Source organism: Rosa chinensis, chromosome 2, assembly GCF_002994745.2.
Source record: "Rosa chinensis cultivar Old Blush chromosome 2, RchiOBHm-V2, whole genome shotgun sequence".
Lineage (NCBI taxonomy): Eukaryota > Viridiplantae > Streptophyta > Magnoliopsida > Rosales > Rosaceae > Rosa > Rosa chinensis.
In genome coordinates, this window is record NC_037089.1 from 31147595 (window position 1) to 31291773 (window position 144179).

Here is a 144179-nt window from a genome sequence, read left to right on the forward strand (position 1 = left end):
GGGCACGGCTAGCACAGCCCATCTAATTACACAACAGAGGGCTGATATGGCATCAGAAGAACAACCTGCGTCCCACATCGAAGATAGGGGAAACTCATTTCCCATGGTCAAGTATTAAGGCATCGGCACAATCACCTTTTACGGGTAATAACTCCTTTATCTACTATTACTCGATTCAATTACATATTAGTATCTTACTTAGGCATCGGAGAGGCGTAAACCATCCAGTACGGTTTACCCCTCTAACGTTGTGTTCTTGGTACATGATTTAAGAGTTGGATTGGTACCCCAAGTGGTACAGCATTTTGTGTGAGGTACCCGGAGAAAGCCACCAGAAACACCATACATGAGTACCATGGTTCGATTCAAAAGTTATTGCAGCAAGCTTGTGTGCTAAGTACTATAAGTTCTCAATGCATGTTGGATTTGCAAACCCGGTATGCTCTCCATAGCCATCAAAATATCGTCCACTAAAGCTCCCAGCTTATCCAATTTATGGTCTTGCTAAGTATCAACTGCATTGCTTCAAGGCAGTCACTTTCAATAGGGACATGTTGCAGTTCCAAGTCATTAACCAAGTCCAATCCTCTTCTGATAGCTAGCAACTCTGCATGCTTTGCTTGTATGTTGCTCCATATGCGCAAAAGCCTCCATGGAATGCCCCTGTGAGTTTCAGAGAACACCTCCAACTCCAATCTTTTTCAATTACAGTACGAAGGCACCATCCACATTCAGATTTGGTATGTTGTTCAACTCCGGCTGCCAGTGTTGTCTTGGCTCCTTAACTGTACCATTGTTGTTAGTACAAGCCAGTTTGAAATCAGCCAGCCATGCTAGCACATGTAAGCCAAGGCACTGAGCAGTTTGAGAGACATTATTCCACAATATATTTTTTCTATTTTTCCAAATTGCCCAAAGCATATATCATCATCAACTTTTCAAAAACCTCCCTTCTAAGATGTATAACACAATAAAGTAACCACTCTTTAAAACTTATGGAAGGCAGAAGAGTGTGTTATCCCTATAGAGAAGGGTCTGATAGTAGCTCAATTGCGACAAGGCATTTACAAAAAAGATGAGAAGAGAATAGGCAGTTTTCTTCACTAGAGTGCCCTTTAGTACATAAATGATCTCTCATAGGTAATAAATCATTGCAACCCTCTAAACACATATTTCGACCTTTCCAGGCACTTTGGTGTTCCATATTTTCTTCCATAAAGGATGAAAGGGATCACCATTTGAATATAAAGCGAAAGCATTACCTAGGAAAGATTGACGGGCTATCCAATAAGTTGACCTCATAGAGAACTTACCTCTTCGCTCTAGATTCCAAAAAAGCTTGTCAGATGTTAGACGCCTGCTCAAGGGGATAGCAAAAATCTTTTCACCAATGTCAGAGCTAAAAAGATACCACACAGCCTCTACATTCCCTGACAAGGTTCAATAAGGTCAGACATCAACTCCAATTCAGTGTTAATGGGGTGATGTATGACGTATGCACAAAAGTTTGGTATCCATTGGTGCTGCCAAATATTGATTTGAGAACCATCTCCTACCCTCCATCTCATACCAGCTTTTAGGGTTAGTCTGCCACTGAGAATACTATGCTAAGAGAATGAACTGGAGTCTCCAAGATTAGCTTCCTAAAAGGTACTATTTTGAAAAGGAAAATTTTAATAACAGTCCCCAACAAATGGCCTACTCTGAAGTTCGGTACATTTTCTTTCAAAACAATCAAAATGGCACATGATTTTCAAAACGCAACACAGTTTTAGTACATGGCCTCAATAACACCGTTAACTATATACCATTATTCATTTCTCTTAAGGTAATTTAGTATCCCCCCTCCCCCCTAATCTCTCTTTCTCTCTCTCGATATCAAGTTCTGATTTGTACACCTAAATCTGGTTACCCAACTCCCGGCCTCTCTGAGATCTTGTTTTGACACCATTGACAAGCTATCCAAGGATGGAAATTCAAGGAACTCAAAACCTCCAACAGAGCCCAAATGGGTCGCCAATGAAGACACAAAGTCCACCATTTTGGTAATTCTCTGAATGTTGTTATTCGAAGAACATAGAAATTGAATCAAACACTTAAGTGGGTCTTGCCTGAGAACTCTAGTACCACCCAAATGGGTGGCGAGCTTGGCCAACCTCAAATCGAAAGCCAAAAAAAACTCCCAAATTTCGGCCAGGGATATATCCATATTGAGAAAGTCGAGTAGAGCGGACTCTGCATCGGATCCAGAATTGGCGTATTGGTGAAGGTTGTAGGAAGTGTCACCATTTTGGAGGTGCTGGAGGGAGACTAGGTGGGACACAACAACGTCAGTGTACTGAAGAGGGCTGGTTTGTCTCCACCGGAAGGTTTGGCCGATGAGGAAAGTGAGGGACAAGGAGAGCTCAGACTAAGTAAGGTTGAGTGGGACCCATTTGAGTTGGGTTTTAGATCTTTTGGAGCTTAGGGTTTGTGGAGTTGGACGGGTTGATAGGGGCGACTGGATTGGGATGTGTCTCTTCTTATTCATGATTGAGAGAGGTCTCAATTCTAGTGAGAGCATCGAAATTTGAATTGAAATTTCAGGTCTGGATTGCAATTCTTTCCAATCCCATAAAGAGGGAGAGTCATGGAGATTGCGACGGAGACGAGGATCACGGCCATGGTGAAGTAAAGTATGGCATGCCAACAGGTGTAGTAGGAAAGAAGAAGAAGACACCATTGTTGATTAGGACCACGTCGGCGGTAGGATTCTAAAACAGGAATTCAGAGTCGTGTTGGTGGAGCTCAGTGCCCATTGGGTTGTTAGAGTCGGTGGAGAACATTGAATATTTGATTTTTTTTTTTTTCATCAATCATTGAAGAGATGGATTTGCCCTTACAAATTTGACCAAAATCGCACTGACTAACGGAAAATGTAACGACATGTACCAATTTTGGGTTGGGATTACAACTTCATGTACCGGTTTGATTGTTTTGAAAGAAAATGAACCGAACTTTGGGAGTGGGCCATTTGTCGGGGACTGTTGTTAAAATTTTCCCATTCGGAAAATATCTTGCCTCGTATAACTTAGCAATGAGAGAGTGAGCATTGGAAACAAGCCTCCAACCTTGCTTAGCTAACATTTCAAGGTTGTATGAATCAATGACTAAAATATCGAAGATTGAAGAAATTCGAAATGTCGATATCGATAGAAATTCGATATCGATAGAAATTCGACATAAACTATGAAACCTAAGAGAAAAACATAAAAATTATAAATACAACTTTAGAAGATGTTTATTTGATCAATTATCTACTCTATTTAATATATATTAGACCCCAAACACACCCTATGGGTGTGGATAATTACTTGAGAAGTTATTCCACAGAATATGGAGAAAATTGCTGCACATATTCATATTTTGTTTTTTATTTTTTATTTTTGATTTTTTTTTTGTTAAATTTCTTTTGTTTTTCTTTTATTTGTGAATTGACCATTTTGTCTTTCTCAAATATTTCAATTCAAATGTTTTTTAATATTTAAGAGATATTTTGGTAAAAATTTTCTGTTTTGGTTGACAAACTCTCTTCTCTTAATAATAGCATAGATATCTATTCAAAAAAAAAATAGTATAGATATATATATATATATATTAAAAAAATATTATTATATAATACATTAGTATAATTTAAATTGAATTAGTATACATTGAATGACAGACATTTATTGAAATTTAATTAAATAAATATTTATAATCTTAATACTTTACTAATTCTCGAACATAACATTAATAGTTTATTCAGATAGAAAGTATTTAAAATAATAAATGTTTTAAATAAAACAAACTATTGAAAAATAGAATGATAATAAAACTGAGATTTATGAACAACCTTATATAAATAAAAAGGTATGCAACAATTACCAAATCTTCTTCCAGCAGGGATGGGTAGGTTGTTTGTGGTTTCATTGCACAACCAAGGTTCGAGCCTCCATCAAGTTGGTTTGACCCTCTTGTTATGTAATTTTGAATCCAAATTAGTAAATTGGGCCCAATTTGGGCTATTGGGCCACGAGATAATGACGAAATTTCAGGAATATCGCCCAAATTTCCGAAATATCCCAAAATATCGCGAGATTTCGATAATTATGAAATTATCATGGTATGTAAGCATTATATCGCCCACATGAAAAAACGAAAATTTCACCGAAATATCGGCGAAAAAATCGATTTTTCAATCCTTGGTATGAATAGATGTTTTTAAATTCCACACCTCCTTCTTGCTTGGTAAGGCAAAGCCTTTCCCAACTCCACTAATGAACTTTTTTTCTTATTGTCAGTGTCACCCCAAAAGAAGGAAGCACAGAGTTGATGTATATCATTATAGAGACTCTTTGTCAATAGCAGTTCATAGCACATAGAGGCATCGATTGAGCCATAGCCTTTATTAAAACTTCCTTACCCACAACTAAAAACCTTTGATTTCGCCCCCACTAGCTTCTTCGGTTTCTTCTCTTTTATATACGCAAACTTGGATGTTTTTGATTTACCAACAAGAAGTGGTAAACCCAAATACTTGTCATGTTCATCCTGACATTGAACTCCTGACAGAGCTGATAATCTGGCTTGAACATCACTTGGCACATTATGACTAAACACCACACTGCTTTTCTGAAAGTTTATCTTCTTACTAGAGGCTCTTTCATAGCTACTCAAAACATGTCTTACACTGAGACATTCTGTTTCAGTGGCAGCACCAAAAAAGAAACTTTTGTTCACAAAAAATAGGTGATATTGTAACACCCTGTACCCGGAAATACTATCCCTTAATTTATTTGCATTGCATTTAGATTATTTCAATTCATCGTAACGTTAAATTAGCCTTCTTAATAGGAAATTATTTTTTTGGAGTTTCCAAATTTTTTTTCTTAGCATGGAAAAATAGAGCACGACAATATGAGAGCGTAGGCGCAAACGGTTCGTTAAACGGAGTTATAACGAGAAAGTTATGAGTATTTTCTTGTGAGGAGTATTTTGGTCATTTCGCCTCACCCTAGCTTAATTAGATCAAATCCCCCCCCACAATCCATTTTTTCAATTGAGAAACAGATCAAGGAGAGAGAGAGAACGACCTCTAGCCCTTGCCGCCCATATTTTCCGTCGCCACCATTCTCTTCCTCTCTTCATGGGCTTTCTATTGATATATGTTTCAAGACCTATCATCAAGTGTGCGCGACGAATCGAATTAGAGAAGATTGAGTGATTTTCCGACTATTTTTCAAATTCCGGCCAAACCATTGAGAATTTGGAGAAACCCCAAGGTATAAAGTTGTTCCTTAGCTCATGGGCTGTCTTTTGAGTATAGTATTGCATATATATTTGAGAAGTTTGGAAATTGAAATTCAGGCCACCGTGGCTTCGCCGCCTCTGGCGGCCTTTCATGACCATTTTGAGTGTTTTTGAGCATTATTATGTTTCCTAGGATGTGTTAGTATTAGCTCAAGTAAAGTTGTTGCATTTTGGTTGAGAAATTGAGATTTTTGTGTTGAGAATAAATTGGGGAAATTGTAAATTGGAAGTGTTGGAGTTAGAGGGAAGCTAGTGGAAGAAAGTTAAGATGAATACTTGAGAATAGAAAGACTTAGGTGACATTACGTCAAGGAGAGAATATGATTTGCTAGGATGAATTCACGTTTCTTTACTTAGTTTTTTAGTATTGAGCTTGATTTATTCATAAATTATTATTGACTGGGGAATCCGGTTGAGCAAGCTTCTGAGGACATTCCCGAGATGGGACTCACCTAGTCACCTTTCATTGTTAGTTGGACTTTGTTTTAAAGAAATGCATGCAATTACTTCGATTCTTTGATATTTGATTTCTTTAATTATCTATTTAATATTCAAGAAGTTTATTGTGATTTTTTGTAAATTAATTGTTGTAGTCATTATGCAATTTTATAATTTATGTTTGAAGTAAATTGCTTATTTATGGGAAAGAAAGAACCTTTTTAAATGGCCTATTAGATATGAAGTTTTAAATGTTGTTACGTGTACGAAAGAAAGGATCTTCTATTTTGGCAAAGTAAATTAGATTTCAACTTACCTTACGAGTACCCAACCTCAGCAAGATACAGCGATACTTCATCAGTTTTCTGGTTACGTGCACGTATACCCTCATGCTCTGCTTGTGTACCAGCAGACGCACAATTGTACGACCAGCTCCCCCACTCTGCCTGATGTGCATAGGTGTACGACTAGTTCTTCCCCCACCCCCGCTCTGCTCACGTTGAGTTCGCTCAACATGGGTGCATGACCAGTTGTCTGCCACGCTCTGCCTATTTTGATTTAGATCATTGTAGGTGTATCACCAGTTTTTTAGTACAAGTTTGGTATTGTTTTTTAGTTTTGAAAGTTATGCAAAGTGCCTTTGGATTGAGACACCTTTGCAAGCAAGTATCGAGTTTATTCTCCAGTTATACATTTAGTTTTCTTATGGGACCTTTTTAAAGCAAAGTGTTTATTTTGTTACAAGTTTACTTTATAACTTGGTATGTGAAAGTATTCGTGATTTATAATCTTTGAACTTGTCTTTTTACTATAAGTGGTTAATTGCATGCCAAAAGTTTACGAAAGAGAAATGGCTTTAAGAAAATAAGATTTATCAAAGTGGTTTTAAAAATTAAATTATTTTTGTCCTCTCACTGAGCTTGTCTCACATTTTCTATGTTTTCTCGGGGCTCTTTGGATTTCCGTTTTGCCCAGGTAGTAGATTTCGCTAAGGTCGGACCGTACCACGTTGAGGCATTCTCCTTATCCACTGTCATCCATCTCGACTTGTAGGATTTGTTTCATTTCGTACTTTTATATTTCTTACTTAATTAGACTATGTAACTTATGCTCTGATGTAACCATAAATTGACTATTGGATTCCTAAGATGTAATTGTTGGGTTAGAACCCCTTGCTTTGGTTGGTGGTGGATGTTTTGTGAATGACAGGAGGTCCTATTTGAAAGTTATTGGGGATTTATGATATTAGGAGTATATTATTGGATTTACAGGTTCTTGGGTAGTCCATTTTTAGGGGAGGTTATGTCAAATTTTCGAAAAAAATATTTCTCTAACTTGTCTATACAGATCCACCTTAGATTCCACCGTGGAATCCGGGAGTGGGTCTGACAGATATAGAATAGGAGCTTGAGGAAAAATTTGTAAACCTGTGTAATGTCGGTGCCTATAGCTTTTGTGATTAAAGCAGCACAAAGAATGAATAGATAGGGTGACAATGGATCACTCTGTCTAATACCCCTTGTTGGACTGAAATCTGAATTAGCTTCACCATCAATACCTAACTAACATAAGACAACTCATGATCATCTCAATCCACCTTGACGCGAAGCAAAGCTTCATTAACATAGCTCTCAAAAAATTCCATTCTAGACGGTCATACACTTTGTTGATATCAAGCTTCAAAGATAAGAAACCTTCTTCTTGGTGTAATTTATGCATGAAGTGAGCGACTTCGTTGGTAACCAGTGAGTTATCAGAAATAAGTCAACCTGGTACATAGGCGCTTTGCAATGGGGAGAAAATACTTGGCAGCCATTTTTTAAGTCTATTGGCAATCATCTTTGAGTAGATCTTGTACATATATCACATTACAAAGTGCAATAGGTCAAAAATGAGTGGCATCAGTTGGATTTTGTACCTTTGGTATTAAACAAAAAAGTGATGTGTGAAGTTCGACTCATCCCATACTTCACCCTTCTCCAAGAAATTACAAATAGGTAGAAATACATTCATACTAACAATATGTCAGTACTTCTGAAAGAAGGAAGGGGATATACCGTGCAGCCCTGGACTTTTGGATGGATGCATTTGAAAGAGGCCCTGCTTAATTTCCTCATTTGCGTAGGGCCGTAAAACAGCCAAATTCATCTCATTTGTTACTTTTAGAACAATAGCATTCACTAGCTCTAAAATGGCATTATCTGCCATACCCTCTATAGTAAAGATGTGCTTATAGTAGTCCATAATTAGAAGGTCTTAAACACACCATGGTTTAATCTGCCATACACCCTAGGAATCTGCTAGACCCTTGATCATGTTACAACTTCTTATGTTTGTAGCTCTTAGATGAAAGAAAGCAGAATTCTGATCCCCTTCCTACAGCCATAAGGTACAAGACCGATGTCTATAGTGCTTCTCTTATTATGCCAAATGCTGACTGTATTTGACATGCAACAAACGTTGTTCCTCATATTGTTCAGAGGAGTAGGGTGCCTTTATCATATCGTTGAATTTCTCTTACACAACTCACATTTCCACCTTATGTTTTTAAAATTCAACATTGTGCCATTGCAGTAGCTTTTTACATGTGTTGTGAATCTTTGTTCCTAGTTGCTCCAATGCATTCCTAGTAACAGGTTTCGACCATTTCTGTTGTATGATGTTATGACAATTTTATTGCGGTGCAACATTTCTTCAAAATGGAAATGTTTTGGAGCCCTAACTTGCCTACAGTTATCCTTCCTTATCTTAACTAGAAGAGGGCAATAATCAGACTTAGATGGGTTCAACGTGATTACCCTACTAAACGGGAAACATGTCCTCTATTGCATGGTTTGGAAATCTCAATCAAGCCTATCTTTTGTATGCTTATTTGACCATGTATATCTACTACCAACAAAACTCTATCAAACAAGCCACAATTTGTCATCGTTTGCCAGAAGTGTAGCATAGGTGTAGAAGCTCGAGGAACACCACCAGACTTGTCAGCATTGCTCAAGATTTCATTAAAGTCGCCCACCATGATCAAGGGCAACACACAAGTTTTTGCTACCAAAGATTCAATTAGGTCCCAAGTTCGGCGCCTCTCAGTTCAAGAAGCAACCCTGTAGATTCCAGTGAATCTCCACAGGGCTTGCCCTCTTGATTCTGTGCTGATGTCCACATTGATGTGGTTGGGAGAGTATGAGCGCAGACTAGCATGTAAATCCGAATTCCACAACAACACCACACCTTGAGATTGAGATTCCTGATATTGAGGAAATCATAATTTTTGCTAAAACCTAGACATCCAGTAAGGAAGTCTATGATATTTGGTTGCGCTAGGGTCTGGCCTCTTAGTCCTTACCAAATCCACTAGAGCATGCTGAGTTTCTCTGTTGATAATACCTCTACAATTCCAAACCAAGCCATTGACCAGCAGCATTGAAACAAGATAACAATCACAGTTTAACAAGGACTAAACTACCTTGATAATGACTCTTAAGGTTTCTCTTCCCTAATGAATATATGGTTGAAATGTTGAATTAGGTAATACATTAATAAAAAAATAATAAAAATCCTCAAATTTTGTAAGTGGATATATATATATATATATATATATATATATGTATGTATGTATGTATGTATGTATGTATGTATGTATGTACTGAAAAAAATTGGTAAGATATGTGTGTCACTTGTGTAAGAACGAGGTTAATCAAGCACAAATTGTTATCTTTCTCCGTTAAATTTAATTAAATTCTATGATATTCTACACATATCCACTCAAAACCTACAGTTTAAAGTCCATTATAATTGCAATTAGCTAGTAACTATACTACTATACATAACCCTTAGCTAAAGCTATGTTCTTTCCCTGTGAATTCTCCATAGGGTTTCTCTGTGGCAGTTGGGTTTTCTTGTTCCGAGATGAATCTTCTGCGTCCTACTCGGGTTCTTATGTTGGTGAGGGTCCTAGCGTTGCACATGGGCTCTTTTTAGCACTAGGGGTCTTCGGCCTCCCTCTCTTGGTCTATGCTACTTTTGGTGGGGCCTTCGGTATGGTTCTAGGGTCGAATACATGACCTCTTAATGGGAAACCATTGTTTTACCACTCCACTGAACACATGCACCTTGAAAAAAAAATCTAAACTAACCTAAGTTATCTTTGTTTTACATAGGATTGATATCATATTTTTCCTTTCTATTTTTTGTGTGCTAGCTCAAAATATCTAGGCTTAAGGTTGTAAGCGAAAATCACTACTGATCTCATGGCAAAAATCTCTAATTTCTCTACAACCGCTATTGGTGATTTTATCACTGTCAAGTTGGTAGCAATTTCTACAATTATTGAAACGGTCGTGGTCATCAGAACTTTTGAGATCCAATCTGAGAGACTAGCCCTTGCTGTGAAGCGAAACAAGAGGGAGATTCCTGCCAAAAAGAAATGGAAAAAGAGGAAGCCAGAGTGGAGGAAGCCAAACGGAGAGTACAGTGAGTTGAGCTGCTTCTCCAAGCCTCGGTGGGATTCCAAGGATTGAGCTCCCATAAATAATAAATATCAAAGGACATTTCATTATTAATTTCAATTTCTTGTTCTTATGTTATTGGTGAAATATAAATATTTTGAACAAATAATTACTCAAAACATTTTTTTTTTTGAGAGCTCAAAGATTGACTTTTTATTCGTTATGTTATTAATAAAAACTTTCTTCATGGAAGTCGTAGAGCACGTCGATACGAATTCGGATACATGCGGCAGTACTAACTTTCAAGATCATATGAAAGAGTTAGAATCAGCGGAAGATCTACTAATATGGGAAATTTTTGTATAAAAATTTAAATAAAATTCAGAAAAATCCTAAATTTTCCAAAACTGAAAAGAATTCTCTACCTATAACCCTAACCCGAATGGTTTTGCTGCTAACCTATCACAAACCCATAGTATATGTTTGGTGTTGCACGGTAGAGCCACTATCGCCATTTTCATTCTCTCTCTCTCTCTCTACCTACCCCGACCCCTCGCTTTCCTCAAATTGCACCGTGTATGGCACAATAAGGCCTGAAACAAGCCGACAGTTCGTCGTGGTTGCTCCGGTAGTTTTCGGCAATGTTTGAGCTCAAACCCAATTGAGTTTTGTAGCTCTCCTCTTCTCTTTCCATCCATACTAATTTTGAAGATCAGATCGACTTGTGGAGCTTGGATTTTAGATTGGAAATTTCAGCCACCGTGAGTTTCCAATGGAGATCTAGCTCAAGTTAGGCTAGATTGACCTAATAACATATATAAAAATTGCTCCCCTTTATGTCCTCTTCAACTTAACCGGTTCATATCTTGTTGATTTTGAAGTTCATTAGGAGGCGTGTGGCGCCACCTGGCCTTTTTTGGAGCAATTGGTTGCTTTGTTATTCTCTGTTCATCGATATGAGCATGTGGATCTATTTATTTGTCATAACTCTATCGTTTGGACAAGTTAGGTTAAACATAGTTTTAGTTTGTTTGGTTTTTGATTCGTGAGCTTCTGACCGTTAGATATTCATTTTGCTATGTCAGATTGACTTTAGAAGTGTTTTCGTGACCTTAGGTTGTCTCAGATGAATTTGTCTCAATTGGCGTAATCTTTGGTTTTTAGTTCAAGTGCACAATTTGAACTTCAAACGATTTCATACTTCGTTATGTACTAAGTTGAGATCTTAATTTTCTTAAGTGCTTGATGATGTTGAGTTCTGTGCCTTATCTTGTTCTGTGTGTGAAGACGCAGCAGGATATTAAGGTGAGTAAATCTCACGTGTTGTTTTTTGTGAATGAAGTTACTTTATTGTTATGAGAAAATGGCTCGTAAAGTACCCTACCTTTTGGCCATACTAAACTTTCGTACCTCAGCTTTCAGAAATATTATAAAGATATCTAAGGTTCTGAACCCGACCCAATTTTGGTATCTGGAGCCGTTTGCTCAGTTGCGGAGGCTTCCTAAATTCAAATGTGCAAGGGTAATCTCGTTTATTCAACCATATGTCTGTAATCATATCTAAACCATATCCCATTATTCCCCCTTCCCAATTTGAAATCAGAAACGGTGTTTCTCTCTCTCTCTCTCTCTCTCTCTCTCTCTCTCTCTCTCTATAAACTAATTTGCATCTTGACTCAGAGATTTTCAGAGATTCTTTTATTATTGATCCATACGATTCCAAGCTATTGCCTTAAAGTGGAGATACTTTAGCATGGCATGGGAGGCACAAACTTATTCAGGTAAAATAGTGCCCTTTCCCTTTTTATTTTGATACATTTACCATGTTCCTTTACTCGGGGGGAATAGAATAGGGTGAAATTTGGGCAAGAAAGTTTCAACTTTTTGTTGGCTTTCAAGGGTCTTGTCAAGAGTTAGGGTTTTCTCATCTGCAATTTTCTATTTGTGTGCCTGCTTGATGACGGGATTTAGTGAGTGGGATGAATAAATGAATTGGGGTTGGGTTGATGAGGAATTAAAAATCCTAGCAGATTTGGGGTGTTTGCGTTTAGGGTTTTTATTGCTGGGTTGGTGACAATCATAACTAGGGTACAATATTTTAGGGCTTCAAAATGGAGTTTAACAGGACTGCAAAATTGGGGTTTATAATGTGGATTAATGGTTCTGCAAAACATGAGTTTAAAATGGAAAATGTTAATTAATATGGTTGCTGATTTTGTTGCTACAAATCAAAATGTGTTCAGTATGAAAATCTATCATAGAGGTAGGTTTCACAGTTAGAAGGGGTGTAATAGCAGTATATAGGGGGGGAGTTCTTGTTTGTTGATGGAGTAGACCCAGATAAGGTCTCTATGACAGGTTTAGTATATACTGGGTTTATGATATTGGATATCAAGCCCCCCTAGTGCAATTCTGGTTTAGGATTCAAGGTAGTGAACCTAGGAGTGGCTTTCTTCCTATAACAAATGATATGGAAGTAGTCGATATGTGTAGCTTTGTTCCTCAGAGTATAAAGATGCTGGAGATGTACATAGTATATGAAGCAGAAAGAAGGGTGTTTAGAGTGGATGAGCTAGATGTTCATCCAGAGAACTTAGATCACACTAGCTTCTTGGGCTAGTGGATTGATGATATTGAAGAGGGGGAATTCATTTCTAATCGGGATGATGAGTTAAGTAAGGAAGATTGGGATCCAAAATTTTTGCCGGAGGTTATCATTGCTATGGATAGGCCTGATAAAACTGTTAATAAGGATGGGCCAGAGAAGGGAGAGATGGGAAATGGGCCAAAGAATGGATCAATGGGGCATGTGCCTGAGGAGCCAGCTAGTGAAGATATTGGGCCATATACTGACAGGAAGCTGAATATGAAAAGGGAAAAAAGGGACAAGTTTACAAGGGTAAGAGGCCAATTGAAGAAGAAGAAGATCCAGCACCTCAGGAAAAAAAAAAAACCAAGACCAAAGAAAGTTGTGGAAAAGAGGTACTCAACTAGATCTAGAGGAGAGAGCTCAAGATATAATGAAGACTTGGAAGTGCATTATGAGAGCTCCACAGATTTAGATCCTTAACTTTGAGGGCATTGTGGATTTAGACTATAATCTAAATTAAGATGTTGATGTTGACTGTAATCCCATATATGGATGGTGATCGCGGGGTGAGTGAGTGGAATGAGATGGGGTTTGATATTTAAATATATCAGCGTAGGATGAAAAATGAATCAGATGAATTAAGAAACCTTCATGGTTCTTCAGATGAAAGTGGTAAGGATAAAGAGAGATTTCCTGTCAAGTGTAGGAGAAGATTTAATGAGTGGAGAGAGTTCAAACAAAAGGAAGATGTGAAAAACACAACTTTTGAATTGGGTATGGAATTTGCAAGCTCTAATTTTTCAACTCAGCCATTAGGAAGCATTCAATGTGGACAAAAAAGGAGATCATGTTTCCCACCAATGCAAGACACAAGGGCCACGTTTGGTACACATGACGAGATTGGATTGGTTAACCTATCTTAATAGGATTGGATTGCAACAGGTTAAGATAACTAATCCTAATCTTATTGGTTGTTTGATACAAGATTGGGTAACAAACTGGATATGTCGTAAAATTTAAAAATAAATAACAATAAAAAAAATTAGATTGATCTGAAATTCAATAGTAAATGAAATTCAGTGGATTGATCTCCATGAAGCTTCAAGACCTAGCACTGCCGATCATCGCCTCAGACCTCAATGCTGTAACTCGGCCTTGGACATCATCGCCAGCCGTTCTACTCATCTTCGGTGCTTATCCATCGTCGACCATCTCCATTCCTCTTCAAGTCCAAGAACTTGAAGATCTACCCATCAGGCACAACCTATCAGATAGAAGCTTCGATAGAATTAGAGCAACAATCCACGTACAGTGGTAAATCCCAACTCATTAGCAATTGAGCAGCACAAATTTGATGATTCTGATGATCGGAATAATTTGCATAACAATGGTGGAATACCTAGGAGACTGGGTAAATTGGTGGAGAACTACAAAAATAGAAGAAGAAGAAGACGATGGAGGAAGATTGTGAGAGGTTGCAATGAGAATTGGAGGGGGAGGCAGAGGTTGATTTTTATCGTGGTGGAAGCTAGAGATGTAGATTTTGAGGCTTTCTGGTTGGATAAATTATATCTCACCTTTCTAACAAGATTAGTTATATATACCTGATAAGATTTGAAAATTCTGTCTGCAAGTTATCTGGATTGCCAAACATATTTACTTACCAGATTAGATTTAAATTAGATTTAATTTTTCCTATCCAACCTCCTTATCCAATGAAACAATGCGGCCAAGGTGTGTTCTTTTTACTTGGTAACATTTTTAATTTTACTGAACTTGTGATTGTTATTGTTACTGCTTTGTTACATTACTGATTTGGTATGATTGATCTAATTGAATATGTAGCTTTAACAAGGTCTGTGCTAAATGTGTAACATCTCCAAAGTGTCATTGGAGGATATATGTATCTACAACAGACAGGGAAAATCCAACAATCTACATTAGGAGCATTCAAATTGAGCACAAGTTTAGCACTATTGGGAAGAAGTTGTATCATATGCATGCACTCTTTATAGCAAAAGAGTACCAAGATTTCTTCGTGAGTGATCCAAACTAGACCAAAGAAGGCATACCGAATGCAATGAACATGGATTTTGGTATGGAGGTGGACTATCAAATGTGCTATAGAGCAAAGATCAAAACAATGAAGTTGGCACAAGGGAGCCATGAAGACCAATACAACTTGCTGAAGAGCTATGCTAATGAGCTGAAGAAAAGGAATCTTAGAACTTCAATGTTACTTCAAACAGAATTAGACAGAGAGTTGACAAGGTTCAAGAGGATATACATATGTTCAGCTCCTTTGAAGAAGGGGTGGAGGGAAGGTTGTAGGCCATTTATAGGTTTGGATGGCTGTCACTTGAAGGGGGTGCACAAGGGTCAATTGCTATCTGCAGTGGGGGTAGATGAGAATAATGGAATTTACCCCATTGCATGGGCAATAGTGGAGGCAGAGTGCATGGAGACTTGATTCTTGGAGTTTTTGAAGAATGACCTGGACATCCACCACTCAAGCCATTACAACTTTATGAGTGATAAACAGAAGGGACTTGAGCAAGCAATAAAAGATCTGTTTTCATATGCTACACTCAGGCATTATGTGAGACACATGCATAACAACTTTAAAAATGATGGACATAGAGGTCAGTAACCTTGCTTTTTTATACATAAATTGGTTTAACACAAATTAGAGAAATTTACATATTTCAGTACTTGCTTGTATGTTTGGAGTTAAAGTAAAGGACTAAATACTGTTTAGTCCTTGAGCTTTTGACCATAAAACACTTCAGTCCCTGACCTTCTAATTTCACACGTTTAGTCCCTATACTTCAAAATTTCAGACTAATAGGTCATTGCCATCTAAAAGTCGCGGCGAAATGTCTATTATGCCCTCAGTTCTTTTTTTTTTAAATAAATTTATTCCTTTCTCTTTTTTATTTATTCTTTTTTCTTTATTTTATTTATTCTTTTTTTTTTTCAAACAAAAAGAAAGAAAGGGAAAAAAAAAGAAAAAAAAAAAAGAAAGAAAGAAAGGGAAGAAAAAAAATTCCTTTTCAAAAATAAAATAAAATAATTAATTAAAAAAAAGAACTGAGGGCATAATAGACATTTCCCCGCGACTTTTAGACAGCAAGGACCTATTGGTCTGAAATTTTGAAGTACAGGGACTAAACGTGTGAAATTAGAAGGTCATGGACTGAAGGGTTTTATGGTCAAAAGCTCAAGGACTAAACAGTATTTAGTCCTAAAGTAAAAGATATAGGCAGTTGCTAGGAGCTATACCCTAAACATATTCACAGCAACAATAGAGGACCTGAAGAAGAGCTCAGTGAGAGGATGGCAATGGTGCATGGACAGGCCTGTAGTCTACTAGTCAAAGTCACACTTTGATCCAAAATTCAAATGTGACTTGCTGCTGAAGAACTACAGTGAGAGCTTCAACAAGAGCATTCTCCAAGTAAGGAAGAAGCCAATCTTGAGCTGTTGGAGGAAGTTAGAACACAAACCATGGTGAGGATGATAAATAAGAGGCAATCTGGGGGTAGATGGAGGTGTAAAGTTGCGCCAAGTGTGGAAAAAACCCTCAAGAAGGCAGCAGAGTTGAGTAGTAACTATAGAGCTGTACAATCAAGTCCTTGGAGGTTTGAAATTCAAGGAAGGGATGTAGCATGCCAAAGTGGTGTAGTTGCAGCTTATTCAGTGGCATTGGATTTGAAGACCTGCACTTGCATGAGGTAGGATATCTTTGGGATACCTTGTGGCCATGCAGTAGCTGCATTTTCTCCTTGGGAAAGTCCCCTGATGATTTTGTTCATGAATATTTTACAAAGGATACATATCTAAAAGCATATGAGCCAGTGATGTTTCCAATTGCTGAAGTGATTGAGTGGGAGAAGATATGTAGGCCAATTGCATCTCTTCTATATAGGAGGCAGCCTGGAAGGCCTAAAAGGTCTAGGAACAAAGAACCAGGTTAGCCAATAACTTGTCAAGTTTCATTTAAACCCAATTTTTGCGATTATGTCCATGTAACTAACTGTGTCACATTGCCTTGAAATAATTGTAGGTGAGGTAGCCTCACCTCCTGGTACAACCAAGTTACCTAAGGTGTATTACTCGTATGTAACTTGCTCAACCAAGGACCTACCAGGCAAGGAATCAGGTATGGTTTAAGGATATGGATCAGTGTTGACTTGAATTGATGTAGATCTGGATTGTTGTTATGGATTTGCATTGATAGTCATATGTATTGTTGTTGTGGATCCAAAGTCATATTGATTTGTATTTTGCGATCTCCGGAAGTTAATAATGTATTTTGCGATCCAAAGAATGCCCCTCCATCACCAGCTACTTCAGATGAATAGAGAAGAGTTGTGGAATTAAATTAGATTTGTTTTGTTTCTTGTGTTGTTGACACAGAGCACACTCTGTTTTTGTATGCTAATGATGCTAATTTGTTGTCATTTGTGCCTTCCGTAACAACAATTGTGTTTGAAACTTTGTGGCAATACAGGCTTTATTTCAAGTCATATGATGTTTGATTTTTGTCAGTCTAGTTGCATAGTTTGTGCCATATTAGTGCCACAATATGAAAGAGAGCTTCAAAAATTACAGGCACTTATTTTGGGTCAAGGTCAAAACATGAGGTACCAAAGTGATATATAATTCGGTCATCTGATGGAGGGAATTACCATTCTCTTCAAATTTGGCTGCAAATGGGTCTTCAAATCCACTTATCCACAAAGGAAAAATGGAAGGAATGTATAGGTCATTAAATTGGCGGGAATACCAGGAGGAGACGAAAATACCACTTATTATATGCCACGTGGCATGCACCGTAATGGAGCTAGCAGCTCCAGATACCACAATTGGTTGCGGTCAGAACCTCAGATACCTTTCTGGTATTTCTGAAAGCTGAGGTACGAAAGTTTAAAACGGCCAAAAAGTGAGATATACTGTACAAGCCATTTAATTCTTAAATTGTAAAATTAGTTATTTGTTGTAAAACTATCATAAAAGAATTTGAGAGAGAGAGAGAGAGTTTAGACGCAGAGAATAGGATGTGTGTTATTTATCTCACCATGAGGAGCCTTATATAGGACTACATGATGTACACAGAAAGGTAATACTCAATTACAATTCAATCACTCCTACAATTACAACCTATCAATCACCAAAATATAGGGATAGACACATATTACTCAACATCTATTACATGATTATCCACAAATATTTACAACACTCCCCCTTGGATATTCCATGTCAATAGTGTTGCATAGGTTGTGTGCGCTTCTAAGTTGCCTTGTCAAAAATTTTGCCAAGTAATAAAAACCCTGTGGGAAAAAAACAACCTTGGTCGAAGGAGAAAAAGAGCACAACGGCTTAAGTGTGGAGTAGCAGTATCACAACTTTAGAGATAGGTGAAGTCCTCTTATCAACACCATAAGTAGGTAGTATGTCTACGAGAGGGATGCATTAGGGTTGCTACACCAAAACCTTGCCCGGTAAACCCAGTGGGAAAAACCAATGGTCGAAGGGAAAAGATGAGAAAATGCAAATATATATGAAATCAAAGCATCTTCAGGATGTAGTATAAGTGGGGTGACCATGCTAAAGTTGTGCCTCGTTAAAACCTTGCCAGGTAACAAAACCCAGTGGGACAAAATAACCCTGGACGAATGACAAAAAGAGTACACGATGGTCAAGTGTGTATGCTTCTGGATACTCCCCCTGATTTCGACTTCCCCTGAAAATTACATGTTAGGTAATTCAGATAATTTACGTAGACTAATTCCTTGTACATTCTTTTGGAATGTAGACTTTGGTAGTGACTTGGTAAAGAGGTCTGCACGATTGTCTTCAGATCGAGTCTGCTTGACTTCAATCTTTTGATGCTCCTGTTTTTATGTTTGGTGTCGTCTCCTTTGATGAAACCTATCTTTATTTGCTTGATGCAAGCAGCATTATCCTCGTGGATAGTGGTTGGTTCATCAGTGGTGGAATACAGTCCACATGTGCTTCGAACATGTGTTGTGATGACACAATTGGCACGAGGACTGAATATCTAAATGCGGGTAAGTGCGAAACATCAGGTTCGAAACATGAGGTTCGTACCCAATCACCAGCTGTAATGCGGAGTAAGGTTGGTAGCAGTGGGCCTCAACGGGATCAACATAGCTGTATGCAAGATTGCATAGCCCCACGCAAAAACTAGAAGCTTGGTGCGCATTACCAAGATTTTATTTGCTAGACCATCTTGGGTGTGAACATAGGGAACTATATGTTCAGCATCAATCCCAAGGGATATGCAATAATCATCAAAAGACTTTGATGTAAACTCTCCGGCATTATCAAGTCTTATGTACTTTATGGGATAATCCGAGTGGTAAGCCCTTAATTTCATGATCTGAGGGAGAGTTTAGCAAAAGCATCATTTTCTTATGGACAATAGTGTAGCATGTGATCACTTTGTCGATACATCAACCAAAACCATTAATATTTAACTGGTCCACATGGTGGTTGAATATATATGTCCACAAATTTCCCTTGCATTCTGTGCAGAAAAATGGTGGTGTATGTACTAGTCTTTGTATATAATGGTCTAGTATTAAATATTCTTAACGAATATGGCATAGTGTGTCATTATATACAGGACCCTTATTCAGAAGAGGATACACCTGCGATGAGTTGAGGCTACGGTGGATCATACTTTGACCTGGGTGTCCCAAACGGTCATGCCATAACAAGTAGTTGCTTTAATTAGTTAGCTTCTAGCTAATAGATTTCAATTTCTCCAATGTACGCTTTTGACCACACACTTGGAGGTTATGCAAAGATATTATACTCATTTTTCTCAGTGGTTTCAACGTGATAACCGTTGGTTTGAATATCCTTAATACTCAATAACATTCTTCTGGAACATGGAGATTATAAGACCTCATTAATGGTAAGTTCAGTACCATTGGACAACATACAGTGGGTTTTGCCATAACCCTCTATCAGGTTGGATTGGCCTGATACGGTTGTCAAAGAAGTATGAATAGACATAAGTTTGAAAAATATCTCTGATCTAGGAGTATGGTGTGTGTAATAGCACTTTTAACCAGACAACAAACTTCCCCACAAGACATGCCTATTCATAAATTTAATTCAATGGATCACATGTATGAATAAGTTTATTGAATTAAATATATTCGAACATAACCACATTTCCATAATCCAAAATAATTGAAAACATAAATCAAAAAAATCCAAAAATGTTTCAGTCATTAAGATGAAATAGATATGGCACAAGGGGCCAATTATACCCATGTCTTCGAGTTCTAATCCTTGGTATGTTCAGTAATTGCCCGAAAATCCATGATCTCTATAGTGGAATTGATAGAAAATGACCCTTCAATAAAGTTGGTATTTTGAGTTCCGCGACCAGCGTAATACTCGTCTATTGCTTCGGTTATCACACAGCAAGTGCGGGACCAACAATCAATTCCTCCACATCTATAACAAAGATCATGCTAATTTTGGTGGTGGCGGGCCGAACCAATGTTCCTTTCTACTTTGGCTTGTTGGATAGGGGCACTATAACATGGGGCCATGTTTTGGGCTGGTTATATGGGCCCACCTCTCTTTCCTTGTCTTGAAAGGTCGGACTTTTTGTCCCTTCCACAGCCACAATGTCTCCTTTCGCGATTAGGTTTGCAATGAACAACATCATTTGCTTCAAGCAAAAGTGCTGCTCTTGTACCGATGGGCTTGACTTAATCATTCCTCAACTGAAGGTTGTTGTTCATTTCAGTGAGCAACAAGATAGCGATCAATTCTAAGAATTGGTAAAGTGTCTCTCTTTAACAAGATAGCGATCAATTCTAAGAATTGGTAAAGTGTCTCTCTTTCAGGCACTAGTCAATAGGTCCAATTTGTTAATATTATGTTATGGGTTCAAGTTATAGTTGGATTATTTGTTGAAAAACAATTTATTTTTAATAGTAGGACTCACTCCTAAATTGACTATGCAGACCACCTCGACACCACATCATAAAACATAGGCCATATATGAGCCACATTAACAAGTTAAATAACTCAATTGTCGGAAAACTAACAAATTGGATTTATTAGATCAAAATTGAAAGTGCAGGGGTGTTTTTGATGAAATTAGAAGTTCAGGGACTGAATTGATTTTGGACCTAAACCACAGGGTAGTAATTTGTATTTAGCCCTATTTACAACATTATTTGAATTATTTGTTAAATTGTAAAATTAGTTACCTTCAAAAATTACAGGCACTTATTTTGGGTCGGGGTCAAAATATAAGGTACCAAAGTGATATATAATTTGGTCATCTGATGGAGGGAATTACCATTCTCTTCAAATTTGGCTGCAAATGGGTCTTCAAATCCTCAAAGGAAAAATGGAAGGAATGTATAGGTCATTAAATTGGCGGGAATACCAGGAGGAGATGAAAATACCACTCATTATATGCCATGTGGCACGCACCGTAACGTAGCTAGCAACTTCAGATACCACAATTGGTCGCTGTCAGAACCTCTGATACCTTTCTGGTATTTCTGAAAGCTAAGGTACGAAAGTTTAGAATGGCCAAAAAGTGAGATACTGTACGAGCCATTTAATTGTTAAATTGTAAAATTAGTTATTGGAATTATTTTTTAAGTTGTAAAATTAGTTACCAAAAATAAATATTTGTTTTGAAATATATAAACTTGATTGTTACAATTCATATGTAAGTGAAAATTGAGTTTTTACTTAAAATGCTCTCAGTTTATATAAACTGTGAATTATAGTTGGTATTAATAACATTCTTGAAAGGATGATTACGTATATATACATTTCTGTGAAATATATATCTTGGTGGAATTGATTGTGGTGAAAATACTTATTGTTTTTTTTTTTTTGAAAGAATAGATAATTTCATTGCTTATTCATGGCCAAAAGCATGTGCTTCAATTGTTGTCTTGTACCAAAATCATAAATGGCCCAAGTTGCTAAACATATTGAAAGGTACCCTCATTGTAAACAGAATGAGCTCACTTATTCGAGCTAAACAATGGACCAAACCCTCACAACTTAACTTTCTCAAATAGTAAAACTAGTTGTCTAGATACCTCAATTGGTGTACAACTAGAGAAACTAAAATTAAGCAGACAAAAACCAAAGTCTATTTGATAGGCACAGATGATTAGAAGGACCTCCAACCCCAATTGATAAGCTGCTAAGTAATGGATGAGGGTGTCAAGGTACTCTCCATATAGGCTTAGCTATCAAACTGGTCAAAGATCCCATAATCTTCTTATAACCCATTTCTAAAGCAAAGCCTAAAAGCCCAGAGACAGGAAAAGGAGAAGCAGCCCAGAAGCACCATCACCTCATCGGGAGGTCTTCCTCCCCAACAGAAAATCGCTGGCTGGTAGGATCTGCAAGCTGATGTCCAATGAGGCTGGACCACTACTATTGTGTTTGACAATGAGATTGGACTTCAACCACTAACTTCGTTGCTAGGAATGACCAAGAACCACTGAGAAATCAATGATTCTCACTGATTGAAGTCTAAAATATTGCTAGGCATTAATGACAACTATGCCGGTGAAATTGAAACAAAGATGCTGCTGACTCTCGTTGCTAGAACATCAAAGTGCTCTATGAGAACTAAGATAACTCGCGTTGTTGGGTTCGGCTTGTGCCGCTGGGATAGCGCCAAACGCAGACGGCTAGGGTTTTATAATACTTTCGTGACTCTTAAGCGGACTTTCATAGATGGATCATATATATTGTTTTAAGACTTAATATTGTGAGGAAAACAATAAATTGTGGGAAAGATTATTTATATTGTTTTGAAAGTGTTTTGAGTTGTGGAAACGTTAGTTATAAAGTATACAATTATGATATTGTTTTAATGAGTTTTATGAAATATTTTTGGGTCTAGTGTGGCCTCCTTAAATGTCTTGGTCTGGTGTGACCGTGGGTTTAGTTGAATTGGAGAATAAATTGGGAAGCAAGTCCTTGGGTGAAAGGCCAGATCCAGTTAGAGCTCTAGTCTGTTTGGCAATGTATTCATGGGGGTAACTGCGCGGTTATTGTAACTCATGAATATTGTTTTAAAAAAAATCTCAAAAGTATTCTTTCTTTTATTATCTAAGGGCTTTCAGATTTAAATTGTTGAGTTAACAAATGATCCGAAATGTTGCTGTGGTGACTTGTGCTTTCATTAAACAAAAGGATGTTGAGTTTTGAAAATAATCCTTGTGTTGATTTGTTTTTTTTTTAGTTGAACGGGTGATTTTGATATGGCATGTGATGTTGCTTAATAATTTAATCTTAAGTTGAGATTTTATAAGTATGTGTTTGATTTGGTGATTGTGAATGAGTTTACTCATACAAACTTAAAAATCTTATCGGGTTGACGGCTAACCTTAGGCAATTTTGTTAATCTAGGAGGTGGGGCTACTTCACCTACAAGAAATTCAAGTAATTTGGGCAAGTTAGAAACCAAAAGTGCACTAACTGCATAAACATAAGTTCATAACCCTAAGACCTTACATGCTTCCTTTGTCCTAGCAGTTTTAGGCCTCCCTGGCTGCCTCCTATACCGAGGTGGTGCAATTGGCCTGTTAATCTTCTCCCACTCCTTCACTCTAGTTATTGGATGCATAATAGGCTCATATGCCTTCATATACATGTCTTTGCTATAGTATGCATCCACAAAATCATCAGGTGTCATGCCTTTTGAAAAGATTGCAGCTATTGCATGCCCACATGGCAGGCCAGATACATCACATCTTTGACAAGTGTAACTTTTGAGATCCAATGCAATTGAATGTTGTGCAACCACCCCACTCTGGCAGCCCACCCCTCTTCCTTGAACCTCATACCTCTAAAGACTTGAAGGAACATGTCGACAGTCATGGCTGAAATTTGCATTCTCTTTCAGCTGCTTCTCCACTCTTGGTCCAACTTTGCACTTCCAATTAGGGCCAGAGTTCCTTCTGTTTGCTAATCTAACCATGGTTGCTATTCTAATTTCTTCCAAACATGCAAGTATAGGCTACTTCCTTGCTGACAGCACACTCTTGTTAAAGCTCTCACTGTGGTTATTCAAAAGAAAAAAACACTTAGATTTATGGTCAAAGTGTACTTTGACCAATGTTTGGCAGGTCTGTCCAAGCACCACTACCATCAACTAAGTGAGCTCTTCTTCAAATCTTCCATTGGCTCCATAAAAGTATCCATGGTACAGCTTATGGCCACAACCCACAATTTTTGTTTCAACTCTAAACCTACAACCAATAGCAGTCACATAAAAAACTTATGTTACAAACACATATTCAAAGTTCAAAACATAAAAAGAATAGAATGCAAATTATATAAGTACCTGTGTGTCCATCAGTCTTGAAGTTGTTGTGCAGATGCCTTACACAATGCATATGTGTAGGATCAGGAAACAATTCTTTAATGGTCTACTCAAGGCCTTTTTGCTTGTCACTCATAAAAGTATAATGCTCTAAGTGATGGATGTCAAGATCTGCCTTCAAGAATTCTAAAAACCATGTCCAGCTCTCCCTGCTTTCTGCTTCCACAATAGCCCATACTATTGGATAGATTCTAATATTTCCATCTATTCCAACTGTAGAGAGGAGTTGACCTTTGTGTACAATCTTCAAGTGGTAGCCATCCAAACCAATGTATGTCCTACATCCCTCTCTCCCACCCCTTTTCAAGCAGCTATACAAATGTAAATCCGCTTGAATCTGGATATCTCCCCATTAAGTTCAGTTTGTATCCATACTGATATTCCAAGATTCCTCTTCTTGAGCTCATGGGCATATGATTCCAACAAATTGTACTGGTCCTCATAGCTGCCTTGTGCTAGCTTCTTGGCTTTCATCCTGACTCTATAACATATTTGATATCGAACCTCTATTCTAAAGTCTTTGTTAATTACATTCTGCATGCCTTCCCTTGTCCAATTTGGATCACTCATTAAAAACTCTTGATATTCTTATGGAATGAAGGAAGCATGCATATGGTAGACCTTCTTAGCAAGTGAACTACAAGTGTGTTCAAGCTGCATACTTCTGATGAATATGATGGGGTTGTTTAGATCAATGGTTTATGCATAAATCCTCCATGGACATTTAGGGCTAGTCCTGCAGACAGCACACACCTGCTCAAGGCATATGAAATCGTTAGAAAGACATATTCCATTCCAAGTGTTCAAAAAAGTATAAACATAACATGTTCTAGCAGAATGCTCACCTTGTGCCTTGTGTTGGGTTTAAATCTGAGCTCCTTCTTTGTTATAATAGAATGGTTTCTAATAGCACTCTTGAACACCCTAGAGTTGGCAAACTCCATCCCCAACTCAAATGTAGGGTTTTTCATATCTTCATTTCCCTTAAACTCTCTCCATTGGCTGAACCTTTTCCTACACTTGACAGGAAACTTGTGATTGTTTTCACCATCATTCTCTGAAGAATACTGCTCTCCATCTTGTCCCTCTGAACCATATCCATCATTTTCTGATATGTTCCCCTCATACCCCGTCTCATCCTATTCATTGACCCCATTGCCATCCACATTCTGTTCAAATTGAATGTCATTATCCTCATCATGGAGATCATTACCAGAGTCAACAATTCAATCAAAGTTTGAGTCCTCTGAATCTGTTGAACTGTCAGAGGACACATCATGTCCATCATCTTGTTATTCAGAACCCTCAGCTTATGCCTCTGCTTGTCTTGAAGATTTCCCTCCAAATCTAGTGGCATATCTCTTCTGGACTTGTCTCCTTGGTTTTCCCTTCTTTTTCTTTAGTGCAAGAATGTCCTCTACTTCCACCCTCTATTTACCTTTGTCAACAGCTCTTTTTTTCCCTCTTTGAGTTTCAGTTTGGGTCACTCCAAAAGCACTTAGAAGCCCATCATCCTCATTACCATGTACTAGCCCTTCATCATTATGTGCAGGTAATGGCCCATCACCATTATTACCTGAAACAGGCCCACTTCCATTACCAGCTTCTGGCCCATCATCATCATCATCATCATCATCATCATCATCATTTACCTCCACAACTTCCATAACTTCTGGAATAAACTCATCAATCAAATCCTCATCCTCATCCTCCTCATCAGAATTGGGCCCTCCTTCAATGTCATCAATCCACCAGTTCATGAATCTTGTGTGGTCAATATCTTCATCAAACTTATTCAGCTCATCCTCTCTAAACACTCTCCTCTCACTTAAGCAAACAATGTACATGTCAATGCTCTTTGTTCTTGGGGAGATGAAGGTGCACATGTCCATTGCATCCTTGTCAGCAGTAATTGGCAAAAATCCACTCCCTTCCTCACTAGCAAGAATCCTAAACCACATCTGCAATGAAGGGTTTTGATACCCTAGATCATAAGCCCAATAGTGCAGCCATGTCCAAGACACCTTGTCAGTGTCTATTCCATCAACATACACTACATCTCCCCTTCTATAAACCCTATTTAAACCTCTCTCACTGTGAAACCTTCCTCTATGGTGTATCTTCACAGTGAACACATAAGTACATGCATATGAAATTTCAAAATATCATGACCTAAACCATTGAGTGCAGATCAAATTCCACAATTTTAAACCCTAAGAACATAAGTTCATTACATCACATTTTCTTCCTAAAGTTTGTTACTTATATTTATTCCATAAATAGCACACATCAATTAAGGACAAACAATGAATTGAGATTTATCATTTTCACTAACCCAGCATCAACAACCCTGCCCTCTTCATTTAAGTGCGTAACCTCTAAAACTACTGTTAAGCTGCTCTGAACTTAAATTCACAACCAACCAAACCACAAACCCTAAGCCTAAAGCATTTAACCTCTACCACTTCAAGCCCGACATCAAACAGACAAGGAAATAAATAATTGCAGATGGAGACAAAAATGCCCTAAACCCTAAACCAAACCCTAGATAAAACCATCGATAACGTTAAACAAAGCCATTCTACCCGAATAGAGTAAAAGGGGAAAACTTTACACTGGGGACCATTTGATTTTACCTAAATAAACTGGTGGCTCCCCATTGACTCGAAAATACCTCCAGCTCTCTATAGTACCTAATCAGGAGAATCAAATCTCCTTTTCTCTGTTGTTTCAGTGGATAGGGAATCAAATCTCTGTAGTTTATAGGCGCATTTTATGCAACGTTTATAATGTTAATCCTTATATTAATCTTTGTTAGTTTATTCTATTTTCTCTTTATTTATTTACTTTTATGTTTATTAGGGTTTTTGGAGCAAATATACAAAAAGGAGATAATATGGAGGAAAGATGTGCAAATAAAGAAAAGCTTGAAGCCCTGGCCCTAGCAAGTGACCTTGATGAATCGAAGAGCCTAATCCGTCGAGATGACGCAGCAATAAAAGAGAAAATATTCAGAAAATATTGATGATGATATGGCAAATTCTCATTGGACAAAAGTGTGGAGAATCCTAAATCAAATAGAGAATAAAGAAATTGCCTTTCTCTACAATTCAAGGAGTCTCAAACCAAAAAGGAATGAAAGAGGACTCAAGGAGCAATATAAAAGGGCTTTGCAAATTTGAAAAAGCTCTTCTCTTCCCTTCTCTCCTCTCTTTCCTCTCTCCTGCAACTTCTTATTTTTTCTCTTTAGCTTGTTTTTGTTTTTACTAACTCTTTAGTTAGGGGTTGTTGAAGCCCCAAATCATGATTGTAAACTAGTTATTACTTTAAATTAGTTTTGTTTATCTATTGGATGAGAACCTAATTTCTATCTTCACATTGATGATTCCTTTGCATGTTTTCTTTGGTGCACAACTTAGATTGCATGTTTAGGGTTTTATTGCTATGAATGATAATTTCCTGTGCCTTGCTTCGAGGGTTCCGTTGAGAGTTCTAGAGTAGTAAATTGTCTATAAGGCAAGTGATTAGGTTCCTAGGTTAATTGAGACGCGTCGTACTCAAGATGCCTTGTGATGTCTCGTTTTTCTATTGCGTAATGATTTCTTTGTGTTAAATCTAGAGTTGCGTCAACCTAGGTTGCATTTTAGAAAATAGGTTAGGTGTAGAGCGTCTCTCACCTAACATACAAGTAAGGAAAAACAATAGGTTAATTCAGGTGTTAGGTTAATTTGAGCATCTTCATCCATAGATAAATGAAATTAGGTTGAACATGATTAGTTTACTTGATTGATTGGTGGTGGATGCAATTCCTCTAACTTGTTTTATTTTTGATTTTCAAAACTCTGAATCAAGTCTTTTTATTTTTAGAGTCATTTAGTGTTTCGTTTTTATTTAATTAGTTTGTCAACCAAAACACCTTCAAAAATATCAAACTTTGTCAGTAGTCAGTTTGTCATGTCTAAAGTCTATTTGTAAATTTTTGTGACATTTAGAGTAGTTTAGAGTTGTCTGTCAGTCAGATCTTTCTAACTGAACAGTTTATGATTTATTTTGTTTTGAGTATTTAGATTAGTGATTAGGCCACAATCTCTTGCGGGAACGATCCTTACTTGCATATACTATTTTCGACATTCTTGTAGGGTTAAATTATAGGTATTTTTGTGCGTCTATTTAGGTGTACAGAAATAGTCTATCAGTTATGTTCAGTAAAAGAGTGGAAGACTGAAAGAGAGAAGACTACAGATTCGGTATGAGAGAGAGAGTCTAAAAGTGAAAGTGAAAGTGAATCCAAATTGGGGACAAAAGGTAAGGTTAGAGAGAAAACATGAATGGATGAAATGACCCTTGCAAATTTGAATTTTGACTAATTCGGTAACGACCAACAGTGTTTCAATTACTAATATTGGATCGGGGTCCGAACTTCAGGTACCAAAGTAACATTTTTTAAAGTTCAGATACGAAAGTTACTAATATGCCAAAAATCAGTTACTGTTTGCATTTCTTTCCATTAAAATTTGGGTGTGACAGCTTCAGTCTTTCAATTGGTGATATACTTCAACCAAGGCAAGTTAGATTTTTTAGGTAGAAAATGATGTCATAATCAGTTTGTTGTTTGATACGATTTTTAGACTCCATGGTTAGAGCACCCACTACCTATGTACAAAGTCATGGGTTCAAGTCACCATGGGAACATGAGTGAAATCCTTTGATCATCTTTTAGGAAAAAAAAAATTTTGATATGATTTTTAGACTCCTAAACATTTTTGCTCTAATGTGGTTGTGCAGTGGTGTTCACCTGGTCAGTTGCTGACCAAAGAATTTATGCTCAACAACCTTCAGATTTACATCCAAGGGTGGAAAACAAAACACCTTAACTTAATAATAATTCTCTCAGCCCTTGGATTTAGATCCAAGGGTGGTTGAGCATTATTTTCTTGGTCAATAACTGACCAGGTGAACATTTTCGTGTGGTTGTGATGTCAAAACATTGTTAAAGTAAATTTTTCTTTTTATAGGTGAACTAGCATAACAAATTATCGGTTGATACGTGAAATTTTTTTTTTTTACATTGGAGGTTTTTTTTTTCTTTTTTTTTCGGTAATCAATTATTGTAAGAATTTTTTTTTCAAAGAAGGGAGTAAATGAAAAATAAAATTGGTTGGTTTACAGTAGAGTGATTTGAAATTTGAAGAGTATTGGTGGCATAAGTCGCGTGTGTTTTAGTGCAAGCCAAACACCACTGTTGTACATGAATAATTGTCACGGACAAACAGACCAATACAACACTCGAGATTCTGTAATGTGACGCGAACCGTGGGGCCTTAAACGCCGACGTGGCACTGATCTTCCAGGCCCACAGATCGGACGGCTGAGCTTTACTCAAGCACAAACATCCATAACATGGAAAAGGCTGTCAGCCAGGTCACTCTATCTTTTCTGGTGGCCGAAATGATTCCCCCTCACACAGAAATTAAATTCCTTTTTATTTTTATTTTAAAAGGAAAATAATTATATCCTAAAATTTAAAAAATATATAATCTAAAATAATGAAAATTCTTAATTTGGTCCGAATTTCATGTGCATTTCAAAACCCCCGGCTATATAATAGCCCACTCTTATTTCGAGCTCACCCTAATTCTGCTTCATTTTCGAGTCCACTGAGTCAGAGACAGCCAAGCCTTCGTCAGCAGAGGTCGGCTCGGTGTTCTTCATCGCCGCCGTCTTCGATCGTCTTCAACTTTTTCAAGGTAATCGGAGCGGATCTGTGAGCTTCTTTCTGTTTTTGTATCATTTCGTTGTGAAATTCTGCTAGAGTTTGAAGTTTCTGGTTTGAATTTGAGAGCGTTTTTTTCTTTTTTTAAATGAGAAGTAGATTGGAGGTTGTTTGTGTTTGATCTGGAAGGTTTTGTGCTGATTCTGCTGTGTGAGTGATGGTTGGAGTTAGATCTGGAATCAGCTTTGAATTTTATTGACCGATCGCTGTGTTTGAATGCGATTTTAGACTCTTCGTTGTGTTAGAGGCCGTTTGATTGTCTGATCTGGTTTTAGTTTCGTTGGATCTCATGCTTCTGATCTGCTATATCAGTAAATCGTTTAGATCTGTCTGCTTTTTTTCTTCTTTTTTTTTTTTTTAAATTTTTGTTGAAGAATTGTGGAAGTTTTTTTATGCTTAAAACTGTGCTTGGTAACTGTTTGGCGAAGCATTTGAACTCTGATAGTTTAGATTTAAACTCATGAAAAGTGTTTTTTGGAAATTATTCAAAACAAAGTAGGATAAGAGATAGATGGTTGGGGGAAATATAGTAAGCTGTTTGAAAGATAATGATGAATTTTGATGATTCATCACATTATTTAAATCTTTCGTAATGAATGTATGTCCTCTTTTTATTCAATCACTGATTTTTTGAATGATCAAATGATTTGAATAATAAGGCCTTAGAAAGTTTCTACCTGCATGTGTTTTTTTATTGAATTGAATAGCATAGTTTTGGATGAGATCTTTACGTCTTTCTTTGTTGATTAAAATGTAAGCTATATGGAAAGGAATGGATATATGAGAGTGATTTACTGTTAAAATCTATGAACTAGAACACTGAATGTTCATTTGATTACTGAACAATGTGCCCGGTTCTGACCAATGTATGACATTAAAAAGGTAATTTGTTTTCATTGCACTAATTTCTTCATGTCCGTGCTTCAGGTTTGTAAAATATGGCCGATACTGAGGACATTCAGCCTCTCGTTTGTGACAATGGGACTGGAATGGTGAAGGTAAGTGTCATTTCTTGTTCCTGTTTATGTTTTTATATCACCCGTACCACTGCTTGTCAACATCTTAAGTGGACATTGGTTGTGTAGGCTGGTTTTGCTGGTGATGATGCTCCCAGGGCTGTGTTTCCTAGTATTGTTGGTCGGCCACGACATACTGGTGTCATGGTTGGTATGGGGCAGAAGGATGCCTATGTAGGTGATGAAGCACAGTCTAAAAGAGGTATTCTTACCTTGAAATATCCCATTGAGCATGGTATAGTAAGCAACTGGGATGACATGGAGAAGATCTGGCATCACACTTTCTACAATGAGCTCCGTGTTGCTCCTGAAGAGCACCCAGTTCTTCTTACTGAGGCTCCTCTTAACCCCAAGGCCAACAGAGAAAAGATGACGCAGATTATGTTTGAGACCTTCAATGTGCCCGCTATGTATGTTGCCATTCAGGCTGTTCTCTCTCTGTATGCTAGTGGTCGTACAACTGGTTAGTATAAAATATTTCTCTGGTCTGAGTCTTAATGTCCTTATTATCAATGTTATTCTGGCATTAAATGGGCTCTTCCTTTCACAGGTATTGTGCTTGACTCTGGTGATGGTGTGAGTCACACTGTGCCAATCTACGAAGGTTATGCCCTCCCCCACGCCATCCTTCGTCTGGACCTTGCTGGACGTGACCTTACAGATGCTTTGATGAAGATTCTCACTGAAAGAGGGTACATGTTCACCACCACTGCTGAACGAGAAATTGTCCGTGACATGAAGGAGAAGCTTGCATATGTTGCCCTTGACTATGAACAAGAACTTGAGACTGCCAAGAGCAGCTCCTCAGTTGAGAAGAACTATGAGCTTCCTGACGGCCAAGTCATCACAATTGGAGCTGAGAGATTCAGGTGCCCAGAAGTCCTCTTCCAACCATCCCTCATCGGAATGGAAGCTGCCGGCATTCATGAGACTACCTATAACTCCATTATGAAGTGTGATGTGGATATCAGAAAAGACTTGTATGGCAACATTGTGCTCAGTGGAGGTTCAACTATGTTCCCTGGTATTGCAGACAGGATGAGCAAGGAAATCACTGCTCTTGCTCCAAGCAGCATGAAGATCAAGGTTGTGGCTCCACCAGAGAGGAAGTACAGTGTCTGGATCGGAGGGTCCATTCTTGCTTCCCTCAGTACCTTCCAACAGGTGTGTATCAGTTCCCACAGTACAATGTGTAAATGTTTTTTTGCAGTTTTAAATCTTAATGTATAGGTTTTGTTTGAGACTGACAAGTTTTCTTTTGTTGCTCAGATGTGGATTTCTAAGGGAGAGTATGATGAGTCTGGTCCATCCATTGTCCACAGGAAGTGCTTCTGAGTTCTATAAATGTTTTGGTGGTGAGTTATTTTTTTTTCAATTTAGTTGGATTTTCGTGTCAAGTGTCATGTGGTTGGGATGTTTGTAGTGGAGAGTGATTGGGATCTTTTTTTTTCCGTCCTTAATTCCCTTTTTGTTCTATATTTGACGGTTCTTTTTCTTTCTTTTTTTCTTGGGAACATTAATATTACTAGCTTTATTGTATCTGAATGATAGTGTCAGTTTGTGGTCATAAACTGCTATGGAAATTATATTTAAATACTGGCTTGAAAGCTTGAGAGGAATTTTGCTCCTGTGCTTGCTTGCATTTGTATTTATTTGTTGCCCCTTTCCTTGAGGGTTACACATTTTATTTTGAGATGCCACTATGCTGGAGATGTTTTATCTATCCTGCTGGTAGTTTGGAATTTACATTCTCACAAGTTGAGAACTGAAGATAAGTAGGAGTATATCCTTTCGTGCTCACAAACTTGAATCTATTGACACAGCTTCAATCAATTGAGGCTGGGAAGGACATTTTATTTAAGTTTTCTTTTATGAGTGCTTGGAAGACCATTGATGCCCACATTTTTATAACTGCACGCACCCAGCATCTGGTTCTGTGTGATGTGGTGATGGTCTGTTGCCATAGAAAAGAAATGCCTAGATAAAAATTTCGCTTCCCAGACCATTCCAGTTCCACCCAAAAGAGTGACTACCATACCAAAAGCTCCATTGGCAACCCTTATACCATCCACCCATATTTGATCGACGTTTCATATTAATTTGCTGAGGGTATAGAGGAAGTTGCAAGTAAAAACATGAGCAAATGACAAATCCAGACTTACGTGCCATATTCATTTGCTGAGGGCATAGAGGAAGTTGGAAGTAAAAACATGAGCAAACGACAAATCAACTACCTGATGGGCATAGAAATTCTTAGCTTCGAAAGGGGGACAGCAATCTGAAATTGGACTCCCAGTTCTTAGCTTTGAAAGGTAAGACATCAATATCAATCTGAAAATGAACTCCCAGTTCTTAGCTTCGAAAGGGAGACGTCAATCTGAAATTGAACTCCCATTTCCTTTCAGCACCAAACCGATTGGCGTCCGGACCTAACGGAGAAATTTGAACAGGAAGACATATTTGCCCATGTGGAATATGAAAGTACAGCAAATTTAAGAAGAGGGCCACACTCAAGCCAATTGTCAAGTCCAAAGAGCACAGATTCACCATTCCCAAATCTTAATCTCAAACCCTGTGTTAATAACGGAGCACCATAGAAGAGCAGCAAGCCAGCAAGTATTCGTTATGTCCTTAGCTTGCAAGATCCTTATGTTTGGAGTACTTTGCATGTAGTTACCGCTTAACCCCAAAGTACTTTGCATTTAGTTACGGCTTAACCCCAAAATCGCTCATCTTTATACACAACAATCACACAGTGGCTAATTTCCAAAACATCACTATTAAACATCAGGTGATAGATTTCCCAAAAGCAAGATAGCAATGTCCCTAATAACATTATAACATCGATACAATACTCATAAAAAAGGCATAAGAAAATGTTACAAAGGCCATAAAACATCACAATTCACAACTGATAAAACAAACCAAAAATGAAATAAAAGAATCACCGAACGGGTTCAGGCACATTCCCTCCAAAAACCTTAGCAATTTTTTCTGTTGGAACCAAAGGCAAATAGGAGGCCACCCTGTACCCCTTCTCCGCAGTGCAACGGACACTGTGATTGTACTTTTCGGAACAATATGCAGCAGTCGGTACAACAATCTCAGCCACCTTCGGTACCACAGGTAGCTCATTCAGCTTTCTCCATGCACAAACAGCACATTGCTCAGCTTTCGGTTCGTACTTGGAGTATACCAACTTAGCCATGCTTGTGCTCCTTTGCTGAAACTCCAATGCAACAGCTCGAGCCGCCTCTGGCGCTTTCTGAGCAAAAGACATTGCTTGGGATGAAGCCAGCTTGGTCACAGATTCGTCGACCTTGCCATCAACGAAAGCAAGGAGGTTGGCGGGGAGAGCCTGGTACTTGTCATACACAGGTCCAACAACAGTCTTCACAGCTCCCTCCGCTGACTCAACGCCGGGCCTCAGTGGACCGGATTTCTCCTTGGCATAACCATAAGCATTTGAGAAGCAAACCGCGGCGTGAAGTGCAGCCACTTGAACAAATTGCAGGTACTTGAGCCGCTGCTGCTCTTCCACCTCCTCCGCCATCTGTTTTTGCTGCGTGGTCAAGTCCTCTTGAGCCATATATCTAGCTTCTAACAAAGGAGTTTCTTTCTGTTGGAACTAAAATCGCAGATAAAGAACAATGAATAATATATATTTCTCGATGTGAATTGTGTTGGAGGGTTTAGGGAGACGATGAGGCTTTATAGGAGAAGAGCCATCGAATTGAAACTTAGTTCTTAAGAATTCAGAAGCTTCGGCAGAAAACAGTGTCGTGTTGCAGTTCTTTTGGCAAAGCCAGCTGCCAAGTCCGTGTTATGAGTTTCGCTTAATGAGGAAGTCGGTCAACGATGCAACATTATTGACTTATTCAGGATGAAGTACTAACTTAGCCGGATAACAAGGAAGCGCCATAATAAAAAATTAAAAATGTCGGTAATACCTTGTTAGATAATAAAAAGAAATTGCAATCTGGGGTACCAAATTTCACTCCGTTATAATTTTCCAACTCTATCTGGTGAAAAATAATTAAAAAGAAATTTCTAACTCTTTGTTAGAGCTCACAATCTGTCGTGGATAAATTTATCACATTAGTTTTGTATCCATCAGGAGATGCAATATAATAAAACACTTGGTTTCTCTCTACTGGGATTTAACATCTGCACTATTCCCTGTTGTTAAGATTAATGATAGTATTCCACTAATAGGCGGTTTGTTTTTTCGCGTCCCTGAAACTACACTTCTAATTATCATGTCAAATAAATATTCGTATGGCTTGGCGTCTTCAGAAAACACTGCAGATTGGAGTTGCTTAAATTCAGACAAAGGCAAAAGAATGAACTCGCACAAGAAGAAGCCATTATGCCGGAATGCAAAGACATAGGTACACAACAGAATGAATCACTAGCGCCACATACAAAAATTACGAAATGTGACCCTGTGATGACATATTCACCACGCACAGCCAAGAATCCAAAACATGCATTTCAACACGAAGTGAAACACGTTCAACCCAGATCTCTTGGGGAAATTAGAAATGCATCAGTCGCCTTCTGAAAAACAGGAAAATTTTGATTGACCAAGTAAACCAGTCATCCTTCCCGTTATACAATTTAAAGCTCTAAATTCTTACTATAACATCAATAATTCTATGATAGTGGCCAATCAATAAATTAAATACAACTTTATTTGCTACTGTACAGGAATGCTACCCAATCCCTCGTGAGCTCTCCATTCTATCTAAAATTATGCCTCCTTTGAAGAAAATTATAAATCTCTACTCCACATGCCCCGTTAATGCTGCATCTTCATCTTCTTCATCATGTTCTTGCTCCACACCTTTGACCTGTAAATGCAGATATCCATGTCAGATACAGACAATCTTGAGCTAACGAACTTATTCAATATGTTCCAACTTCTTGGACAAATAAGGGAGAGGAAGGCAACAATGTCATTTTGAATAGAATAAAGAAAAGTGATAATCTATAAGAGGTAGGAAGCAAGAAGTAAAGCTTGAGAATAAATTTCTGGTCCTGAAACCTGAAAACTTTGGAGACCAGAAGATAAAATGGAAATTTGGACAAGCAGTTGGTAGCAATGTGAAACTATTTCCTAGTGGTATTCTTTTATGAAGTGTTGAGATTCCCACTTGGGAGAAATTCATAGTCATATTCTTTTACTAGATAATTCAAGTACAGGCTAATGGGTGGGATTTCAGGATTGAGCACGTTTTGTTCTCTCCTTTAAAATTCATAACTCAAGGACCGAGGAATATACTCATTCTTCTAGGAGCTTACATTTTTTCGTGCAAACAAAATTAGACATGGGAAGATAATTAGCAAGGACATTCATCTGTCACCTCTTTGTTACTTTATTTATATTTGGGTATCCACTAGTCATACTGTTCTAATCTCTTACTTTCACTATTCTCAAATTTCTCTAGGGATACAAGTGAAAAGGTGGATATTCCTTAGGAGAGAAGCACATTTTGAAATCTCAGTGGGCTTCTTTGATTAATCATTCTATGGCCAATTTAACATAGATAGATCATGATTGGATGGGAATTATGCTTCACTGTAATGTTCCTCTATAAGTATTCAGACACTTTCTTAGATGGATAATTTGTCTGTCCTTTGCCTTTACAAGTAATTGTATCTTAACCAATATAAGAAAATGGTTGTTGTGTGTGTGTGCACGCGCATGGCGCATCTACAGTTAGTCCACAGACCAGGCTTCTAGTCCAAAAGATATATACATTCTTGAGAATCAAAGCATGATTGTCATTTGTTACCTCAGGTACATAATGCATGAGCATATTTTCAATGCCAGATTTCAGGGTGACTGATGAGCTTGGGCAGCCACTACACGCTCCTTGCATGCTCAGTTTAACTATTCCGGTTTCTCTATAGACAATATTCAAGAAGTGATAAAAAATAATCAGGAACTCTCCGATAGATAAATATTAAAAAATTACATTATATAAAAAATGAAGCCACCTAAAACAAAAAGAAAGTCATAAATTATCCAACATCAAAATAAAAAAGACAAAATTAAATGAAGGAAGACTTACGGATCAAATCCCTTATACTCAATGTCCCCGCCATCATCTTGAACTGCTGGTCTGATGCGAGTCTCCAACAATTCTTTGATCATGGCAACTATTTCTGAATCATCCTGCAACAGTAACCACAACATGTTGATATCTATTGGATTTATGATGAAAAAAAAGGATCTTATGAGATTTTTGCACAAAACACAAAAAGTTTTTTATTTTGGCCAGTAAGAAAAGAGTAACTATATGCTCAAAATTTCAAGTTCTAATTTCTGCTTCGTAGTCTTGGCAGGCTCTGTGCATGAGAAACATCCCGGTGAATAACAGCATGCCCTCATCACTGAGGTTTTGCACAGAGTATTCGCAAAGTGGATGACTTTCTTGCAAGTCCTTATTAGTATCGTTGTATCAATAATATTCCACTACAAGATGTAATAAATAGTATTTTAAAACAAGAAGAAAAAAAATGCCCATCCAAAGGGGACCCACTATTTTCAAGAGCTACAAAGGCATCATTGACTATTAAAGCGCGCGCACCTATGAAGCACAGATACGCCATTTTGGCCTCGTATCCCGTATCGATCCGGGATACGGGTACGATACGCGCGGATACACTCGGATACGCTTGGATACGCGGATCCGGATTTGGATACGGTTTGGATACGTCCGTATCTGAATGGGATACGAATTTTTGTAATTAAATTGGATACGCGGGGGTAATAGTGACTTTTTACGCTGAAAAAAAAAAACAAAAAAAAAACAAAAAACCAAACCCAGATCGAGCTCTCTCTCTTTAGCCAGTTCCTTGCCCTGAAAAACTCCACAGCCCTCTGCTTTCCTCTCTCCTTTCTTCTCCTCGTAGCCCTCTGCTCCTCTCTCTCGCTCTCTTATATATCATTCCTTTCTTCTTCTCTTAATCAATCAACTTGAGCTCATATTGGAAACCAAATGTTGATGGAAACTGGTATAAACAGATCCTCTCCCGAATATATAAAATAGATCGATAGCAAAGTTCAAGCATAACAAGGGAGAGACGAGATCTGGAAACTCAAACTAGCAAAGAAGAAGAAACAGATGAAAGAGGAGAGAGAGAGGAGGGGGGGGACCGTGAGTCCGTGACTTTTTTTTCCTTTTTGCCTCGAGCAGGGATTAAAAAGACAGATAGGCTTATGTTGCTTTCTCATAGAGGATCCACACCCATTGTGATAATGTATAAAATTAAATTGTAAATTGTGTATTTTCATATTTTCTTTTCTGATTTTTTTATTATATATATATATATATATATATATAATCGACGTATCCTTCACGTACCCGTATCCTATTATATTTAAGATTTACCGTATTCACGTATCCGATCGTATCGTATCCGGATACTCGTACCCGTATCGGTGCTTCTTAGGCGCGCACACAGATATATTCACAACTTTGAGCACATGATCGAAGGAACTACTTTTGCATTAACAAAATGGCACTTTCTTTTTGTACATTTTTCAAGAAGACTAAAAGAGCAACTAAATTGGTCTCTGAGTAACAAAAGAGTAACAATAAAGAGTAACCAGTGGTCCTTCCAGAAGACACTCAGATGTTATTGTAGCTACGACTCCCAGATAGGCACAATAATAGGTATGATAAGGTTGTAGTGAGACTAGCATTTTCAAAAGTCAAGAAGGTAAAAAAGAAACATACTATTTCATGAAACTTGGGATAAATCAATAAAACTAATTTCAGAGCAAAGGTATAACTCGGTTCTGCTGACTGTCAATTAGCATAAAAACTCAAAATGCATTGACAGACATGAATTTGTGGACATACCTCATTAATAGCAGTGTCCTTTGCTGCCGCAGCTTTTGAGTCGAGAAAGAGTGGCTCCCCAGAAGAGTAAAAGTCCATGATTGCTGCAAAGATTTCTGGCTTCAAAAGATCCCATGAAGTATCTTCTGACTTAGTTACAGTAACAAAATCTGATCCAAAAAACACTCGAGTGACACCTGTATTACAGGAAAACATGTTAAGTTTATTATTTTAACTAACAAAATGCCGAAATAAAAGTTCAAGACCAAAAGAAAGGAAAGAAAGAGAGAGAAAAAAAAAAAACCATTTAAACTCACTAAACTGCATCATCAACAATAACTGGAAAATACTAGGGATCAAGTTTTCGGCAATTGGTCAAAATATTCACAACACTAGCTGTTCTGGGATCAACAGACTTGATAAAAAAAAAAACCCTTTTTCTTTTGTAACCAAAATATCATTCAAGTAGTCATACTGTTGCCTGGGTATCTTTGAGATTATTTCTATAATATTTCAAACTTGTGGAGAAAGACCTTCAAGGAAACTGCTTTTTCAAGTTTAAAAGAAAACTATTCTATCTTTACAAACTGATCTTCTTCTACCCAAATACACATATTATAAACCCTATTAGCACTCCTTTAACTCAAAATCTCATATATGGTGGAAAAAAGTTGCATTTGAAAATGAATCTCAATTTTCTTCTTCCTTTTTACTTGAGAATAAAATTCTCTAGTCTTGTTTGGAAAATCAATGTATACTTAAAAACTGAAGAAAAGAACCACAAGAAAAAAAAAATAAGCTAAGAATAGAAAGTAAAGAAAGGGGGGCGACAGTGGGTATAGAGTAAAGTGACCCTGACTAATGACTTCCTGATTAATAAGGGCTGGGTTAAATTGTCTAGAAGTTTTCTTCCTAAGAGGAAAAAGAAATTGAGTACACAATCATTTCTTGAAGTTCTTTTGGTTCATAGAAGGCATCTTTTTGTCTATCTATACAGTTCAGATGCAGTATACAGCTAGTGTCTACAATCATCAACAGCGTAAATCTAAAGCACTCTCTTCCCCAACTGAACCCTAGGCAGGGTGCAGACAGTATAGTGCTTTACAACTCCAATTAGGACCTCCGCATTCTCAAAAGACATGTCTTTTCCATCTCTCAATATAAACCACAGTATACAGACGGAACCATTAAGAATTCCTCTAATCCCATTAAGAATTCCCCTCTGAAATCATTTATGATCTATATCCTCTTAAGGGCCAAGGAAAACATCTAGGCGCAGACGTGTGCAGTTAATAACGATGAGGAGTTACATATAGGTGCATGCTGTAAGCCATAGTTATCAAACACAGAGAAATATGTCCTAGCAGTCCTAATAAAGTCGGTTTTCAACCATCAGTCCAAATCAAATGAAACATAAACAGAGCCAGTAGAAAGCTAGATGCTCCTAGTACTAATATCTTCTGATACTTAATCTCGAAAACAAATACCATAAAATAATGTCAAGAATGATCTTACCATCAATTCCATAAAGGGCCTTGGCCAGTGGGGAATTCATGGCGGACCGGGCATTCGGGAAGTCTGCACTGCCAACTTCCATAACAGGCTTCCCGGGGTAAAACATAAGAGATGCAGGATTGGGTGTGGACTGTGTTTGTATGAACATGCTTCTCCTCTGCCCTGCACAAATGCAACACCAATTACAAACAACCCATCATTCCTTTTACTTTTTTCACTTCAATCTCACCAACAATTCCAATAATGATCGATAAACTCCAAAATTGAATCAAAAGGTACAATCTTTTCAGCTTTCCTTCATTAAATTTCCAAGCTTTGATTTTACAAACTAACCTGAAAGAAGGCCCCATTTTGTAGAAGCGAAAGGAGAAGAAGAAGAAGAAGAAGAAGAGGGGGAGATACGGCGACCCAAATAAGCAGAGAGGAAATAGGTCCGGCGAGAGAAGCAGCGGAAGGTAGTAGGTTGGAATCTTTTGTGAGATGAAAGACTGCGTCCGATCAATCTTGCCAAACCCCTCATTTCTTTTTCTTTTGTGTTTCGGAACAAGGAAATCGCGAGAAGTACGAACTTCTGAGGGAACAAAAGAAGGTTGGAGCGTATTATGCCCAGTACGTTTTGTGCGGTTGTGCCCAAATCCCATTTCTCCTCTCTCTCTCTCTCAGCTCCATTTTACCTACGTGTTTTCACACCTGTCCATCTACTTTAATATTCTTTTTTCTCTCTTTTTTATGAGAACGTCTTCCATGCTCCGAGTTTGGAGTGCTCGGGTTGTTTGGGCCCAGTCACGTGAGCAGTACCATGTAGGTCCCCGGTAGTCATTTGTCAATAACATCTCTCATCATCTCGTCTTCTCTCTGCTCTCTCTCTTTTTGTTTCAAACTGAGAGATGACGAACTGGGACGAATTGCTTGGGTAACTCATCAATGGCCCACCGTCTCCATGGCACACCGGCATTCCCCCGAACCAGCACCAAACAAGGTTCATGGATCTGAGGCTGACTTTCACGAAAAACCCAGAAATCCAAGTCTTCAAAATTAAACCGAATTCGAAAAAAAAATTATACCAAAGTGTATAGCATGGTGAGTAGAAGAAGTTTCTTGCCTCATGCATCCCCAACAGTCACCGGATTCGCCGGAAAAAGCTGAAGAAGCTTTCGGCCTTCGATTCTCCCTCTTCGGGACAAACTAGTACCAGAGGAAGGTCGGCGACAATGAGATGAATCGAACGCCACCGGTGTGACACCGTGAAGTGGCCGGACGGAGGATTCCAGCAGGTCGCCGACTCAGGTCGTCGGGTCGCGGGCACGGGATTGGGAGTCCAATGCATTGATCTAATTTTTTTTTTTTTTTTTTTTTTTGAGATGATGCATTGATCTGATATGAACCACATATATAATCTTCATTTATTTTAATTTAGGGTCCTGATCAAGTAGTGGACAAACATACGGCTTAGATTGCACCGCATGGATTTTTTGTTTCTTTAAAATCATTTTCAACATTTCGAAACATTCAAAAAAATTTAAATAAATAGCTTGGGAGTCCAAAAAATTCTCTGAAAATTCTTATAAACTCGTCACATCGCTTAGTTTATTATCCAACTATCGGTTTCCCTAATTTCTTATGTCTTGATGGAGTTGCTCTTTGAAGAATGTAATTAATAAATATATGGTTATAAAGGTAAATTCGGTTGACGGAATTGATCGAAGTCAAAACGATAACGAAATTCAGCTTACGATAGGCATAAAATATTTTAACTCTCTCATCCAACGGTCAGTTTTTCCAATTTTGTATGTCTTGATGGGGTTGCTCTTTGAAAATTTTGATATATAAATATAGGTTATAAAGGTATAGTTGACCAAATGGATTGAAGTCGAAACGAATGCGAAACTGGCTAGATTTTTTATAACAACACCAAGAAAAATTCCAATCTTCCCATCCAACAATCGGTTTCTCGTGAGTATGAACTATATCAACTATTGTAAAAATTTCGAGAAGTTATCTCCTCGTGATTTAGCTCCCCTTAGGGAAGTATAAGTGTATAAAGGGTTGACCGCTTTGTTTGATGTCGAAATAATGACGGATCGGGTTAATTTTTTTGCACATTAGCTATTATTACACTATAAATAGAGGGATAATGTCAAATTTATCAATTTCAAGTTTCAATTTTTTTGGATCGCACAAAATCCTTATATGCCTACTAATGTAGTCTAACATCTTTATTAGTTAAATAAAAAAATATACCTTCCATTAGGGCTGGGCGTTTAAGCCCAGGACTGGCCCGTGAAAGCCCGACCCGTACGGGCCGGGCCCTATTTTTTTTTCAGTCAAAACGGTCCGGGCCGGGCTTTAACTTTTGAAATACGGTTCGGGCCCGGGCCTAGACTTTCAGAAATGAAAAAGCCCGTCAGGCCCGTTTGACATTAAAAAAGACATGTGTCTCTATACTATTGGCTGGCTATTATTTTTATGTTGTTAGTCTTCATTACTAGTATAGACCTCCCCACACCAAATCATTCTCTCTAATATTAATTCCTAACCCTACTCTCTCTCCTCTCTTCTCATTTCACTCTGCCGCACAACCCCCTTAGTCTCTCTCCTCTCCTCATTTCACTCTGCCGCATAACTCCCTTTCTCTCTTCTTCTCTTTTGGTTACAAGAACTCCGTTCTCTGTTTTCTTCCTTTGATTCTTTGAAGCTTCTCATCTTTGAAATCCAGAACCTTCCTCATGGCCATCGTCTCACCGATCTCATCGCCTCGTCTTCACTCACCGATCTCAACGCTCCGATCTCATCGTCTCATAGATTTCCAGAACCTCTTTCTCTCTCCAATTGGATCCTCCCCTTCCATAGATCCCACGGTCTGCTCTTCCTCTCCTGCCCGCCATGGAAGGATCAGTTAATTGATTCAGTTTTTTTTTGTTGTAGGAATCAGATTTGTTAGTTATGTTGTTCGTTGATAACTATATGAATATGGTACTCATGTCTTTGTTATGTTGTTCAGTTGTTTTGGATTTAGAACGCTACTGATCTTCTTCTTGTTTTTTTTTTCTATTAATGGTAGCATTATAAGCCTTAATGCCCAGAAAAAGGAAATAAAAAGTATCTCTATTCAGCCAAAGCTTAATGGAGGCATTAAAAGCTTAATTGATTTGTATTTGGACTTTGAATATGTTGAGATCTAGAAATACATTAAAAGCTTAATGGATTTGTTTTTGGATTTTGAATATGTTGAGATCTGGAAATACATTAAAAGCTTAATGGATTTGTTTTTGGATTTTGAATATGTTGAAATCTGGAAATACATTAAAAGCTTAATGGATTTGTATTTGGACTTTGAATATGTTGAAAATCTGGAAATATAATGAAAATTGGTATTTGGGCCCGAAAACCCGGAAGCCTGGCCCGAAATGAAACGGGCCGGTCCCTGATGGTTGCAAAACGGGCTTTGGGCCCGAACCGTAAAAAACGGGCCTGTCCCGGGCCCAGCAAAATTTTTGTTGGACTCGGCCCGTGCCCAGCCCTACCTTCCATAAGCAACAAGGTGGAGGAAATAGATTTTACCGAAATCGACCGTTGGATGTTATCATGATAAGAAGAAACGGTTATGGTCAAAATTTCAGTTATTATCGTCGTCCTTTGGGTCTCGATCTACTAGGTCAATCCTAAAACCCTAAATACCACATAGAACTAATATGCTCATAACCGCTCACTCGCAACTTCTTTTTTCGATATGTCAGCTCTCACACTCTCATGGGTATGACCTATATCAACTAATGTAAAAATTTCATAAAATTTATCTACTCGTGGTTAAGCTCCCCTTATGGAGTTATAAGTGTATAAGTAGTTGACCGCTTTATTTGACATCTAAATGATGGCGGATCGGGTTAATTTTTTTACACAATACCTATTAATATGCTATAAATAGATGGGTAATGTCAAATTTATCGATTTTCAGTTTCGATTGTTTAGATCCCACGAAATCCTTATATGCCTACTAATGCGGTTCAACTAGTTTATTAGTTGTATTGAAAAATATACCTTCCATGAGGAACAATGTGGAGGAAATAGACTTTATCAAAATCGACCGTTGGATGTCATCATGATAAGAAGATATAATTATGGTCAAAATTTCAGCTATTTTCGAAGTTGTTTGGGTCTCGATCTAATAGGTCAACTCTAAACCCTAAATACCACATAGAACTAATATGCTCATAACCACTCACTCGCAACTTGTTTTTTCAATCTGTCAACTCTCACACTCTCGTGGCTATGACCTATATCAACTAATGTAAAAATTTCAGAAAGTTTATCTGCTCATGGTTAAGCTTCCCTTAAGGAGTTATAAGTGTATAAGTGGTTGACCGCTTTATTTGACATCTAAATGATGGCGGATCGGGTTAATTTTTGTACACAATACCTATTAATACACTATAAATAAATGGGTAATGTCAAATTTATCGATTTTCAGTTTTCGATTGTTTAGATCCCACGAAATCCTTATATGCCTATTAATACGATTTAATTTGTTTATTAGTTGTATTGAAAAATATACCTTCCATGAGGAACAATGTGGAGGAAATAGACTTTATCAAAATCGACCGTTGGATGTTATCATGATAATAAGATATAATTATGGTCAAAATTTCAGCTATTTTCGAAGTTGTTTGGGTCTCAATCTACTAGGTCAATCCTAAAACCCTAAATACCACATAGAACTAATATGCTCATAACCGCTCACTCGCAACTTCTTTTTTCGATCTGTCAGCTCTCACACTCTTATGGGTATAACCGATATCAACTAATGTAAAATTTTCTTAAAATTTATCTACTCGTGGGTAAGCTCCCCTTATGGAGTTATAGGTGTATAAGTAGTTGACCGCTTTATTTGACATCTAAATGATGGCGGATCAAGTTAATTTTTTTACACAATACCTATTAATATGCTATAAATAGATAGGTAATGTCAAATTTATCGATTTTCAGTTTCGATTGTTTAGATCCCACGAAATCCTTATATGCCTACTAATGCGCTTTAACTAGTTTATTAGTTGTATTGAAAAATATACCTTCCATGAGGAACAATGTGGAGGAAATAGACTTTATCAAAATCGACCGTTGGATGTCATCATGATAAGAAGATATAATTATGGTCAAAATTTCAGCTAAATTTAAGCTATTTTTGAAGTTGTTTGGGTCTCGATCTAATAGGTCAACTCTAAGCCCCAAATACCACATAGGACTAATATGCTCATAACCGCTCACTCGTAACTTGTTTTTTCAATCTTTCAGCTCTCACACTCTCGTGGCTATGACCTGTATCAACTAAAGTAAAAATTTCAGAAAGTTTATCTACTCGTGGTTAAGCTTCCCTTAGGGAGTTATAAGTGTATAAGTGGTTGACCGCTTTATTTGATATCTAAATGATGGCGGATCGGGTTAATTTTTTTACACAATACCTATTGATACACTAAATAAATGGGTAATGTCAAATTTATCGATTTTCAGTTTCGATTGTTTAGATTCCACGAAATCCTTATATGCCTATTAATGCGATTTAATTTGTTTATTAGTTGTATTGAAAAATATACCTTCCATGAGGAACAATGTGGAGGAAATAGATTTTATCAAAATTGACCGTTGGATGTTATCATGATAATAAGATATAATTATGGTCAAAATTTCAGCTATTTTCGAAGTTGTTTGGGTCTCGATCTACTAGGTCAATCCTAAACCCTAAATATCACATAGAACTAATATGCTCATAACTGCTCACTCGCAATTTTTTTTTTTTTTTTTCAATCTGTCAGCTCTCACACTCTCGTGGCTATGACCTATATCAACTAAAGTAAAAATTTCAGAAAATTTATCTACTCGTGGTTAAGGTCCCCTTAGGGAGTTATAAGTGTATAAGTGGTTGACCGCTTTATTTGACATCTAAATGATGGCGGATCGGGTTAATTTTTTTACAGGTATTAATATGCTATAAATATATGGGTACTGTCAAATTTATCGATTTTCTGTTTTAGATCGCACAAAATCTTTGCATACCTACAAATTTATTGATTTCCAATTTTGTTTTCATCCACCCTTTTGCAATTTACCCTTTATATATTAAAATAGTTTGAATCAAAATTAATCTATAAGGATAATAAAGTGATTTTATGAAACAAAAAATAAAAACAAAATAAAAATAATGCAAATGTAGCGGAAACGTGGTGGGTTTCTAACTTTCTACGAGGAACCTCCAAACTATTTTTAATTACCTCCCCACACACTCTTGAAAAAAAAAAAAAAAAACAACAACAACAACAACCACCTTCCTAGGCGCTGTAGGCCGATGCTAGTTTATTTCAAATTTTTTTCTTTTCATTCCATTTTTTAACAAATTTTAGGTAACAAATTCAATTTATTATATATTGTGAAAAAGAAAAAAGAACAAAAAAAATAAAAAGGTAATGGGGGTGGCTCGAACCTGAGTTGCCATTCCCCAAAAGGCCAAAACTAGTGCCCTGAGCCACTGCACCATCATTGTGCCCATATTTGTTATCTTCAGTTTAATTTAACATCTTTTGTCTGAGTATTTTTGCTGATAATTCAGTCTTCTTCGACCTCCTTTAGAGCCTGTGAAATCTGAATTCAATTGCCCATACTGCACAATTGTCCATCTGTTCACCCATCAAATTCAATCGAAATCTAACTCCTAAGCCCATATATTCTAAATCAAACCCGATCTAACTTCACCCTCGACTTCTTGGCCGAGTCCGCCGATGTGACAACAACGACTGGGAGATGATGGACTGCGAGGGATGGTTTTGTTGTCGGAATCGGAACAAATCCAATTCTTCAAATCGTGGGGTTTAGGCTTCTTATTCATTGAATCTTTTTTCAGCATCTTGTCATTTTTCTGTGAATTGGGAACTTGGGTTTGCTGGGTTGAGGGTTATGCATCATAAAGTTTTGAACTTAATGTTAAAGTTTTGTACTTGCAGGATGGAGTTTAGAGGGTCAATGGTAATAAGTGGAATGCAGGGAAGGTGTTTGTGAAATGTTCTGCGAATACAAAATTGCCTCGAATATCATCGATGATACCAGCTTCGACAATATGCAAGGCCTGCAGATCAGCAGTGTTAGCCACTGCTTCAAGGCAGTTCGACTCCACAATAACATTTTCAGCTAGCAAGTCTTACAGGAGCTTCAAGCCATCTCGGATGGCAATCAGTTCCGTATGCTTTGCCTAGACTACTGAAGTAACATGGTTGGCAAAGGCTGCTTTAAAACCACTTGTACCATCTCTAAGATCACCTCCAGTTCCACCATGAGTGAGGCTTGGTAAGAAGCTTCCATCCACATTGAGCTTCCATTGGCCATCAGGTGCAAGTGTCCAAGAGGTTTTAGCCCGAACTATTGGCTTCTTTTCCATTTTCCTAGCTTTGCAGAATTCATCAAGCTAGGCCAATGAACTTAACATCAACACATGTTCAAGTTGACAAGTATCATTCCAAAGCTTGTCATTCCTATTCTTCCACAGAGACCATAGAACCATCATAAGTTTCTCAACAGGTTTTGTTGCAGATGCAATGCGTGGTCTAACATCCACTCTCTAAAATCAATATTTGGTAGCAAGCTGCTGCCTAAATTAAATGGTGGAGCTGTAAGTATCGAAACTGCACCTGGACACTTGCAAAAGACATGAGAATTGTCTTCATATTGATGTGCACACAGTAGACAATGTAGATCCCCCGTGTGACCTTTAGAGCATAATTTTGCTCTACTAGGTAAGAGCATCTCCAACCATTTAGTCATAAACCAAAGTCATATGCAAAATTTGACTCCCCTAGTGTCATCACTATTCATTCAATTTTTCCATCTCCAACCATGTTTAGTCAAAAGCCATAGTCATTTCCAACTAAATATATATTTACATTTTTATTTTTAAAATGAATTAATCTGGACCTTTCATTTTAAATAAAATTAGTCAAGCTTCAATCTCCACCGTTTATTTCATGACCGTTGGAGCTTCCAACGGCTTCTGTCGCAGGCGGGCCCCATTGGAGGCTACTTTCTCTGCGCGTGTACTGCGCGTTTCTTCAATTCAGGCCATTATTTTGTCTTTTTGCGAGAGTAAGGAACTCAGTCTCCCTTAGGTGTGTTGCTTCAAACGTTGCAATTAATCCCATATGTGGCTGGAGCCCACATGTTCCCCATGAAGCCATTTGGCTTTCGTTCTTCGTTCCTTAGCCAAAATGGCTAAGCAATTGACTAATAAGTCATTTTGACTACACTTCACCATTGGTTGGAGATGGCCCCAAAAAAAGCCAAAGCCATTTTGGCTTTTGACTACAACGGTTGGAGATGCTCTAATAGGTCACAACATGCTCTCCAAATGCATATTTTTACCTTACCTGGCACTTGTGCATTCCATATTCTGTTCTAGAGTTGTTTGAATGGATTCCCATTAGAGGAAGAGACAAGAACATTTTCTAGGACAGAAGCACGAGCAATCTAGTAAGCAGTTTTCACATAATAGAAGCCTTTCTTCGTTAGACCCCAAATCAACTTGTCCTCCATATTCCTCCTACCAAGAGGGATGCATAGCACTTGCTGGGCTACTTCCGGGGAGAAAATAGTATGAATGGCCGGAGTCATCCATTCTCTAGTATTAGAATCAATAAGGTCAGACACATATTCAAAAATACAATCAGCTGGCTTGGGGATTAAGAATTGCTGACAGTTTGGGATTCATTTATCATTCCAAATATTCACCTTGGAACCATCACCTATCCTCCATTGTACACCTTCCTTAAGCACTGGTCTGCCATTTAAAATACTTCTCCAGTAGAAAGAAGGAGAAGTTACAAGTTCTGCTTCCCAGAAAGAGCAGTTGGGTAATATCTGGCTTTATAGAGCCTGGCAATAAGGGAGTCTGGATTGGATACAAGCCTCCAACCTTTCTTGGCAAGCATTGCTAAATTATAAGCATAGATGTTTTTAAATCCCATGCCTCCTTCCTGGTTTGTGAGACAAAGCCTTTCCCAACTCCTCCAATGAATTCTTTTCTTGTCATCTGTGTCACCCCAAAAAAATGATACACATAATTGATGTAAATCATCACACAATCCTTTAGGTAATAGATAATAGTTCATTGCATATAAAGGCATGGTTTTTGCTACTACCTTAATCAAAACTTCTTTACCTGCTGCACTTAAAATCTTAGCTTTCCAACTCACTAGTTTCTTAGTGAGTTTCTCTTTAATATAATCAAAAATAGCAGTTTTGGACTTGCCTACTCTCATATAAAGGCCTGTCGTGTTCTTTTACACATTGTACCTCCAATAGAGCAGCCATTTCGATTTGCCTAGTTTGGCTGACATTGTTACTGAACACCACACTGCTTTTCTGGAAGTTTACTTTCTGACTAGAAGCCTGCTCATACACATCAAGTATCTGTCTATACTGTCTGCATTCCTCATCAACGGCAGTACAAAAAAGAATGCTGTCATCTGCAAAGAAGAGGTGATGGAGTATAAGAGCTTGGGGACACATCTTCAGCCCTTGAATAGTGTAATGTTGGACAGCATTCAAAATCAAAGCTGACAAGCCTTCACTACATAAGATAAATAGGTAAGGTGACAAAGGGTCACCCTGTCTGATGCCTCAGGTTGGGAAAATCTGTGGAGTAGGCTCCCCTTGGACAAGTATGGAGTAACTTACAATGGTAACACACTTCATTACAATTCGAATCCAATGAGACTCAAACCCTAGTTTTGTCAAAATAATGAAGATGAAAGATCAGTCCAACATGTCATAAGCTTTACTTATATCCAGCTTCAACGAGAAAAAACGTATTTCTTGCTGCTTCAACTTGTACATAAAGTGGGCTGCTCAGTTGCAACTAAGGTGTTATCAGAAATTAATCTACCCGACACATATGCACTCTGAAGAGGAGACACAATTTCAGGAAGCCATAGTTTTAGCCTGTTTGCTAGAACCTTAGAGCTAATTCTGCAAACAACATTACAAAGTGCAATAGGCCTAAAATGTGCAGCATCTTTTGGATCCTTAATTTTTGGTATCAAGCACAGGTGTGTGAAGTTGGATTCCTGCCACATTTCACCCTTTTCAAGCAGGTTTCTCACTGCTAAGCAAACATCTTGACTTACAACATTCCAATATTTTTGGAAGAAGAAAGGTGACATTCCATTCGGTCCAGGGCTCTTAGAAGGATGCATTTGGAATACAGCAATTTTAATTTCTTCATCAGTATAACATTCAAGAAGAGCTTCATTCATTCTTTGCGTTACCTTGCAAGGAGTTACCTGCACCACCGTGTCAATTGCTTCTTGGTTTACATGTTCAGCAGAGAAGATTTTCTTAAAATGTTCCATAAGCAAACGCTGAATTTCTTTGGGCTCCAATTGCCAAGTTCCATGTTCATCCATTAAACCCTTGATAGTGTTTTTGCTTTACGATTACTGGCCTTCCTATGAAAGTAGGCTGAGTTTCTATCACCTTCTTTCATCCACAATGCTCGGGACCTTTGCCTCTAGTACTTTTCCTACAAAGTGAGTAACTGGCTGTAACGTGCATGCAAGCAACGTTGTTCTTCATATAGCTGCAAGGAATAAGGTTGCCTCATAAGATCATTAAGTTTCTCTTGTATCACTTTCATCTCAGTTCTTTGTTGGTTGAAATCCTTGTAATGCCACTCCAACAATCCTGTTCCAGCGCATTTAATCTTCTGTCCTAGCTACTGTAGCGCATTCCCAGTTGTAGGAACAACCCATTCTTCACTACTACAGAAAATGAATCACACGACACCTCTCATACGATGTAACACTGTTTTCCGTGGTGTGAATAATTTCTCATGATTGAGACGACGGTTGTAAAATTTCCATCTTCTAATATGAATCAACCAACGGGTGTTTTTCATGCTGGAATTATGTATTGCTTCAGAAGACGTTTATAAATGGAAGCGTGATGTGAGGTTAAATTGTTATAGAGATGGCAAGTTTCGTACCAATTGGCACCATTTAAATTTCCTCAACATGTAGTGTTTATATGACGGTTTTTTTTAAAACTGTGATGTGAATCTATAGATTTGCAAGTCAAAACATGTTCACCGGCATTCCCTCCAACATTTCCCACCAGTCTCCCCCACCCCCCCCCCCCCCAAATTTATTTCCCTCTCACCAGGCAGCATGCAAAATTGAAAATTTTCGAGTGGCATTCAGACAACAGATGTGAAAAACCATTGTCTGAGCCTCTGAGGGCTTGTCCATGAATTAAGCGAGGGCTTCTTAATGCTATTCAAAAGTCAAAACCACGCCACCTAGCCTACTGCATATTGGGAATGAAAGAATTGACAAACCCCAACCTTATCTCCTTGAGAAACCCCTTCTTCGACAGACCTCGAGTCCTCGACCCTCTCCCTCTCTCTTCTTCGACACAAGTCTCCCCCCTCTTCTTGACAAGCCCCAACCTTATCTCCTCCAGAGACCCCGACCCTATCTCTTCTTTGACAAACCCCAAGCAAAGCTCTCTCTCTCTCTTCGACGAATCCCGACCAAAACCATCTCTGCCTCTAGATTGAAAACCTAATGGGTAGCCTGGAGAGAGCCCTAGATTGGATACCATCTCTTCTCCAATTCTTCGAATCTCTTTCTCTCACAGTCCATTTTGGTCTCTCTACGTAGGAGCAGAAGAACCTGAAGGGTGAGCTCCTTCGACCCCATGAACGGGTGAAGAGGATCCAGTCGGTGCCTAGCACAGATGACGAACAACCTCATCGCAGCGGTCTAGCTCCAAAGCTGATCCCTCCCGGAAGGTAAACATCCCCAATTTAATTTCAATTGAAATTTCTAGGGTTTTTAGTTTGGGGGATTTTATGTGGTGGTTGTCTTATTCTCTCCAATCACTAAGATAAATTTTCAAAATTGTTGGAATTTATGTGGGATTGTTAGGCGAAATGAATCTGGATATGGTTTTCTGAAAGGTAAAAGTCCCAATTTAATTTTAATAGAAATTTCTATGGCTTTCCGTTGAGAGGATTTGCTGCAATTTCAGTTTTCTCTGCAGAAGAGCGAAGGATGTTGCAAAATGTAGAGTGGAACAGCTTTGCCCCTTCCCCTATGACCTCATCCAGCAAGAGCTGTAGCGATATCCTAGTAAGTACTTTTAGACCTGCATTTTGACAGCAACTACTGCTATTAATCATGATCTCTCTGCTCATTTATCTAGATACAAACCATTTTCTCCATTGATTTCATTTTATATGACCTTACTATAGTTTCTGATGCTTCCTGCAGTTTGTTTTTCTGCCACACCTTTTGGCCTTGTTTTCCATTGACTTATTTATTTAACTGATGGAATACCAAAATGCCAGCAGTACCCAAAGCAACGTCTGACAAAGTGGTATGTATTTTTATCTATATATTGCTATGTTCAAACTAAACAGTCTTCTGTGATTATCATTTGCCAAAAATGTAGCAGCGGGTAATTACATTTCGGCTTTAGTTGCGCCTAATTATGTCAAAAATTGAATGGCATAGTATTCATTGACATGTTTTGACTTTTTAGTTCACACTGAAGATAATCATAATAATTCTTTTGGGTATTGATAGTATTTATTTGAACTTGACCGTGCATAATTTCACAAAGAAGCTTTGTCACAGTAGCAAGTAAGATTGACACTGTTAAATCAATCTTCCCAAGAGCAAAATGCACATCATTTCATAAACATTTTTTTTTTCCAACAGTAGGAATGCTTATAAACCTATATGGCAGAATAATATTTTGAGTGTATGGAGAGGAAGGCTGATGCAGAATGTTGGGGAAAATACGCACTCTTTAGTTTCTACTTTTATGATAGTTTGGTAGCAACACTTACTCCAGTCATATTTATGTCTTTATGTTTGCAGGTCTTTACAAGAACTTGATGCTCCCTTCCTTGTTTTCCTCCTCGGTGGTTCTCAAGCTGCTTCTCTGAAGTTGGTAGCTGATTGTGATTCTTTGTTTCAATTGGTGTTAAATAGCTAGCTTTACATACCATTTTAGGAGTCCTTTGACTTATTCTTGATTACTTAGGTAAATAACTGTTTTAGTTATTCCTTGAGCAGTTGCATAGTGTTCTTCAAGAAAATGAAGAATCCATTAGGTACCGATGGTTCCTTTACCTTTTCTTTCCATTAGCAGTTCAAAATTGAAATTGTATCCTACTTTTCAGTTGTATGCCTAACTAACAGTGGACATGATTTTATTACTTTTCAGAGTCATGATGAGCTCATACTTAAGAGTCGTGATCAGTCAGTATCCGACTATGGTGAGTGACTTTAATTTGCACAAAGTTCTTCCCTCTGTTATGTGAGGCATTAGGTTTGTTTCGTTGTGATGTTTTCTAGACTTGTACCTCTGGTGAAATAAGGAAACACTCAGAGTTTCTCAAACCTTTTATATTGGGATTAACCAATGCAACCATACAGCAGGTAGGTTCAATAAAACATACTCAGGAACCTTTTATTGCATGATTTAGTAGAACGTATAAAAGGGAGATGATACCTATATTGGTTTGATTTCATAATTGTTCTTCCTTTGATTAGGTTAAAGTTTGATTAGTAAAGATGATTGTATGTTATGCCCTTGGTTTTGGTGCAGCAAGCTTGCTGATCAGTATACTATCATTTCAGGTCACCTATTAAAACTTTATAACCTTTGTTTATGCAATATCATTGTTAAAATTTGGATATTATTTGGATCCACTTAATTTGATTGATTTGTTTGGAAAATGAGTCATTTATTGTGTATATCGTTCTTATATCTTAAGCTCATTTAACACCAGGCCATTTTATCATTCTGGAAAATTCTGTTACATAAATTCTCCAAGTCCTTATACGTTTGAAATAAATTTTGGATTCGGTCATATGAAGTTTGCTAAGAATGGTCACAAATTTATTTGCAGGAAAGTGTACACAAATATAAAGGAAGAGGACATGGCAGATTGAAGTAATGCTTGGGTATTCCTTTCTGAACTGTGAATTTTGTTTCTCAGTTGTTCTTGGTATCAAGTTTTCTTGATGTGGTAGACCTTGACAACGGTATTATCTTTCATATATTGATATCCTGTTGTGCCTCAGAAAAGAAGACAAAAGATAAGCATAGAAGTAAACATCGCTGCTTGGTAAGCCATCTTATTTCTAATAACTATAAAGGCTTTATCTGAGCCTAGTTTTAGATTGCAGAAATAGTAATGTGTAGTTTCAGATTGAAGAAACAGTAATGTATCAGAGGCTAGCTAGTTTCAGAAATTGGTTTTGATTCTCTTTATGTGTTTCTTCTTTGCAAGGGTGATATTGATTGGAAATTGCAGTTGAAAGTTGATATTGATTGGAAGGAAACTCTTAAGACGCTGCTGGAAACTCAAAAGGTATTTTGCTGAATGCTCAAAACTCTGATGGTTGATGCATAGTTGCTTATATATGCTTGATTTATGTTTGATGGTTGCATGATTAACTGTTTTTGGTTATATGGAGACTGTAAGTTACATGATTGGCTTTGTAATTCATACATGAAGGCAATGTAATGTAGTTTGGCTGAGCATAACTCCATGAAATTGTGCGTGCAACAGTGTTACATGATTAATTGTTTTTTAAAGGAGAACAAAATTTTCATATAGGCGCTGCACATGCATGTTAGATTATATTGTTATTGGCTAGGTTAATGATGAATTTGGATTATGAATGCTTATGAGATGCAGGTCTGATGATGAGTATTGTTATTTGCATGTGTTGTGGACTTGGCAGTGATATAACTTGTTTGTTGCTGTTATTTTTGCTTAGATGGATGATAGGTCTGAGGACAGTGACAAAGCTGTTTGCACATAAAAGTTTTATGGTTGCGGTTGGTTTCTAACTTGTACATTATTGTTGAATGTGTATGAGTTTAAAATTCTGATTTGAAACTGTCAACAGTGGGGTAGGAGAGCCAACCATACTTATGGTCAAGTGGAACTTTGATGAAGTGCGTAATGAGATTGCAAATTATGTGATGAAGAACCTGCTGAAGCTGTGAAGTGTTGGTCTTTTTTGGGTACAGTAATGCAAGGTCTCAAGTGCATTAGGCTAGATGTCGGTCCTTTTTGGGTTGGCCTGAATTGCACGTCTCTTCTATAGATGAGATTATGTAGGACGAGACTATTTTAGCCACATTTGTTGATGTATTTTGCTATTGGAGATCCGTAGACGTACGTGATCCCTTCTGTTTTGTGGATAAAATTACCATTATCGGATCCATTTGTGGGATTATAATAGCTATTATGACAGAATTATTGTTCATTTTGTCAAATTTTGGTTCCAACTTAATTTGAATTTTACCATTACCAAATCAAACAACAGTAGGAAAAAAGGAAAATATGTCGTCTGATGAGGATTATAGGGCTGAATAAAACAAATTTTTAACAATTCACACGACGGTTCTTACCGATTTCATTGTTGGATGCACACAAAGACAACAAGTATTAGCAAAAACCATTGTCTCAAATGTCACAATACAACGGTTTGAGTTATATATGGTGTGAAGGCACACATACACTGAACTTTTAGGTCATCACACCACATTTTATGCTGGAAGAACTGTCGTGTGTATACAATATACACAACGTCTTAAAAATAAAAACTGACTTCTGAACAACAAAGAGATAAGGCTGGAATCCTAAAACTGTGGTATGAGTAGAAGTCACACCACGCTGGAATCCTAAAAACCGTGGTATGAGTAGAAGTCACACCACGGCATATTTCTGTCGACAGCATGTCGGCAGATCTGCTGGTCCATCAGACGACGGATTCAGCTACAAACCGTCGACCCAATGATTGGTATACGACAGTTGAAAACCGTCGTCTGACAGCGTTTCATCAGACGATGCCTCGATAGACCACTGAAATGCAAAACGTGAGACGACAGTTTTAAACCGTCGTGTGAAGCCTTTTGTGTAGTAGTGCTTGTTGGATAATCTGCAAACAATCTTCCCTGCCAAACCAGCTTTCCTCAAACCTGAACGGCGTTTGGATCTTTTCTTTTGCTGCCTCTCAAAGTGAGACTCAATTAACATAGGGCAATGGTCTGATTCAGAGGGACTAAGGGTGATGACTCTGCTATATGGAAATCTGCTTTGCCATTGGGTCGTTTGAAAGCCACGATCCAGCCTCTCCTTTGTGTATCCGTTAGACCAAGTGTATCTACTTCCTACATAACCCATGTCTGTAAAGCCACAAGCTGTCATTGTGCTTCTAAATTTTGTTCTCGCAGCAAGGGCCCTGGGAGGGCCTCCAGACTTGTCTTTTTTCACCGAGACTTCATTGAAGTCACCAGCCATTAGCCATGGCAATGAACAAACCTGTGCTGCTAGGGTTTCGATGAGCCTCCAGGTATGATCTCTACCACCCCTTGAAGCTACACCGTATATACCTGTAAAGCGCCATAGATCGGTACCAGGTTTTCCAATTGCAGCATCAATATGATTTGGAGAATGACTCCGTATGCCAACATGCGTTTCATCATTCCATAGTATAGCCAGCCCCTGAGATTCCTGTTCGTGGGATACACAGAAACTATCATGAAATCCAAGTCTCTGTGTGAGTGAATCAATTGTATTCTTCTGTGCTAGGGTTTTTGATAAGAAGATCAGACTTGGTTTCTTGGCAAGCACGATATCCAGAAGTGCACGTTGGGTTTCATTGTTGACAATCCCTCTACAATTTCACACCAGGATATTACCTTGAAGCATTCTCGGAAGCTTTTCTGCCGACAAGGTGAGGCTTAGATGGCGACAACGCTGTAGAAGACTGCAGCGGCCTTAGGGTTTTTCTTTTTAGATTAAAATATTCTAATTACTTTTCCAATGTTAACAAATACGAAAGGATGGGAATTTTAATTTTTCATGACCATGAGAGAGACCTCATGAAATTGGTCTCCTTTTTGCAAACCAAGAAACATGGGAAGACGGGAATTTTAATTTTTCATATGGGCGATAGACATTAAAGATTGAAAAGAAGAGAATCTACTAAAGTCAAAACCCTAGTAAACTCTTAAAAATCCCCCTTCTTCTAAGAGAGTTATACAATTTTCAAATCCCTTTAATTTAGTATATACTAGACTCCAAACACATCCTATGGGTGTGGATATGGATAATTACGTGGAAAGTTATTCCACAGATTGTGGAGAAAATTGCTGCATATATTTTGTTTTTGATTTTTGATTTTTTTTGTTAAATTTCTTTTGTTTTTATTTTATCTGCGAATTGACCATTTTGTCTTTCTCAAATATTTCAGTTCAAATGTTTTTTAATATTTGAGGGATATTTTGGTAAAATTTTTCTGTTTTAGCTGACAAACTCTCTTCTCTTAATAATAGTATAGATATATGTAATGAATATTTCATTAAAAACCCTTAATCATCCGGGTCGATTGTTATTTAATAGGATGTTGATCGAAGGAAATTTTGACACAAAATACGAGTGCGAGACACTGGGTATGGGATAGGGATTCCGAACCCTTGCTCCGTCGCGAAGACAAAGAAGTAGACGAACACAAAATCGTCATGGCAAGAAAAAGAAAGCCTTCCTTTTTCAAGGTTCTTATAGGTGACTTCTCTGACAAGCTGGTAAGTCCCTCTCTCATACATGTACTCTGTAAGTCTGTAGTACGTTTTTTTGTTTTTGTTTTTTAAGAGAAGACTGTAGTACGTACACATAAACAACAAGAATCGCTATTATTCCTTCGATAGCAAGAAAACTAAAATTAAAAGATATCATATTGTTTATATCAAATTGGGTGTTGCAATTTCGTGACTAAAATATAAGGGTTAAATCAATTTAAACTAATTGGGTTTGTTTGGTCTGCAACCTGGTTAAGATGAAGTATGGACTTGCAAAGTATCCCCTTTTTTGAGATGAAGTTCCTTGTGACTATTGGAGAGTATGCTTTTGGTTTTTCCACTGTGGTTATGAAAGAGATGTTTGCTTTATAATTTTGTTTTAGTATAGTGCGTATATTGTCAAGTGATTCACATCCTAACCACTTCTGTAACAGAGAATCCCACAGGCTTTTCGTAAGCATTTGGCTGCAAGTGTACTTCAACAATCCCATCTTCGGACCCCTGCTGGAACTTGGCTTGTCGATGTGAAAAGCGATAACGGCAGGTTCTTTTTACAAAAGGGTTGGAAGCAATTTGTGCATGATAATGGTTTAAAGCTCGGAGAGTTTCTAATTTTCCGATATGCTGGAAATTCAAAATTCTATGTTGACATATATGGAAGACATGGTTGCAAAAAGGAGTTTATAATGCCGGCTAGGAGTAGTGAAAAACCATTTAAAAAGAGGCACGGTAATGAAAGTCATAGAACAAACGCTGTTATGAGTTCCAGCATACATCCAAAGAAGAAGATGGATTATCAGAAGTCAAAAGGTTCAGCTGGTGAAAATAAAACTAGTCAAGAAACTATTTCCGTCAAATCTGAACCAATTGATTTTGAATTGGAAACATGTATGGATATTGACGAGTCAATTAGTGAGTTTCTGAACGAATAACTTCTAATACACTTTGTAAACTGCAAATGCTAATTTTTTCACTTGATTTATGCAGGAAATATGAATTCTAGAGAGACTTTGTCTTTCCAACCTCAAGTGGCAAATAGTGGTCTAGAAGCAGCCAACAGATACTCATCGAACCATCCTTGCTTCAGAACTCTTTTGACCGAAACTTATGTGACCAAAGGAATTCTGGTATGAACATGAACGAACCCCAAACTTGATATTGTAGTCATCCATATAGGGATTTAACTTCTCAATAAAAGATGCATTATATTTTCCTGTGGATCAATATGATTGAGAGCATGGAGTTTATATTCACTGCCATGACTGTAGGCAGAAGTCCAATTATATATGAGTCAAAATTTATTAAAATGAACGACATATTATTACAAATTTTTCTTTGTAACTCTCACAACTTTTTGGAGATCGAGGCACTATATATTCTTACTTGAGAACTCCAAGAAACTATTGTCCTTGTCAGGCAGAAAATTTGAACGTTGTTCTCGTTATGTTCATCTGTTACACATGCAACAGCTTATTTGGTTGTTTGGTCATCCATCAGTTATATAGAATGCACTAATTTACCTATGATCTAACCTTTGCAGCATATACCATGTACCTTTGTGAAAGATTATATTAAGATAAAGAAAAGGACAGCTGAGCTTCAAGTTTCAAACAGGTTGTGGTCTGTGAAGTGGATTAATGACTCTCGCTCAAGTAGATTCTCTCAAGGTTGGAATGAGTTTGTAAGGCAGAATGATCTGAAAGTGGGAGATGTTTGTGTCTTTGAGCTGATTAAGCAGACGAATGATGTTGTGATGATGAAAGTTTCTTTTTTCAGACGTTGATTTGTCTGTCAATTCGGACAAATTAACTAGTGATTTTGTAACTCTGGGGATGTTTTTGCACATTTGGTACATCTAAAAACAAGAATGGAACTTTGATTTAGTATGCAGCTGCAAAGATTTCTCTGGTGTCTTTAGCTTCTCAGTTGGAAAAACATTCATGCAAGTGTCTAGTCTGCTATTATGTCTGGGCTTAAATTTTTCTGCAAGATTCTTCTCCAAGGCTTCAGATGGAATGAACATTCTACCTTTTTTTTTTTTTTTTTTTAACACACTATTAAATATTCTTGATTTTTCACTAGTATTATTCTTGGATATGAGACTTAATAGTCGATTTCAACAATTGCACTACAATACAGTTCTAAAGACAGTGTCATCTAATTAACTGGAAAAAATATATAGAGATCGCTCTGAACCAGCATGTATAGGAAAAACAAACTTGGCACAAGGCAAGAGCCAAGTTGAACATGAATCTCCACTAATAAATCATTGAAATTAAAACTGTATTACATATGTTAATATCATCATTTCAGCAGCTAGCTTGTGTTATTGCAATCAATTCTCATAGAGCAGATCCGATTAATCTGACTCAATTCGGCATTTTGGCCTGTGTTTCCTTCGTCCTTTATCTGACCCAATTAAAGAATAGAAAATTACATAGTAGCACTTGACCAAAGATATAAACACAGAAAACCCACCTTCAATTTGTTTTATACAAATAAGGACACAAGCTCAGGCCCAAAAACCAAATGAATCAGGCCTGCTTCGAATTTTGATAGAAAATGACTAAAATGGCCAGTTTTCATTACAATTTACACTCATGCCACTAGGCATAATACTCCACGAACGAAACCGAATTCCCAAAACGCAAAACGCCCAAACCCAAATCAGAAACCCTAAAATCTCTAGCGACGGATCCAAAACGATTGCAAGATCTCCGAAGCAGTAGCACTCAGCTTGAATCTGGCTCCAATGGAGGTTGGTAAGGTAAGTTCTTACTCCAATTTTGCTGCCTTCGTTTATGTTTCTTCGAATTAGGATATGAAAAGATGAGGTAGGAGTAGCAGTGGAATCGATTGAAACCTCCAAAGCTGAGCAAATCAAAAGTAGCAGTAGAATCGAAACCTCCAAAGTTCGATTTACTCAGCTTGAAACTCCAAAGTTCGATTTACTCAACTTGAAACCTCAACGCTTGTACAATCGATTTAGAGGATTTGTATATTAACTGCTGTGTCGCTGTGTTGTTTGATTGACCTTCTTGTTTGCTTGCTACTGTTCTCTGTGTTGTTTGATTGAGCTTCATGTATGCTTGCTACTATGTCTCTGTATTGGTTGTGTTTTGGTGTTCAGAGATGGATATGATGGCTGGTTTTGGTGGAGATTGAGATCTTGTGGTATTCACAGACTCACATTTCGAGTGGATTCAGTGTTTTGTGGTTAGTGTGTGTATAGTCCAGTGATTCGAGCACTCGATGTGTTGATTAGGTTCTACTGCTACTGTATTTGATTGGAAAGGTTTTTGAGGTATGGCTTTTGGTTGGTATTGCTATTGTTTGATTGAGTTTTTGGTTGTTGTTTGTCTTGAATGGATATCGGTTTTTTTATGTTTTAGAGGTTTAGCTTTGGAATTCAAGTGGAAGGGTATGCTTTTTGTTAGACAGTGGTTGATTTTTGATGAAATTCTAGGCATAGGGAGCTCCAAACCAGTTAGTGTTTCAAACGCAGCCAAGAATCATTGAGACTATCATCTACATTGTATCAGTGAATTATTTGTTCTGTGTCTCAGCAAAATATACTGCGCGCTACTGTGATAATGTTATATACTGCTACTTTGTTAATGTTATATACTGCTACTGTGTAAAATTGGGAACACATCAAGCAAAGCATTGAGACTATCATCTACATTGTATCAGTGAATTATTTGGTCTCTGTGTTAATGTTATATACTGCTACTGTGTTAATGTTATATATTGCTACTGTGATAATGTTATATACTGCTACTTTGTTAATGTTATATACTGCTACTGTGATAATGTTATATACTGCTACTGTGTAAAATTGGGAACACATCAAGCAAAACATTGAGACTATCATCTACATTGTATCAGTGAATTATTTGGTCTATGTGATAATGTTATATACTGCTACTGTGTTAATGTTATACTGCTACTTTGTGTAGGTGAGAAGAAAAACTCTAGCATGTAGGAAAAAGTTTCCAAGCACAAGAGCAAGATTGAAGAGACAAAAGCAGAAAGAGGTGGAACAAGACAGGGAAGAAGAGGAAAATGAAGAAGAGGAGGAGGAAGAAGAAGAGAACGATGGAGCAATGAACAGAGGCAAAGGCCAGAAACAATCATATTGCCAATGCAGGTGCAATATGATTGCCTTCCACGACGTGCTTCATAAAGTGTATGAGCAGCTCAATCGTGAAGAAAAGATGGGATTGAAAGCCGAGTTGAAGAAGACGCCATTTTGGAACTTGATTGAAGCTTATGATAAGGGATTGATGACTAAGAACACAGCTACAAAATCAGATCGAGAGATGCATAGGTTAGTGCAATGCTACAAGCTGGCTTTGAAGAAATTTAAGTTTGGAAACAAGTTGGCAGAAATAAGTGTATCGGACGTGCAATACATTTTGGGTTTGCCAAACCGAAAATCAGCTATCACGGTGCCAAACCCAATAGATGATCCTAAGAAGCCAACTGATCATCCTCTTGTTTGAAGGTTCTTTCCAAATGACCAAAGGATAAAAAATGCAAGAATTATGAGTTGTATTGATGAGCAGTTAAGGGAAAAGCTCCGGGGTGGATAGAGAACATGACAAAGTTGCTGCTACTACATTTGTTCGTCACGCTACTGTTTGCAAGCTCGGGGTCAACGTTAGGATGGAGCTTCGTGAAATGCATCACGGATATTGAGACAATGAAGAGATATAATTGGGCACAAGCTGTTAGAGACTATTTGCTATTGTGTTTGCAAGCTGCTACAAAGGGAAAAGTAAGGCAAATCAGTGGATGTGTAACATTAATCCCGGTAAGTCACTACTGCTACTTCTACTGCTATTGCTACTGTATAGTTAAATTATGTGTTACTTATATCTATTTTGTTTTTGTTATAGTATTGGATATCCGAGAGGAGTACTATGCTTGTTGAAATTAAAGGCAGAGAAGCAATGACTCCAGGGTGCGTCAAGTGGAGTCTCCCTCAATTCACAAAAGAATTGCAGAAAATGCAAGTTGATGAAATAGAGGTGATGGATACGCTACTGTCTGCTACTATATATGCTTCTGCTACTGTGCAATATGCTACTAACTTGAAAAATATTTTATCGCAGATTGATAATGCAGTTGCGGACAACAATAGAAGCAAACATGGCAAGGAAAACAGCGACGATGACTTTGAGAACCCTCCATCAAAGCATGCTGCTACTACACAGGCAAAGGGGCAGAAAAGACAAAGAGAAGAAAAGAAGGCCACAATAGCTGCCAAAAAACCAGCCAAAAAGTGTGTGGCAGAAAAGAGAGCAAAAAGTAAAGAAAATAAGATCTCAAATGAGGATGCTACTGCACCAGCTGAAAAGGAAAAGCATAGAAATGAAGAAGAGACAGCTGATAATGAATCAGAAGGTTTCGAAGATGAACATGAAGACATGACATTAAGAGATTGGGTAACTACAATGAAAAATTACATTTATAGTAGCTACGTGTACATTTTTACTAAAATCATCTTTGTTTTGTTTTTTAGGTGGATATCAACATCATGAATTTTGCGAAAAAGATTGACGAGAATAAAGGAGAGGAAGGGATGCAAACAAAAACCACAAGTGGAGTAAATGTCAATGATATGGATTTGGGTGCAACTGAGGAAGAAGAGGTAAATAATTTAAGTTTCTCGGTTTATGCAGATTTCTTTTGGTCTACTTCACTTTGGATCTTTACCTTGTTTTGATGTAGTTTGATTGGTAATAATGTGATACTGCATTATTTTCTAATTTTTTTGAATTATCATTTTCTTTTGGTTAAGGATGCTGCGGATGGTATTAGAGAAGACTTTAGCTTTGACACTGGATTGGGGGGGGGGGGGGGCAGGAAAATGAAACAAACTTTGTCTATCAGGATCGGGATGGAACTGAAGGAGGAGAACCGGATCAAATGGAAAGGAATGAAAAAGCTGCTACTGAGGCCGATGATGTTGAAAGGAACAAAAAAGATGCTACTGAGGCCGATGCAAATTTTATGGATCAAACCCTGAAAAATATTATAGAAGAGATTGTGAATGAAGCTGCAAGCAAAGAAAAAGCTGCTACTGAGGCCGATGAAGCTGCAAGAAACGACAAAGCTGCTACTGAGGCTGGTGCAAATATTACGGATCAAATCTTGAACAACATTGTAGAAGAGATTGTGAATAAAGAGTATAAGAGCAGGTATGATTGCATTTATATGGTATGATTGTGAATGAACAGATTTATATGTATCTCTATTATTTTTGGATTACGCTTATTTTTTTGTTTTATATGGTTTGCATTTATATTGATTCATGTTGTGTGGATTGCAATGCTGGTTGTTGATGTTGGAATATAGAAAGTTCATAATTGGGTGAGCTTGTATGCTACTGTGTGCAGGAATGATCTAGTTTGGTTCGATGAATGGGAAGACTTGTTGTAGAGTGAGTACGAAGAATTTGGCTATCCAAGCACTGATGAAGAACAGATCAACACAGTGGAGCATTGGCAAGATGTAGCAATGCTGGAACAAGATATGGCGGGAAGTGCTATCGAGAGCTGCAAGAGGAAGCAAGCTTATATAGAGAGATTGTGGGATGAAAAAGAAGAAGTGTAAAAAAAAATACAAAAAGTTGAAGACAAAGATGAAGAAGAAGCAAGAAGAGATTAGAAAATGGAGAAACAAATGCAAACAACTAACGATGATAGTGCAAAGCATAGAAAAAGATGAAGAGGCCAATGAAGATGCAGCTGCTGCTGCTGCTCCTCCTCCTATTGTTCCTGCTCATGCTACTGCTCCTACAAATGAACCTAGGACACGATCAGCGATAAAGAGAATCAAAGAAAGAACCGATCGGAAAGAGAAGCAACTATAAGGTTTTGAGGTGCAGAAACCATCGAAGAAACAGAGGAAGAAGAGCAATTAAAGGACTTCACAAACATATTAGTAGTCTATTTTAGTATATATTTTCATGTGCAGAAAATAGGGATATGTTTGTAGATTTGCCATTGCCTATCATTTTTTGATCTTTCAACAAGCAGGATGGGAAGGGGATCAAAACCTTGAATTGCAACGTTGCTTAAAAGGTTGAAATTGATTCAAGTTTTCTAAGCCAAAACCAAAATTTAATGTTAGGTTTTTGTGATACTTTCTTGGGGAATCGTAATGTTGGAAGGCATTTGACTGTGGTTTTCGGGTTTGGTGTCCTTTACTCTCTGCTTCATTTGTGGTGACCAAACATAAAATGAAAAAGATTGAATATACACGGAGGCAGAAGATTGAACATAAAATAAGGCAGCGTGCCGCTGCACCGCCAAACAGGCCCTGCTACTACACTAAAACATTTTGCTACTACACCACCTAAAAAACGAAGAGTGAACATAAATAAATCTGCTACTTCATTATTGGAAACCAATAATATCAATCACTAAAATTAAACTTTTTCCTGCAAATTTTAAAAAGGGCTAAATACTAGTTAGTACCCTGTGGTTTAGGTCCAAAATCAATTCAGTCCCTGGACTTCTAATTTCATCAAAAACACCCCTGCACTTTCAATTTTGATCTAATAGGTCCAATTCGTTAATATTCTATTATGGGTTCAAGTTATGGTTAGATTATTTGTTGAAAAACTATTTATTTTTAATAGTAGGACTCACTCCTAAATTGACTCTGCAGACCACCTCGACACCAGATCATAAAACATAGGCCATATATGAGCCACATTAACTAATTAAATAACTCAATTGTCGGAAAACTAACAAATTGGACCTATTAGATCAAAATTGAAAGTGCAGGGGTGTTTTTGATGAAATTAGAAGTTCAGGGACTGAATTGATTTTGGACCTAAACCACAGGGTAGTAATTTGTATTTAGCCCCTTTAAAAATCTTTAATTTGCTACAACGAAACAATGTCATCTGCTATTGTTGAATAAGCTACTGCTTAAAAACGATCATCCATGACCATTTATCCCTATAATACTCAGTTCCTCATGACATTGAAACTTCTCAAAAGCTCAAAAAATTAATCCAAGGCACTGCTACTATATAAAATTGCAGTGCGAACATATATGAATCAAAAAATTACATGTGATACTGTTGAATCATGCCATCTGTTACTGTTGAATCAATCTGCTATTGCTGAATCATGTCATGTGCTACTGTTCCTATTGAATATGCTTATGTTACTATTAAATGTGCTACTGTTACTGTTGAATGTGCTACTGTCTCAGATAGCCACATTGCATGACCTGCGATTGTGGTGCCCAAGTTGATCATAACGTGTGCATTTCACTGGTCTGGACTCTTCCCCAAACGACTTGATCCTCCTTGTCCGTGGTCTTCCAGGAGGTTTCCGAGTCTTGGGAGGCTGCAAAGCTGAATCACCAAAACTATTAGGATTGGGCTTATCAAAATCCGGGACTGGAAAAATAGGAAGATCATGAGCACTTCTATAGAATGAGGTCTTCCAGTAATCTTCAATGTAATGGTAAGGGATACGGTTCGCCTTTTGGATTACTTGAACTGTGTGAGAACATGGGAAGCACCTAAACTGCCACCAAGCACAAGAACACTCCCTCTCAACCAAGTTCACCATGACGGTGCTATCCTCTGTACAAACTTCAAAAATATCATTAGTACACTGGCTAACTCTCCAATTTCTCCCTGTTTCTATCCTTTTCAACAACTTTTTCTCAAGCTTAGGACATAACACACTCCTCTAAGTAGAAGATTGAACCTTCCTTTCACAAAACATCTCCATAACTCTCACACGAATGCCTTCAAGCAACTAAGGCAGAGGCATGCATCTCTCATCCTTGACCATGTTGTTGAAGCTCTCTGCCAAAGAATTACTCATTTCGCCATATCTTTTAGCAGGGAAGCAAGCAATAGCATAGTTTTCAGGTGGCAAGTTAGCAAGAAAGGACTGACCCCTGCCCACGACTTTGCTTCCTAAATTCTTCCAACTTTTTATTGAAGATATCTGAAGTCCTAACATATGCAGCTTGTGTAAACAATCTCACAATGTGTTCCTTAAAAGTAGAACCATAGGAACTTGGATACTTGCCATTCAAATTGTCCTTTAGATGCTTGATACAGTAGGAGTGTGGCGCATTTGGAAACACTTCTTTCACACCATCCAAAAGACCAGCTCCACGGTCTGTCATGAATACAATAGTCCGGTAGTCACTCGCCAAGATTATTGCCAAATGTTCAAGGAACCACCTCCAATTCTCTTTACTTTCAGCATCAACAATGGCAAAGGCAAATGGGAAAACATCTGAAAAAAAAGAAGAAACAAAAAGCTAGAATAAATAAGACAAAAAAAGGATCGAACATAAGAACAGCTACTGCTTTAAAATGCTACTGATACTGTTATGCTGCTGCTACTGCTATTGGCATAAAGAAATTCAAGTTGACAATAGGAAAGCATGCAAAACAAACTCCCATCTCATCATCATGTGAAGATCACATACAAGAAAACACAATAAGCGCTACTACTGCCAAGTTCTCAGAAAACACACTAAAAATTCACAATTAATCAAAATTTACATATGCTGCTACTACATGGACAAAACAAAAGAAAACTCAACTTTGGAAGAAGTTTGCATACCTTTGTTCCCTGTTTTAGCACAAGCACCCAATAGCATCCCCTTATACTTGTTTTTAATAAAAGTCCCATCAAGGAACAGCATAGGTCGACAATATTTGAAGCCATTTATGCAAGCCCCATAAGATATAAACAATCAACGGAAACGATTATCAAGAGAGTCAAGGATGCAGTATGAACCGGGGTTAGTTCTCTTTAATGTGTCAATATACCAAGGCAATATAGAATACCCAAATGCTTCACTACCATGCAACATCTTATTAGTAGCCTCTTTGCCCCTATATGCCATGTGATAAGGAATATCAAACCCATAATCATTCTTGAAATGCTTGACAATATCCTTGGGCTTAATCAAAGGATCGGATCTCACTTTATCAACCGTAATAGTGGAAATAACTTTGGATCCTAGCCTCTTATGATTTTGATGCCGGACAACACCAACACAAGAATGATTATTCACCAACTTTGTTATATGGAAATAACCACTAGCCTTGTTTAAGGAAGCATAAACGTACCATTCACACCCATCGGAATCTTTCTTGGCACAAGTAGCACTAACATGGCACTTGTTATTCTTAACATAGTTAAACTCAAACCCCTTCTCAACTGCAAACTTGCACAACTTATCCCGAAATTCAACGGCACCACCAAGGAAAACTTGACCAATCTTATATATATTGTCATTCCAATCACTAGACATATACTTCCTTTTAGACTTGTTGCTCACAAAATTTCCAATTATCATGTTGTTGTCATCCTCAAAGTTCGAATCATCATTACTAGCATGATCTTCATCAACAAGTTCAGGGATATTCACAATAGCATTATCCACAGTAGCATGTTTCACAGTAGCAGCAATTTCTTGTTTATCGACACACATCTTGGAACAAGCTCCAACATCAAGAACATGTATATCTATAAAGGGACAATTTAGCAGTTGAAAGATATCCAACATGACCAAAATATCATCGTCACACTCTAAGTAGCAATTGGGGCAATCGTTAAGTGCATATCCAAAAACAAATTGACCATCCTTGAGATTTCGAAACCTTGAGGAAATTTTGGCACATAAATTTTCATACGTGGTGCTTGATGACAACAGTAAAAGAATAGTCTCTGTCCCATATGTAAATCTTCCAAATGTTGACTTTGACATACTATAAAACACATTTAGAAAACTATTATTAATGTTATATACTGCTACTGCACAACCTGAAAGCCAAAATATTAAAACAGCTACTATGATAATAGTAAAACTAAACATCACATCAAACTCTGCTACTGCTCTACAAGATATCAAACCTCACATACACAATAATCAACCACCTGCTACTGCTATTACACAACCGAACATAAGAACATTATCATAGTAGCTCACAAGAACTGCTACTGCTCTACTACAATCATAACACTATCATAAACCATCAGACACTAAAATCACAATACTCCAATTATAAACCAACTGAGACCTCAAACTTCAGGATTGAATATCATAGCCTCGAAGTATATTCCCGTACCAATTATAGCTAAAAAACCAACAGACAAATTCAAAATAGAAAAGTAAAAAGAAAAAAGAAGAATCAAATTCAACCTAAAATGAGTTCAATAATTCAAAACGAAACAAATTGAACCAAAACTAAAAGAAATTCACAAAAAATTGAATGAAACAGTAGATGATCAAAATCCTAGAAAGCATGAAATTGACACAGAAGCATGAATTTGAAGCAAGAAGACATGAAGAATCATAAAACTAACATGGAAATTCGACCGCTTTCAATAGGAGAAGAGAAATTGGAAAGCTTCCATGGACGGGTTCTCTCACTGCGTTTCAAATTAAAGAAGAAGAAGAAGAAGGTGTCGCCGACGAAGGAGAAAGAGAGAGAGAGAGAGAGAGAGACGGTCTCTCACGCTAGCAGAAAGGGAATAAAGAACCCAAAAAAATAAGTTAAGGGCAAATAAGTAATTAACCTTATAACAGGTGGCAAGTGGAGATCAACTTGTCCTTATCTGTAAGATTTTGTCCTTGGATGTTTAATTTCATCTTTAAAGGATGTATCTGTCAAACAATTTTCTGTCAATAACTTATATGTAATTTGTTAATTAAAGAACTGGGAGCCCTAGGTTCACGTTAGAGAACTAGCAGGCCTCTGATCCCTACAACTACTGCTCCTCCTCTTCAGCCTTTATCTGGAGAAGAGCTTTACGAGGGCCTGCAGATTGGCTTCACCAGCTGCTCCCCAACCTGATGGAAATGAAATAAATATATTCCAATTATTACCAACATAAACCTTGATAAGAAATATCACACACAATCATGTTTTACAAATAGAAGCAGTTTAATACAATCTCATCAAGGACAAATTGCATAGATTTTCTAGATCTCTGTTTGAACCTAAATTTGGCAAGGCCTACGTGACGTTAAGCCGGGTCCCACATGGAAGCAGGCATGGGTCATAGTGGGCCGTGATATAATAAATATTCAGTTGAGGCATGGCTCACTCCAGCCGAGGTAAGGCTCACTTCTCCTCAACCGAGGCCCGGCTCACTTCAGCCGAGGTCCGGCTCACTCCAGCCGAGGTCCTACTCACATGAGTCGATTTCTGGTTTACTTGTGGCTGAGAAAGTCCTATCCAATGCCGGTTTCAATTGGTCAGGGACACAGACATTAGGAGCATATAAAAGCTACTAAATGTCAAATTCTACGTTCAGAGACATTGCAGCACTAAGTGTGGCCGTTACAAAAATAAGCATTGAAGAGTTGTTACAAAAATAATCATTGAAGAGTCATGATTGTTGATTGCCAAATATGCACATCAAAGGAGTTTTATTCATAGAATTCAATTTGTAATCAATCTAGTCTCAACAATTAAAGCTGAGATTGTATTTGTTTTATTTATTCTGTACTATAAAAGGGGCCGTAGACATCTTTGTTAAAGGTCCACGACCAAAAACACGACAGCTCAATACAAATTCAATATTCTCAAATTCTCTATCGCATCTCTACACTCTATCAATTTACAATATCTCTCGTGAATTATTTTACTTACTGGTATTTTTCTTGTCTTTCCTGCACTTTACATTCTTGCATATTTATTTTCTCATTCTTTAATTCCTTGCTCATTATTTTATTTTTCCTGCGATTGATTTCTTTGCAACTACTCTCCTGCATTTACTTTTTCACAAATCATATTAAGAAAATCATATAAACAAGTTTTTAGGGTTCATGCGTTTCTTCGTCCGGACTCGTATTGAATCAAGGCATCAGGGTAACACCTTATATTTTGATTTTGTTTTTATTGTGACTTGTGAGTATCTGCATCATATAGATTTATCAATCATCACTCGCACTTTCATATTCACGTGCACTCACCGAGTTGCACAGCACGAACACTCCGGCTAGCAAAGCCGAATCGTGTAAAGTCCTTGCATCCAAGGCAGAGAGAACCCCGCGGCCGAGATCAATTCTTCCTCGGCCCACAGTCGACTGATTAGAAGTCAAATCAGTGCAAACTCTGTAACCTAGATCAAAACCTCACTTGGCCTCTCGGCCGCGAGTTGGCATGCCCGCGCACACATCACCAAGCCAGAAGGACGCGTGTAAGCCAAGAAGACCTCGGCCGAGTGACACGTGGCCGAGACAATTTTTGAGCGACCAATCTCTATCAAAACAAGACTTACATTCCAATTTCTTTCCAGCAACTATATGTCTATATCGTCTCCTAATAACCTCTACGTCATTAAGGACGGACAACGTCCAGTCGTTTCTGTAGGTATATAAGAGGTTCAGCGAGGATAATAGATCGATTGACGTAGATGACTAGCTAGCAAAATAAAATAAAATAATTATATATATATATATATACACACACAGATCCTATCTAGAGTGAGGCCTAACTCTGAAATTAACGTATGAGGTTGGAGTTTAGGGTCACTTTTCGGTCTTATATCCACATCTCTACCATTCAATTTTTAGGTATTAATGTATAGATCATCTCTGCAAAATTTTAGCCAAATTGATGATCGTTAAGACATTGATAATTGTCTTAAAGCTAGTACAGTTTAGGGTGGGCAGATCCAGTATGTCCATTAGTTTAAGTGAGTTAGTATCCTTAAAGATCATTATACAGGCATTCTTTGCTAAGGATATCCTTAACTTAGCTTACGGTACGGATTTCTATATTTTGACCACTTTTTGATCACATATTCACATCTTAACCGTCCAGTTTTTAGGTATATATGAGTGGATCACTTCTGCAAATTTTTAGCCAAATTGATGATCGTTAAGGGATCCAAAACTGCAATTTACACGAATGGTTCAGGTTTGACAAATTCAGTTCATTCGTATAAATTGCAGTTTTGGATGCCTTAAAAATCATCAATTTGGCTGAAAATTTGCAGATATGATCTATACATTAGGACCTAAAAACTGAACGGTTAAGATGTGAATAAGTTATAAAAAAATTGGTCAAAATATGGAAATCCGTACTGTAAGCTAAGTTAATTAAGGACCTCCTTAGCTAGGGATGGCAATGAGACAGGTTGGGGATGGGGATCACAATACCATTCCCATCCCTAGGCTCATTCTCCACCCTCATCCCCACCCCAATCCCTAATAAAAATATACTGGGGATTCCCCGTCCGCATCCCCACTGGGGACTAAGCCTCCAACCCCGCCCCAAATCCCCAATAAGAATTTAATAAATAAAATAATTTTTTTTCTCATATTGCCTTTTTAAAAATCAAAATCTACAACAAATAAAATTAAAATATGATTAAATTCATAAATCATAATTCAGTAAGTGCAAAAGTTAAAATACCATTAAAAGTAAAAGTATAGCCATCAAAGTAAAGTAGTAAATGTATATATATTTGTGATTTATATTATAAAAATAAATTTATATATATAAATAAATTTAAAAATATATAAATTAAATATATGTATATATTATTGGGGCGGGTTTGGGGATGAGAATCACAATACCATCCCCGCCCCATCCCCAATCTTAGATACACACACATCAGAGTTCTTCTTCGCCATCATATCACAATCGTAGCCAAAACCTAATCCCTATCACGAAAATGACGCTCGGTAGATTTGGGAGATCGATCGAAGATATTGATTTCCGAGTGATGAGTTGAGCACTTAAGCACCTTTCAAGTTTAATTATCAATTGACGGATATTTTGTCTTGTTTTTTTTTTTTTTTTGGGGTATAACCATATGTTAAAAAAGAAAAATTACACGTGTTTAAGGAAATCTAAAATTGGGAGAGAATTGAGTCGTGCTTTCATTGATAATAGGGGCCTCTTTATATAGAAGATTACAAGACATAGAATCAGAGTTGTACAAGGAAAGATAATCGTACAATTAATCAGATATCTATGAATATCTCAGAGAATATCTCTAATTCTAAACTCTATTACAACTAGGTCAAGTAACCTAGAGTTTGGTCCAGACACATATTCTGGATTTACTTGAACACTCCCCCTTGTGTCGCCTAAACGTGGTGCTCCTCTTGTTGCCTCATTAAAAACCCTGCCGAGTAACAAAAACCTTGTGGGACAAAAATAGCCTCGGTTGAAGGGGAAAAAGAGCACAACACACCATTCACGTTTTAAGACCATACATGTAGACACTTCCCCCTGATATCTGCATCTTCCCCTAATGACTACGATCATTAGAGTTCGGATAACTTCCGCAATGATGCTACCAACATGTTTCTCGAAAGTAGAATTTAGGCAATGACTAAGTGAGCAAGTTTGCCATACTGTCCTCAGATCGAACCTAGTTCACTTTGATCTTGAGGAGAGTTTATTGTTGCTGATTATCCTTGGTGTTGTCGCTTTTTATTGTTACTTGGCAAGGTTTTTAGTGAGGCAACAACTCATACATCATTTCGTCTTTGACTTGGCACAAGGGGGAGTGTTAAAGGAAAAACATATTATGTGCCTTCGTCAAAGAAACTGACGAAGAGGGAATCAAGGAATTGCAGTCACATCACAATCAACATTTACTATCATTATTGTAATTGATGTTAATTGATGTTTCTATTGTAATTCTATCCCTATATAAAGGGGCTATGAAATACAATGAGTAGACCAATTCCATTTCCAATTCACTTTTACATATCTTGAAATTTCTCCTCTAAATCTTTAATATCTCGGATTTACAATTGTAATTGTCCTTGGGTTTCAATAAGTTACCCTTCAAACAAAAAATAAATTAATAAAACATGTTTTGTTAGGACAGTACAATCTTTTTATTATTTCAGGCGCGCGTTGTACATATTGAGGATCCAAAACACCTATGTCTGGATCAACAAGATCAATCTGAGCAAGAAGCAACCAGGTGAAACTGTTGACCCACCTATCACACTACGACTGTGAAACTACTACCGATAACAAAAGACTAGATCAAAGCAAGTTAAGACCAAGTCACCATGCTCTTGTAGCAATATTGAACACCCCTCGCCCAAACAAAACATATCCTAATCCAAGGATAGACGTCATAGCAAGATTTAAGATAAATCTCTCATTTGTCTTTTTTATTTGGATTTCAACAAAACACACACTTAACGTCATGCATGGGGATTTTATGTGAAAATAAAGCTAACCTGGTAGGTAGTGCACCATGCAGTAAACGCCAAATGAACACCTTGACTCTTGGAGGCACAGTTGACTTCCAGAGTTTACTCCAATCAGCATGAAGGCTTCCCCCAGCAAGATGACGTTGAGGCCTTTTCCTCCATCTTCAAAGGTAGCCAGAAATCATAATTAGGAGGGTCATAATTTAAATAATAATAATAAACAAACACGCTTTTTCTCTTATGATATTTCTCCAAAAAGACATTTATAAATTAAAAGACAATTTGCCGTTCGTAAAAACACTAAGAAGAAGAAGGAGAAGAGAGAAGGAAAAAAAAAAAAAGACTTCCAGAGAAAACGGCGTAAAGAGAACGAGGAGACAAAATCAAAGTGTACATACCTAAATTTATATAGATATAGAGCTAAATGATTATTCATTAATGAAGTACCTAAACAATTGTGGTATGAATAAAGTATGTGTGTATCGTTTCAAAAAAAAAGAAAAGTATGTCTGTATATATAGGGATTTTATCACAAATAGTGCATGAAGTATGGAGGATTCTACACTTTGGTGTATGAACTTTGAAAACTATCAAAATGGTGTATGAACTTTAGATTTCAACATCATTTTGGTGTATAAAACTAACACCGTTAGGTATGACCGTTAAGTTCTACTATTTCAGGCTACCATTTGGACTACTGTTGGAATTTCTGCAGAAATTTAGGGTATCATGCATAAAGACAGAAACTTCTCTTCTAAGGACTAGCCTTCAACATGCCACATTTCACCTAACGACCTCTTGTCTAAGTGGTTACTTACAGGGCAGAATCACTACTGCCTTAGTTGAAGAATGATTCTGGATTGTACAGGATACTTAAAATAAATGCAGTTCTTCTTAACAGTTGGAAAAATAGATAAAAGACAGGAAGAAAATAGAACAATTTTTGTGACAAATTATATTGGGCACACACTAGTCAGAATTTATTTATTAACCATAAAGACAGACTGATAGACCCAAAGCCTCACTCTTGGGTAAACAGCTAAAAGGCTGTTTAGTTATTCATAATGATAAGACTGACTTACTTGTACTGAAAGCCTAAACAGGAAGGAAAAGAGCACACTGCTACTCTGGCTTTCTTACTTCTTGAGAGAATTTATCTTCCCAATTTTCTGATGATTTACAATGAAACCTAAAGCACCTTATATAGGGAGCGGAACTCAAACTGGAATTCAAAACAACTAAATGTATAGAACTCCGTGATTATCTGCTTTCGTGAGTGCTCCTGATGATGGAGGTCGGATGGCAAAAGCAGATTCCTCTAGGTGAAATGTTTTTCACCTGCTTTTCTGAAAAGCAAAAGCAGCCTTTGGGAAAAGTCCAAAGTTGCTTTCGGTGCTTTCTACACCTGCTGCTTCACATGTTCTTGTCTGTTTCTGAGTTGTGACCAAGGACAAAGGAGTTGCTGTCCATCCTGGCCATTCTGTCAGTAGTTGTATTTTCCTCGACATCTGTATCTACATACATCTTGTAGTGGTTGTCCTTTTCAAGCTTTTCAACCCACTGTAAGCATGGCAGTGTCGAGTCTATCTCTTTTCTTGTGAGAGATATGAAGAGGTCACTGCTGATTACTTCAGGATGATCGTAAGCAGTGGTAATTGTTTTTTCTCCTGCTGCCAGGAAAATGTTTCTTGTATCTTCTTGATATATTAGAGAGACATGGCCTTCATCCATGGAATGCTTGAATTTGGCTGGCCATTGTATCCAACACAGGAGGGCTGAAGATGTCTTTTTTGAATAATTCTCACATAATGATAAGGAGAGATGTATCCAACTTCACCGTTTGTTCTTTGAATCCATTCTGGTGGAGTAGATCTGAACTTCAATCTGAGAGTACAGTCATTTTTTCTGACATTTTTGACTGTGTTGACGATGATAGGGAGTAGGCCTTTAAGATCATCATTTGTTTTGGTCCATAGATTATGGACAAAACCATTTTCAACAAGCCAAAGCTTGTGTTCTTGAGGATGTTCACTCTGAACATTAACTCCGTACCTTCCAACATAAGGACCTGCAACGATGAAGAGGGTTGGAGGAATACAGTTCTCAGAATTATGGCTTCCAATCAGATTATGGAATTCAAACTAATCTGATTCTTTTAGTGCTATGATAGGAATTCTAGCACTTTCTGGATCTTCAAGATAGTGAATTTTTTCAGTTCTAACAGCACTCTGCTGTATATGAATTTCTTCATGCTGTGGTCTAGCATTTTCATGGAGTTCTTCAGCTAATGCGAATAAGGCTGGGAACATAATACCACTGTTTCTTTCCTGAAAGGCAAATAAGAGATTATCCAGGATTGCCTTCTAATGGTAAGCTAGCCTCCTACCAATTCTGAACACAGGATCAGCAAAGGTGCTTAATTCATAATTAAAAACATTTATAATTCCAGTTAGAGTTGGTTTGCTTTTTGGCAAAGCAACAGCCGTCAACGGTCTTGATGAGCCTTTACCGTCTTCCGTTTGAGACGGGCTAGCTAATCCTTTGTCGTGGGATTGATCAATTGTAGCCAAGTCTTTCAGACTTAGCAGGAACCTTTTGAGGATTTTTTCTTTAGGATCCTCAGCAATTTCAGGTTCTTTCCCAGTTCTTCTGCTTCTGGGATTGCGACCTTCGTCGTCCTCTTTTCGGTTGAACATTGCCATTTCTCTGGTTAGAGCATCTGGAAGATAGTTCTTATTCCCTGCAATTAATTCAACAATATAATCATATTGGTTAAGAAATAATTGCCAATTAACTAATCTTCCTCTATCAGTAGCTTTATCAAGTTTAAAATTTTTAAAATTCTTTACTCTCGCACAATTGGTGGGGACAGTAAAGGGTTTTCCAAGAAAAGCTGGAGAATTTAAAATCATTTTCTTGACAGCCAAAATTTCCTTTTCCCCTGTGGGATAATTTAATTCTGCAGGGCTGAACTTGCCACTACAAAATTTACAGATCTTTTCAATGTTAGTTCCTGGTTTCTTTGCCAGAACAACACCGGATCAGTAATTATCACTCGCATCTATTTGGAGGATAATTTCATCATTTTCCTCTGGTTGTTGTAGAGGAGGGAGATTCTTGCAGAGATTTTTTATCTGCTTCACAATTTTCTCATCATCTTTAGTGAAGTTCCATTTCCTTTTGGAACTTGTTTTAGGAGATAACATTGCTGTTAGTCATGAGATTTTGGGAATGAAATCTCTCCCATAGTTTTTGACTCCTAAGAATCTCTCTAGACTCTTAGCATCAGGAATCCTATCTGGGAACTTCCAGATTTTCTCAAGGATGTGAGGTTGGAGTTTTATTACTCCATTTTTAATATTGATTCCTAGGAAATCAACTTCGTCGAGGATAAAGAAGATTTTCTTTTCTCTTAGGATAATTTCATGCTGAACTATCAGCTTTACAACCTCATAGAGGTGTTTCATATGTTCTTCTGTGTTTTTGGAGAAGATGAGGATGTCATCAATGTAGACGACGCAGAATTCAGCCACATGTTTGAAGATGTTGTCCATCTTTCTTTGGAAGATTGAAGGGGCTTGTTTAGACCAAAAGGCATTACTAACCATTCGTAATGACCTTGTGGTGTTCCGAATGCACTGAGAGGAACACTCTCAGGATGCATTTTGGCTTGCCAAAAACCTGACTTTGCATCGAATTTTGAAAAGACTTTAGCTCCTCTGAGCTGGTTGATCAATACTATTACTTGAGCAATTTGATAACCGTCTTTGACAGTCTTCTTGTTGACATCTCTATAGTCAATTACCATTCTAGCTTTGCCTCTGAGGTTTTCTGCATGATTTCTCACGTAGAATGCTGGAGCATGATGAGGGCTAGTGGATGGTTGAATTAATCTCTTGTTCAGGAGATCTTCGATATCTTTTCTGAATTCTTTTTGGACTTCCTCTTTGTACTGAGGAATAGCTTTGACATGACAGATGACATTTATATCAAGTAATCTTAATTCATAGACCATTGGGTCTTTTCCCCAAAACTTCTGAGGGTCTACATCGATGTCCTGCTCGAGTAGTTTCCTGATTTTGTCAAGGGTGGGAATTTTCTTAGACTCAAGCTTATTATGAAAGTGCTTGAGATTATGCTCATGAATGAAACTAGCTTATTCATTTGCGCTAGTTGTTTCTTCTTCTTCTTCTTCTTCTGAAGATTCTTCAACAAGTACTTCTTGTTGTTGTTTGATTTGGAGTATCAGTTCGAATTTGGGTTGGTAGGGTGTAAGATCACTACTATTTTGTTGCGATCTCTGATATTGGGTAGTAAAGTTTGGTCCTACGACACTTTTCACTTGTGTAAGCCTGTCTGCCAGAACACTCTGTCTCCTTTTCTGAAGCCTATCGCTTCTTCATCTTGGATGAATCTTTGTTGGAGAATAAAATCATTTCCCAACAAGAAATCAGATCCTTGGCCTTCTGATTGCCAAAGAGTGTTGATAATAAATGTTCCTCCACCAATGGTGATATGAACATTTCTAACTACTTTGCTCATAGTTAGGTGGCTTCCATCAAATTGGACACCAGTAGCTATTCTTTTCTTGTCTTCTTTCCAGAGTTCTTCTGGAATTGCAAATCTCTTTGCAACTGTAAATCCTGATCCATTGTCTACAAATGCATGTAGATGATATTTTTTATGATCAGGGAATTTGAGTCCAATCTCTATGTAGTTGTTGTATCTACTAGTAGAGACGACTTTCGATTGTTGAAGCTCATTTTTCTGAGCTTGTTCCTGAGGTATGAATGGTTTACATTCTTCTGGAACATTTTCTGGTATTTCAACCAGTTCAATGGTTGTATCGAGTTTTTCTTCCTCGATTTTTTCTTCCTTTATTTTTAAGGAAGAGGATTCCATAGCTTCTTGGAACTGAGTTTCTAATTCTTTCTCTTTTTTCTCAGAGAAATAATCTTCATATTCTTTCTCTACCAATTGGCTGACAAGGCTGTTCTCAGTCTTTCTTCTGGCTTCAGCTATGAAGCATTCTTTGTGATAAGTCTGTTTTGACGTTTCACAGAACATAGGAAGTCCATTCTTTAGTTGACATAAGCAGTAGTCACAAACGAATGTACCAGGGTTTACCTGGTAAGCAGACGATATTGTTTTCGTCTTACTTTCTTCCCAGTTTTTGACATGTGGGACATTCATCTGTCTAGATTCTAAGTATTCTACTTCAGAATCTATTTCAGAGTCAGATGAGTCTTCTTCTTCAGACCAGGCAGAATAAGCTGACCTGTCGTCTTCTTCATCATCAGAATAGGCTATTTCGTAGCCTTACATATTTGTTGTTTCTACTATAGGCTCATATTTTTAGAATAGAGCTTTTGTAGCTCTTTTATTATTTTCTGGGCATTCATTGGCATAGTGCCCTTCAGCTTTACATAACCAGCATCTGCAAGCTTTCTTGCCTGGTTGAGTATTCTGATGGTTGACTCTGTTATTCTTCTTTTTCTTGAAGAATTTCTTTTTAGGATCTTCATCCTGTTGTTTCTTGTAATTGGAACTTTTATTGAATTTCCAATCTTTTTTCTTGTTACCCCTTTTGAATTTTTTTGAGTAATATTTTTCTTTTCTTTTTCTGTGGAACTTGGATTCATGACATCCCCAGTTGGTTGGCATATCCAGTATTCCATAACAGAAATTTTCAACTCCTTTGAGTTGTTTCTTGGCCATCTTAGCTCTAAGATTGGCTTTGCATTGTTCTTTTAGTAATTGCCTGATTTTGTCGGCAATTCCTCCAACTAAAAATCTTTCAATTAGTTTTTCAGCTATGCTTTCTCTCACAGCTGTTCTCTATGGTTTAGGGAGTTTCCTGTGCAACAGGTTGACTAGATCAGTATTCTCTAGTTCACCAATTGTACAGTAATATTCTTGAAATTCATTCAAGTATTATTCAAAATATCTCATGTCGCAGATTTTGAGAGCATAGATATTTGATTTGGCTGTTTCTTTAGCCTTCTCACTCAGATTTGAGAGATCTCCACAGAACTGATCGTACAGAGGTATTGCAAAATCATACGGAGATTTTGAATTTTTGATTTCTTCAAGCCAGTCTTTTCCTCTGGCAGTCTCTTTGAAAGAGAAGTAGTACTCTTTTGCTACTTAGGTGAGAGTAGTTTCATAATACACCTGAAGATCTGGTGCTTCAAATTTCCAAGGGTTAGAGCAGAAGCCATCACCAGGCTATCAACCCATTGGTCAAGAGTTTTTCTCTTGTCTAGATTTAGCCAGATACCATGAGTGGAAATTGGTATTCTGGGTATATTGTCTTCTGGGACAAATCTTTGTGAATTTCTCTCTCCATTTTTGCCCGTAGGGGCCTTCTGTAAATGGAGTTTTATTTTTCCTTTCTCTCTTATGATGACTGTTTTGGAGTTTTCTCCTTCTTCCATTTCAATATCTTGATAGGGAAGGAGTTTTCTTTCCTTTCCAGGGTTGAAAATTTTCATTTCTTCGATTAGTTTTTCTAATCGTTCAGGATCTTCGCAGGATTCTCCTTCATCATAGAGATCATAGAGCTTTTGTGCTCTAAGCATTTTTACTGGTCTGTTCATATCAGCTTCTAGTTCTTCTTCAGTGATAGACTCTGATAGTTCTTCAGAGTATTTGGTACCACTAACACTGGCTTCCCTAGTGCTGTAGCTTTTTCTGAGAAGATTGTTGTTTATCCTGACATTTTCAGGACAGACGTCACTTTTTCTGTGATCGTCGAATTTTAGATTGATATCTCCAGTCTTTCTGCTTTCATAAATTGCCGCTTTGGCATTTTCTGCTGGTTTTTTCGAACCAGACAATTTCCATTCAATGGGAAAAGTTACTTAATTAACCTTGTGGATTTGTTGTGAATGGTTTTTCTGGCTAGTGAGGAAACCAGTAGTAAGACCTGGGATATTTGATATCCTGGTTTTAGGTTCTACTGTGGTACTCATCAATTTATAGTATATTCTGTATACTATTGCCAGTTCTTGCATATTATTTTTCATTGATATGCCATCTGTCTTGACTCTCAGTCTCAGATAGTGAGCTGCATCTTTCAAGCTGGTTAAGAAATTTGGAAAGTAGTTGAAGTATGCCACTTGATTGCATAAAGATGCTTCAAGTGTTCCCAACAGACTAGCTTGACAATCTGTTAGTCTATTGTCTTGTAAGACACATAGAACTGAACAGTTTATACCTTCTCGTGTAAGAAGTTTTATGCCTACTTGGACTGCTCCAATATGCATAAATTGATAATTTTTTGTTCTTGCTCGGGCAACTTCTACAGGAGTGATCATCAGTAGATCGGTTTCTCCTGTTGTAGAGGGGTTGTAAATTCCAGTAATTTGAAGTGATGGCTATCCATCAGGTCAAACGTTCCCCTTTTGTAGATTTGTTTGAAATCTAACTTTGGAATTGAGGAGTTTTTTTTACCTCATGTTCGATTTCATTGTATTCGAACTCTTCAGCATTTAGGAGTTGTACTCCTTTCTTTTTCCCGAAGATTCTCATCATTTTGACATCTCTGGTTTCTTTCGGGTTTTCGTACCGAATACTAGTTTGACTAGTAAATGGTCCAAGAAAAATCATGTTTGGAACAGGATTCTTCTCAGGTTTTTCTAATGGTTTAAATCCATTAGTTTTCTTTGGTTTTACTGTAGACACTTTCTTGTCCTTCAGTATATTTTTCATAGAATCCAGCGCTTTTTGCTGTTCATTGATTTTTCTACTAACATTTGTTAGCTTTTCTTCTTCCGTTTTTGGAAGTTCCTTGATATAATCTATTTTGTTTTCCAATTTTTCTAATTGGTAGATTATAGCAGGTAATTTTTCTAGATGATCTTGACATCTAGATAACTCTTTCAGTATGTTCTGATGTTTCTCATCAGATGATGTAAGTAGAGAATTCAACTTCTCTAATATTAATTCAGACATTGTCCCCATTGGGGATTCCCCTTTTTGAACTCTTTACAAACTCTGATACTAGTAATCTGCGGATCTAACCGATGCTCAAATAATCAAGAGGTTTTTGTTCTTCTTTAAGTATATATAAGATATTTTGGATATCTTGCTCAACTTTATAGATTCTTGTTTGAAGTTTAAAGATGATATCCCAGTAATCAGGATTTTCTCTGTTAAGACTTTCTCTCAAATTTTTCAATTTTCTCAGCTTCTCTTTCTCTGTTCTTAATTCTTGGATAGCAAATAACTCAAGTCTGTCAACGATCAGAATTATGAATAGTAAAGTTTAATTGATTACCTTTGAGTGCAGAGTATAGATCTATAGCTGCAATTTGTTAAACAAATAAACACCAAGTATGGGCCCATTACGCTTTGTCAGGTTTTTTTTTTTTTTTTTTTTTTTTGTAACGGAAAAAGTTAACGGACAAGTTAACGGCATATACCAAAATGAAAGGATGAAGCAAACTTTGTACACTAATATGATAGTTATGAAAGTTGGTATACTAAAGTGTAAAATGATTCAAAGATGGTATATGGTTTGTGATCTTTTCCCGTATATATAAGACTAATTAAATATATTAAAAACCTAGACTATCATGGAATCCGTCAGAGTTGGGCCAAAGTAGTTTTTTCTTCATGTCAGAACTCAGAGGGGTCAAACATGATATTAAATATAATATATGTATGCAGTTGTGTATATATCAGCCGATCATGTGCTAATTTCAAAAACTGAGAAGGGTCATTTGACCCTTCTCGCCCTATTGTAGCTACGGCACTGCTTCAAAGAATCTACATAGACTTGGTACCCACTCTTTAATGTTAAATACCCCTTTTGTATCAAAGTGCTAAACCATCCTATCCTCCGTTGTGTTTTTAGATTTCCACTAAAATCGTTTGTTAGATTTTTAGTACCTCATTCAATTTCATAAACTTTGTTTTCACCCTCACAAAAGGGACACAACCATCAATGTCACTACTAGTTGGATTATGCACGTGTGCAGAATTGAAACTTATTGGTTTCTCTTTTGTACAGTTGGGTGATTTACAAATTTTTGCTAGGATTTTGAGAGCGCTAGATTCTGCTAAACCCTTTGATATCGACTAATAGAATGTGTCTGATTTGTGGGTATTATTACCAATTTATAAATTTGGACAAAATTGATCGGTCCTGTCTTGGGTTCTTCACAAGTTGCTGCAATAGGATTTGGATTCACTCATTGCCTTATGGATTTCTCTCTTTAGTAGCTAGTGCAATTTATCATTTGTGATGTAAATTGAAATCTTCCAATTACGTTATAACGGATAGCGAACCCAGCCAAACAAACCCGACCAAAGGAAAAACTAAAATTTTGAAGCTCTTTGAATATACTTTATATCTTCATTCTACCTTTTTTTGGACACACTATAATTTTTTTATGATTTTTCCCTAGCATTATCCTTTGATGTGACTTAATGGTTTCACTGTTTCAGCAATTGCATACACTACAGTTCTAAATCAGTGGCGGAACTAAGAGGCGAACCTTAGAGGGGCTAAAAAAAACTACAATAACATTTTTTTTTTTTTGGGTTTGAAACCCAGTCAAGCTGGGAGGCTCATCCCCATGCCTATTTTATTAGTTGCATAAATTAAGTACAACAGTGTGCGGGGGGGGGGGGGGACTTGAAACAAATCACAATACAACCAATTTTAGAAGTGCAAAAACTATTTAAATAGTACTCTACGCTCTTTCATAGAACTAAAGTCATCAAGTATAGAATTAGAATTGAAGCTCTTAGCAATTTCTCTCTCAATGTAGACCGCCAAGTTATCTGCCAAAAAATGATCCTCCATTTTGTTTCTAAGCCTTGTTTTAATGATTTTCATCGCTGAAAATGCTCTCTCACTATTGCCATAGATACTGGAAGAGTTAATATAAGACGAATCAGTCTATCAATAAGATAATATCTGCTTACCCTTTCTGACATAATTCTGGAATAGATGACAATGATTGCACATAAATATATCAACATGAAAATGATGCTCCAATGTAACATCTCTTTTGTGACGACAACTTCGACCTTCAAAATAAGAAGCATTCAAGTCAGGAATATCAATTTCATATTTATTAGAGAGTGAAATGACTTTCCCGAGAAAATTTTCCCAACCATCTTCTCTAAACTTTTGGATAAGTGCCTTTGTATCCGAAAGCGACGAGGATGCTTCTTTCCAGACTTTGGATATTCAGTAAGGCGAATTTGATATGGCCCTAATTTCAAATAAGCACGTCTAATCTCATCGCGCTTGTTGGGTGGATATTCTCACATCTTCAGACATTTTCCAAGATCTCATTCAATAGTAGTAATATCAACTTCATTAACATCACGTCCAAGATTTTCCAATTGAGGTCTCAAATGTTCTTTAGTATTTGGAGGATTAGAAGGAGGCTTGGCGGAACTCGATGAAGCATTAACACCAGAAGTTGTATTATTAGCGGTATCCTCAACTTCTTTTCTTTTGAAGAATGAATCAATTGTTTTCAGTTTAGCCATGATTCCATGAACCTAGAGTTTCCAAACATGATCATTCCTAGATTGTAAGGAATACGATAAAAAATTAAAACTGAAATTAATAAATAAAAGTCTGTATATACCTTGAGCTCTTTAGGCCATCTCCAACCCAACTACATAAAGGGCTAAAAGCCTATTTTTTAGCCTTTTTGGTCTCCAACCCAAACAACTTAGGGCCAAAGTGTTAAAATTGAGGGCCAAAAGGCTAAAGAGAGGGGCAAATTTAGCTTTCAAAGTAGCCCTTAATGGATTAGAAATGAGAGGCCCACCTGTGGTAGTGCTGCGTGACATGAGCATGACGTTGCTGACGTCATGTAGCCGTTGGGTTTTTATTTATTTATTTATTTTTTTACACATATAGCCTTTGGGAATTTTCTTTTTTTAGCCATTGGTCAATTTTTTTAATTTAATTTAATTTTTTAAAAAAATTTTACACTATAAATACATATCACCTCAATCTTCTTTTTCACATCTTCCTTCTACTTCCTCATATATATAGACCCAGAAGAATTACAATGTCAGAATATATGTCTCGATACAGAATGATACATTCTCTTGTTAGCAACCGGCATTTACAAGATGATATTGTCCAACACCTCTGGAGTCTGCGAGGTCAAGCACCATGAATTAGATCTTTGCTATGTGATTGAGTTTTCTAAGCTTTCAATTTGTGTTTTTAATAATTGTCAGGGTTGTCATTGACAAGTGTTTATATTTTCTTACTTTGTTGTGTTCTTTTTTAAATGCTTTTGTCTTGAATAAAATAAATATTGAGAATATGATTCCATTCCAACTGTTATGGTATGTTAACATTTCTCATACATCAACTATTTTTACCACTTTAAGGACTCATGTTACCACTTTGATATCTAATATTACTATATATTTTGAGGACTCATATGGTAAACTAAGAAACTTTACTACTTTAAGGACTCATGTTACCACTTTGAGGACTAGTATTACTATTTTGAGGACTCATGTGGTAACCTAGAAAATTGACCACTTTAAGGACTCATGTTACCACTTTGAGGACTAATATTACTATTTTGAGGACTCATTTACCACTTTTAAGGCAATTGTATGTATGTCATATGTTAACACATTGTAGAATTTTCCCCATTCCAAATTCAACTTTATTTCATTTCGAAATCAGCTTTATTCCATTTTGAAATTAGTTTTATTCTATTTCAAAATCAGCTAAAGATATTTTTGATTATCTTAAAAAAAAAATACAATCGAAAAAATATTTTTTTATCACAAAAATGATTTCAATTACTATAAGTAAATACTGTAAATTGCTGATAAAAAATAAGAACACACACACACACACACACACACATATATATATATATATAACATATCCAAAATGTTAAAATATATTTTAGGGCTATAATTTAGCCTTGACGGGTTAGAGACGGTTGATGCCACATCGATGAATACTACAGAATTCATGGCTAAAATTTATCCCAAGGGCTATTTTTAGCCCTTTGGTTTTGAGATGGCCTTATGGTTTGAAATTAGACTGATCACTGTAGCAATAGTAGATGACCTTGTATAAGTCTAGAAGATGATGTGTCGAAATATGGTGACTCCTTTTTGCTTTCTAATGACTATTTAATTATTTCTACTTATAATAATAAAATATGAAAAGCATTGAACTATAAATGATGGTTGCATGGGACATTCAAAAGCCAAAGAAACCTTAATTAAATGAAAAGCAAAACAGATGAAAGGTTTAAAAATCGGTAATTTAATAAATTTTGGGGGGGGGGGGGGGGGGGGCGGCATGGCCCACACCCGCCCCTATAAGGATCCGCCATTGTTTCCTGGTTAATTGGATGTTTAGGATCAGTTTAATTGTTGTACATTGCCTCGAATTTGCTCGGATCATAATCCTCTTCTATTGTCATTCTCTAAGGCCTCTGGAAATCATCAAAGTATATTTCGGTTCCGCAAAATGTGGTTAGGCCATAAGGACTTTCGGACTTTTATAACTCAGTGTTCGTCTTCGGTCAATACTCATGGGTGCCCTCTATCAGTCTTCCAACACAAATTACATGTGCTTCGAAAGCTCTCAGATCCTAGAATTGGGAGGTTTTTGGGGATATTCATCATAGAGTTCGTGAAGATCTTGCAACTTTGGCTGATTTACAATAAGGCATTTCATCTTCACGGGGCTCTGATGCAGATTTTGCTAACAGAAATGAACTCCAAGCCAACTTGAATGAGTCTATCAGATGGCAAGAGCTTTTTTGGAAGGAGAAGCCTAGATTGAGATGGTTGTCAGATGGTGATCGTAATGCTTTTTTTTTTTTTTTTTCTTGCTATGTGTAGAGCACGAAGGTCTTGGGCTTCAATTTCTCTTCTTCGCAATGAAAATCAAGTTTATGATGATTCAATTTCTATTCAGAATCATATTCTTAATTATTATTCACACCTTTTTGCTAACAGCGTAGAATATCACTGGATACTGATGATGAAAATAGCATTCTCATTACTATTCCCTCACTTGAGGGTTTGGAAGGTTGTAAAATGTATGGATTCTGATAGTGCTTCAGGTCCAGACGGTTTTAATGGTGACTTCTTTATTTCATGTTGGGATGTAACAGGGGCTGATGTGGTTCTTATAGTGTAGTACTCCTTTATTCATGGTGAGTTGACTGCTTCTTTTAATTCGGGCATCATTATACTAGTTCCAAAAGTTGACCATGCAAATTCAATCAAGCAATTTCGCCCTATTGCTCTCACTAATTTTGTGTTCAAAATTATTCCAAAAATTCTTGTCATGAGGCTTGCTTCTATTGCTTCTCATATTATTTCGCCTCAGCAACATGCCTTTGTTCTAGGTCGCAACATTTCTGATTATATCATGACTACCTCTGAGTGCCTTAATATGTTGGATTCAAAGTGTTATGGTGGTAATATAGCAATCAAGGCAGACATTACTAAGGCTTTTGACACTCTTTCACGGGGTTTTCTTCTTCATGTACTGGAGGCTTTCGGTTTTGATCCAAAATTTATGCTTTGGGTGCAAGCACTCCTTCAGTTAGCTAACCTTTCGCTTTTAATTAATGGCAGGCCAGTGGGTTTCTTTTCCTGTGGTAGAGGTGTGCCCCAGGGTGACCCGCTGTCTCCACTATTTTATTTGGCTAAAGAGGTATTAAGTTGTGGTCTCTCTGAGCTTGTGTTAGCAGGTAGGCTTTATCTAATTTCTTCTCCCCATGGTACATAAGCTCCTTCCCATGTGTTATTTGCAGATGATGTTACTATTTTTTGTCGATTGTGATAAGCACAATCTGCAGTGAGTGATGAATTTTATTGAGTATGATTCCGTCTCAGGGAAAATTATTAATAAGGCAAGGTCTCAAGTGTTTCTTAGCAAACATATGCATTGTCGACGCCACTCTATTGCTTCTTTCATGGGGATACCTCTTGGTTCGATGCCTTTTACTTACCTTGGGGTACCCATTTTTCCTAGTAAGCCAAGAGTTACTCATTTTCAAAAAATTGTTGATAAAATTATATTGCGGTTCTCTAGTTGGATGGGTTCACTTTTGTCCATGGCTGGGAGGCTTTAATTGATTAAATCAGTAATTTACAATATGCTTGTGTATTCCAAGTATATGAATGGCATGTGTCTTTGCTTCATCGACTTGAGGTATGGTGTCAAAACTTTCTTTGGTCTAGACACCACTACAATAACATGATTTAAGGACACCTAAATCGTGTCCTTAAATACATACAAGGACACTTTAAAAAAGAGCCCTCTATCCGGGTGTCATTATAAGTCCCAAACAAGGACACCAAAAATGTGTCCTCTTATCTATAGAGAACACAGTTTATGTGTCCTAATAGCTGTGTACGTGGTGTCCTTAAATCCATAAGAGGACACCTAAACTGTGTCCTAAAAACTCTAGAAACTACACTACTACAAAATATGCATCACACAACACCTATCAGACAAGAGATTAAAAATTGACCGTCGTCTGATAACGTGAACTCCATCCTACAACGCTATTAATGAAGTTCTGTTGTGGGAATACTACTAAATTAAGAACTTTTTCTTCAGAGTTCCATCACACAACACAATTATGCATGTTCCGTTATCTGAATGACACAAAATTTAGCGGCATATATCCCGCCATCACTGAGCTCAAAATTTCCACCCAAGACAAGTTCACCAATTTAATCACACAACACAATTATGCATGTTCTGTTGTGTGAATATTGCAAGATACAACAGTATTGCTATATCTGTTGTATGATTAGAGCTGGGCGTCAAATTTTGCTCCAAATTTCGACTAGGCGCCAATGTTGTAAAAAGTTGGCACCTTCTACTAGGTATACCTAGTGAATGATATAACAAAAGGTACAACAGAATGTAGACATTCTGTTGTGTGAAGGCTCAAATCTATTTGAATTGCTCCCTCCAAACCGAGCTAGCTAGGCAGCCAAATTTCCCTCTCTACTTTGACATTATATACTCTTGTACGACAGTTGTTTCATTATCTGTTGTGTGACGAACTTAATTCTTCTATGACAAATTTATTGAAGTATTCAAGTCTTATTAACAAACCAAGCAAATATTCTCACCAGCCAAACCTACCAAGCAAACTGTCGAGAGAAAGAAAAAAAGAACCCACGGAGATACTCTCGAAACTTTCTTTCCCCTCTCGATCACTATCACTCTATCAGAACTCTCCATCACTATCAAATCTTTCTATCCCGAGTTAGAACACTCTCAATCACTCTCAATCGTTCTCAAAACCTAGATACCCGGTTTTCTAGCCCGAGTCAGAACACTCTCAATCACTCTCAATCGCTCTCCAAACCCAGATATCGGGTTTCTAGTCTGACTTCTGTTACCAAATTGCAGTCGAAGATCTCAAGAAAACAATCCAGACCCTTGCCGCCAACGTCCTCCCGGTCATCCTCAACTGCCTCTACGATGCCTTCGGCGACCCCAAACCCGCAGTCAAGAAACAGTCTTTGAGTCTACACCGATTTGACATCCACCCATCTCACCAAAGGCTCAAGGACGCCGACTCCGGCATGGGGGAGGGTGTCGCTACGCCATTGGGTTAGTTTACTGGGTTTGTTTATTAAATTCGATCCCTCTATCAATTCTTTAATCTGAAATTTTGTTTACTGGGTTTGTTGATTATAGGGAAATCTCAAAGCTTTACATACAGAAGAGAGATTGGATTATAGAAACTGACGATTGACAAGTCTAGGTGACTGAATTTCTGTTTGTTTGAGTGTTTGATTTCTGGTATGCTTTCTTTTCAGCCCATTCTTTTCTTCTTGAGTGTTTGATTAAGTGTCTCAGCGAGTTTTGTCACTCTGGGCGATTTTTTGTTGGGATTTTTTGGATAAGCTGTGAATTTATTCAAGATGTGATTTAGCCGATTTGATTTATAAGTTCATGCGTTGCAGCGACAATCCTTTTAGGCTGATTGGAGTTGTGTTATCTATTTGGACATTTGCCACAGTTTATGTTGATTGTTATAGATTATCCGTAAGATTTCTACACACTTTATGTTGATTGTTATACATTAATCCTATATATATATATATATATATATATATATCATGGAAAACACCTGATGTCATCCTGACTGAAATGATGATGCAGATATGTTGAGTGTACATCAGCAGCAATTCAAGCACTCACGCTATTTAAGAAATTATATCCTGGACATAGGAGGGAAGAAATAGAAAACTGTATTGCTAATGCTGCAAAGTTCATTGAAAAGATACAAGCAACAGATGGCTCTTGGTTTGTTTTTAAAATTCAGTTTTTAATATATATACATTGAAACTTTCATGTAATATCACTGCTTCATAGTTACCTAGGCAAATTACCAATAACTAGGCTTTCACATTTTATTTGCATGGTATTATGAAATTAGTAGCACTACCTAAATTGTGGAGATTTCATACTAGGTATGGTTCTTGGGGAGTTTGCTTCACCTATGCTGGCTGGTTTGGAATAAAGGGTTTGGTTGCTGCTGGAAGGACTTATGAAGACTGCTCTAGCATCCGTAAAGCATGTGATTTTTTGTTATCCAAAGAGCTTGCTTCTGGTGGATGGGGAGAAAGTTATCTATCATGTCAGAACAAGGTAAATGGTGTATCAAATTTGATATATCCTTTCCTTGACTTTTCTAGGCTTGAAACTTATTATATTTAATCATATATAATTATCTACTTTCATGCTGTCTCACTTTTGTACAAATCTGACAAGATATGTGATCTATGATTAATATGTGCAACTTTTTGCTGATTTTTTTTATGTCTTTCCCAACAGGTGTATTCAAATCTTCAGGATAATAGGCCACATATAGTCAATACTGCATGGGCTATGTTGGCCCTGCTTGGTGCTGGGCAGGTGCATTTGGATACTAACTTCTTTCATTAGTTGACATCAATTCTTAACCATTTACCTCATATATTACTTCTTCTTTTTTCCTTGAGCAAAATATGTTTATATCTTTATTCTTTTCTTCCTCCACCTCCTCCATTTCTAAGAAGATGGTGCATAATTTGCATTCTTGTCTTCTTTTCTCTTTCCCATGTGATATATCAAATCAATCAATCCAATTTTCTGTCATCCTTAACAAAATGTAATCCATTATAGCGATCCAAATGATGTTGGAATATTATATGATGTTCAATTTCCTTTTTAACACTTTTTTTTAGGTGCTTTGACGGATTAACTATAGGGACTTCCACATTTCTTGTGATGACTTCTAATACCTGTATTTTTTTTTTTCCAAGGCAAAGAGAGACCCAACTCCATTGCACCGTGCAGCTAGGGTACTAATAAATTCTCAAATGGCAAATGGAGATTTTCCCCAGAAGGTAAATCTGGCCAATTTTTCCCACAGTTCTTCACCAAAAGAGTTATATTTTCTCAACTGTGATTAAACTTTTATGTCCAAGAAACTACAATTTCAAACTTAGTTATTTCATAAACTTCAATTATTTCTGTATCTGTGATTGTCAGTTCTTAATGAAAATACTTTTTGGGCATTCCCCATGCAGGAGATCATGGGAGTTTTTAACAAGAACTGTATGATCTATTACAATGGACGTTGCAGCGACAATCCTAATGGCAACTAATTTTCATTGCAAAGAATCATCTATCATATAAACATTGTATCTTACGTATTTTCTCCTAGCTCCTACATGTTCTGAATTACTCTTAAATTCTTTATATAGCAAACCTACTTTTATATTTAACTTGAGAAATTATTAGTTCTTTTAGCTGCGTTTTTATTAGTGCTTTTACAGATTTTAGGGTAATCATTATTAGGAAGCTAATATATAAGCTTCTCTGTCTCTCGGTTTATTGCTTCTGAAGTTTTGGGTTTCAGATGAAGAAATTCAGCTTCTCCATCTCTCCCAAATTAACTGAGATGAAGAAATTCAGCTTCTCCATCTCTCCCAAATTCAGCTTCTTCTTCTTCTTCTTCTTCCTTTGGTTTCTCTGGAAACAAAGTAATGATATTCATGGTGGGTAGGATTTACAGGCGTTGTTTCCCGGTATATGGTTGACAGAGGTCTCAGCTGATTCGTTAAAGATTCCTGAATTCCCTGAAAATGTCAAGGTACATGTGCTTTCTTCTGAGTTCTCTCTGAAAGTTTCAAAAGTTTCATGCTTTCATTGAAACAAAATGATAAGAAATAAGGGCCTTGGTAGTTTAGGTCTCTAGCTTCTGAATTTTGAAGTTTTGCTTCAATATAGTTCAGTACTTGTGCTGTGGGTTCATAAGAAGAACATGGAATTCGAAGTTCCCGCTTTTCTTCTCTTTTGTCACTAATCTATCCAAGTATCAATGGATGAAAACAATTTCTTTTAGCTGCTTCTTGGTTTTACTTACTTGAGCTTGTTTTCAATTACTTGAGTTTTCAGAAGTTTGGTTCCTTAATTTTGAACTTGATTCGATATGTAGAGGTAGCATTTTGGAGCGAATACTGGCTTGTGTTGATTGTTTCAAGGCTTTGTTTTCTAACTTCTAGTGCAACTGGTAGTTCTCTTCATTTACATGCATGGACTTGAAATAAGTGAATGTGAGAGAAGAGGATTAATAGTTGATAGGTATTAATAGAACATGCCTTCTAGTGCAGTTGATATGTTTAATAACCTTTCTGAATTCAGATCTGGTATGGTTTTCTTGTATGGAAGTTATGGGCATGAATAACCAAATCATTATGAGGGAGCTATCACATGTAAGGTAAGCTCTCACATTATATGCATGTGGTTTAGTTTTATTAGTACTAATGGAGCTCTGTTGCCGACTTCATTATATGCACTATATACTTGATGGTTAATCTGAGTTCCTTTCCTAATATGCACTCCATTTATATAAGATTTATTTCCCTATATAAAGAGGCCTGTGGAGTAAAGGAACTAGAGCGGATGAGAAAATGAAATCTGATATGCCTCTTGATTATGCGGTTTTCCAGTTGTCACCCAAGCATTCAAGGTGAGGAAAACAAGTCAGCAGGGATATTATATTTTCAAGTTTCTTGATGATGCCTAAAGAAGTTGAATCCGGGGCTGAAATTGAAGCTATATAGTTATTGATGTTTGTCTTCTTCTTTTTTCCTTTTGGCAGATGTGATGTTCAGGTCATTTGAGTTGCCGATTGGCTATGACTGTGACTATGCTGAATACCACAGGTGAGAAAAGCCTTTCTATTTGATCATTTTCTATTTGAGCCCAGTATCGAGATGAAACCAAAATGGTTTGTACCAGTTTGTCTCTACTCAAGTTACTAGTATTGTTTACAGTTTGCTGGATTTTTAATTGGAATTGTTGGAGCAGCTCAAGTCAAGTAAGCTCAAACATATCATTTTGAAAAAGAAGTTGGAACTAGAGCATCCACCAGACACACTAGGTGCAGCTCCCTTAGCACTACACTATGCAAGTATGAGAGAACTTTAGTCGCAAATATTTGTCTCTCAAAGATTTGTTTGTATCAGCTTTTGCTATTTTTCAATGTTAGCTAGAATGCAGCAGCTATCAAGCTAGCTAGAATGCCTTCTTTTTTGGTTTTATGGTGTGGATACATAAATGTATAGATGATTGACAAAGGCTGCTAGCTCTTTTGGTACACTAGACGCTTGAATTAGAGTATTTCATTACATAATATATATTGAGCATTATATTTGTGCAAATATTCCAGGTACAATATCCATAATGCATGAACAATAGTGAATTAAATTATGTGGTATGAATACGCATATGTCGTTAATCACACAACAAATAACTTGTAATCACACAACTGTCCCTATAAAATTTTGTTGTCTCATTAATACTCACACAACAGAACAAATCTATATCAATTGTCCAATGCTAAATCACCCAACGGTATAGAAACAATGTGTTGTATGACTTGTGAAGAATTCAACACTAAGCCTCACACATACAACAGTTACTTACAATACCTGTTGTGTGAAGGAACAACCAACAACAGTCGCCATATTTTTCTGTTGTATGATAAGTTAACCAACAACAGCGTGTACTTACTTCTGTTGTCTGAGTGTTATTTTTATGTTGTGTGAGAAGTTAACCAACAACAGCGTGTACTTACTTCTGTTGTCTGATCACTATCGAAAATGCGCGCATCCAATTTCTGGCATTGGCATGCGCAGAATTGGTGCAACGGTAATAAGCAGTGCGTTGTGTCTATGATATTCACACAATGGTGTTTCACCGTTGTGTGAGTGTGCTCATCACACAACATCGAGATAGACGACAGACATGGTCCACATCACAAAATAGATTTCCACCGTTGTGTGATGCAGTTTTTGTAGTAGTGCTATATCCTCTTTTCGATACTAGGACACACAAACTGTGTCCTAAAACTGTGTCCTAAAAACTCTACAAACTATATCCTCTTTTTGATACTAGGACACACAAACTGTGTCCTAAAAGCTTCAGAAATGGTGTCCTTAAATCCTTTAGAGGACACAAAAAAAAAAAACTCATGTGTCCTTAAAAATAAAATAGGACACTTAATAAAGATAATAGAGAACGTTAAAAAAGTGTCCTTAAAACTTGTAAAGAATTCAAAAAAAAAAAAAAAAAAAATCTTCTTCCAATTACCAGTGAATAAATACTACCTGAAACAGCTGCAATATCATTCAGAGAGCATGGAAGGTTCAAATAAATAAAAATTGAAGAAACTAGATCTAGCTGCAACATACAGCAAACTTGGAAACAAGTAGAGCTGGCACAAGGAAGCATATTACACAAAGCCTATAGCTATAGAACTTGCAGTAAAAGGAAAAATAAAGAGATTCAAACCTTTCATCATCAGATTCATTTGAGATGCTTGCAAAGATGTACATCAACACTTCCATGACCTCACAGAAAGTAAATTAGCAAACATCATTTTGTAGTCTGTACATTAACTAGAAGACTTCAACAGAACAACAACAACAACAAAAAAAATTGAAGAGTTCTCTAAAGTAGGGTGTTGCAATAAATAGTCTAATTTAATAGTATCTCAACAAATGATTCTGGAAGTCGTCATCAAACCTTTAAGACTTAACAGTCAATAACAACTTGCACTCCTAAATTAGCTGTTCTCTTTCTCTTTCTTTTCCTATCTTTTTCTATTTCTTTTCGTATCTTTAGTGTACCTCCAGTCCAGTTACAATTTAGGGTTTGATACATACTTCAATCTATGGTAGTCAAAATGATAAAAAAAAGAAGAAGACAGAAATGCTTAAATAAAGATACCTTAGGAACCATACGCAACTGTCCACGCATCAAAACATTTTGCTTCTTCAAGCTCTCTTATAAAACGTGTCCTATTCGTGGAAGCGTTTTGATGGGAAGTTCATATAAATAATCATGCACCTAATATGAAAAAAAAAAAATTTAAGTAAGCTGCCAGACTGCACATAATAATAATGATGAAGGGTAAAACTATAGTATGTTAACATTTCTCATACATAAACTATTTTTACCCCTCTAAGGACTTATGTTATCATTTTGATGACTAATATTACTATTTTCAGGAGTCATATAGTAAACTAAGAAAATTTACCACTTTGAGGACTAATATTACTATTGTGAGGACTCATGTGGTAACTAAGACAATTTACCACTTTAAGGACTCATGTTACCACTTTGAGGACTAGTATTATTATTTTAAGGACTCATTTTACCACTTTTAAGGCAATTGTATGCATGTCATATGTTAACATATTGTAGAATTTTCCAATGATGAAAGCACAACAGTTGCAAGTATTAAGAATGTGAACATAGTCTAATGAAAATGGAATAGAAGAAACCTGTGCTGGTGCAGCCTAAAGGATGCTCTCTGTTAATATATCGAACACCCTTCATTTTCATCATCCAACATCTAAAGAAAGAGCAAAGTCATCATTTCATAACCAAACAGAAATTTAAGAACATATTAAATGAGAAATAGATTAACATATCATATTTTGATGCACACATACAAAAACATGAATGAAATTAGAGACTGACCCATTGTGGAAGAACCTCCAGCCTAGAAGATTTTGTTAAAAGCTCAATAATCTGATCCAATAATACATTCAAGACTTGGTAGAACTGTGACTCACTCACTCCATCCCTGAACAAGAGAAAACTAGGAGATAAGAGATCAAGAATATTTAAGTATGGATGATTGAGTGATGCAACATGTTAATTACTGAACACAAAAATTAAGGAAAAAAAAAGAATTAGTGGTGAATGAAGATAGTAGTAGTGTGTGCTTTGTATGACATCTAGGTATTCGCTACACATGTGAATAGATAATATCACTTCATCTTCAATTCATCAAGTGAGCTAATTTAAATTAGGCCTCTCCTACAGACCCAAATAATCATCTAGTTATCTTGGTAATGTTAAGAAGTACTAAACACCATAAGTGGAAATTCAGAGAGTAATGAAGGGGAAGAAAAATAATATCCACTTTAAATAGCTAAGGGCTTTATTTTGTTGGTGAAAGCAAACTAGAAAATAATGCCAGCAAGGATGTAAATGTAGGTTGTAAATACTAAATACCATGCAAGTGCCATGGAAACATGTACAATGATTTTAAGTCCATATCCTACATGGTACTTAATCATAATAATTGTCTACCTTTGTGCCTCGATCTTCCTATGACACAGAGTAAGATTTAGTGTACTTGATATATTAGTCTAGAAATTATATGCTACTATACAACTTTTAAGAAGCCTTTAATATCTTACTTTGAGAAGCCTTTGATACGCTATCAATAGCATCCTACATATCTCCACTGCAACATAATTACAAAAATGTACGTTAATACACGATACATGGCACATGATTATTGATAACTCATATGTACCAAGAAGCAATAAAGACAAAGACCATAATCTTAAAGATTTGCTGACCACCAATAGCAAAATACGACTCCATGAAACATATTAATGCAGGGATGGAGAGACAAACTGAGGATGAACTTACTGATTATTATAAATGTTACAAGCAACTGTGTGGGGGACACTAGTGTATGTTGCGGCTAAGCAATCCTTGAAATGATAAATACAGATCTTTGTTATCTGTCCCAAAGATCTCCTCTGCTTTCCTTAGAGTTTCCTGGAAGAAAATGTATACAAATTGTTCACTATTTTTGTAATCAATGAATAAGCTAGATATTCAGTTGCATCGATGTAGCAAACAGTCAAAACTATTCCACAATGAATAAGCCAGAAATGCACTAAATTGCTCATATGATAGGTGGCTCCTATGTTGCATTATATTTCAATCAGTTTCAAACCTCACTACAATCAAATCAATTAGACTTGAAATAATTAGACCTACCTGGCTTGACAAAAGAACTCCTTTCCATCAATTTGAGGACTACAAATAGATGCACTCACCACTCACCATGAATAAAAGCAAATAGATGAAATGTCTGCAAATACCTTGATCAGCTGTGTTCCCCATATCAGTAAAACCGGTTGGCGAATATTGTGCCGAGTAGCCATTTGTCTCCTCATCTGGCAGGACAAACAATATAGCACATTGCCCATCAACCAAAGGCAACAAACAAAAAATTAAGTTAGGAACCGTAGAAAATGTGGGCGCCATCATTAATCTACAGTAATATTAATTACAGAGGGAATCAAGTCAAATAACAGTACCCTTATCTGGATATGCCTTTGGAACCGATTGATCATAGGTATACATATACAAACATGTAAGCAAAACATTAAACTTATAACAAAGAGGTAAGCATACAAACCTTGATTCTGTAACTCCCATCCACGTTGACGTAACAACCCAAGACACTGTGTGCTTCCAGAATCCCAATCAAAACTCTATAATACATCAAAAACATGAAAGGGGCATCAGGCAGATATAATAATGGATACAAAGTTAGGCTTGTGCCTGTATTAAAGAGCTTAACAATGATTCTTTAATATGGAAAGAGAAAGAAGCTACCAATTATGGGGTAAATTATGAAGTTAACAATTAATATTTTAGCCTCTGAAGTAACTGAGTAAAGTTTAAAACTAATCGATAAGATTTGCATCTTCAAACTAAATGATTAGTTAAAAATTAGCTACATAAGGGCTTAGATGATTACTCTGATGCAAGGACATAGTGATTGGCTTTCCAACATACTTATATCCAATGCACTTATATATGATGTTGATAATTTTTACATCTTCTTGAAAGAATCCATAGTGGCTGCGTATACCTTAAATTACAATAGTCTTGCATGAGAGTTGTATACAAATTAGGGTAATCAATAATGTACAGTTGAGCAAGAATCAAAGAATGTAAATTACCAATCAATAGTCTTCAGGGCTGATGCATTTTCGACCTAGATATTCCCAAATTTTGCTCTCAAACGTTACCATTGGCAAATATTTCCAATGCCTAATGTCCTCTGCCGCTATCAGATCTTTCAACTTCATTCTGACAAATAAAAAAAAATGACCACCCAAAACAGGTAAACAATTTAACCAAGACTACTAGCCAAATAAGCAAGGAAAACACAAAGGGTAAAAATGTTCCTTACCCTCCAGCATCACTTAATATTAGAAATTGTTTACGGAATTCTAGTTCACCCATAGCTACTAAGTGTGCTTCTCCATGGTCTCCAAGTTCCTCTATAACTGAGGACCTAGTGATACTCTCACCTGTAGCAGCAACACACTCACACTGAGCCAGCAATGAATTTAATATAACATTATAATCATAATAACTACCAGCTACAATGAAATGGATGAAACTGAGAAAGTTAGAGTATGACGGTCCTTGAAACCTCTCATGAAGTTGTACAGGAACTGTCACGCCCCAACCGGATGAGACAACGACCGCTTGCTATATAGTTAACGTATGACAAAAGCAGGCCAGGCCTACCTAATGAATTTGCATAAGAAATTCTTAAAACTACACCCTTAGCAAAAAAAAAAACCACACAGTAAATAATCTCCTTATTAAATAATCCTTGCAATAGAAACATAGTCACGAAACTTCGTATGGAAGGGAAATCCTCACTACTAGAATTATGGCCCCAGACATCGGCCAAAAACCGATGAGAAACAAAAACCCGACCGATGTCTTTGTGGGTGATGAGAAAGATCCGGAAAATGCAGACATCGGTTTTTAGCCGATGTCTAGTATTCGTGTAGACATCAGTTCCTAATTATAAATCGATGTAAATAGGTTTAAATGATAACAAACTTACATGTTTTACTATTGTTAAACCCACATTTTATTGTATTTAATGCTTAAAGAAATATAGTTTATACAACACAAATTTGCGTTTTAACATCGTTATTGATTTAAGAACCGATGACTGATACTGTTACAGACATCGGTTCCCATAAACATTTCTTGTTCTTCATAATTTTGAAGCGTAATTTGCCACATATACCACGATTTTAGAGTCAATATACAAAGTCTAGTATTGTAGGAACCGATATATTTACTTACATTAACATCGGTGGGTAAGGAAAAAACGATGTCTGGTACTCAGTAATATATCATTATTGATAAACAACCGATGTCTGTATAGTTTAGTAACATCGATTTTCATTTTAGAACTGATGTCTGGTACTCAGTAATATATCGTTATTGACAAACAACCGATGTGTGGATAGTTTAGTAATATCGATTTTCATTTTGGAACTGATGTCTGGTACTTAGTAATATATCATTTTGGACAAAAAATCGATGTCTGTATATTTTAGTAACATCAATTTTCATTTTGGAACTGATGTATCTCTATTACTGGACATCAGTTTTTATGGTTAAAACTGATTTCAACTTTATATATAGACATTAGATTCTATAAAGAAGATGATGTCCACAAAGTATGTAGCTGCTGCTATAAATTGCGATTTCAACAGTTAACAAGAGTGATTTGAATATTGAGGTATTTTATCTGAAATCATCATCCTTAACAATTTACAAAATGGACAAAATAAAACCCCAATTCACCTACTACATAACAATTTGGCTACAAAATGGAATGGATCAATTATTCATAATGATCCAATAAACACGGCTATGAGAAACAAATAAGGTACAGCTTCTTTCTTGTCTTCTTCAAGCTTCACTTTGACAAGAGTAGGAGCTCATCACAATTCCATGACAAGCAGCACTTGATCTTCTTATGTTGGGGGATATGGAACTTTGGGTATAGTTGGATGCTTCATTGACCTAAAACATAATCAAACATGAAAGCATAAGAAACCTTCACCGCACCAAGTTATTACAATAAACTGACATGCTCTCAGTATATCAATGTTATTGTCTTAGTTATTGATAGGATATGTCCAAGGTTCACAGACCTGACTTATGGTTAGAGAAAGTAGTTGAACAATGAGATACTACACCTGTAACAAAAGAGAAAGCCCCAGCTCTGGTGGTTTTGATGGTTTAAGGTGATGATAGTTAGCATGCGTATCGAAGTATTTAGATTCCAATTGTTAACTGCTACAAAATACAACTTTGAGGAAAATATGCAATGGAAATAGCTTGACAGCCATCAGACAGGCAAAAAAATGCAGAAGTGATATAGCTCTTATACCTGACAGCGGAAGCACAGCATGCAACATTGAAATGTGAAATTGTTTATTCTGACATTTGTCCATAAATCTTCCGAAAATGGTTCACAACCGTCAACAAGAATGCTGTGACATGCAAACAGAAGTATTTGAGAATCAGATCTATGCATATTTATCATGAAACTGATAACATTGAGGTCTATCTTTAATAGAAGTACTGACAACAAAAAGCATTACAGTATACATGCTATTGAAAATCAACAAAATTTTCACTACCAAAAACAAAAGATCAAATTTGATGCTTGTTAAACAATATAAGGGGATGCTATATAAGAAGAAAAGTACTTGGGTCTGAAACGGTTAATTGGTACAGGGTCCTTCAGATGCTCATTTAGTGTATCCAATGATGCCTGCAAAGGTACAATGACAAGGTCTAGGTTGGATCCCCCATCTCAGAAGCAACTACTATTTCCACATCTCAATTTGATTAACCAGAGACGCTATCAAGTATGAAAAAAGGTCGGAGAACATGATTTGCTTCCCCCCCAGCATATTCAGGTTCCACAGGTTTATGAGACCAAAAGGACGGTTTCACAGGTCTAGTTTCTGAAGCTGCATTTAGAATACAACACAATCAAATTTTTATTTCCTAGTCTCAAATGTGCAAAATATAATGATATCAACACATACATAATAACTGCACAACATGCAATTGCATAGCTGAACTGAAAATTGTAATTTATACCACCACTGTCAGAAATATTCTCAGTAATCAGTGCCTGACTCTTTTGAAAGTACCACATGAAACTCTACCTACATTAAAGTGAACAAGTCGACTAGGTTTCCCAAGATAGTCCGAAAACCATTTTGATGCATCAACTCCCTCATCTAAGGCAGCACCAAACCATTCCCATATTGAAACTCCATCTGCTATTTCTTGTGGTGGACTCATAGAAATCTTCAGTACATCCATGCCAGGTGCTTTTAATACTGAAAAGTGAATGACAGATCCCTGCTAAGTTATTAAAATAGAATAACTTAGGCAAGAAACTCTGAATTGGTAATGTAGTGATTGACTGAAGCCATTTCACATCCTATGAGCCCATGTTACCCATAAAATATTTCAAATTGTTACTTCAGATTGCTACTTCAAATTATCAATATTGAAGCAATCATCTTACCTTCCAGCTGAGAGAGCGGGCAAATAGTCCAGCAACATATGATGCTAATCCAGAATCATTGGTCTGCAATTTCATTAACACAATGCTAAATAACTAAGCCAAAATGAAAAGTAACCGCAGAGACTTTTATTTGGCCTGATATCAGAAGTAAATGGGTCCAACCTCATCAATCTTTCCAAGATCCAAATTTTCAAAGTTTTTCAATGTCAAACTTGGTGGCATAGTAAACCTGTGAAGAACCATTAGACAGCTTTAAGACCTCATTACGCAAAATCAAGTTAAAGAAGATATATCAAACCTTAAAATGATATTTGATTGCATATGGAACATAGAAGCAGTATCATGTACCAAAAGAGCCACATAGTAACAGTAGATATCACATGAAATTCTTTATCTCCACGCGATATTCTTAAATTACCGCTCACCTGTTCTTGATATCAGCGTCCCTGCGCCCGAGCCTTGGAGTGTCAGCAGTGAGGACTATTGCCTTGTAACCAGCCCTCTCAGCCCTTCTGACAAGCCGTGTAACCAGATTCCTGTCTTTGAACACCTAAACAATAAGCACAGTATTAATTGTTAAGGCTGATAATACAAGACAAAAGACAACCATGAAAGCAAACATTTAATAAAATCATTTCAAACTTGAAATGAAAATCCTGGTAGGAACTCAATACAAAATGCTTCAAAGTAGTCTCGATTCATAAGAAGCACCATTCCACTTGATTGGAAGCCCAGAAACTCAAACTTCAGTCTATAAAATAATTTTAGTTCATTCATTTGTGATAAGAAAAAATAGCTTTCTAAGGATCTTATGTGTATATAATTATTCCCAAATTCCCAGGATGATTATGCGAGCGCTAGAGCTCAAGGTGTTATGTTACAGCAGGGAATTAATAAGTGAATTTCTGCAAAAAACACATATGACAAGAACAAAAGTAAAGTTGCAATAATTGGTCAGGCATGAACTTTACTCACATAGAGTTGGAATTTACTCAGTCATATGACAAGTGTTGTGATGCCCCGGAAATTCGTATTTATTTTCCGAGGATTTTCCGGAATCTAAATTATGGTTATTGGATGGTTTCGTGGCTCGTGGATAGAGCGGAAGTGTTTCGGGTGAATAATTAATTGAAGAATATGGTTTTAAGGGGGTTGCCTAAGGTTGACTTTTTATACGTTGGGATTCTCCGAAAACTTCCTTCACGAAAGTTGTAGAGCGCGTCGATACGAGTTCGTTGACATATCGAACGCGAGAATCGGAGTTCGTATGAAGAAGTTATGGCCATTGGAAGAAGTTTCCATTTTGGTATAAATAGGGAATTTCCGAAAATAATTTCATAATTTTCATATTTCCTTTTTCGGAAACCCTTTTCTCTCCGTTCTCTCTCCTCAGCCTCCGTGCGACCCGACCCAAACCCGGTGACCCGACCCGACTTTTCCGGCCGTTCCCGACGTCCGCCGGCGACGAAACCAACGCAGACGTGATCACCACCATCTCACCGTCCTCCGTCTGGTGCTTGACGGCAACGGAGACCATCGAAAAGTGGATATCGAAGAGTAGACGTAGTCGGATCCTGTCGGATTTTCTCAGTTTCCGGCGACTCCTCTCGGCCGATCGTTCTTAGTTTCGGAATCTCCTCCTCCTTCTGATCATCCTCATAACCACCTTGTAGGACGATTTTGCGTGTGGAGTGGAAGATCTAGGTTTGAAAATCTACGGTGCACAATGAATCTGGGGTTTGATCAAACGGCTGCGATTGGCCGATCTTGCAAGCTTGATCTAGGACGATCTAGGCCGAACCAGACTTAGCTCCAGGTATGAAAGTTGCTCTACTCTTCATGATGAACATTTCTGGTTGGCTTGATTGTTGTGGTTTTGAGTTTTGGCCGGTGGTGGTTGTGGTGGTTGCACCGCCGACTGTGGCAGCGTTATGGTGGCCTTCCGGCCATGCAAGGGATAGTTTCTGCTATTATATATCTTCTACTTGTCGATACGAGCGTTTTGATATATAATACATAAATTTTGGAGATCGAATGAATATGTTATGATTTTACGGTTTCAGACCGTTCGATGATTCGATCCGTGAGGATTTGAGCATCCGATCGACTTGTGATTTTGACATATCGATCGTATAAGTATTTCGGAGACATTGGGTGGTCTCGGATGTGGTTTCGCCTCATTTGGCGTCACCTTGAGAATTTTGGTTCGATTTAGGGTTTCGAACGTTATTCCTTGTGATTCGTTGACTGAATCAGAGCTGTAATTCCTTAGGTACGTGACGAGGTATTCTTTGGACAACTATTTTGGGTGGTTTGGCTGCCTTGTTCTGTATTGAAGACGCAGCGGGAGTTTCGAGGTGAGTAATCTCACGAAGTTCATTCACGAACGGGAATACCTTATCGTTTTGAGAGTTATTTAGTTAACTGCAAACTATAGATGGTATTAGTGACATTTTTGAGTTGATGACTATGTGTGTGTGTGTATATATATATATATTATGGGATGTATATATATACATACGTATGCATGTATTAGTAGATATATATATTTACGTGAAATATATATGTTTTGGGTGGTTTGTGGATTTATGAAAACAATATGCATGAAATGATGCTTTTTATTGTTTTGGGGTGTGGCTTTTGGAAAACAAATGATTTGTGGAAATGATTGATTCGATTTGTTTTGAAAAGCATTGAGATTTGAGAAAAGCGTTGAGATTTGGGTATGAAAACAATAGGCATGAATTGATGCTTTTTATTGTTTTGTGTTATGGCTTTTTTCGGAAAACAATGATTATGGAAATGTTGATTTCGATTGTTTTCAAAAGCGTTGCGATTTGTGTAACATTTTGGGTCCAATGCGACTCCTTTAATGATTTGCTCCAAGGGACAGTGCGGCCCGAGGATCGAAGGTCTAAGACCTTGGGCAGAATCTCAGGTGACCACGTCTTTGGCCGGACGAGTGGTTACGTTTTCAGTTAGAGCTCTAATCTGTCTGCCATATAGGTAATTCATGGGGTAACGGGAATTGGTTATTATTAACTCATGACATTACGTATTTTTAGGGAACAAGGTGTGAGTTGCTTCCTTATTAATGGTTTTTAAGGGGACAAGGTGTGAGTTGTTTTCCATATTAACGTTTTGATAGAAATCAAGGTGTGAGTTGCTTTCTATGGTACGATTATGGTATATTTGATAGGAAACAAGGTGTGAGTTATTTTCTATGTTTTACTGATAGAAATCAAGGTGTGAGTTGCTTTCTATGGTACGCTTATGGTACAACTGATAGAATTCAAGTGTGGGTTGTTTTCTATGTTTCGTTTTAAAAGAAAACAAGGTGTGAGTTGCTTTCTTTTATTTCGATTTGAAAGGAAATTAAAGTGTGAGTTGTTCTCCTTATTTCGTGTTTTAAGGAATCAAAGCGTGAGTTGTTTTCCTCGTTTGGCGTGAGTTGTGCATGTGTGTTTTGAGTTACTCATACGGGCTTGCAAAAGCTTACCAGGTTTGTTGTGTGACAACCCGGCACACTATTCAAACGGTATAGGGGTTAATCCTGCAGGTTAGGATATTCGAGGTTGAGGCAGCGAGCTAGCAGCTTTACGGTAGGGAGCCACCTTTGTGACTTTACCTTTGCTAAGGACTTCTGTTGTATAGTTAACTCTGAGCAGCATTTATGTTTTATTTTGTTGTTGACAATTTAATTCGTAAGCTTATGTAATATATGACTTTATGGAGTGGGTCAATATTGAGATAGTGGGTTCAGAGCATCAGTATGTACTTGGGTTAAAAGGGAAAAAGTTTCTAGGTATTTTGTATTGATGGCTGAACGTTCACGCGTATGTAATTATGGGATTATATATCGATTTTCATGTGTGAAAAATCAGGGGCGTGACAAGTGTAGATGTAAATCACTAAAAAATAAACCACAAAGAAAAAAGGTAATTGCAGCAACGCATACAATGGCACTCACTAATGCACACATCAAGCAGACACAAGATTAAATTGATAGCTAAACATCAACAAACTGAACATACCGATCTAATATATGGCTGTTGGAGCACCCATCCTAGAATTGGAATCTTCTGCAGGAAAACTGCCAATGTTGGCCAGAAGCCACTGCACAACATACTTTCCATCATGAACTTACATTTAAACCAGAGTATTAACACTATGAAAAGGGTCAAAGTAACAATATAGACATGAAGAGTACAATGAAACCATATGCCTCCAAAATCATGCCCACAATTGGCCACCCTATGAGCACAAAGAACATAACACCAAAAGAAATTGACCCCTGTATAGTAGAAGAAAAGGCAAGGTGAAAAAAGAAAGTTGAAATACAAGGACACAAATCCAGTGAAAAGTTGAACATCAAAAACCTTAAAATTTTGACGTTTCATGAAGAATTGCAGCGTGGACTTAAATCCAATTGTTAAAGTCACCCCTGAGAAGAAGAGGATCTAATTAAAAAATAAGAAGTGCTAAAACACATATCGTATCCAATAATACATAAAACAAAACATAAATGTACAGGAAGCAGATAGCTTAGCAAGAAGAGTAGATGTAAAATACACTCACATTTCCCATTGCAAGTAATCCCTTGTCAAAGAAAAAAACCATTCAATGAGAAAAATACGCCAAATCCTGTCAATCCCAGTCCGATCTCTGTCTCATTTCAAAATTGCATGAATTAGAGGTGACACCAAAAGTTCAAATACATCAAATACAGCTCAACTGGCAATCAATACAACCTTTCTCAATGAAATTTGACACCCAGTAAGAAGAGGCAGGACAAGCAATGCAGTATAAACATACTAGAAAAATAAGTTCCTATAATAGCTTCTTTTGTATTAGAAATAATTCCAAGTGGTACACAATTTTCACCACAACAATCACAGCACATAACATGTGTTGCAATCCACTGCAGATCAATTTACACAAACTCGAAAAAAGGCATAAATACTGGTCACCAGAACCAAATTCTAAGCACAGCAGCTTCGGTCACACTATACTCAACTATAGTGCCAGATTTTAATGAATTACCATATTAGTAACCACAACCAAATTCTAAGCAGAGCAACTTCAGTCACACTAGACTCAACTATAGTGCTAGATTTACTGAATCAATAAACAATATTACCCATAACAAGTTCACACAATTAAGATGCATATAGCTTAAATCAAGAAAGTAATTAAAGAATCCAAATCTATTGGGAAACTATGAGGATAGCAAAGATTAGTAATAAAACTTGTCTTACTTTTCCGATCATTCATCTCGAAGGAAACCATTTTTACCGACGACTTACTGCAAACAATAAACACAGAATATGGGAAAATAATTCTTGGTGTACTGGTTTAATATAATAAACCAAACAAGATGTACCTTCTCTGCGTACTCCTTGGTGTACTGTTTGAATTTGTTGTAAATAAGCTTTCTACTCTCAGCATTCTTCTTCTTGGCAGCTTCAAGCCCCTGCTTCTTTGCCAAGGCCCATTCCTCCTCTCTCTACCTCTTCTTTAGAACAGACTCTGGAACCACTACCTTGACTGCTTCACCCATCTCTACAAATGTGGATCGCAGATAAATGAATGTACTTTCAAAACAAGCCTAATTCAATGTAAACTCACCACTCAAAACAATATCTATGAGAACAGTGTTTCACACACATCAAAAGGGTGGTTCAAAATATTGAAACAAAAGCTAAAAATGAATGAAGCTAAGTATATACGATTCAATCACCGAAACCTCATCCACATCTTAAATTGAAACACACCATACATACAGAAATAAGAAAAGATACCAAATTAAAATTGGTACTTCTAATCCACTTCACTAAAGAACCCTAGAAACCAACTTTCTGCTCAAAAATTTCAAATACACGAATCAAAGACAAGCTCTAATAAACCAGAATGAAAGCTTTCCTAGTGTTAGGCTAACAGAACTGTAGTGAACTTCTATATATACATCAAATTCCAACTAATCCGAACACAACTGTACATTCAAAACCCAGATCTAAATCAAAATAAGCTTAAGAAAATATAGGCACTCACTGGAGTTGGAGTAATAGCCTTGCAAATGGGCATCGTGGCCTCCATTTCTCCAAAGCAAAGAGACCTAAGTAAACCCAGTCAATTCAAATCAAACAAAGAACAATATTAGTGTCACTAACCATCACAAACAAGTGAATTCTTAGATCTTGAACAAAATCTTTCAGAGACTCTGAAAAGAAATAAAAATCAGAAGAGACGGAGAGAGAGCAGGAAGAACCGGGAATTTGCAAACCCAGAAACAAAGAACAAAGTGTGTATGAGTGAGTACCTGATGCTGGTTGCGCCGTCGTAATTGCGGTTGTGTTCGGTTCCTCCATTGCTGGCATTTGGTGCTCGAAGTCGCACCAATCGAGGAGGATAAACTCCTTGGAGGCAGGTTGGACCAGTTGGGGTTCGGATCTCGGAGCAACGACGTGGTGCCTTTGGAAGAGAAGCACTGGCAGAGGCGATGGCACCAGTGAGGGGACGGAGGCAGTAGTTCAATGAGGGAGAGACAGTAGCCGTGGAAAGAGAGCAGGAGAGGGAGAAGAGCGCTAGGGTTTCAGAGAAGAGCGAGAGAGAAAGAGCTTAACGCAGAGAACGAGCTCAGGTTGGAGAAGGAGCTGAGGTCGGGGACGCGAAGGAGGCAGTCAGAGACTCAGAGTGAGAGTCTATCGATTAAGGTTCGAAAGTTTTTAGATAAAGTGACTAAGTGTTAGGGGGAATTAAAATTTTAGACCCCGCGTTTCTCAAACTTTTAAACTTAGTCCCTCAGCGTTTTTAAAAATTTTTCAAACAAAATTTTTCACATCGTTTCATTTGGTGACTGATGTCCATAATAACAATAGAAATCGGTTTTTTCACAAACTGATGTTAGCATGTTTTTTAACATTAGGTGCAATCTTAACCGATCTAATAGTGGCAATATCAAATGACATTATTCTAGTAGTGCCTAAAATAAATAAATAAACTCTCCATGTCACGAAATGGCAAAAAAATGCAATACGATATTCTCACGCACCCTTCCACGCAGCTATAGCTTGGTACGGTATTATTCTAATTCCTCAGACCGACTAGCCGCTCAATGCCGATACTCTGTGTCACTTGTTACGTCCTCTTCCTCTATGTCTGAGAATAATAAGAGAAAGAAATATATGTCGATGAGCTCAGGGGCCTAGTAAGCAATCTTTATCCTAACTAGCTGGTTCAAGCATGGCAAGGAATAAAAGAAGGAAAGAACCACCAACTAAAAATAATTATAAAAAAATAAAAACAAAGTTGTAAGGTAGAAAGTATAAATGAAAGCTTAAAAGTTTCCTAGAATTCTTACCATATAGTGTGACAGGTGAACTCAAATCGACAATGGTTAGACTATGACCACCCTTAACCCCGGTGGTTAGGTCCAATACCCACATAACACCCTGTGGTCGGGTCCAAAATAATACTAAAAGCTTAGTTCTGGCGCCAGACATTCATACCCAGGTTTACCCCCGTGGTCGGGTCCATAACCCACACTTAACCTTGTGGTCAGGTTTCTAAAAACAAATAGTCAACCCGAAAAGTACCACAAGAAGAGAAGAACAGGAGTCTTGCCAAGCTGCAAATGCCTAATATAAGTATAAACATGTATGGACTAGGTGAGTGAGTGTGTGTATTTATATAGCGCGCAGTGCATAGCAGTTTAGGGAACGGCATGCTTCCTTGCTATAAATATATGATTAAACACGCGAGTGGTGATAACTATGATTATAGTATAGTGCAGTGCCTATAAATTAAGGGAACTAGAACCCTTCTATGCTTATAATTAAGCTGATCGGTGCTCCATTACCAAGAAGGCAGTAGGTCTGAGAAATTCAATATATTAATATTAAAAACTATCATGACTTGCATTAGGAAAACGGCATTTTTGTGCCATATTACAATTTTCAGCAAAACTCAAATATCTGACACTTCCAGTAATCAAACAATTAACTTGATTCTCAAACCTCACTATGAGACCATAAGTGCGGTGCATTCGAAAATATTTAGGACAAAATAATGTTTACTCCATATATTTATAGGGTCTCGACGTTTCAGTCCCTGACGTTTCAATTTCACCTAAAAAGTCCCTGAACTTTCCAATTTCACCTAAAAAGTCCCTGCCGTCAATTTTCTGTTAAAAAGTCTGTTATCTTGCTGACGTGACACTATTTCAACAGTAAAATGACTATTTTACCCTTACTGACCCAATTTTTTTTTTAATTTACTCTCTTTTCTCTTTTTTCTCTATTTTTTTTTTAATTTGTTCTTTTTTATCCCTACTTTTTTGAACTCTTTTTTCCCTATTTTTTAAATTTGTTCTAACTCTTTTTTCTCTATTTTTTTAATTTGTTCTTTTTTATTCCTACTTTTTTTTTTTTAACTCTTTTTCTCTATTTTTAAATTTGTTCTTTTTTTTTTCCCTACTCTTTTTTAACTCTCTTTTCTCTTTTTATTTTATTTTATTTGTTCTCTCTTTCTTTTTTATTTTATTTTTTCTCTCTTTTTTTTATTTTTATATATATTTCTTTCTCTTTTGTATTTACCTCTTCTTCCTCTTCCTCCTCTCTGCTCTTCGGCCTTATTTTCCTCCTCCCTGATCGCAGCTCCAGTTTTCAGCCACGCTTGGAAGCCGGAATGGTCGGGTTCTCTTCCCTTCAGATTCCGGCCCCTTCGTGGTGTCGGAGCTATATCAGAAGCTTTCTCTCGACGTCAATAACGTTTCTTTGGTGTTGGTTTGCTGAGATGATGAGCCAATAAAGATTCGAAGAGGATAAAATATTTGAGTTGTCCTGCGAGTTTCCATGTTTTGGTCTATTTGGCTGTTTCTAATCTTAACTTTAGAGAGAAATGTTTGAACTGTTTTGGCACCGAAGAAAGGGAGGTGGAACGTGAATTGATTTGATTTGGGTGTGCTCCGATTTGGTTTGGAACCGCTATTTGGAGATGGGTGATTAGGAGAGGTGGTGATGCTTGCTGGCATGACGGGGATGATGGATGGATGGTGGAATGACCAGCACTTGCTTGGAGCGGCGGGCACGACAACGGTGATTAGGAGATGTGGTGATGCTCGCCGAAAACTGGAGCTGCGATCAGGGAGGAGGAAAAGAAGGCCGAAGAGCAGAGAGGAAGAAGAGGTAAACAGAAAAGAGAAAGAAATAAAAAAAAGAACAAAAGAGAGAGAACAAATTAAAAATGAGGAAAAAAGTTTTAAAAAAAAAAAAGAGAAAAAAGAGTAGGAAAAAAAAAGGAGAAGGAAAAAAAAAAGAGAAAAGAGGGTTAAAAAGAAGAAGAGAGAACAAATAAATAAAAAAATAGAAAAGAGAGTTAAAAAAATGAGAGAAAAAAGAGTAAAAAAAAAAAGAGTATGAAAAAAAAAAGAACAAATTTAAAAAATAGAGAAAAGGAGTTAAAAAAAAAAGTAGGAATAAAAAAGAACAAATTAAAAAAATAGAGAAAAAAGAGTTAAAAAAGTAGGAATAAAAAAGAACAAATTAAAAAAATAGAGAAAAAAGAGTTAAAAAAAAAGAAAAGAAGAGTAAATATTTTTTTTGGGGGTCAATAAGGGTAAAATAGTCATTTTACTGTTGAAATAGTGCCACGTCAGCAAGATAACATATTTTTTAACGGAAAATTGACGGCACAGACTTTTTAGATGAAATTGGAAAGTTCAGGGACTTTTTAGGTGAAATTGAAACGTCAAGGACTGAAACGTCGAGACCTTATAAGTATAGGGAGTAAACAGTATTTTGTCCAAATATCTATATATCTATATAACACACACACATATATATTTAGTTGTGTGGAAGCTAGTCAATAAACCCAAATTAGCAATTGGAAAGAACACCAGTTAAGGTAAAGATCACTTACCGGTAATGTAGGCTAAGCACCCCCTCGAATCCCCACCAACCTTCTCAGCCTAAGACAATTATATGAATTCCATGAGTATTTACCTCCCAGAATTCATCACTAGAATACCCAAATTTGGATTTCGTTGAAAGACCTTAAAATGATGGCAATTCCATAAATCCAAATCTAGAATTACTCGAATGCGTCTAAAAATACACAATGAAGACTTATTAAGGGGATTACAGCACGAATTTACCTTGGGCATCCAAGCTTGAACTTCCTCTTCTTTCCCCCAATTTGCTGAATCCGCCTCCTGTATCTATCAAAACCCCACGTTGAAATCAGAAAAACACGACCCCAACAAACCCTCCTACCTAGTAGCTAAATACCAAAAAGCCCTTAAACAAACTTTTTTTTTTTTTTTCCGGTTGTTACAGGAACATCAGCAGACAGTCTACTTAACAAGCAAAAAACCTAAAAACAAAAGAAGAAAAGCAAAACGTCGTGGGCCAATTTCCAGGCAGCGGCGACAGAGGCGGAGGAAGAGCTGGCCGGCGCAGAGAAGAGGGAAGGTGGCAGCGATCCGAACCGGCTGCGGGCTTTCGTCGGAGAAGATGCAGGAGGAGAGAGAAAACCATGGGTATCCAGACGGTGCGTGCTGTCGAGGATGGGGGTTACACAGGATTTGGGTTAGTGGCAAGTGGTGGAGACTAGTTGTGTTGCAGGGTTTAGTTTTCGATCTGGTTTGTGGATCTGTGGTTAGATCCAATTGGATCGCGGTGCAAATCCATTGGAGATTGGGGTTTCAGATCTTGCAGCAGGCGATCCCTTAATGGTGGGTTAGAGGAGGGTGGCGGTGGGTGTCCCGGATCTGGTATTGATCTTCATGGATTGGGGGGTCGTGTTTTGGGGTTGGGAAGGAATCAGAGAGAGAAAGAGAAAGAGGCAACGCTACAAATGGGGAAACTGATCGAGAGACACTGAGAGTTAAATGTGGGTGGGAAAAAGAAGTGGGAAGTTCAACTTAAAAACAATAGGCGGGCGGGGGGGGGGGGGGGGGCTCCTATGTTTTTTTTAGCCGTCCTCATAGGGTTATTAGGACACCATGATAAAAATGTGTTCTTATAAGCAGTCCTTGTAGCCCATTATTGTAGTAGTGAGATCAATTGATAAATGCAGGATTCCACTAGTAGCTTGGAAGGTGTGCTGCTTTTCTTCTAATGAAGGGGGTTTGGGGCTTAAACAGTTGGTGCTTCTAAATAAATCTCTTCTTTTAAAACGGTGTTAGGAAATATTTTCTTCTTCTTCTCAGGGCTGCGCTTTTCTGAGGGCTCGTTTATATGTGGTAGACTGTTAAGAATCTCATATGCGGCTTCTTCCATATGGCCTGGGGTGCGTAAGTTTTGGCCTTTAGTTTTGGAAAATGCAAGATGGCTTATCGGTTCAGGTTGGAGAGATAATTTCATAGGGAGGCCTATTGTTGATCTATTTGGTTCTCGTGTGGCAATTAGTGATCTTAATGGCTTGGTGTCTGATTTCATTGTTAATGGCTCATGGAATTTTCCTGATCTTCTTCAACTGCACTTCCCAAATTTATGTGAGTTGATAAGTAAAGTTCCTATTGCTATGCAACCGTTGACAGAGGATAAGGTTATGTGGTTTGCCTCTTCATCTAGGGAGCTCACTGCCAAGCTTGCCTTTCTTTTTTGGTAGCCTTTGCCTTCGGTAGAATGGGGAAAGCATATATGGTCCAAGAATATTACGCCAAGAATATCTTTCTTATCTTGAAAGGTGTTATGAGGGCGTGTTTTAAGTGCAAAAGAGGGGAGTAGCTATGGCATCAAGGTGTGGCCTTTGTTGTAATAATTCAGAATCTATTGATCATATTTTTTTACATTGCTCGTTTGCCTCTTCTATCTGGAATTGCATGGTTCAAGGTTTGAGTTAGGTATGGTTCCTAACTCCTTAATTGAGCTTTTTCATTTGGGACTTGGTGGTCGTAGCCCTCAATTGAAGGATTTATGGCTTGCTTGTTACACTTTAGTTCTATGGTTTATCTGGTAAGCTAGAAACAAGTTAAGATTTGATGGAGTGGTAGCACATGATATGGTGATTTCTAGACTTATTTTAGGACATATACAAGCTTCTAGTCGTCTTGCTAAGGGATGGCATAAACTTTACAAGACCTTTGAGTTTTAAAAAGTTTTGGTGCTCAATGTAGTCCACGGCGTGCGTGTCCCTTCAATAATTTAGGTAAATTAGCATACTCCTCCTTTTGGTTGGGTTAAGATTAATCAAGATGACGCTTGGAAAAGGTCCTCCAACCTTGGTGGTTATAGGGTTGTCTTTCGTGACTATAGAGGGAATTTTCTTCGAATCTTGACACCCCTAACTTGGTTGCAACTGAGGCCATGGCAGTTATTAAGGCCATTGAGTTAGTATGGGTCCGAGATTGGAAACATATATGGCTAGAAGTGGATTCTTCCATTATTCTTAATTTTCTTCGCTCTCCTCATTTTGTGCCATGGCAACTTAGAGTATAGTGGATGAATTGTTTGCACTGCATTTCTCAGATGCATTTCCGTTCCTTACATATCTTTCTTGAAGGTAACAGAGTTGCTGACATCTTGGCAAATCATGGTACTACTTTAACAAGTTCAGTTTGGTGAGACATGATTGCACCTTTCATTGTTTCAACTTGCAATAGTGACTATTTAGGTCTTCCACAATTTTGTTTTCATTAGCTAGCTTTTCTTTAATGTATGGTGTGTTGTTCTGTGGAGGTCTTGGCTTCATCCCTCTCTTTTTGTATCTCTTTTTTCTTTAATAACATGGGGCAGTAAGGTGGTTTCTTTGCCTCTCTTATCCCTCTTTTTGAGCCAAGAAAATAAAATAAAATTATTGTGTTCTCGAATTTCCACTAAAATGTTTTGTATTTTTAGATATATAGATTTAACTTGTAATGAAATAAGATGCCTTATATCTTCCTGTGGATCAATATGATTGAGAGCATGGAGTTTATCTACACTGCCATGACTATAGGTAGAATGTTGCAAATGATAATGAATATTCATGCAATAGGTATTGCTTAATGTATGCAATTGACAAACTCTTAATGTATGCGATTGACATACTTGTAATGTGCGATTGATTAGTATAGCTATTACGTATTGCCTTTTGTATACATGATGTAACCCTATATAAACCTCATGGTGAGATGAATACAATACAATTATCCAATTCTCTACAACACGTTATCAGCACGATACTCTAACCCAAGCCCTAGCCAGAAAAAAAACCCTACCACCCGAAATTTCTTTCACCAAAAACTGCCGCAATCTCCTAGCCCTTGCTAGCCATACCATGAGCTGCTCCTGCAGCCCTTGAGCACCCGTGTGCCTCCTACTGCCCCTGCAACATCGTCGCACACTTGCTGCCCCTGCAGCACAGCAGCACGCTCGTTCTTATATAGATTAGCCTGTTTACACGCCCCGAAACGTCTTGATCGGGACCTCAGATCAAAATCCTTCCTGCATCAAAGTTGTTCACCTCTGCCTCTTCTATCTGACCTCCAAATTTAAGTCCTATTGGAGTCGTTTTGAGATCTTTACACCATTCAAAGTGGGAGCTATTCAGAAGCGAATCTGCTCGGAATTTCAACAAGTAAGTTTTAAAGATTAAAGTTCCCACTTTCTTGTCTTTTAAATTCCTTTATTTTCTGCAAGGTTTTTCAATATACGAACATGGGTTCGATTATTTAATAAAGAGGAATTGTGGGGATTCACGCTTAATGAACTAAGAGTGTTCATTATGCTTGGACTAGAGCGTCCGTAAACATCAAATTGTGACCGTATTAAAACATTATTGTTTGGTCTAATCCAAAAGAGATTCTTGGAAATTGTTTTCTTGGTAGCATAGCTGGGAAATCTTATTATTTTAGTTTTCGTGGAAGTTTAGCTCCGAAACTAATATATCTTCTCTTCTTATTTTAAGGATGTCGAATGAACCTAGACTCGATTTTCCCATGCTTGACTCAACAGGCTAGGATTACCACAGTTGGGTAACCGATGTTGAGAACCACCTCACTTCAAAAGGAATATTACCCATAATCCAGACACTTAACCTGGATCGTGTGTTCGTGCAAACACCTACAAAGCATGCTTAAGCAGTTATCTTGATGCGACGCCATATAGACAAGGCACTCACATTGGAGTATATGTCGATCAAGGATGCAACAGAGCTATGGGTAGCACTAGAAGAGCGCTTTGGCAATGTCCAAGATTCCCTCCTCCCTGACTTAAAGGTTCAATAGAACAATCTGCGCTTTGCTGATTTCAAGTCTGTTGCTGAATATAATTCAGAAACTCTTTGCCTACAGTCCATGTTGAGGTTTTGTGGACAACTGACTTGATACACATTACGCAAGCGTACGTATCATTGTCAAGATAGGGAAATATTATGCCCAAAGTTATCGTACCACGGGGATTAGGGGCTAACCCACAATCCTTGGGTGGTCGGAACTAAAGTCACTAAGCAAATAAAGGAAATAAAACAAATAAAATAACACTAATCTAAGGCACCAAGCCTTAGCAATGCTCGGCTTTGATTTTCACCAAAGCCTAATCAAAACTAAGAGCCTAGTGGTGGATATGCACAAATGAGTGGAAGAGTTTAATGTTTGGGGGTTGATTCTAACTTAACAAATAAGAATGAAATGTAAAGAAATAAAAAATAAAAATGAAATGTAAACAAAAAAAATGAGAATGTCGGGGTGTTAGGGAGGTTCCTTCACCCAAATCTCATGTGTCGGAAGTTAATCTAATATAGATGCATATTTCCTATTTTGGCGGTAGTCGTATCCAAGGCGGTTCAAGGCTCAAGGACCGAAATTCCCTTTCATGGTATTCCTACTCCGGTTCAAGGGCCGTAGGGACTCACTTGGCATGAATTAGAGCCGGTTCAAGGGTCACTAATTCACATCAAGAGGCGTAGAGATCGAGGAATTAGGCTACTAAGCGACCAGCCCGCGCAATCACGCAACGGGTGTAAATCACCATGCTTATAACCCCTCGAATACGAAATTGAAGGTTTCTAGCTTAGGAATTAGAGGGGGTCAAGCCTCTAACTCCATCCTAGACATGCTCAAAATACACACACTAGAGTTGACTAGGCTCCTAGGCATGCGTTTTAACCCAACAAAAATAGATATAAACATCCATCATATGAAAATTGCATCATTACATTAAATTAAACATCTTTTACACAAAATTTGGGTTAGGGACAGAACCTAAACCCCAACAAGAAAATTACTCATAACCCATAATCATAGACATCAAAATTACAAAATTCAAATAGAAAAGAGTAGAGAAGTGTAGGACAAGACAAGAAAAATCATAAATAGCTAAAAAGCTAGCATGACTAGTCTTGAATTACAACTCCCACAAAATACCCAAATATTGAATCTTGTAGAGGCTGAGCCATTTGATAGATCCTTGAAGATTTGGGTGAGTAAATCCTTCAAATCTCAAAATAAAATAGAAAGAAAAGAGGAAAAATGGAAAAATGGAGGAAGGATGGGGAAGAGAGCAGCCCAGAGGGCTGCCTCTGTTTTGTGTGTGGTGTGCGGCGCTGCAGAAGGTAGGAATCTCCTCGTTCTCAAGGGTTAGTTCAATATATATGAAGTCGTGGCCTGTGGTCAAAGAAAGAGGAAATGGGAATGCATCAGGTCCGTTCGTTGAGAGAGAATGAGGGAATTAATGGTGATGGATGTGGTCTGTTGCGCAAGTGAGAAGAAGAGAAATGGAATAGGATGGCACGTGGTGGTTGGGAGGGAAAGGATAGAAGAAAATATCTTTCTTTTCTGGCCATGTGTCAGATTTTAATTTGCTCAAGCTATTTAAAGTTGAACGTGATGGCTGTGGGCTGTGGCTGTACTTAATCAAGCAAATGGTTTGATCAATTAATCAAACCAATGATTAACTAACACCATTTCTTTTTCTTTTCTCATTTTTCTTCTCTTTCTTCTCTTCTATTTTTCTTTCTTTCCCACCTCAAAGCACACATCTGCATAAATTCAGAGGCAATCGGATTCCGCTCCCTTGATGTCATCGATGATGATTGATTTAGCGTTGACTTTTCGTCTTTTTGTCGGAAACTCTAATTTGCTTCAAGTTTGCCTCATTTTGTCTTGTTTCTGCAATTCCGCTTATTTTCTACAAAATAAATAAAAATAAATTAATTACATATTAATTGGCATGGGGATTTGCTTATTTATAGTGTTTTAGATATAATTATACGCATATAAATGCGTATAATCAACAACCTGTCACAGAGCAAGAGCTAATTGAGAAAACTCTCTCCACCTTCCCCGTTTCAGCCATTGTGGTATCAAAGCAATACCGCGCTGAAGTCAATGCTGGACGGATCACGAGGTTTCATCAGCTTATCAATCTCATATCTGTAGCTGAGAAACATGATAACATACTTGTGAGGAATTATAATTCAAGGCCCATTGGAACTAAAAGCGTTCATGAGGCGAATTATAATGCACCCAAAAGAGGGCGCAAGGAGCGGAACCCTAAGAATAAGGGATATGAGGGACGTATGGGTCCATATAACCGCCCTAATAAGGAAGGAAACCACAGGTTTGGTGCGGATACACGTGGTGGCAATGCCACACGTGGGAGAGGTGGTAGTGGTATCCCTGGTCGTGGTGGTGGCACCATGGCTCGTGGTGGAGGGGCCATGGCTTGTGGTGGAGGCGCCATGGGTTGTGGTGGTGGCACCAACCCTCCTAGGGAACGCCCACAACGTGCACCTTAGTTAAAGGGAGGCAACCACAATGACATGTGTCATCGATGTGGATCAAGTGAGCATTGGTTCAAGTAATGCAAGGCAAGCGAGCAACTAGCTTCAAGATATAGGGCATACAGGGACCTAAGAGAGCAAGAAGTGTAACTTGCAGAAGAAGAAGAAAATGGTGGAGACATCCATCTCACCATATAGGACTTCAAAGCTGACGATGAAGTGCACAAAGATGCCGCATACTTTGATTAGATTAGTCCTTTTATTTTCCAAGAATTTTTGTAATGGCAATATGCCTTAGTCAATAAATGACAATTGTATTAAACTCTTTCTTATGTGGTGCACCCAATGAAATATGATGTCTAGGAAAGTCATTGAGATTAATGGTACTTAAGAGAGCCTCGCTCCACCAACATCTCTCTCTACTTTCCTAGTCATATTTGATTGGAGTTACCAAACGGATAGAGTGACTACAATGTGTCTTAGTTTGATTTTATTTTGGATTAGACTTTTTGGGACCTTTGATGTAATCATTGGCTATCTTTATTATTAAAGTATTGTATTATTATTCGATGTCATGGATATGTTTTAAATCTGAACTTTATTATTTTCCAGTATGTTTCCTGGAGAGTTGGAATGCCTTGTTGATAGTGGCACCACAGATACTATATTGCGACATAGGCAACTATTTCTATGGATGACGCCTAGTCGATCTTCTATGACTATGATGGCTGGACCATCACAATTGATTCATGGTCGAGGACCAGCTCAATTTATGTTGCCAAATGGCACAAGTATTAATGTCACCGAAGCTCTATATGCTCCTAGGGCTGGAAGGACCCTATTGAGTTTTAAAGATATAAGAGCCAATGGTTTTCATGTGGAAACACATTGTGAGAATGGACAAGAGTTCCTTTGCATCACCTCTAATGACTACGGACATAAACGAGTATTAGAGAAACTTATGTGTCAATCTAGTGGGTTGTATGCAACCACTATTCGAATTATTGAATCCAACCATGTCATGAGAGATGACTTATGGGATTCTGACACATATAGGCTTTGACATGACCGTTTGGGACACCCAGGTCATGATATGATGATCTGTATATTAAAGACTTCACACAGACATCCATTTTTTAAAAAGAAAAGAGGTCAGAACCAAAATTCGATCCAAGGTAGGGCTAGCGCCGCCTACCCCCCTGTGGCCCAAAAGTGGTATTGACGCCACCAATACCTCCTTGGTTCCTTTTTCTACTTCTAAAGTCAATTGTGACTTCATGGCTCAACTGGATACTTCCCTGGTTGCTTCTAAAGCCCATCTTTCAATTTGCAAAGCCTGCTCTTTAGCAAAATTAGGATCGACACCATCCTATGCAAAGGACACTAAAGAAAATATTCCATTCTTACAAAGAATCCAAGGTGATATTTGTGGACCTATTCAACCAACTTGCGGACCATTTAGATATTTTATGGTGTTGGTTGATACATCGACACGATGGTCACATGTCATGCTATTGTCCACAAGAAATGCTGCATTTGCTAAACTCCTAGCACAAATCATTAAATTAAGGGCTCACCACCCTGATCATCCCATTAAGTCAATTCGTCTTGACAATGCTGGAGAGTTTACATCAAAAACGTTTGATGACTATTGCATGTCCATTGGGATTGAGGTTGAACACCCTGTTCCTCATGTTCACACCCAAAATGGTCTCGCAGAAGCTGCCATTAAAAGACTTCAAATGGTTGCTAGAGCATTGATTATGCGCACCAATCTCCCTGTTTATGCTTAGGACTATGCAATATTGCATGCAGCTGTGCTCATTCGTCTGAGGCCAACTACCACTCAACCTTTTTCTGCGTCTAGATGGTTACTAGATATGAGCCTGATGTCTCACACTTACGCATATTTGGGTGTACAGTTTATGTGCCAATTGCGCCGCCACAGCGTACCAAAATGGGTCCTCAAAGACGATTAGGTATTTATGTTGGATATGACTCTCCAACCATTATCCGCTACTTAGAACCATTGATAGGCGATCTATTTACTGCTAGATTTGCGGATTGTCACTTTGACGAGACAGTCTTCCCGTCGTTAGGGGAGATAGGAATAATAATGTTAAACAGGAATGACAGGAATTGTCGTGGTCTGTCCCCACTTTGTCTCATCTTAATCCCCGAACCGCACAGTCCGAAATTGAAGTGCGGAGAATTCTTGATCTTCAGAACGTAGCAGACTCTATGTCTGATGCGTTTTCTGATATTGCTAAAGTGACAAGATCACATATACCTACTGCAAACGTGCCTTCAAGGATTGATGTCCCTAAAAATCATGGACATGGCGCCACCCTTAGGGGTATTGGGCATGGCGCCTCCACCACTAATAGTGATGGCAATGTGGCTCAGGCCGGGCTCCCAGCAAGGAAACATGGGAGGCCCAAAGGTTCGATGGATTCTCACCCGAGAAAGAAAGCGAGTTTGGCACAGAAAGATCCATTAATCATCGACATAAATAACCTGTCTCATGAAGATATTCCGGATTATGGTTATGTCCAAGAGACATCATTGGGGGACGCTCCAATGTTAGAACCAATTTCAGAGAATAGGGAGATCTCCATGAATTACACTAGTGTACATGAGACATTGAATCTAGATTCTATTATCCTTGATGATGTGTTTGCATATTCTATTGCTTAAGGAATTAGAGAACACGATGATATTGAACCTCGCTCCATTGAGGAATGTCAATAAAGAGCAGACTGGCCTAAATGGAAAGATGTGATCCAGGTTGAATTGGATTCACTAACAAAGAGACAAGTATTTGGGCCTATAACTCTGACACCCCCAAGTATAAAGCCTATTGGCCATAAATGGGTCTTTGTTAGAAAGCATAATGAGAAAAATGAGGTTGTTAGATACAAAGCCCGCCTTGTGGGGCAAGGTTTCTCACAACGCTCTGGAATCGACTACGAGGAGATATATTCTCCCGTAATGGACGTTATAACGTTCCGCTACCTTGTCAGTTTGGTAGTTTCTGAAAAACTTGACATGCAGCTTATGGATGTGGTTGCAGCATATCTCCATGGGGAACTAGATTCAGAGATATATATGAAGGTTCCAGATGGACTTCAATTACCCAAGTCAAGTGGCTCTAAACCACGGAGCATATTTTCAATAAGATTGAGATGCTCACTATATGGATTGAAACAATCCGGACGGATATGGTATAACCGTCTAAGTGACTACTTGATTGGGAAGGGATATTTCAACAATGAAATATGGCCATGCGTGTTTATAAAGAGGACAAGTTCCAGATTTTCAATTGTAGCAGTTTATGTCGATGACATGAACCTAATTGGAACTCTGGATGAGTTAAAGGAAACTGCTAAGTACTTGAAATCCGAATTTGAGATGAAAGATCTTGGGAAAACACGGTTTTACCTCGGACTAGAACTCGAGCACCATAGTGATGGGATTATGATCCATCAGTCAGCATATACTCAAAAATTATTAAGGCGCTTTAATGAAGATAAAACAAGGCATGTGAGTACTCCCTTGATCGGTCATAGTCTTGAGCCTGAAAAAGATCCGTTTCGTCCAAGGGATGAGGACGAAGACTTTTTAGAGGCTGAAGTGCCCTATCTAAGTGCAATAGGTGCATTATTGTACTTAGCTCAATGCACAAGACCGGACATCTCATTCACAGTGAACTTGTTAGCTCGACACAGTTCTGTGCCAACACGCCTCTATTGGATTGGCATAAAACAATCTTTCGATACGATTGATATGGGCTTGTTCTATCCCTACAGAGAGAAAAGAAATAACGGAAGTGTGGGATCAGACTCCATAAGGCAAAACGCCACCTTCCGTGCTCCTCCTCCTTTCCATCAAAATGACAACTATGTCTTGATGGGTTTTGCTGATGCAGGGTATCTCTCTGACCCTCACAAAGGTCGCTCCCAAACGGGTTATGTCTTTACCATGGGAAGCATTGTGATATCTTGGAGGTCTACAAAGCAGACCCTTGTTGCTACTTCCTCAAATCATGCAGAGATTATCGCTCTACATGAAGCCGTGCTAGAATGCATATGGCTAAGGTCTGTAGTTAGACACATTCGAGGAACTTGTGGTTTGAAGTCTACCACAGATGAACCTACATGCATTTATGAAGATAATGCAGTTGGTATTGAGCAAATGAAGTTAGGTTTCAACAAGGGCGACAACACCAAGCATATATCACCCAAGTTCTTTTACAATCAGCAACAACAAACACTTCTAAATATTGAAGTGAATCAAATTCGTTCAGAGGATAATGTAGCGGACTTGTTTACCAAGTCGTTACCTAAATCCACATTCGAGAAACATGTGAAGAGCATCGGATTAAAAAAGTTATCCGAACTCCCATAATTGTAGAAATCAGGGGGAGACTTTGACATAAGGGGGAGGTATGATGTCTACATGTTTAATCTCGAAGAGTGAAGGACGTGTTGTGCTCTTTTTGCCCTTCGACCAGGGTTATTTTTGTCCCACAGGGTTTTTGTTACTTGGCAAGGTTTTTAGTGAGGCAACGATCAAAAAGTCATCACCGAATTTGAGCGGCACAAGGGGGAGTGTGGAAGGATGTCGACTACTCCACATTCATGCGTGTTGTGCTCTTTTTCTCCTTCGACTAAGGTTGTTTTTTCCCACAGGGTTTTTATTACTTGGCAAGGTTTTTGACGAGGCAACTTAGAAGCGCATAGCAGAGGCAACACTATTGACATGGAATATCCAATGAGGAGTGTTGTAAATGATAATGACTATTCATGCAATAGGTATTGCTTAATGTATGCGATTGACAGACTTGTAATGTATGCGATTGACATACTTGTAATGTGCGATTGATTAGTATAGCTATTACGTATTGCCTTTTGTATACATGATGTAAACCTATATAAACCTCATGGTGAGATGAATACAATACAATTATCCAATTCTCTACAACACAGAAGTCAAACTTGATTAGAAATAAGATATTGTTGCACATTACTATCACAACTATTTGGATCATCCATATACGGATTTAACTTCGCAATAAAAGAAGATATATGCAATAGTTCTTCCTGTGGATCAATATGATTGAGAGCATGGAGTTTCTCTACACTGCCATGTCTATATGCATAAGTCAAACTTTTGTAACTCTCACAACTATTTGGAGAAGCATCATTCTTACTCGAGAATCCCATGAAACTATTGTCCCTGTCATGTAGAGAAATTTTGTTGTCCCTCAGTATCTTCCTTTGTTACACATCAACTTATCTAATTTGTTTGTTTGCTCATCCACGATTCATCAGTTTGGGCATAGAATGCAGTAACTTACCTATATATATATTGAGTACCTTTGTGAAAGATTATATCAAGATAAAGAATAGCACAGCCAAGCTTCAAATTTCAAAGATGTTGTGGTTTGTAAAATTGGATTAATTACTATCCCTCAAGTAAATTTTAATAAAGTAATATGTGATTCACATCCAAAATCAATTGGCAATGGATGAAGTGCCCCAAACTCTTATAAACCTATAAACAATGTCTCAATTTTTTCATGTGGGATCTCAACAGATTCTCTCAAGGTTCAAATGAGTTTCTAAGGAAGAATAATCTAAAAGTGGGAGATGTTTGTGCCTTTGAGTTGATTAAGCAGATGAATGAGTTTCTTTTTTCAGATGTTGACTTGTCTGTAAGTTCAGACATATTAACTGGTGATTTCGTAAGTACCCTAGGATGTTTTTGCACGTTTGGTACATCCAAAATCAAGTATGGAACTTTCATTATTGGTATACAAGAATGGATACATGCATTCTCTGATTTCATGCATGACGTGGTTTTGATGGAAGGTTTGCATTCCTCCTCCTTTATAACTTTTGACCAATTTTCTTCAAAAGTTAATTTTCCCTGTGAATTAATTTTCTGTGTCCTTATATTTAAAAGAACAAAACTTGCTTTTCATCTTTCCAGTCTCTTATGAAGGTCTTCATTTTCCTCGTCATTTATCCATTGTTATCGTTTTCTTGCAAAATCTTTGCTTTTTACTTTTTTAGTAACAAAGGGGGAATCTATGACATTTAGGCCCCATTTGGGATTGTTTCGCTTTTAAAAAAATCAACTTTTGTTCAAAATTTTAGATTTTATTGTGTTTGGTAAATAAATAAAAAGCAGCTTTAATTGAAAGTTTTAGGTCACTGGCAGCAAAGTTTAGAAGCAGCCCAGAGGTTGCTTTTAGAAGTTGTTGTGGCTCAAAACACGCTCTGCAGTTGTTTTATGTACTGACAACACTTTTAAAAATATTATTTACCAAACACGAAACTGTTTTAATTCACAGCTGATTATTCTCACAACACAGCAGCATCAGTTTTTTTTAAAAGTCACAGCAATTCCAAACTAGCCCTTAGGCCCCATTTGGGATTGCTTCGCTTTTAAAAAAAATCAGCTTTTGTTCAAAATTTTAGATTTTATTGTGTTTGGTAAATAAATAAAAAGCAGCTTTAATTGAAAGTTATAGGTCACTGACAGCAGATTTTCGAAACAGCCTAGAGGTTGCTTTTAGAACCTGCTGTGGATCAAAACACACTCTACAGTTGTTTTATGTACTGATAGCACTTTTAAGAATATTGTTTACCAAACACGAAAATGTTTTAATTCACAGCTGATTATTCTCACAACACAGCAGCAGTAGTTTTTTTTTAAAAGTCACAGGAATCTCAAACTAGCCCTTAGACCCTGAGCTTCCCGAGGTCATCAAAACTTAAAAGCAAAGATTAATTTCGGTCAATTTTAATCATTCTCTCTTTAATTGCACTTTTTATCTTCAATTTTTTCTAATGTCTCCCTTTGGTAGGTCCTTCAACTTTTTTACTAAATTTCCAAGATACTTCACCGCTACTAGCTAGTGAGTCCACAATCCTTTACTAGAATGAGACAATATCGCAAATGGTCACTGAACTTTGACTTGTTCGACAATTTGGTCACTGACTTTTCAAAAATATCATTTTAGTCATTGTCTTACACATTAATCACTGCCGTTAAATATTCCTTTAAATTTGGTAAATAATACATATTGTGAGGATATTTTCGTCTAAATTGAGATATTTCCTATTAATCATATTAAATTATTAAATAAATTAGGAGAACTACTGATCTCACCTTCATCTCCATTCATCACGTATATACTGGATATGAGAGTAGAAAAGAAAAGTATGTCAAATACTCTCTCTCTCTCTATCTCTCTCTCTCTCTCTCTCTCTCTCTCTCTCTTCAAAGCTTCGATTAAGGAAGCAAAGAAAATCAAACAAACCCAGATTTATCTAATGCTGATTTTAAGGGTATTCTAATCATTCACAGCCAAAACAAATGCTAATATTATGGGTATTCGATTACTCATCTAAACATTTGTTAAAATCTGAAAATCAAAACAGAAAAATCTGAACATTTGTTCAGAAAAAAATTAAAAAGAAAAAAGAAAGGAAGAAGTAAATGAACAAGTTTTATTTTTTGAGTGATTCGACCAAAATACCCTCAATATTAACAATGTATAACAAAATATTTAACGGAAGTGATTAATGTGTAAGACGATGTAAAAAATGAGTGACTAAAGTGATATTTTTGAAAAGTCAGTGACCAAAATATCGAACAGGTCAAAATTCAGTGACCATTTGTGATATTCTTCCTACTAGAATCTATAACCTGCACTACTACAGTTACAATTGTAGGGAGCTAACCAAGTGCCCCACTGATACTGAACAAAAGGATGGTACTGGTTGGCTCCTGTTTTTGGCATAATCTCCTCCATATCTCTTTCATTTTCCTTTGGCTTCCGCAATGTTGTTCCTACGTTAGTGACCTTGACGCACTATTGATGCTCAAGAAAGCAATGATTGGGCCCCAAGGTTCAGAGCTAGAGGACAGGAAGCCCTCTTCTCGCTACTACGACTCCTTCTCTGGAGTTTCATGTGACCAGCAATTTATTAAAGTAATTATTATGATTATCTTTCTACAAGGAATAATTAGTGTTAAGACTTCAATTTGGGGGGGCCATTATTGTTAATTTTAGTCTAAATAACTCTTGATTATTAAAAAATTACAAACCAACCAATTGAATAACAATATTTTAAAATTGCGCCGGGGGCGGGGGGGGGGGGGGGGGGGGGTGGCAGGGCCCACTCCGACCCCCATGAAGTTCAGCCATTGCTTGTCCGGATAACTCCAGATGCAAATGTCAGGTGCCTTACTCAAAACCCTCATGCTTTCTAATAATCAAATTTCTGGAAGAATCCCATTCGCCATTGGAAATCTTCACCATTTACGATATCTTGAGCTGGAAATGAATAGATTCACTAGGCAAGTACCGGATGAAATCTTCAATTTACAGAGGCTAGTGGAACTCAACATCAGCACCAACAATTTTGGTCGTGAAATTCCAGCTTCTATCTCTGGTTGTTCCACTCTAAAGTCCCTAGATTTTAGTCAAAACAATTTTGTTGGGGAAATCCCAAGAGGGATAGGCAAACCGGAAGTAATTGAGTTGCTTAATTTTTCTAGGAACAAGCTAACAGGTCTAATACCTGTGGAATTCACATACATGGCAAGCCTTAAAACTTCGAATCTCTCATATAACAATTTCATTGGTAGGATCCCAACCAGCGGTCAGTTTTCATCGATGATCGCTTCATTCGATGGAAATCCACATTTGGGTTCGCCGAGAAATGTTTCACTCACCTCCTATAACCACCCACGACTTGTATAGTCTGATGCCATCATCGATGGACTCACTGTAGGCTCTGGAGCTCGACTAGCTATGCTACTCATGTTGCTTATCATACGTGCGAGAATCAAGGTTTATAGGAAGAGAAAGATCAGAATGATTGAGAAAAGTGGCTCTTGGAAGCTTACAGTTTTCGAAGTACAGATTGATCTTAATATAGATGACATTCTCCAGTGTCTAAATGCAGAGAACATTATAGGCAGGGGCAGTGCTCAGTGTGTATCTCCACTTGCAGGGGCTAGTTCCGATAGACAGGTGCATGTAATCTGACCTTAGCAGTTGTGTAATGTCACCAAAAAAGTTGAGGAACGGTTCATGGTCTTGCAGAAGTTTTCTGTTGCACTTGAGTTGATTGTAATAACCGTTGAAAATGACATTAATGGCAGCAGGGTAACTATCAGGATAAACATTAGAAGGATCAGCAATACCACAACAAGGGTAATTATTCCATTCATAATGACAACCGCAATGGCAGGCAGGCGACATCCTCTTAGCAGTATGCAGTGTTCAAGGTCCTCACAGCTTCCTATGAAGAAATTTATGATCAATGCAAGAACCAAATTTCCTCCACCGCTGCCAAGAAAGTTCCCCAAAATCAGAAAACCAAGAAACACTGGCAAATGGTGCAAATACCAACAGTTGCAACGCCCTGAAAACTTTGATTGAGACACTCTACCGTGACTGTAAGTTGGAACTGTTCAAGGTCTGCCAACTAGCACTAGTGGTCGCCAACATTGAGCCAATACGCTGTATCAACACAATCGATGTGGGTGCCCCCATTAGCAACATGTCGCACAGGGAAAGAAAGTGCTCTGCACGCTCCAACCACCCAAAAGAAATCTTTAATATCTGCTACGAGAGATCCGCTAAGTTACCAAAATCTGGCTGGAAGCCCATAACCTTCTGCGAAGAGGAAGAACGAGGTGTCTACCTCCCCCATGATGATCCATTCTTAATCGATGCAATACTCGACAAGCGGTCAGTGGGAAGAGTGCTGGTGGATAGCGGATCCGCCCGTTAAATTCATATTCAACGACTGCTACTAGCAACTCGGGCACAACAGAAAACTCGTGCAGGATCACGAACCTTTGCTCAGCTTCTCTAGCGATGCCACACAACCCCTAGGTTTCGATTACATGCGTCTCGCAATCGGAAATACCCCTTGCTCAACGGAAATACACACTGAAATCATCGTCACAGACTGTTTAGTTCCTACAACGCCATCATTGGGCGCCCAGCTCTCAATAAGTTGAAATGCATCCTTGCCGGCTACATGCTACTCATGAAATTTCCCAACCCCAACGGCACTGGTTGCTTGAGGGGAAGCTAGCAAATCGCACGAGAGTGTTACTCAAGAATTCTAATTCGCTTGATGCACCGCCATAAGTTCCTCACTTTAGGAAGTCAGCCATCTCTGACGGATAAAATCGACGATCCCAAAGATGATGAAAAGAAATATGTCAAGAAGGAACCCGTTAATCCAGAGACATCCCTGTGGGTAGTCATCATCTCTGATGAGCATCCAGAACTAACAGTGCTCCCCCGGACAGCCCAACTCTCCACTGAGATAGTGGCGAAGCCTACACAGTTCTTGCAAGAGAAAGCGGCTGTCTTCCCATGGTCTTACGCGGATATGCCTGGCATCTCCCCCGGTATCATCACGCACAAGCTAAGTATCAAACCATCCTTCTATCCCGTCAAACAAAAAAGGAGAACCTTTGATGAGGAGAAGTATCGTGCAATCAGGGAAGAGGTGACCAAGCTACAGAGCATAGGATTCATCCGTGAAGTCAATTATCTACAGTAGATCTCTAACATGGTAATGGTAAGAAAGCCCAATGGCAAGTGGCAAATGTCAAGATGCACCCTGGCGACCAAGAATGCACAACCTTCAAAACTAACAAAGGCTTATACTGTTACAATGTTATGTCATTTGGCCTTAAGAATGCAGGCACCACATATCAACGGTTGATGAACGCCATGTTCGCAGAGTACCTTGGCATGATCATAGAGGTTTATGTGGATGACATGCCCGTCAAGAGCATTAAGGCTGATGGCATGTGGCCAACCTCCCCATCATATTCGCCATCTTCCTGGCTTACAGTATGTGCCTCAACCTGGAGAAATGTTTCTTCGGCGTCACCGCTAGCAAATTTCTAGGCTACATTGTCAGTGAGCATGGCATTGAGGTAAACCCTGACAAAGTGCAAGCCATCCTCAACATGAAGTCCCCTGAGAAGAAAGTTGATGTTTAAAGCCTCCAAAGCAAGCTAACGGCATTATCCCGCTTTATCTCAAAACTCACTGATAAATGTCTGCCATTCTTTAAAGCCACGAAAATCTCCCACCATAGGAAGGTGGATTGGACGCCAGACTGTGAAGCGGCATTTCAGAGTTTAAAAGAATATCTAGCGGCAATCCCACTACTATCCATACCTGTACCAAGTGAAATACTATACATTTACTTAACGGTATCAGCTTCAGCCGTCAATTGCGCTATTATATGAAGGGAAGGACATGAAGAGCTCCCAGTTCTTTATACCGGCATAGGAATGATTGGAGTAGAAATAAGATACACCCCTTGAGCAATTAGCTCTAGTGCTCATCATTGCCGCTAGGCGCCTCCGCCAATACTTCGAAGCTCACACCATCCATGTTCTGACCGATCAACTGCTACGCCAAGTCATGTAGAGCCCTGAGCACTCCGGTCACTTAAGCAAGTGGGTAGTCAAACTCAGTGAGTTTGAGATTGAATACAAACCAAGAACAGCCATGAAGGGCCAAGTGGTGGCGGACTTCATCGCTGAACTCACTGAGCGCCAGGAGGAACCCATCTCCTCTACAACAGTGGAGAACACACCCACCTCCACCAATATCATCCTTACAGTGGACTACCAACTGTCAAAATGGACGTTTCACGTTTATGGCTCCACTTGCTCCAAGGTTATTGGCACTGGAGTAAGCCTAATAGGGCTAGGAGGACTGAACATGGAATATGCCCTAAAATTCAACTTCAAAGCTTCAATAACATGGCGGAATATGAAACACTCATCGCTGGCCTATTCCTCGCCATAGATGCCGGCGCTGAAAGCATCAACATATTCAGCGACTCCTAGCTTGTCGTCAACCAAGTCAACGACAATTTTCAAGTCAAAGACAGACAATTGATGACATATTTGGGGTACCTAAAGACCCTTCTTGGCAAAGTCAAATTTCACTCCATCACATAGATCCCTATATAAAAGAACGCCAAGGCTGATTATCTGGCAAGGCTAGCAACCGCACAACCCCATCAAAGTCCAGCGACACAAGGGTGGAATGCCTTGACAAACCAATCATCACCAAAATCCTGGCGAAAATATTACCATTGAGATCAATCCCAGTTGGATAGACAAGATAATGGAGTACCAGCGTAACAAAACGCTACCAACTGACAAGGTTGAGGCACGGCAACTCAAGTGGCGCGCAACCCGCTACAACATCCAAAATGATAAGCTTTACCGCCAAGGATTTACTCATCCAAATTTCAGATGCTTAACGCTAGAGGAAGGTCGGGCGGTACTAGCAAAAATCCATGCAGGGGAGTGTGGGAATCATTCAGGCCTAGATCGTTAGCAAATCGAACTACGCGTTAGGGGTACTTTTGGCCCACTCTAGGCGATAACGCTAAAGAAATCTCCAAATCATGCCACAAGTGTCAACAATATGCTGACCTCCCACATGTACTAGCGGAGCCCTTGTCAATCATCATCAATCCTTGGATCCACTCAACTTAGGGCCTCGACCTTGTTGGCAAGCTACCAACTACAATTCAAGTACATCATCATTGCCATCGACTACAACAGCAAGTGGATTGAGGCTGAACCGCTAACGGCAATCATAACCGCCAAAGTAACTCATTTTCTCTGGAAAAACATTTACTGCCTCCATGGAGTACCCGACACAATCATCATCGATAATGGGGCACAGTTCAACAACGATGAAATCATTAACTTCATCACCAAGTTGGGAACCAAGATGCGTTATGCATTCGTGGCACACCCGCAAACCAACGGTCAGGTTGAGGCGGCAAACAAGATCATAAAGAAATTGCTCAAGAAGAAACTTGATGACGCCAAGGGCTTGTGGGCTGAAAAGCTCCCAGAGGTCCTATGGGCCATTAGGACCACCCCAACATCCGCCAACGGTAAAACACCATTTTGCATGATGTTTGGCATGGAGGCAGTCCTCCCAATCGAGGTTACTCAGTCAAATGCTAGAATGGAGGGCTACGATGCTAAAACCAATGATGACAACATCTGCCTCGACAAAGACCTGCTCAAGGAAAAATGCCACAAAGCACACTTGCACAATTTGTAAAACAAGCAACGAGTGTCGCGTTTCAACAACGCCATAGTCAAGGCAAGAAACCTTCAACTGGGGGACTGGGTCATGAAAGAGGTAATTCCTCCGCCAACCGCCCTCCGCCCATTTGGGAAGGTCCATACCCAATAGTAGAAGTCGTCAGCCCTTGCACTTTCTACTTAAGAGACAGGGATGGCGTCACATCCTCCCACCCTTAGAATACCGAACAACTCCGGTACTACTACAAATGACTTTCACCGTCAACCCACGAGCATCTTAACTTAGCTAAATTTTTGCATAATATATAGCTAAGAGAAGCTACCCCATGGGTACTCTCATTCTTTTGTAAGGTTGACCAGTCAGCTATCAACAAAACGAGGAATTATTCAAACCATTGTTCTAAATTACACAAACAACCAACTGGCAACGCCAGCAATGTCTAACAAACTACGTCCGCTACATCATGCACTAAGAACAATCTTAATTCCTTTAATGTTTCATTGAAAGACAAGAGATTAACACAAGAACCCTAGCAGTTTAGCGGCGAGCAATGTCAACAAGTAATTGCTAACGACAATCCAACACTTACTTTCACAAAGAAATAACTTAGCAATAAATCAGATTGGGATTCCTCAACCAAAATCGGCTCGAACAAAGTTACAATGGCTAAATGGCAACAAAAAAAAAAAAAAACATTGTTACACCAAGAGAAAAGAAAGCAAAAATAAATTGCAAGCACAAGATAAGGAAAGAAAATCAACAGTATCCATCTTCACTCCTTTGCACCACCGCCACCATCTGTTTGCTCGTGTTGTACCACGGAGCGACTAGTGTCATCGGACCGCTGGTTATGCTCATTGGGACTGGGCGTAAACATGGTCCCATCAGGCCTAGTGTGGGTAGCAATGAACTGGAGGCACGATGCTTCGGAGGCAGTCCCTATTGGTGTTTGCTGCGGGTCGCCACCAACATTCTACGTGTACTCGTCGCCAACCAAGCTGGTGCCATGCGGATCCACGCCTCAGCCACCGCCAACCCCACCTGTTGGACCCTGAGGAGTAGAGGACGACACTAGGGCAGCAGCTTTATCACAATTGATAACACCCTGGGAATCTAGCATACGGAAGTTCTCCGCGCCACCCTCCTCAGCGACCCCTATTAACTAGTCTTTAAACTCCTGAGACTCCTTGAAAGCATCCACAGCAGCGGCGTTGATCCTCTTCTTTTCCGCATCCACAAACTGAGTAGCCTAGGCCTGTAGCAACTTGATCTCCTTACCTTTGGCGACGACCTCATGCTCCATAATCTCAATGCATTTACCCTTCGCCGCTAATTGCTCTTTCAGATAAGCTACATCCTGGTTCAGATTTGACGCCCTTCTGTTGTGCTCGAGGTCTCGGGCAATGGGGGCATCCAACTTATCCCTGTCATCCATCAAGTCCATCTGTGCCTTCGCCAATCGGCGATCGGCATCCTCAAGTTATTTCTTTTTCTTCGCTAGGTCACGACGAAGATTGTCAACTTCACCCTGCAGACAAAGTTCAGTGGGCGATAGCCTTGACGCTGCCAAAAACAGCTCATTTAACCCCACCGCCAGCTAGACGAAGGCTGAGCAAAATAGCAATTGCCGTAGGGTGGTGGGCCGTACCGTCCCATCCAGACTGCCAAACCAGAGCATGTCACATATGTGAAATAACAACTCCTGCTCATCATAAGATAGGAACTGAGCATACTTCGTGAATGAGTCTATGCTGACCAAAGGCGCCTTCCCAGGTGCGGTAATGGTGACTGCCGAGCATCTTTCATTGCCCTCTTCTACTGGTGGATTGCAAGCGGAATGTTCTCTATGGCGTCTGAACCTTCCTCAAGATCATTCTGTCTGCATCTCTTCTCCAAACCACCATCCTTGACGGCACTAATGCCAACTGTGGCCCCCTCCGGCGGGACATCGAGCACCAGCTGCTCTATAACAGGAGGCATGTCAACCCCAGGTTTCTTCAGCAGTGTACCTTTCTCCTTTTGAAACAGCTTTCCTCAGGGAATGGCAGCCACCTTATCCGTGGCCTTCTCCGGGCAGCCACCAAACCTATTCTCTCTAGTAGGCCCCTTCTCCAAAGTGGGAGAGGTAGGATGAACCACGGTCTCCCTAGTTGCCGCTAAGTGTGAGTGGTGGGGCATTTCGAGAATGGTTTCATCCTCTGACGGGTGACCGCTTTAGTTTGTGGATCAACCACTGTCTTTCGCGCCTTTGGACCCTTGTCGAGCATGTCGCAAAGGTAACTCTGCAACTTGGCCTTATCCATAGCTTTTTTGAAAGTCTCATGACTCCTCTGGTTACCAGGGATAAGATTTAAAAAATAAAAAAGTGAGAGAATAAACAAACGAGGACATCAACTATGTCTCCCAAGGTTCACTTCGCCAAAACAACAACACAGGTCAAGAAGTGAGAGGAATGTCAAGAAGGTTCTGATTCTACCAACAACTGAGCACACGAGTAACGTGGCACTACTCCTCCGTAGTCAACACAAAAGGCAAGCCCACTGCAAAATAAAAGTCACAGGTCAACATACAATTCCAGCAAAAATCCAAGGACAAGCGACACAATGCTAATAATGTATTGGCTGAAACTCATACTTAATCCTAAAAGTGGGCAGCTCTCTGTTCATTGTCGCATCATATTCCCAACCCTCAGTAGCGACGCAAACAGTTGTCCGCTAGTAAGACATGGAGTCTGGTGGATTCTCAATCAACTTCAGTGCTTGAGCGCAGCAGGTCAGGTTCCCCTGCCCACTACATCCCCCTCTCTTGACGTACTACAAAGCTCATAAAAATGGAGAAGCCACCGTCGGACCCTAACATACGGATAGGCGCCACAAGGAGTTCAGCACCATCAAAGTCTTCCACATATTCAAACACACTTGCCCAAATGCAATCCCAAACTCGCATAGCAGGATTTGAAGATTGGGCAGCAGCGGAAATGTCACCCCCTAGCCGAAAACAACCTCGTGAACGGCGGCAAAACTGTAACGCCCCAAACTGCACGTCACCAGCTAGAGCATGTTACAGTGCCGCGGGTCTCTAAAACATAAGTTGGATAATCCAACTTATGTCTTAAATAACTGCAAGGCATTTTACTTAAAACAAACCATAATTTATGAAATTCGAAACTTAGAGTTAAAATCGAAAGTGTGAAATAGTTTGAGGTGTAAAACATTCTAAAAATTAAATTAGCTTTCTTTGAAGTCGAACTAAAGATCACAAGGCAAGAATAGTGTCGAAATACAACTCAAAAATGACATTTTCACGATTAACCAAAACATGGCTCATTGACGGTGTGGGTAAGTGGTCGAAGAATAAGGCAATTGCAAGACAAACAATTCCGAGCAAGATTTCCAATAATACAAGAAATGTACCAAACACTAGGATATGAAATTGAAACCTTACGTGTGATTACAAAGTTTCAAAGACACTTAGCATTTAACAATTATGCACACCCAGCTTGATTCAGCTCTCTTCCATTCTTGTGCACAGTACCTGCATCCAAAGCTGTTGTAGGGGTGAGCTTTCGTCCTCGCTGCTCAAAAAAGACTCAACCCGACTAGGTTTGGAAACTATTTAATTTACTGGCCAGTATGTGAAAACTACGTACTGATAAAAAAAATTCAAGATCAAATCATAAAGCATAGATTTTATCCCGGAAACACTTGCGGGCCCAGAAAACACAAACCTGATGATCAATCACTATGCCAACTACACCCTTACCAAGATTTACATCATACCCGGCAAGGAGTAGCGAGAGTGTCCATTTACGCCGTATCACCTAGAAATAGTGCCACACCACAAAGGATGTCAGATACTATACCGTCCATACAGCCCCTCCGGAGGTTTAGGGGATTGAAACCCAAGGTAGTCGCTATGCTCCGCTCACTCTCAGGACATCATACAATCTCAAAAATAATTGAAAACAAGCATGGCGATTAAGATATCAAAATCTTTAAATTCATAAGGAAATAACCATACCCATGCAATCACCCTTGTATATACGTTATATATGAAAGCCACTATTAATCAAGGAGAGTCTTGAATCCCCTACCTAGTATTCCTGGAGCTTGAGCCTTTACTCCACAATGTTTGGCAAACACCACCACTACTTGCGTCGTGGATAACTGGAGGTCTGTCCGACAAATCCAATGTTAATTTCTTATTTTCATGAACAAACTTTTCTCAAGCTCATCATGCTTAAGGACTTAATTACTCAAATTCCTTGATTTACCAATAACTACCGATGAGCTTCCGATTTCAAATAAACATATGGTATGACCACATAGTCATCTCAATGAACTTGTTTTCATTATTGGTATTTGGAGTCTCTGTCCAAGCTTAAAAATTAAGCTCTACCTTATATTCGTTTTCAATTGGGTTGCTCACTACACAAATCGAACAAAACCAACCTTTACATTCATAGTTACTTTTATTCCAATTAAACAAATCTGGTACTTCATCACTTTAATGGCTACGAGACCATTTTAACTCTTTTGTCATTTCTTGCATATTAGGATATAGCAATTATACCTTAACTGAACCAATTTGTAACTTGTGCAGTATCATACCAATTGATCCAAACCACACCACTTTGAATACATACAGCAGCCTAATAATACCTCGTCCAAAACTTAATCAAATATCACGACAATGATTCAAAGTAAATTGCCACCTTACCTTGTAAAGTCCTTAATCACGAATTCCTTTCTTCTTGCTGCGTTGTTATACTAGAAGCAACAGTATGCTCCTCTTCTCGATCTCCATCAAATAGAAACACCAGTCATCACTACCAAACTCTAAGGTACAAAATCCATTCGGACTAGAGAAAGAATCTTACCCTTTTCTAGTTCCCTCTCTGTTTTCCCTCATCGTCTAATACCTTCCATTTTTCTCAATTTCTGACTTGATGGAAGGTCCTTATCTTGCTTCTCAACCCAGTTAAACAAGACGAGATTTAGAGAGTGAATTGTTTGATGTATTATTCATCTCACAGTGGAGGTATATAGAGAGAATTACAAGAATATAACAGGCAAGTACTAACTACGGAATAATTACAATATATTCTATTCCTAATATTAAACCATGACTCACGCTAACACTCCCCCTCAAGTTGGCGCATACACATCAACCATGCCCAACTTGCTTAGTGAGTCATAAAACGCCTTCCTAGAGACTCCTTTGGTAAGTATATCTGCAAGTTGCTCTTCCGTTGGAACAAAAGGAAAGCTAATAATTTTGGCATCTAGCTTCTCCTTTATAAAGTGACGATCAACCTCCACATACTTAGTACGATCATGTTGTACTGGATTCAGTGATATGTCAATGGCTGCCTTGTTGTCACAATACAACTGCATAGGACTTTTGAGTTTGAAACCCAGATCACGTACCAGATTTCTCAGCCACAGCAATTCACACACTCCGTGAGCCATACCTCTATACTCGGCCTCAGCACTAGATCGTGCCACAACTTTCTATTTCTTACTCTTCCATGTAACCACATTACCTCCCACAAAGGTAAAGTAACCTGATGTTGACCTACTGTCTGTAATATTTCCAGCCCAATCTGCATCTGTAAAGCCACAAACCTCAAGGATGTTGTTGTGTCCAGAAAATAATACTCCCCTTCCTGGAGCTGACTTCAGGTACTTCAAAATTCTCATAATAGCATCCATGTGACTTTCACTCGGGTTGTGCATGAACTGACTTACCACACTCACTGCATATCCAACATCTGGTCTAGTATGAGCCAAATAAATTAAGCGTCCAACTAACCTCTGATAGCGAGCTCGATCAGTAGGTACCTGATCTGGGTACTCAGCTAAACAATGATTCTGCTCAATAGGAGTATCAATAGGTCTGCAATCTAACAAACCTGTCTCTGTTAGCAAGTCAAGAACGTACTTCATCTGGCACAGGTAGATCCCTTCTCTCCCCCTGGCTACCTCAATTCCTAAGAAGTACTTAAGTTCACCCAAGTCCTTCATCTCGAACTCAGAGGCTAGCTGTCTCTGCAGTCTATCCATCTCAACAGTATCATTGCCAGTTATTACCATATCATCCACATAAATAATTAGAGCTGTTACCTTCCCTTGTTGATGCTTGAGAAACAAGGTATGATCTGAATTGCTCTGTTTGTAACCAACCTTCCGCATGAACTGTGAAAATCTCCCAAACCAAGCACGAGGCGACTGTTTGAGACCATACAGAGACTTTCTCAATTTGCATACAAAATCACTAGGAGAAGCAACTATATACCCAGGTGGAAGGCTCATGTATACTTCCTCGGCTAACTCTCCATGAAGAAATGCATTCTTGACATCAAACTGTCGGAGTGACCAATTTAAACTAGCAGCAAACGATAGCAGAACCCGAATAGTGTTCATCTTGGCAACAGGAGCAAATGTTTCATCATAGTCAATACCATACGTCTGAGTAAACCCCTTTGCTACAAGACGTGCTTTGTATCGATTCATTGTGTTTGAACATGGGTACGAAAAGTTTGAAAAGCTGGAAATACTTCATCTTTGGTTTTAAGAAGAGCAACCCATGACAATCTCGTACAATCATCAATAAACAACACAAAATATCGCATACCGGACACAGTGGGTTCTCTAGAAGGTCCCCAAACATCAGAATGAATCAACTCAAAAGGAATAACACTTTTATTAGAAATACTAGGAGAATAAGTAGCACGATGACTTTTAGCCAAGACACATGTTTCACAATGTAAAGCAGACTCATCCACACCAATAAACAGAGTAGACATGGTTTTCCTCATAAGACTAAAAGATGGATGCCCTAAACGGCGATGCCACAACCAAATTTCACTTAGCTTGTCAGAATTCGAAGTCAAAGCGGTGCGGGACGGTGCTCTTGGTTTCTCCCCTGCGTATGTCTGATCCAGATGGAACAATCTGCCCCTCAGATACCCCCGACCAATTAACTCCCTGGTGAGAAGATCCTGAAAAATCACATACATAGGGTAAAAGGTTACGGAGCATTTAGACTCAGCATTCAACTGTGGAACAGATATCAAATGATGAGACAAGTCAGGTACATATAACACATTATGAAGTTCTAAAGTGGGAGTAAGACGCACGGACCCTGACCCTAACACAGGAAAAGCCTCACCATTGGCATTGGTGACATAGGACACTGGTGGGGAAGACAACTCAGTAAAATATGATTTATCATAAGTCATATGGTCAGAGGCACCAGAATTAATAATCCATGTATCAGAACCAACAAAGTGAGAGACCTTTAAAGTCATACCAATTTTACCTCGACCAGCTATAGAGGCTATAGGAGTAACTCCACCTGTTGTATGATGATCCTGGCCAACCACGCCATAGAAATCTGGTTCTTGGACCAATTGAACAGCAGCTGCTTTTGCCTTAGGACGATAGCCTTGCTTTTTAGGTTTAAGGTGTGGGTTCAACTTCCAACAAGTCTCCCAAACATGCCCAAGGTCGTTGTAATAAGAACATTGAGGACGAGTGCGGTTGGTGAAGCCTTGTGGGAAACCTTGCTGAAGAAGTGGGGCTGAACTCTGCTGATGAAGGAACGATGCCGGTGACTTGGCCTGAACGGCTAGGCTAGATACTTCAACCTGTGCATGTTTGACACTCTCCTGTTGAGACTCATCCTTGCGGATGTATGTAAAAACCGTGTTCAAACTAGGCGGGTCTGTCATTCTGAGCAACTCTCCCTTAGCACTACTATGCTTCTCATCAAGCCCTCTCAGGAATACATGAACCCTTTCTAGCTCTTTCTTCTTCTGGTACCACACAAGATCTTCCTGATTCTTGATCTTGTAAGGACGCTTCTGATCAATTTTAGCCCATACATTCTTCAGCTTAGTGAAATACACAGCGACTGGTTGCCCATGCTGTTGCATACTAGCAGCTTTACACATCAACTCATGAACCTGTATAAAATCAGACTCGTTGGTATACAAATCCCCCAATGTCTTCCATATCGCCTCAACAGTGTCACATTCTTCCACCATCTGTAGCACATCATCAGTCATGGCTCGAAATAGAATTGACATTACAAACCCATCATCATCTTCCCACTTAGCATAGGCCTCCACATCATCTTCCTTAGGAGCCTTGATTGTTCCAGTCACATGCCCCATTTTGTGGATTCCACGGAGATAAACTGACATAATCTTCTTCCATGTTCGGAAATTGGTACCAGTGAGTTTGGTACCTCCGAAAGAACCACCTTCTGAGCTCTTGACAGAGACCTCAACCTTCTGCACCTCATTGGCCTTAGAACTTTGACTGTCATCACCACCCATTGTAAAAAACACACAAATCCCGAAGTATGCAGCGGAAATAAGAACAGAAACAGTTCCAAAAAGAAACAATAACAGATTTTTTTTTTTTTGGGAACCTGTTGAAGGGAGTTGACAGTTGACCGAGTTGAGTTGACTGGGTCGAGTTGACCGAGTTGAGTCGACTGGGTTGAATTGCTTACTGCTGTTCTAGGCCGGAGATTGGAGCAGACGGCCGGAGGTGGGTCGTCTGGGCACGGCCGGTGTGGCACGATCTGGAGAAACTGATCTGGAATCAAGGGATGACGCCGACAACTGGATCTGAACGGCGGAAACGGTGGCGGCCTAGACTGGAGACGAAGCCGGTCTGGATGGGGAAGGAATCCGGTCGGAAAGAAACGCTGGCGGTCTGGACTGGAGACTAAGCCGGTCTGGATGGGGAAGGAATCCGGCAGTCTGTGCGACCCGGTTTGGATTGATAGGGAAGGGTCGGTCTCTAAGGAGACGAAGACCAGTCTTGATAAACAATAGAGAACGACAAAAAACAAACCTAAACAAAATGGTTTGTTTGTACCAATTCCTCGGATTGAGACAAAAGGAACTAAAGAGATAAAGTCCTTCTGGATATTTGCTCTGATACCAAGTTAAACAAGACGAGATTTAGAGAGTGAATTGTTTGATGTATTATTCATCTCACAGTGGAGGTATATAGAGAGGATTACAAGAATATAACAGGCAAGTACTAACTACGGAATAATTACAATATATTATATTCCTAATATTAAACCATGACTCACGCTAACAAACCCACCGAATTCATCACCCAATCAAGTTCCAATTTCCCGTCGTCACCGACAAACAAACCATCAACAAACAATCAGAACCCAATCTCCCTTATAATTAAAATCCAATATAGATGGGTTCTTGGGTTTTCACCTCACAATGACAAGAGGAGAAGAACGATGATCTTGCATGTCGGGTTCTACAAGTCATCAATGTCGACGGTGCATCGCCGAATGACCCGAACTCCATCTCCGCCGTAGCCTCGAACTGAAGATTGGCGTCAAACCTCGAACTAACCAGTAGCTACGTCATCTTGACCACGATCAAGGCGTGATGTCGTCAGGGAGGATAAGAGAGAGTGGGAGAGACCGAGAGAGAGTTCTTGACAGGAAGAGAGTGTTGTGCGGAAGCGTAACAAACACAATATTGATATGGAACTAGATAAGCAACCGAACAATGAAAAAAAAAAAGCAAACACAAGAACACAAGAATTTATAGTGGTTCACTCAATCAATGTGATTGAGCTACGTCCACTTCAGAGCCGACGAGAAATTTCACTATAATCAATTGGAGAGAATACAATTAGAGTTTGAGAATAAACTCTACCCAAAAACCTAATACACCAATAACCTAGTTAACTCTCTCTCTTTGCAATACTGGCGGCATATATGTGTGTTGTCTAATTAATCTAGACATACATATATATATCCTATCCTAATTAACCTAGGGGCCTTGCCCACATGATCACCATGGGCCATTCAATTGGATTTTGCCTACCAATTAAATAAAGCCAATATTCAATAATCTCCACCTTGACTTTATTTTGATGTAAATTCTCCAAAATAGAACTTCAAAACCAATCGCCACTCCGACATCCCCGTTGGGAATTTCAAATTCTACAAATACCAATCAAGTTCTTTGTCAACATATCAGCAGGATTATCTGCAGTTCCAATTTTGAGGAGTTGAACATCACCATCCTCCACCATCTGACGAATCTTGTGAAATTTGACATTAATATGTTTAGTACGAGCATGAGTAACTTGGTTCTCTGCTAAATGAATAGAACTTTGACTGTCACAAAAAATATCCACATATTCTTGAATAATTCCCAAGTCCTCAAGTAAACCACGAAGCCAAACTGCTTCTTTTGCACCCTCTGTTACTGCCATATATTCAGCTTCTGTAGTCGACAAAGCAATTGTAGATTGCAAATTCGACTTCTAACTCACCGGTCCACTAGCAAGAGTAAACACATAAGCTGTAGTAGATCGGCACTTATCCAAATCACCTGCGAAATCAGAGTCCACATATCCAACAACACATTAACTTGTCTTATCCTGCTGAAAAACTAATCCAACTTCCACAGTACCAAGAATATATCGTAGAATTCACTTCACTGCTTGCCAATGACCTTTACCTCGGTTATGCATATATCTGCTCACCACACTTAAGGCCTGTGAAATATCCGGTCTAGTACACACCATACAATACATCAAGCTACCAACAACACTAGCATAAGGAACTTTAGCCATATATTTCATATCATCATCTGTGCTAGGAGACATAGTAGATTTAAGCTTAAAGTGAGAGGCAAGGGGTGTACTTACAGGTTTAGATTTATCATTCATGCCAAACCGATGCAGTACCTTCTTCAAATATTGCTTCTGTGACAAACAAACTTTGCCTCTTGATTTATCTCTTTCAATTTCCATGCCCAAAATATTTTTAGCTTCTCCCAAGTCCTTCATCTCAAATTCACCACTCAATTGTGATTTTAATTTATTTATCTCCACCTTGCTCTTAGATGCAATTAACATATCATCAACATATAAGAGCAAATAAATGAAGGTCCCATCCTGTAGCTTGCGAAAATAAACACATGGATCATAAAGACTCCGAGTGTACTTCTGACCGAACATAAATTTATCAAACCGCTTGTACCACTGCCTTGGAGATTGTTTCAAACCATATAATGATTTATGCAGTTTGTAGACCTAATTTTCTTTACCAGCAATTTTAAACTCTTCTGGTTGAGTCATATATATCTCTTCTTTTAATTCACCATGTAAGAAAGCAATTTTTACATCAAGTTGTGCTAACTCAAGATCAAACTGTGCAACCAAGGCCAATAAAATACGAATAGAAGAATGCTTAATAACAGGAGAAAATACCTCATTGTAGTCAATTCCTTCTTTTTGTGCGTAGCCTTTAGCTACCAATCTAGCCTTATACCGTGATCCTTCCTTTTTAGCAAACACCCATTTGCAACCAATTGCTCTCTTCCCATGCGGTAACTGAACCAACTCCCATGTTTTATTCTTGTGAAGAGACTTCATCTCCTCACCCATAGCTTTTTCCCATTCTACACAATCTGCATGTATGACAGCTTCTTCATAAGTAGTAGGAATTTCTTCTTCAGTAACTGGAAGTGCATAAGTCACCATATCATTAAGCCAAGCTGGCTTTTGAGCATTCCTTTTTCCCTTTGTAGTTGCAATTGGGCCATCTTGCTGTGTAGGCTCTTGGGTTGGAGCCTCTACTTCAATACTCATGTCCTCAATATTTAAATCATCTGAATCAACATTAAGACTCACTAGATCAATTGGAGTTTCAACAATTTTTTTCTTTAACTCCACCTGCTGCAAACTCTCTACGGTCATTCTCTGCTCTTCCGAATTTTTCTGCTTGTTCTGATCAACCATAATAGCCTCATCAAAAGTCACATCTCTGCTTACAACAACTTTCTTCACATCTGAACACCAATGCTTAAATCCCTTAACACCATCATTAAATCCCAAGAATATAGCTTTCTTGGCCGATCAAGCTTGTTTTCCCTGACATGAAAATAAGCAGGACAACCAAAAATATATAAATAATGATAATCAGTAGCAGGTTTACCAGACCATACCTCCATGGGAGTTTTTCCCTCAAGTGCAACAGTAGGTAACCTATTAATGAGATGGCTTGCATACACAACTGCCTCAGCCCAAAATTCTTTGCCTAATCCAACATTAGACAACATACACCAAATTTTCTCCAATAAAGTCCGATTCATGCACTCTGCCACCCCATTCTATTGTGGTGTCTCTCTAACTGTGAACTGTCTCACAATGCCCTCATCTTGACATAGTTTCAAGAACGGATCAGATTTGTATTCACCACCATTATCTGACCTGAGCCTCTTAATTTTTCGACCGGTCTGAGTCTCAATCATCTTCTTCCACTTGACAAATATATCTAAGACTTCATCT

The 144179-nt window shown here is 38.1% G+C and overlaps 7 protein-coding genes, 2 long non-coding RNA genes and 1 pseudogene across 19 annotated transcripts; 6 read left to right on the plus strand and 4 right to left on the minus strand.

Moving 5' to 3' along the window:
* Positions 1 to 25659: 25659 nt before the first annotated feature.
* On the minus strand, positions 25660 to 26190 carry LOC112184111 (acidic leucine-rich nuclear phosphoprotein 32 family member B-like). Its single transcript, XM_024322398.1, has one exon. It carries the CDS (start codon positions 26188 to 26190, stop codon positions 25660 to 25662), a length of 531 nt encoding a protein of 176 aa, XP_024178166.1.
* Positions 26191 to 29821: 3631 nt separating this feature from the next.
* Positions 29822 to 32646, plus strand: LOC112185680 (actin-7). Its single transcript, XM_024323957.2, has 5 exons — positions 29822 to 29976; positions 30930 to 31000; positions 31088 to 31481; positions 31569 to 32182; positions 32288 to 32646. The coding sequence occupies exons 2-5, from the start codon at positions 30941 to 30943 to the stop codon at positions 32351 to 32353; spliced, it is 1134 nt and encodes a 377-aa protein (XP_024179725.1). The 5' UTR covers positions 29822 to 29976; positions 30930 to 30940; the 3' UTR covers positions 32354 to 32646.
* Positions 32647 to 33781: 1135 nt separating this feature from the next.
* On the minus strand, positions 33782 to 34720 carry LOC112185681 (stress-related protein). The gene has a single exon (XM_024323958.2). It carries the CDS (start codon positions 34605 to 34607, stop codon positions 33963 to 33965), a length of 645 nt encoding a protein of 214 aa, XP_024179726.1. The 5' UTR covers positions 34608 to 34720; the 3' UTR covers positions 33782 to 33962.
* A 710-nt stretch (positions 34721 to 35430) lies between these two features.
* LOC112190376 (nifU-like protein 4, mitochondrial) lies at positions 35431 to 41286 on the minus strand. The gene is made up of 6 exons (XM_024329811.2): positions 40720 to 41286; positions 40387 to 40548; positions 38893 to 39068; positions 37096 to 37199; positions 36817 to 36928; positions 35431 to 35871 (listed from the first exon to the last, which is right to left on the minus strand). The coding sequence occupies exons 1-6, from the start codon at positions 40904 to 40906 to the stop codon at positions 35803 to 35805; spliced, it is 810 nt and encodes a 269-aa protein (XP_024185579.1). The 5' UTR covers positions 40907 to 41286; the 3' UTR covers positions 35431 to 35802.
* A 10277-nt stretch (positions 41287 to 51563) lies between these two features.
* LOC112183618 lies at positions 51564 to 55712 on the plus strand. 10 transcript variants are annotated; one of them, XR_005807385.1, is made up of 10 exons: positions 51564 to 52210; positions 52450 to 52550; positions 52692 to 52797; positions 53304 to 53539; positions 53653 to 53704; positions 53982 to 54068; positions 54341 to 54395; positions 54516 to 54559; positions 54725 to 54805; positions 55350 to 55712. It is a non-coding gene; the product is annotated as an uncharacterized LOC112183618 (long non-coding RNA). The 10 variants fall into 10 exon arrangements; XR_005807384.1 differs by having other exon boundaries at positions 54037 to 54068; XR_002929925.2 differs by lacking the exon at positions 53982 to 54068 and having other exon boundaries at positions 53304 to 53376; positions 53470 to 53539.
* Positions 55713 to 57798: 2086 nt separating this feature from the next.
* LOC112189850 (putative B3 domain-containing protein Os03g0621600) lies at positions 57799 to 59906 on the plus strand. 2 transcript variants are annotated; one of them, XM_024329223.2, is made up of 4 exons: positions 57799 to 58035; positions 58464 to 58941; positions 59017 to 59156; positions 59570 to 59906. In XM_024329223.2, exons 1-4 carry the CDS (start codon positions 57973 to 57975, stop codon positions 59810 to 59812), a joined length of 924 nt encoding a protein of 307 aa, XP_024184991.1. In that variant the 5' UTR covers positions 57799 to 57972; the 3' UTR covers positions 59813 to 59906. The 2 variants fall into 2 exon arrangements, with proteins under 2 accessions (XP_024184991.1, XP_024184992.1); XM_024329224.2 differs by having other exon boundaries at positions 58476 to 58941.
* Positions 59907 to 63384: 3478 nt separating this feature from the next.
* Positions 63385 to 63894, plus strand: LOC121051155. Its single transcript, XR_005805293.1, has 3 exons — positions 63385 to 63479; positions 63557 to 63685; positions 63836 to 63894. It is a non-coding gene; the product is annotated as an uncharacterized LOC121051155 (long non-coding RNA).
* Positions 63895 to 63905: 11 nt separating this feature from the next.
* LOC121051154 lies at positions 63906 to 65177 on the plus strand. The gene is made up of 2 exons (XM_040513191.1): positions 63906 to 64235; positions 64434 to 65177. Exons 1-2 carry the CDS (start codon positions 63964 to 63966, stop codon positions 64474 to 64476), a joined length of 315 nt encoding a protein of 104 aa, XP_040369125.1. The 5' UTR covers positions 63906 to 63963; the 3' UTR covers positions 64477 to 65177.
* A 22367-nt stretch (positions 65178 to 87544) lies between these two features.
* LOC112185960 lies at positions 87545 to 93945 on the plus strand. Its single transcript, XM_040513367.1, has 11 exons — positions 87545 to 87953; positions 89636 to 89839; positions 90271 to 90277; positions 90395 to 90538; positions 90706 to 90883; positions 91070 to 91150; positions 91540 to 91623; positions 92286 to 92372; positions 92893 to 92999; positions 93156 to 93447; positions 93559 to 93945. The coding sequence occupies exons 1-10, from the start codon at positions 87545 to 87547 to the stop codon at positions 93253 to 93255; spliced, it is 1401 nt and encodes a 466-aa protein (XP_040369301.1). The 3' UTR covers positions 93256 to 93447; positions 93559 to 93945.
* A 7980-nt stretch (positions 93946 to 101925) lies between these two features.
* LOC112184898 lies at positions 101926 to 107267 on the minus strand (annotated as a pseudogene).
* Between the last annotated feature and the right edge of the window lie 36912 nt (positions 107268 to 144179).

Excerpts from the sequence above, each read along its gene's own strand:
- LOC112184111 (XM_024322398.1), bottom strand. The coding sequence starts at position 26,190 with ATGTGGTTTAGGATTCTTGCTAGTGAGGAAGGGAGTGGATTTTTGCCA.
- LOC112185680 (XM_024323957.2), top strand. The coding sequence starts at position 30,941 with ATGGCCGATACTGAGGACATTCAGCCTCTCGTTTGTGACAATGGGACT. Across the intron at positions 31,001-31,087 it reads ATGGGACTGGAATGGTGAAG|GCTGGTTTTGCTGGTGATGA; the intron begins GTAAGTGTCATT and ends TTGGTTGTGTAG. Across the intron at positions 31,482-31,568 it reads TGCTAGTGGTCGTACAACTG|GTATTGTGCTTGACTCTGGT; the intron begins GTTAGTATAAAA and ends TTCCTTTCACAG.
- LOC112185681 (XM_024323958.2), bottom strand. The coding sequence starts at position 34,607 with ATGGCTCAAGAGGACTTGACCACGCAGCAAAAACAGATGGCGGAGGAG.
- LOC112190376 (XM_024329811.2), bottom strand. The coding sequence starts at position 40,906 with ATGAGGGGTTTGGCAAGATTGATCGGACGCAGTCTTTCATCTCACAAA. Across the intron at positions 40,549-40,719 it reads AAAATGGGGCCTTCTTTCAG|GGCAGAGGAGAAGCATGTTC; the intron begins GTTAGTTTGTAA and ends GCATTTGTGCAG. Across the intron at positions 35,872-36,816 it reads TCATGCATTATGTACCTGAG|GTCAAAGGTGTGGAGCAAGA; the intron begins GTAACAAATGAC and ends CTGCATTTACAG.
- LOC112189850 (XM_024329223.2), top strand. The coding sequence starts at position 57,973 with ATGGCAAGAAAAAGAAAGCCTTCCTTTTTCAAGGTTCTTATAGGTGAC. Across the intron at positions 58,036-58,463 it reads GTGACTTCTCTGACAAGCTG|AGAATCCCACAGGCTTTTCG; the intron begins GTAAGTCCCTCT and ends CTTCTGTAACAG. Across the intron at positions 58,942-59,016 it reads GGATATTGACGAGTCAATTA|GAAATATGAATTCTAGAGAG; the intron begins GTGAGTTTCTGA and ends TGATTTATGCAG.
- LOC121051154 (XM_040513191.1), top strand. The coding sequence starts at position 63,964 with ATGGAAAGGAATGAAAAAGCTGCTACTGAGGCCGATGATGTTGAAAGG. Across the intron at positions 64,236-64,433 it reads AATAAAGAGTATAAGAGCAG|GAATGATCTAGTTTGGTTCG; the intron begins GTATGATTGCAT and ends TACTGTGTGCAG.
- LOC112185960 (XM_040513367.1), top strand. The coding sequence starts at position 87,545 with ATGAGGCTTGCTTCTATTGCTTCTCATATTATTTCGCCTCAGCAACAT. Across the intron at positions 91,151-91,539 it reads CCCTGCTTGGTGCTGGGCAG|GCAAAGAGAGACCCAACTCC; the intron begins GTGCATTTGGAT and ends TTTTTTTCCAAG. Across the intron at positions 91,624-92,285 it reads ATGGAGATTTTCCCCAGAAG|GATTTACAGGCGTTGTTTCC; the intron begins GTAAATCTGGCC and ends CATGGTGGGTAG.